This window comes from Nicrophorus vespilloides, unplaced genomic scaffold (genome assembly GCF_001412225.1).
Source record: "Nicrophorus vespilloides isolate i.1.1-1 unplaced genomic scaffold, Nicve_v1.0, whole genome shotgun sequence".
Taxonomy (NCBI): Eukaryota; Metazoa; Arthropoda; class Insecta; order Coleoptera; family Silphidae; genus Nicrophorus; species Nicrophorus vespilloides.
In genome coordinates, this window is record NW_017097859.1 from 5568 (window position 1) to 149746 (window position 144179).

The 144179-nt window shown below is 31.8% G+C and overlaps 13 protein-coding genes across 17 annotated transcripts in view; 7 read left to right on the forward strand and 6 right to left on the reverse strand.

Annotated features, from left to right (window-relative positions):
• The first annotated feature begins 4402 nt into the window (after positions 1–4402).
• LOC108561209 (proto-oncogene tyrosine-protein kinase Src-like) lies at positions 4403–15701 on the forward strand. Its single transcript, XM_017919054.1, has 6 exons — positions 4403–5863; positions 13369–13490; positions 13592–13755; positions 14369–14875; positions 15041–15197; positions 15265–15701. The coding sequence occupies exons 1-6, from the start codon at positions 4503–4505 to the stop codon at positions 15471–15473; spliced, it is 2520 nt and encodes an 839-aa protein (XP_017774543.1). The 5' UTR covers positions 4403–4502; the 3' UTR covers positions 15474–15701.
• A 1354-nt stretch (positions 15702–17055) lies between these two features.
• Positions 17056–22651, forward strand: LOC108561210. The gene is made up of 11 exons (XM_017919055.1): positions 17056–17369; positions 17482–17572; positions 19042–20776; positions 21017–21082; positions 21140–21205; positions 21291–21353; positions 21410–21490; positions 21548–22003; positions 22145–22290; positions 22345–22435; positions 22517–22651. The coding sequence occupies exons 1-11, from the start codon at positions 17326–17328 to the stop codon at positions 22600–22602; spliced, it is 2925 nt and encodes a 974-aa protein (XP_017774544.1). The 5' UTR covers positions 17056–17325; the 3' UTR covers positions 22603–22651.
• LOC108561211 lies at positions 17839–18936 on the reverse strand. Its single transcript, XM_017919056.1, has 2 exons — positions 18567–18936; positions 17839–18511 (listed from the first exon to the last, which is right to left on the reverse strand). The coding sequence occupies exons 1-2, from the start codon at positions 18683–18685 to the stop codon at positions 17944–17946; spliced, it is 687 nt and encodes a 228-aa protein (XP_017774545.1). The 5' UTR covers positions 18686–18936; the 3' UTR covers positions 17839–17943.
• A 3170-nt stretch (positions 22652–25821) lies between the features above and the next one.
• Positions 25822–28398, forward strand: LOC108561216 (inhibitor of nuclear factor kappa-B kinase subunit epsilon). Its single transcript, XM_017919061.1, has 2 exons — positions 25822–25983; positions 26041–28398. The coding sequence occupies exon 2, from the start codon at positions 26049–26051 to the stop codon at positions 28251–28253; it is 2205 nt and encodes a 734-aa protein (XP_017774550.1). The 5' UTR covers positions 25822–25983; positions 26041–26048; the 3' UTR covers positions 28254–28398.
• Positions 28399–28683: 285 nt separating this feature from the next.
• On the forward strand, positions 28684–87935 carry LOC108561189. 2 transcript variants are annotated; one of them, XM_017919023.1, is made up of 30 exons: positions 28684–28805; positions 28864–28916; positions 37512–37636; positions 38408–38542; positions 38606–38764; positions 38835–39005; positions 39065–39376; positions 39425–39637; positions 39688–39906; positions 39971–40294; positions 40360–40584; positions 40641–40877; positions 41430–42523; positions 42756–42921; positions 42982–43080; positions 43138–43263; positions 43369–43491; positions 43546–43749; positions 43806–43896; positions 75765–75964; positions 77690–77784; positions 82198–82267; positions 83231–83287; positions 85161–85262; positions 85498–85569; positions 86149–86350; positions 86530–86651; positions 87241–87396; positions 87459–87596; positions 87656–87935. In XM_017919023.1, exons 3-30 carry the CDS (start codon positions 37631–37633, stop codon positions 87827–87829), a joined length of 5292 nt encoding a protein of 1763 aa, XP_017774512.1. In that variant the 5' UTR covers positions 28684–28805; positions 28864–28916; positions 37512–37630; the 3' UTR covers positions 87830–87935. The 2 variants fall into 2 exon arrangements, with proteins under 2 accessions (XP_017774512.1, XP_017774513.1); XM_017919024.1 differs by having other exon boundaries at positions 39425–39634.
• Positions 87936–89043: 1108 nt separating this feature from the next.
• LOC108561190 (tubulin beta chain) lies at positions 89044–90709 on the reverse strand. Its single transcript, XM_017919025.1, has 2 exons — positions 90575–90709; positions 89044–90481 (listed from the first exon to the last, which is right to left on the reverse strand). The coding sequence occupies exons 1-2, from the start codon at positions 90629–90631 to the stop codon at positions 89192–89194; spliced, it is 1347 nt and encodes a 448-aa protein (XP_017774514.1). The 5' UTR covers positions 90632–90709; the 3' UTR covers positions 89044–89191.
• A 234-nt stretch (positions 90710–90943) lies between these two features.
• On the forward strand, positions 90944–100322 carry LOC108561208 (nuclear pore membrane glycoprotein 210). The gene is made up of 21 exons (XM_017919052.1): positions 90944–91232; positions 91444–91715; positions 91782–91984; positions 92038–92178; positions 92231–92327; positions 92383–92587; positions 92641–92928; positions 95097–95267; positions 95327–96927; positions 96985–97206; positions 97273–97382; positions 97447–97663; positions 97718–97979; positions 98034–98220; positions 98288–98626; positions 98749–99066; positions 99127–99271; positions 99328–99554; positions 99617–99781; positions 99837–99984; positions 100043–100322. The coding sequence occupies exons 1-21, from the start codon at positions 91069–91071 to the stop codon at positions 100249–100251; spliced, it is 5691 nt and encodes a 1896-aa protein (XP_017774541.1). The 5' UTR covers positions 90944–91068; the 3' UTR covers positions 100252–100322.
• A 363-nt stretch (positions 100323–100685) lies between these two features.
• On the reverse strand, positions 100686–103554 carry LOC108561212. Of its 2 annotated transcripts, none has more exons than XM_017919058.1 (2): positions 103492–103554; positions 100686–102454 (listed from the first exon to the last, which is right to left on the reverse strand). In XM_017919058.1, the coding sequence occupies exon 2, from the start codon at positions 102450–102452 to the stop codon at positions 100695–100697; it is 1758 nt and encodes a 585-aa protein (XP_017774547.1). In that variant the 5' UTR covers positions 102453–102454; positions 103492–103554; the 3' UTR covers positions 100686–100694. The 2 variants fall into 2 exon arrangements, with proteins under 2 accessions (XP_017774547.1, XP_017774546.1); XM_017919057.1 differs by lacking the exon at positions 103492–103554 and adding an exon at positions 102790–103042.
• On the forward strand, positions 102532–103321 carry LOC108561214 (dolichyl-diphosphooligosaccharide--protein glycosyltransferase subunit 4). Its single transcript, XM_017919060.1, has 2 exons — positions 102532–102639; positions 103161–103321. Exon 2 carries the CDS (start codon positions 103161–103163, stop codon positions 103263–103265), a length of 105 nt encoding a protein of 34 aa, XP_017774549.1. The 5' UTR covers positions 102532–102639; the 3' UTR covers positions 103266–103321.
• On the reverse strand, positions 103397–104656 carry LOC108561213 (BAG family molecular chaperone regulator 2). Its single transcript, XM_017919059.1, has 3 exons — positions 104319–104656; positions 103898–104116; positions 103397–103842 (listed from the first exon to the last, which is right to left on the reverse strand). The coding sequence occupies exons 1-3, from the start codon at positions 104350–104352 to the stop codon at positions 103493–103495; spliced, it is 603 nt and encodes a 200-aa protein (XP_017774548.1). The 5' UTR covers positions 104353–104656; the 3' UTR covers positions 103397–103492.
• A 373-nt stretch (positions 104657–105029) lies between these two features.
• LOC108561173 (nascent polypeptide-associated complex subunit alpha) lies at positions 105030–106534 on the reverse strand. Its single transcript, XM_017918990.1, has 3 exons — positions 106446–106534; positions 105676–105940; positions 105030–105483 (listed from the first exon to the last, which is right to left on the reverse strand). Exons 2-3 carry the CDS (start codon positions 105931–105933, stop codon positions 105091–105093), a joined length of 651 nt encoding a protein of 216 aa, XP_017774479.1. The 5' UTR covers positions 105934–105940; positions 106446–106534; the 3' UTR covers positions 105030–105090.
• An 893-nt stretch (positions 106535–107427) lies between these two features.
• Positions 107428–107958, reverse strand: LOC108561179. The gene is made up of 2 exons (XM_017918997.1): positions 107700–107958; positions 107428–107644 (listed from the first exon to the last, which is right to left on the reverse strand). The coding sequence occupies exons 1-2, from the start codon at positions 107835–107837 to the stop codon at positions 107465–107467; spliced, it is 318 nt and encodes a 105-aa protein (XP_017774486.1). The 5' UTR covers positions 107838–107958; the 3' UTR covers positions 107428–107464.
• A 35155-nt stretch (positions 107959–143113) lies between these two features.
• The window catches only part of LOC108561201 (A disintegrin and metalloproteinase with thrombospondin motifs 16), a 56282-nt gene continuing 55216 nt past the window's right edge, over positions 143114–144179 (forward strand). For 2 of the 3 annotated variants that reach the window (XR_001891004.1, XM_017919045.1), the window contains exons 1-2: positions 143114–143198; positions 143629–143946. The gene's annotated coding sequence lies outside the window, so the exon portion shown is untranslated. Of the gene's footprint in view, positions 143396–143628; positions 143947–144179 lie in introns of all 3 variants that reach the window. The other variant, XM_017919044.1, reaches the window with a different exon arrangement.

Below are 144179 nucleotides of genomic sequence, written 5' to 3' on the forward strand. Positions count from 1 at the left end.
CCCTTGAATAATACGATATTTAAATATTAACATTTATATATGATTAATTACTATTGTTTCAAATTTGATATGATCTTTAGAAATTGGATCATATTCAAGCTTGATTTTCATTTCCAGTTTGGAAACGAAATTTGTCCAGTAAAATAAGTCAAGGATACTGAACGCTTTGATTCTGGCTCATAAAATATCTGTTCTAAAATTTGATATTTTTATTTCAAAATTCATATTTTCGATGAATCTATTTATTAAAATTTACTTACGAAAGGTTCAATAACTCTTAAAATATCGTGTGTCGCCAGTTCTATTTGTTCTTCTTTATTTGAGTAACGAACTTTGAAAGCATTGACACCAAATATGAAATAGAAGTGTGTTGCTAACTTCTTAGTAAACGGAAATGAGTAACTGAAATTCGATCTGTTCGTTTATAAAACAATTTTTAATTTACTACAACTGAATTTATTAGAAATACCGAAATTGCAATATCTCTGTTGTTTATGTAATAATAACTGCATTCTATTTACGATCGCTTTTTTTTATCGTTAATGTTCTGATTAACTTTTCGTTTCAATTATAAAATCTTTAGAAAGTAATTTAAGAAAAAAAACTGATATGTACCTTTAGGTGATATAATAATATGCATGGGCAAACGTTTATTGAGAGTATTATTATAATAATAATACCAAAGAGAACAGGTTACAAAATCAATCTACGTTAAAAAAAAATGATCTCCGCATTGAAGGATAACGATAAATGTGAAGAATTACTGGAAAAGCAAACATTTCTAAAATGAGGACACCTACTATGTTGACTGTATTTGTTATTTATGTCTTTTCTTTCGTTATGGTTTCCAGACTTATTTGATAGTTTTGAATACATGTATATAACAAAAAATACGTCTGGCATTTTGCAGTTCTAATTAATAATACTATCACTAAACTGAATTACGACTCTAATGACTTAATCAATGTCTTTTTGTGTTTTTTTTTTAAACCTCGACATCGATATTGCCTTGAATATTATAGCAAAAACAATGTTAACTCGAAAAACAATAATTCTAGACCAGTATAATATTACAATAAAAACAATATTTTGACGCATTATATTTGTTTTAACATGTATAAAATTGTTTGCTTCAAATTTTCAAATGTGTTACAAGTTTTGAATACAATAAATTCATGGCTGTCAAGTTAGAATAATATAAAATAAATGACTATATTTTTATTTTAATAAGTATTAAGTTAAAATTTAAAGTACTTTTTAGGTATCATTTACTAATGTGGTTTTAACTAAACGGTTTTGCAGTTAATGCTCTTTTAAGATATAATCTACACTTTTCTTGCTTGTTACATTTGCAAAACCCTAATAAAGTACGTTTTTTTTCTGAATGGAGTTAATTGGTTTTATTGTATTTGAAGCGTATCGATGTTGATGAACAATTGGAATGGAGGATGTTGTTGATCGTGATGATGTTGGTTTTGATTTTGGGCCGTTTTGGTCAAGGCAGAGTGCGTTTCGGATGTGCCTGACCCCCACTACATGGAGTATACAGCAGTTGGTGGTCAATAGCTTACAGTAATCGGTCGGTCGCGGCTGCCACAAGACTCAGTTCGCGGACAAAGCCTCACGATATACCTCTTCGATATACCAGTACGTGAACGTGAAGCACTTTCTATCATTGTGTGATTGTGTCCACCAACAACAGTGTTTAATTATTCCCCTCTACAAAGAAATTTAATAATACGCCAGTGGATTTTGATATCAAGTGCAAACGTATACCAAAGCAGAAGGATTTAATTACTCTGTTCGCAGGTAATTCGAATTCGATAAGGTATAGCGAACGAATCTACTACAATTCCCCCATAAAACTCGAAACGAATGGTCAGGGTGCAAATATAAAAGCAACCCTCAACTTGTTGTTCCTCAATTTTAATTGGTTCCTCTTAAAATCCGACGTCGATCGTCGTCCTCTTGTTTTTGTTTTGTTCCTTTTGAGCAGTGGCGCGTGGTGCAAAGTAGGCTATGATGTCAAAATGCGAGATCTAGTTGATTTCGGGCATCATAGAAAGTGTGCATGGGAATTACGAAATTGGCGACCTTGCCAAAAATTCGATTGGGAAATTTGCGAACCCGTTAGATAGAAAAAATTTGACTTCGTTATAGATTTAGTTATAAGAGCAATTGTTTCGAATGGTCTTCTAATTAGATTTCGCCTCTCTTCACGATTATTTTGTGTGTGTTTTTCCGATGACCCAATTATTTCGCAACAATCCGTTTGTTTGCATACGCGTGCCCTAATCATACCGTATTTGCAAATTAATTTTCGCTCGCCGATCAAATTTCGCCAGCTATGGAAATGCAAGGTCCGCTCTTTCCCAGATTGGAAGAGGCGTATGATGAAATATATTTTTGCGCTCGATGTTCAAAACAAATCGCAGGACAAAATGTAACGAGACACAGCGCTTTGGCACTCGTTCTTTGTGCTGCGTTATATTTTTTTTTATCTGCAATTAAGTCCATAACGATTTTAATTGATGTCCAAACGGGAACGATTGCTACGTGAATTCCCTGGAAACGTTCATGATTAAGTATGAAAGAAAAACGTATGATAATTTCAAGTTAGAATAATGATTATTTCTTAAAATAATTCAAGATATCACGTTATGCACCGATTGATTAAATTATGCACATTTGTCTTCGTTTCGAATGCGTTCATATAAATATTTATAATTCATAGGAGATTACGTAAATGTTTGTACTTCAAGATATGAATGCTGGTTGTATGCAAGTAATATGTAGGCATGGGCAAAGTGAAAGAAATGCACGGTCAAACGTATTGTTTGAATTTGTACAAGAGAATCGACGACAAATATTGAATGCCGCGCCATCTTCAGAAACAATGTTTACCTGCACAAATTACTTCCTAATTTCACCAGGACGTGCAATAAAAATAACATAATCTCGTTCGCTTGTAAGCATTCCGTGCCTAATTAACTGATTCAGCCAAACAGCACCAACAAAGTTTGCTCGCTATTCACGTTTGAATGTAAACAAATAATTCGGTGATTCACGAATGCTTTATCCCTACTGTTTATTATATTGTTAATAGTAGTAAGTACGCTGCTGTTACTGTTTTTTCGCATGGTGTTTCATAGAGCGGCAGTGGAAGAAGAGAGGTTGGTGTGTGTTTTGCGAAAGGAGAGACAGACGTTGTTGCTTTGCTTGCGAAAACTTTTATTCTCACACGCTGCTGATTTACAATGCAAAAATGTCGGATTATGTTAATACAGTATTCAGTGTGTGTTCGTATGCTTTAATAACGTGGATGGTTGATCAATAAAATAGTAGTATTGACGATTTGGTGACATTTTCGTGCATGCATTGTAATAATAGAGGCGTGCGCGATCTCGTTGTATAATTGAAAGTGAACCAATTCGGATGACCCAAAAGTGATCGATTGAGGTTTATTCAAAAGTCTACTTTGTGTTTGTTTTTTTTATATACATGTATATAGTCTTCTTTCGTTCTTTCCCTCCTTCGTTCGCTTCTCTTTCTTTGAATGTATGCTTCAATTTAAAATTCAATCTGTGAGTCCATTAATCGCTGCCATCCGCTGCAGTTGTAGTAGCTGAAGAAGTTAAATGGTTTTGTTATGGTTGCGTTATAGTTAGGGTAGCGTCGCTCTATCATTTCTTTCCTTATAAGGATCGTTTGTGCCCGTCTGTTTATAAATATAGAATCGAGTGCAGTCCTGCAGAATATCTACCTATAAAAAGTAATAATTGCGAAATACCGTTCGTTAGACGAGACTATGTTACATCCTTTATACGGAATACTGTATGTACATAAGCTGTATCTATATTTATTTATAGTCTCGCTGGTGTTTCTTGCATGTTCTAGTTTGATGAAGAAATAATTTTCTAACAGTACCTGCGAATTGTCGTAAAAAAACTTTCAAATTCTTTGTGTACCGGTTTTGTATCGTCTTACATCTTGTGGGGACCGCACACTCTTGCGTCCGGACCTGTTTCACTTCATTCAGACTATCCTCCTCCTCCCAACGTAACATGCATTTAAATTTTAAATTGCTAGTATATCTATACACACACACACACACACACAGAAAGATATACACATATGTAAAACGTATGAATATATATTCTAATGAACCAATAACTTTCTCATTGAATCTTTGGGTTTCTGCAAAAGTGAAAATATTTGGCTCCTTCTTCGTGCTGCTGTTGTGTGAGCATTTATTAAAAAACAAAAAAAAAAGAGGTGCGTCTGTCGAAGAGGAGGAACAACAACGCACACCTATCCTATCGTGGCATTTTCCATTCGTTTCGAAAATCCAATAACTATATAATAATTAAACAATGTCATTTAATTGCGGCTTTATTTTAAATCTGACAGAACAGAAAAGATAGACAATCGATTCCAGAGCGGAAGTTTATTGCACATGGTGGAGCACCGACAGTAATTTTAATGCGGACTTTGGTTGAAACATGGTGTCGTCAGGTGTGGTTTGGTGCTGCAAGGGTGACCAATGGATTCCTCTTCAATTGAGCTCTATCAGATTGCACGGTGCTCTTACACAGGCGCATTGGGCGGCGATATCAGATTTCCTACAGAGCGTTGCGAATAAGCAGCTTATCCTGCAAGACAATGGCTTCCGAGAGATCACGGAACACCAGCAGGAGCTGCTCATCCAGCATCAGCAGGGAAAGCTCGAGATTAAGCCAGGAGATCTGACAACAACGGTGATATGCGGTGGTGAAAAGCTGGATTCGAACTTTAACAACAATATAATTAGAGAAAATGTGATAAAACTAGATAAGGATTATTCTGCGTGCGATTTGTCGAACAATAAGCAAAAGCAGTGGCAAAATTTAGTGATTCAGGAGAACGGACTTATTCAAATATTGAACGGTTGCGGTGGCAGTGGTGAGGATGTCGGCGGAGGAGGCAAAGGTCTGGACAAGATTCCCGAGCAGGACGCTGCGGAATCTCAGGTCGTTACACTCAAATTCGAGAATAGCGAGGAGGACTCGAATGTATTAGATGATAGGAATGTATTTATTGATAATAATTTATTAAATGCAGAGACTGAAACTAATTTAGTTGACGATTGTCAAAGTAAGACTGTTAGGAAATATTCAACGCAAAGTGATGAACTGGTGATAAAATTGCTCAAGAAGTATTGCAAGTATAGTCGAGATGCCCTGGATAACGATATCCTGAATGCCATTGACGCAAGTACAAATGTAAACGATAGTCCGAAGCGCACCCGAAAGCTTAGCTTTTATCCAATCGACGAGAAGCTATACGAAAACTGCAATGATCTCCGACTTGACGAGCACGAGGACAACGAACGCAACGAGCACGTTCTCAGGTGGCTGAAGCAGCAGAATCGGAGGTTCATCTCATCACCCCCACGTATCCGAAGGTGCAGTCTTCCGAACTTTTCGACGCGCAACAACACAACGATACCGGAGTCATCACCGACGGACAGTCGTAAGTCAAGTCTGACCTGCAAGTCGGACAGCAAGTCGAGCGGTTTCTTCTCCTCCAGTCGCAAGTCTAGCGCAGCTTCGATCCGCAACTTCGAGTCCTCTTCACCGAACTCCTCGTCCAGTCGCAAATCGTCCATCTCGAATGTCAACAGCCGCAAAAGCAGCGTTACGTCCAATTCGAGCTGTTCCGAAAGCGATGAGAGTAGTCCATCACATTGGCAGCACGTGCTCAAGAAGAATATCGGTTCCAAGAAGTTGGAGAAGCGCATGCAGAAGCAACGCGAAGCCTGGGCCAGGAACACCAGGAAGTTGAGTTCAGGATCCGAGATTTATGGACACCTCTACGTGCAACCGTAAGTAGGAGAAACGAGATGAGAATTATTTCTTCCAGTTAATTTGAAAGCTGCGGACACGATGGCGCCACGGCGCGATGCGTTCCTGTTTCTCATTTTGCCATGAGCATGTATACTTGTATACACACACACACACACACACACACACACATATATAGCATATACGTATGTATGCGTGCGAGTGTATTTATAAACCCGCGAGAACACATTCTCGAGCTGCATTTTAATGATTTATGTCTGCCTTAACAGTAAATTTGCGAAATGAACGCTCCACTTCAAGCACACATCAATGTTTCTTTCCTCCTTATAATATTACACCTCAATTGTAAACTTATTATAGATTTGTGTAATTTAGAACACGTTTCATACTGTTATAATTGCACCTTAATTTTTTTTTTTCAAATTTTACCAACGAAGCAAACTCATATATAAACGAAGTTGCAATTAATCAAATTTGTGCATCCATAAATTCGGCGTTAATGATTACATAAATCGCCGCCGCAATTAAACTGAATGAACCACAAACTGTTCAATTTAATGGGTATTTAAGTTAACGTAAGAATACATAGTCTGGATAACTAGAAGAACGAGTCGATACTTGGGTGGATGCAATTAAAATAAAATAGGTGTACTTTCCTTATACGTGCATTCGAAGCGCACATATTTTTCTCATTACATAAAACATATTCCTATTTAATTAATGCGCAACTAGAGGAGGAAAAATGCTCAGATCTGCATAAGCGCATATCATTTACAGTTAGCCGTGCATTCTTTGTAATATCATTCTTCCTGCCTTTTGCCTGCACCTAATTTTGTTTGTTGTTGCGTTCACTTGAAACTTTTGAAGCGAATACGAAATACCGAGAATCTGGGGAAATATTTTAAAACATCGGAATGAAGTTGAAGGTTTGAGTATCGGACTGGGAATCCCCCAGCAATGACACTCGACGTCATATTAATTTATTTCAGAGATTGTATTTGTTGCCAGTAGAAAGTACGTCAATAATAAGACGAGAAAAAAAAAACATATTGCATAACTTTTAATTGAAATAGCTTAGTGTTACTTAAAAAGTAAATTGTGTTTTTGTAATCATTTCTTTGCATTCTCCGAGTGAGTATTTGTTTCTCATTTCTTTTACTAATAATATTAATATTTATCAATCGATATTAACATATATCATGGTTAAAAAAAAAACACTTCTGAAGGAAACAATATATAAGTTAGTTGCAGAAACAAAATAAATTATGTTAATTAATTTGTGTATACTTTCCAAGTTCATAATATATCATTACCAATTTTGTTGCGCTAGAAATTAATGTCAAGGCCATTTTTTTTGAATCTGTTGAACCCGAAGAATGTTCCATTTATATTACTATATTTTTTTTAATATAAATTTTATACGAGCCGTCTGAGAAAATGCGTTTGTCGCTGAATGATTTACTTTCTAAAAATGTTATAAATGATTGCTTGTAAATATTATAATAAGAACCATTAAACGATCGCACAAAGCAACATATATAAAGCTACACCTAAATGGCAATTCCAGTTTGTTCAATTGGCCATAATTTCATTTCGCCAGTAAATTCTTTACAAAATTAGTATAAAACGCGTATAAATAAATTGAATCAATGGCGAACGCTATTTTACTCATCGCGGTTGCCTTGTTTCTTCCAACGTTCCTCCGCCGCGGCGAGAAGAAATATACAAATTTTATGGATCGTAAAATTACTAGTAGACTGTCGGCTTGTCGTCCAACAGGGACGAGAGGAGAGAAAGATGCTTAATAGATTATCGTGGAGGAGAAGAGGCAGCAGCAAACAAAACAAAACAAAACAAAAATGAAGAAGAAAGAATGGAGGCCAAACGCTACTTTTGTTGCAGCGGTTTCGTGTAGCTTTCGCTCAGTAAACATCAACAAATAAATTGCTGTTGTATGTTTTTTAATAAAAAGTGAAACAATTTATAAAAACTTTCTGTTCATTATACATTGCCGAGCCGTTGATAATACACGATTCAAGCATGCAAGGCTGTAACCCATGCCGCATTCATAATTGATTGTTCATTGACGAATTAGCACATTTACCAACTGTAAACGCCCGAGCTTTGGTGGCCCCCATCCTCGGGTTAACGCGTAGCCTGGGGTTATCCAATTATTATGCTCATTTAGGCGAATGCGTCTCATCCCAAATATTTGCGTGCATCATGCAAATGTCACAGAAGAAACAAACATACGAAGACGCTCTTTGACGCCGCCCGGCTTCACGTAAATTGTAATTGTGCATTTTAATTCGTGATGCAAGATAAGTAAATAAATTAGAAACGCAATTACGTTTTGTTCGAGTACAAAGAATGAAAATAGTTGCAAAAGAAAGACGCCGATGGAAATGAAAAATGCGAACAATTAGGCATTTTATAACGCTGTTTATAAAATAAACATCCCCATAAAATATGTATGTATATAAATAATAAAGTATAAATTATTGCCAAGGTCGAAAGGAAGTCGGTTTAATCAACTTCCGTTTGGTAACGTGCACCAATCAGACAGGGTTTGCAATTTCTGTTTGGATTACCTTCGCTTCGATAAAATGAAACGAAATGAACGGCGGAGGAGCTTTTCTTTCGACTCGCCGTACTTAAGGGCAACTGAACTTGAACTTGGTTTACCTTTTGGCGCCTCACGACTTTTTATTTTTACCTCCGCCAAGATTGTGAGGCAGGTGCATGTGCGCTATTTATAAACCTGACGTGCGAGCATCTGATGGCTCTGATAACTGGTTTCGACATGCCATAATTGTATTAAATAAGACACATTTAAAGAGTACATTGTGCTTTTCCAGAAAACCATCAGCAAATGGTTCCCATTTCTAACAACACGACCACATCTATTTTAAAGTTTTACTTCATAAATATAAAAAAAAATGTTATTCAGCAATCATCGAATGTTGTCTTACTATCTAGTATCAGAAACATATCAGAAAAGTATCAGAAACAAAGAAAATCATAATTTATTATGCAATAATGCATTGCAAATAGAAACTTCTGTTCGGAAGGTCAAGAACCGAGTGAGGTTTTATTTCCGAAGACATTAATTAACTTATAGTTTTCCATTACAATCAGTTGATAATACGATACGATCGATGAAAACAATATTTCATTGCGTACGAAATCTGGTCACAAATTTTAGTGATGTATTAAAAAACATTTTATTGCGGTCGTGCTCCGTGGACACTAAATTTACTGGCTATTAACACATATATTAAAACAAAGATTAACATCGCAAGAGAAATTTATAATCAGATTTTTTTTTATCGCCTAATAAAACTGCTCGCAGTTTGAACCTCTGCAAGTCACAAATTGTATACAAGCAGTTTATTATAAAAACTCCTGGTTTCCGATTTCTTAATAACTGTTATTGGTTTTCCAATTGAAAACAATATTTTTCCGGTTGAATCATCATTTAGCCTCATCGTTCTGGAATTAATGGTTAATTGATTTGTTCGATAATTTGATAATTTAGTTCGATTGTCTATTTCCGATTATCAAACAAATTCCTTTTTTCCATTGCATAGAGCAGCACGTATTGTTCTATCACTAAATTGTATCTTCCGATTAGGTTAATCGCTGTTATTAGTAGCTCGTTACGTTGGATATTCCTTTTCAAAATATTATCAAGGTTGTGCGTTAAATGTAAGATGACAACTTAAGTCAAGTTCCGATTACATAAATCAATATCATATAATCATTTATAAACAAGGTTATAACAATAATTTCTAGATTCTACGATAAATTTACTGAAATAATTACAAAACTATTTATAAAATTTCCAATATTAAAATTATTTTTTTTTTGCGAATTACATAACTGACCGCAAATGAAACCTAATTAAAATTGCAACATTGTAAACACACATTAATTAGGTTTCTGTTTTATGTTCTAATGGAAATAAAAAAAATTGATTACAAAGCTTTCGCTATAGTTTTTTTTTAAGAACTTAATAAATAAATACTTTCCATCAATGGTTAGAAAAATATTTGTGCTATTAATGATCACCGCGAAAACAAAGATATCGGATTAGGAGTTGCGGTCATATCAATTATTGATATTGATTATTGTTGCCATTGTGTTTAAACAAAGGTTATGGGTGAGCAAATAAAGCTATAAACCACACATATAGTACTACCGTCCAATAAGGCATGTCTCGAACGAAGTTACAATAATAAAACCAGCAACGTACACAATGTGAATCATTCTCTTGATTATATCTCATTAAAACAATCTGGCGGTTCTGAATATTAATAAAAGTGAACGACGAAAGAAAACAATTGTCTATTTGAAATTATTAACCCACACGCATAGAAAACAGTTGTCGGGTTCCACATGAATAAGATCATTGTAATACGTTGCGAGGTCTTTAAAATATGTACATTTTATAATATGATTTGTTTAATAAATCAACGCATTATTGCATAACGCAGCACGAATGCACATTTATATAAACATGATAAAAAAAAATGTAACAGTTATCATTTATGTTGAGAATTCTCAAAGAATTTTATCGATATGAAAGTGAATGTGTTTTAAATCGATGTTTATGGTTTATCTAGTACGAGTATACGAGTTCCTATGATTGTTGATAATCGATGTTTTTATTTTTACAAAATTTGAAATTGTCCTGTTGTGTTTATAGCCGTGACGATTTTCGCACGTACATGGTAAAAAGCCGACTGCATTGATGCATGATTAAGGTCACAAACAATTGGAAATATGGAAGCGAGGAGAGTCGGCGGAAGAGAGGCTAGATTCTTCGGAAATCGAACGAAGGAAGATAAGTCACCGGGTTAGAACTGTTTGTTTAAAACAAAGAAGTGAGCGTAGCCGAAGCAGATTCGACTCTTTCCTTTTATTCTTCTCTTATTTACACGTCCTGTTTGATCCTCCGAATGAGCACACCTAAATGCCCACGACGAGAGCACAGGTCTGCTCCACTTTTCAATATTAGAAATTTGGACTATAAATCAACGTTTACGGCTGTTCCAACTAATCGATTTCGCGGAATTCTCTAATTATCATTGCGTCGTTCGAAATTATGTAATCCTTCGTCAGGATTCGCTGTTGGAATGCCGAAAATAGAGTTATTCATCAATCCGTATCAATGCATCTTCGCCAAAGGTCGTTTGATGGCCTTCCGAAGAAATCGTTTAATTATTTACATAAGATTTAGGTAGGAAGCGAATCGATCGATTTTTCTATATTAGAAAGTATTAGGTAATTCTCGTAATCTTTTTAACGTCCAGATCGAAATACTAATTGGTATAAATTCGTTGGACGTTGTCCTCCACGAGAAAGGAAGCAACAAAAAAAAAACGGAAGGATTACATAGATAATTACAGAATAATTGCACAATGGTCGTGCTGAGTGTATATGTGTGGGTATGTGCGGAAAAACAGGAATTTCACTTTCATAAAAAAAGGACTTATGTAAGGCGAATGCGCGAGAGGCAAAACCGTGCCGTGTACAGAGAAGATAAGGATGTGTATTTAGAGAACATCTTTGGAAGGAGCATTAGCATAGTGACCGGTTTATAACTTGCTCTTCTCTATGCTATATGTATGTTTACATAATTGTGCATATGAATGGAGGAGATGTGGCGACGTGTCTGTGCGTGAGGAGGCCGGAAAATCGTCCGTGAAAACTGCATGTGCCACTTGAAAATCGGTTACCCGATGCAAATTCGTCTTTTGCGCAATATCCACACACGCCAAATGCTAATTTTAATTATGATCTTTTCTCCAATAAATATATTTTCCCGATGAGAATGAGTATGTTTACTCATTGCTGCCGCATAATGTGATTACACAATTATTGTAAAATATATTCATAAAGGTGAATCCCGCTTTAGCAATTCTAAAACCCAATACAACGTCTACGTCTACGTACAAATTGGCAATTTTACAAGTTTTCGAATTTGCTCAAGAAATATCACTTTATTAATTGATTGGTAAATGTATTTAACTATTCACGATTAGTGAATTATACAATTATATAAAAAATCATTGGAATTTTGATTGTTCAACCTTAATTTTAAGATTTCTATGTAAATGAACACAGGTATTTACTAATATTATGTTACGTTAAATTAATTCATATCATTAGTCATTGGTAATGTTGATGGTTTTGATGACATTTTATTAAATATCTAATAATACTTTGGACATACCAATAGAAATTATAATTACACTACTAAATGCAAATATATTATATCATATTATTTATTACTGTTTATCTTTAAATTAATTGAAAACTATAAATATATTAATTTTAAAACTGCTAAGAGCTTTAAAAAGCAAAAACAATGAAGAAAGAAACAAAACAAAATCGTTTTGTTCATTTCATTTGATTTATGACAACGTGCGTGGCGTTACCATACAGTTAATAATGTTACGTTATGCCACAGCCGTCTGTATCTGAATAATTCATTCGGTAATCCATATCTTCGTGTCTCGGGCGAAAAACAGATGTGCCATGCCATTGTATTTCAGATATTAAATATAATGCGAACGTAAATGTGTTAATCCCAGTTTGCTAATTAATTTTCCGGTTGAAACGGAACCGCCGAGATTTCCATTCAAATAAAAAAACTTAATCCAACGGTATTCGCGTTATGTTATATAACACACACATACACATATATAAACATATAGATATGAACATATACAAACACCCGTGGTAATTTGCTATCGAGCGGAATTGCATTTGCTTTTAAGTTCATTAAATAAATTGCTAATTAAAGTGAACATTGTGCATCGGCGAAGCAATTGCAATAAATACGACTATTCATTTGTGGAGAAGAAGAAAAAAAGAAGATTTATTTCATTAAATCTTCAAGTGTGTCGGCATTATTATTATATTCGTTCTAGGTCTTAAAAATGTTAAGTTCTGTGCTCTGGAATTATTTATTTCTCTGGGCGTATTTTATTTACGATAAAAATGTATAGTATATCCTCGCGATTACAAAAGTCGTGTCGCCATAATCCTTCAGCCTTGTGTTAAATTGTACCAATAACATTGCACACTAAATATTTCTCTTTTTTTTCTTCTATATATATATTAATACAATAGAATACTGATTAAGTCGATCTAATGTTTTATTATCTAACTGACAAGCAAAACGATTATCTTGAAATGATGCATTTGATGAATTTATCGTTTGCATTGCGGATTATCCGTTCGTAATTGTTTATTTAGAAACTTTCTTCCCGATAAATAATGTTCATTGAATATAGTCGCGTCCTTACATACATTATTTATTAAGCGTTCTCACTTTTAATTGTTCATTAGAATATATTTACCGTGGGCCCCGGTCTGCCTGCCTGCACCATGTCGCAACACTCCATCGCCATTCCATTCCAGTTTTCATTCATTCACACTGTATACGAATAGAAACACAATTAATCCTGTGCGTGAATGCAAATTGTAATGTTGGACCTTCGTTTCCCTTTTTCAGCTGGTATTTCCGGAAGATCAAACGAATAGAGGCCGAGAAGAAACTGCTGCTGCCTGAGAACGAACACGGTGCTTTCCTCATCAGGGATTCAGAGAGCAGACACAACGATTACTCATTATCAGGTGCGTTTTGTTAATTATTAATTAATTCAATTAATTCACACGTTATTTATTTATTTTTTAATTTTTTTATTAAATATTTGTATCATTGCAAAATGTTTCAGTGAGAGACGGAGATACCGTAAAGCATTATAGGATAAGGCAATTGGATGAGGGTGGTTTCTTTATTGCGAGACGAACAACTTTCCGAACGCTGCAAGAGCTTGTTGAGCATTACAGCAAGGATGCGGATGGTTTATGTGTCAACTTGTGCAAGCCCTGTGTACAAGTAAGTATTCCCTTGTTTACGCTTTCTATTTATTTTACGAAATTTCAGCTTTTCAATTTACTTTTTAAGTTCATTAAACGAAACAATCTCTTGTTGTTGTTTCCTTCACCAACTAACGAACATATTATCTTTCTTTTTTTTTCTTTTTTATTTCTGTGCAGAATCCTTTGCTATCAGAGGTATGTCTGATCAGATTTGTTTATTTTGCTGATACATGAGTCCCATCTTTCTGAATGTATTATTGAATGCATTTTACATTGTCGTTAACATCAATAACATAACTGTTCACGTAAACCCATAATAGATTCGATTGATTGTTGATGTCTTTTCTTTTTGTTGTTGTTTCGTATGTTCCTTTTAGTTCTAATCGTTGCACTAATAACACATTATCTCATCAACTATAAAGAATAGCTTGCACCTCTTCAGCCAATCTAGTGGTTAATCTAGAGGAGTATTAGATGGCAGCACCTTTATAGTTATATTCTATAATTAAATAGTGGATGTTGTTAATGTTTAAAACAAAAGGTGGTGCCCTCCAAATATTTTAGTGAAAGTTCCTTGAGCCGATTGAAATGCGTACGTGTCTGATTGTGTTTGCGATTTGTTGTCATAGGTGGAAAAGCCGCAGCCGGAAGGTCTATCGCACAGGACGCGTGACCAGTGGGAGATCGACAGGTCATCGCTGAAATTCCAACGGAAGTTGGGTCAGGGCCAGTTCGGCGAAGTATGGGAAGGACAATGGAACAATACGACCCCGGTGGCCATAAAGACATTGAAGACTGGCACCATGGATGCCAAAGATTTCCTCGCGGAAGCGCAAATTATGAAAAAGTTGAGACATCCGAAATTGATTCAGCTGTATGCTGTGTGCACAATGGAAGAACCTATCTATATTATTACCGAGCTCATGAAGAATGGATCGCTCTTAGAGTTCTTGCAAGGAAAGGGAAAAGGCTTGAAGCTACCGCAGCTCATTGATATGGCCGCTCAAATAGCGTCTGGAATGGCTTACTTGGAATCTCAGAATTACATCCACAGAGATTTGGCTGCCAGAAATGTACTCGTCAACGATAGCAACGTTGTCAAGATTGCTGATTTTGGTCTAGCCAGATTGATTAAAGTAAGTCTATCTTTAATAGAAATCCATCCCAAATACCTTATCAAACATAATCCTTTTAGAAAAACCTGCATGTCCTGATTATTACTCTTTGTCTCTTCCTATAAGAAGGTATCAACGATTGTGTTTTTTGAATATATTTTCATTTGTATATTGTATTGCTTTTAGGAGGATGAATATGAGGCACGGGTGGGCGCTAGATTCCCAATCAAGTGGACAGCACCAGAGGCTGCAAACTACAGTAAATTCTCCATTAAATCTGACGTTTGGTCGTTCGGTATTTTACTTACCGAATTGGTGACTTACGGCCGTATTCCATATCCAGGTAAATCAATTTTCTTAAATCCGTTTTCTCACGGCTCAAATTGCTAACTATTTTGATTTTCTTACAGGTATGACAAATGCTGAAGTGCTTCATCAAGTTGAACATGGCTATCGCATGCCAGCACCTCCGAATTGCCCAAGTCCACTATACGAGATAATGATTGAATGTTGGCATAGAGATCCATTGAAGAGGCCGACGTTTGAGACTCTTCAATGGAAGCTTGAAGATTTTTTCACTATGGATAATTCCGAGTACAAGGAAGCCTCCGCCTACTGAGGCCACGCCCACCTGCCCGCTGATTGGCTGCGGAACGCTGTTGACGTCCATTATCACTGATCAGATGGGTTGGGTGGGTGGTGTTCATCGATCCCCGTACTTTTATCATACATTTCTTTTACAATGATTTGTGACGTTAACATCGCGACTATACGATGAGTATTTGCTTGATTATTATTATTTGGTTTAGATTTTTTTTTGTACATAAAAAAATATCACAAGATATGTACATAAATGAGAAATGTTGAATATTTTTTTAATATCCAGACTGAATAAGTTATAATTTATCACTCTATTTCTCTCTATCTCTTCCTCTTTTAACATTTGCGCTCTTTGTAAAACAAAACAAAAATTTGGAACAAATTTTTATATATCACTTATATATTAAAAACAAAGTATTTATTATTATTTGTGTGAAACAAGAAGGCTTTCCAATTTATACATGAATATTTAAATTTTATGAAATTTCTATGGGCTTTTTGTAATGGAGATTTAACGCACAACTAGGATTGTACCACCCCAGTCCCAACAATCGACGCTGCCATATTTGAATCTAAATTTAATATTAAATTTATCTTTAAAAATGAAAATTCATTAAAACTCTTCTAAGTGTAATTATTTACTTCTTTTATGTACACATTCCTGTTTTTTTTTCTTTCTCGATAACGCCACATCGCGTCAATGAGCAAATTATTTAAACAAATATTTTCTATTGCATATATTTTTTTATTATACACATTTTGTTCTGATTATTAACAAACTTTTGTGGCGAACATTAGATATGTTCGGACTTGTTGAAAAAAAATTGAAAAGGTATCAGAAGGCATTGTTTATATTTTATTAGACACATTTTCATTTTTTTTTGTATTATACACATAGCTCTAAGATAATAAAAATATTATTAATGAATATTTATTGTTTTATTTTAAATATTTTCCTCTATACATGTTAATGTGATTGACAATTTAATCTGTCTTAATTTAATCTCCAGCAGTACTGAAATAGAGAATCATAATATCCTCTAACTAGAGCATTTTATAGGGTCAGCAAGTTTCAAAATGGTAAACTTATAAATTATTCTATTTATAGTTGTTAATTAGAGTTAAGACTCTTAACCATTAGAATCACGATGATATTATGAGTCCTTGTTTCTACTACTAAATAAAGCATGGAATTAAGTAAACAAATAATGTAAATGCATATTGATTAACAAATACACTTTAAATCATAGCCCAATAAACGATTATTCCTTGAGTGATTCTTGTCCTGGTTTATTGTTCGTTAATACAAGCACTTTTTTTTCAGGATTAGGAAGATTGAACAGTTATTTGTCCTGTCTTTTAAATAATTGTGTTATACCCTAAAGTAGATAATTAAAGCCATCTGGGTCAAAATAAAAGTTAGTGAGTTTTAAATCAGTCCACAAAATAATCCATTGGGGGTATTAAAAATACCGAACAGTTATAATTTAAAAAATAGAAGTTATGCAACCAGGTATGATGTAATGTGTAGAGACTAATGGATATATTTTGCGCCATCTATCAGCAGTAAATGTTCATAGTTAGTAGCAACAACAACAACTGTTCCCTCCAATTTTCGACCTAAGAGTAATGTGTTCCAATAAATTAATGAAGTAGTAAAAAAAGTTTAGCTTTATGTTTAATCAAAAAGTGTGCCAAACATTATGGCTTCTTTAGTATATAGTTTTTCATACAAGTAAAACAAAATGAATCGGAAGCGCCATCTACAACTATGAAATATACGTTGGGCATATTTTGAAGGCTATTGTTAGAAATATTTGTGTTTATAATTAATTTATTAGTGACATTAATGTAAAATAGTGTAGTTAACAATGGATAGATTACCAGATCTTTATACAGAACCAGTCAATTTACAGTAAGTTTGTGCATTTATCTTTTCCCACAATTAGTTGCAACAAGTTGTAACCTATCACATATATGTATATTTATTTGAGTTTCGTATCCAATTTCATCCACCTAATTTTCAGAAATGAACAAGAATATATGGATTCGACTACGAGCTTACCAATATTACCATCAGATACATCATCAGAAGAAGACTCCAACCCTAATTTGGTTGTAAGTATTCATAAAGAAATACTCTCAAATTGCATTAAAATTATTAAATAACTTGCGGAGGTGCCAAATATCTGAAATAATTGTATTTATAAAAAAAAAGACTGTATATTCTATATTTACTATTACCATTATAAATACAGTTTCATCTAAAGGGAAATAATCATTTGCAGTAAATTTAATTTTCTGATGCATCATTTGAAGTAGAAACATTTCCCGCTATAAATTTAATAAATTACATAATTTATATCTTTTGTATCACTAAGCAACTCACTTCAAACTTTAGACTTTTGTCACTTGAAACATCCATCATATTTAAAATTTCTGCAGTTCTTTGTGACTAGAAAAGAGTAGTTTCTTGTAATTATTGAATTTCATTTAACAATGATACATACAGCATGTCTAGTTGATGTACAAGGTATCAAAATGAAGACCACTTCAATCAGTAGTGCAACTCCCCAAGAACAATCAAATATAATTAATATTAATTGAGTTTTAGAGCTTAGCGTGTGTAGGCCATTCAATATGTCTGCAAATGTTTTGATTATAGTTAGAAGAATGACCTCTGAGAATATTTCATTCAACAGTTTTGCATTATTGCAAATTTCGTTATGCATAGCACATAATAGCTTCAGCAACGTGTCCATCTCTTGTTTCTTGTAAAGTATTGGAGGGTATTTATCATTTGTGAAACTCAAACTGCCATTTGTCACCATATTTGTTATGGAGTTATTTATAACCCTTAATCTCTGCCAGAGAATAAAAACATATACTGAGAACTGCAGCATAATCATGGAGTTGATAATAAATGTCAGATTGTAACTTATGAAATGTTCAAAACAGATGTTCATGTCTTGTCTACTTAACGTGCATACCACTGGGTTCACTGTCACTGTTAAAGTTATGAAGAAGCTCCTAATAATCATTAAATACTTGATTGATCTATAAGCAAAAGATACATTATACATTGTCTTATTTTATTTTTAAAACTAATTACCGAAAATCCATGCTCACTCCTGCTTTATAAAGCTTCGTGTCGAATGTTGTCAACCAGTTTAAAAAATTTACAATTTTTTGCCGTTTGCTGAAGCATATCATTACGTTTCTAATGCCCATCAGTACTCTAATGATTTTGATAATAATTGATGTCCATACTCTGACTGTGCTTACCTCCACAGACGCTATCAAAAAGTATATTGTGTAGCAAAACGATGTATAAATAGTTATAGATGATATAAGGTAATATAAATTCAGTTTATTCTGGTTCACAAATTGATTACTTTTCTCGTCGTAACTGACCGGGAATGTGCATAGCGCGCGAAAAAATTCCAAGATGTAGAGAGAATCTCTAATTTTTATGGATATTTGCTTAGACATCTCGGTGAGTTCTGAATGGATTCATAACAATCTATGATCTATTGATTTTATGTGCTTTTAATCTAATTGAGTACTTTGTTTTTCTGTCCCATTAGAATCGGCGATGGAATAGGGATAAAATGTTCCCTAAGGTGGTGAGGGAGTACAGCGTGGAAAAATTATCGAAGTCTGCATTGAAAAAGCGATTTCATGGCTTAATCGAAAATGATAATTCTGCTACTAGTGTTCCGTGCAGTACACCCGTGGCTTTCAGGAAGAGTACCAAATCAACGATAACACCTATAAACTGTTCACCTATAACTAAAACACTGAATAATTATAAGAAACGCGTTTCACGAAGTTTAACAGATAATCCTGTTTCGAAGAATAAAAGGAACTCAAATATACGTGGAAATATTATTATGAATGGTGGGCGAAAAAATAATAGTCTCCATGTTAATAATATCGATAATTGTAATGTACATTCAGAACGAATTCAAAAATCTATTGCTATTAATACAACGCTTAAAAGAGATAGCTTACCTAGAATGATTACAAGATTAACCAGAACAACAGCAACTAACACATCTGCACCTATCAATAATACGTCAAATGTAATGATGCCTCCACCTGCAAAGGAGATGAATAATACCTGTGCTAGTAATGCAGAACAATCTGTGAAAAATCCATCCATGTATGAAGCATCTGCTGAAGAGAGCATCAGAGTGATGAAGGATGTGAGAACAAAGAAATTGAGAAGAAAAGTTAAAGCCACCAACATTGAAACAGATTCAGACGTTGTTGTTTCTCCATCGAAACGCAATAAAACTGTACAAAATGAAAAACTTAATGTGGACAACTTAAATATACATGAAACTCCTAGTCTGATTACAACGAATGCACAGAAGAGCTTGCAAATGGATATTGTGAAAATTAATTTATTTCAGAATAGAGCAAGATTAAATTTAGATAATGAGGAGGTGCCTACAAAACCATTGAATTCTACTGAAAGCAATAACGTTTCTATACCTAAAGAAAAGACGTCTGATAGCTCAAATCAAATTCTCACTAGATCCAGGAACAAATCGGCTGTTACGTCTGTCAACGGTATCACAGAATTGGCAGATTTATCTAAGACTAATAGCAATGTAGTCCATGAAAGATCAAGAAGAAAAGTAAAACCTAAGGAACCAACAATTTATATATTAGAAAATGTAACCATCAAACCAGAAAATGTCAGCAAAGCAAAAAAACGTAGAAATAAAAAGACTACAGAATTAAATGAGTTGGATAATGAATTGGAAGAGTTACGAAAATTATATAAGACTCCACATCAAGATATTGGTGTAGGTCTGTCCGCAGATGAACGAATTAATTCAGTGGTTGATGAATTTATACATTCAATGGACAAAAACAATCAGGTAGAGAACGATGATGTTACTGCATCGGATATACCTGTTAATAGAAATATAAGAAAATCGAAGACCAATAAATCATCAACGCACGATGATATTGCTGAAGGTCTGTCGGCAGACGAACCTATTAATTTAGTGGTTGATAAATCTGTAAATTCAATGGACATCAACAATCACACAGGAAACGTTGAGGAATCTGCATCGGACATACCAGTTAATAGAAAAATAAGAAAATCTAAAACCAATCCATCACAAACGCATAATGATATTGATGTAGGCAGACGAACAGACGAACGCTTTAATTCAGTGGTGGGTGAATGTATAAATTCAGTGAACATCAACAATCACATAGGAAACGTTGAGGAAACTGCATCGGACATACCAGTTAAAAGGAAAAGAGGGAGACCTCGAAAACATCCATTACCAACTGAAAATGGCAAGTTAAAATAATACATTTTGTTTATAGTTAGTTATTCATCACGTTTCATTTATAAACATTAATAATCAGCGTTTGAAAGCAGTCCTCATAAATTCCAGTCTTTAATATCTTGGTAATTTGTGTACCGAATTTCTACGTTAAATGTCTGTATTAATTAAAAAATACATTTCTTTCGTCTATTTGTGTACTTAAATTTATGTATTTAATAAAACTAAATTTTATATTTATTTATTGTAGGTAAATCTGTAGAGAAGATATTTACTAAAAATGTTCCAAAGAAAAAACCGGCAAAAACAAAAGAAAGTATGTATATTATATTAATTCATAATTTGTATAATATTATATTTCTGATTTTAATAGTTGCAGCCAAGTGTACCAATAATGTTTCAAATAAAAATGATACGAAGCAAAATCCATCCGAAACTAGTATGTATGCTATGAGCACAATATAAACATAATTTTAATTACTTTATGTAATTGAGAAAATTCATTAAAATATTCTTATTTATAGATATGCCACCTGAAGCTAATATTAGTGTCAATACTGTTCAGGAAGAAGTACACGTTCAAAATGGTATGTTACATACATAATTTTAATTGCTCCAATTATAAATTTGTTTTACTTTCTAGATGCACCACCAGTAGAAGATACATTGACAATTGGCAAGAGGATACGAAAACCACCCAAGATTAATTCAATGCAGATTATGTGTATGTATTCTCGTAAATAGCTGGCAACATTTTATTTATATTGAAGTTTCTTTTTAGATATAAATCAGAAGAGTCCAAAGAAAACGAGGGCGAAAAGGGTAACGAAACAAAAAGAAAAAACTTTGCCAAAGTCATCTACGAAAACAAAAAAAGTTAAAACAGTAAAACCTGCCAATAGTATTGAAGATAATATATCAAAGAATATATTGAATGATGACGAGCTTGCGAATTTCTCTACGTCTAGTTCATTGAATACTCAGGGATTTAAAGTTCCTAAAGGTAAGGTCATACCACAAACGAATACAACATCTGTAAAAACAGCACTATCGAGTATCATTGAGTCAGACGCCGGAACGACTGCAACAAATATTTTGACGTGTGATGAAGTCAATGTAATGGGACCAGGCGATAATGAAACAATTACCTCAAACCTTGGTGTTTCGAGACTCGGACGGAGCAAATGTCAGTATAATAATACTCCATTTACGTTACCCGGCAGCACTCAGATGATAGGTAATTACAGTAATATTAATATTTTCATATGCATTATAAACAGATATAAATTAAAACAAATTCATATAATCGTAAAAATACATTTAAAAAAGATCAATTATTACGATATTATTAATTATTAATATTCGTGTTTGCTTGCAGATTGGATTTCTAATAAACCAGAATTCAAGAAGTTAGGAAATAATCTATCAGCTCCGACGTTGCGAACGAATACTCTGTCCTTCGGTCACTTCAAAATCATGCCGAAGAACAAGAAAACAACTTCAATCGCACATAAAAGCAATCTGGTAAGTTTATAATTAAGGTTACATTAAAAGGTACTAATGCTTTATTGGTTTCAGTCATTTATAATCTTGGAAGGAGAAGTTTTGGTTCACGTGTATACTAGACAAGCATTGTTGGGAAAAAGTACTAGATTTTACATACCTGCAGGTTTGTTTTCAACCAATCTTGTTTTAACATTATAGTAAGAACAATTGCTTATTTTTCATTAATTCATTGTTTTCTTTTTAGGTGTAGAGTATTGTTTGGAAAACATCAGCGAGGATCAGACGGTTTGGTTAGAGTACACGAAGGAAACGTGTTCGTCAGTTAAATAAAATCATAGTCGAGTCAGTTTCAAACCTTTTTTTTTTTAATAATTTATTATAATAGTTATGAATAAATATTTGACACATATAATGCATATTTTATAAGAGCTCGAAAGTATTGACTGTTATAAATATTGAATGCGCTACATGCAAGGATCATTTATTCCGGTTGATTACGATGGGACGGAATGTACTATTATCATGTGTACATTTAATGGAGGTGTGTACTTGTATCGTGGGCATGACACCGTTTTCTGTGTATAAACGTCGTCTCAAAATTAGAGAATTTAAAGAGGCATTAACAATTTTCGTAATTGCAATTTGTATGTGCTGTTAACTATTTTTTTTGTAAAAATAAAAAAAATATTTTTTGTTACAGTGTTGTTCTTTTGTATGGTGTACTTTGATACTTCAATCAATGAAAGTCTTGTGATTGTGTTTAAAGTAACTTCTGCTTTCTCTGTTCACTCTCTGCTATGGTATTATAGGCGGCATTTCTTGTCAGCTTACGAAGAAATATACAAGTTTGATTTATTGATGGCATCCATGAGTCATCAACCCAATTATAATTCGTGTTATATACTAATATTGGTATTAAATGGATTCATCTATGGCAGCGTCGTTCAATACTTGAGCATGAAAACTAATTCAATTTGTGAATTGGTGCAGTTTATTATTCATGGATTAGCTACGATGCATATCAGTCTCTACGTAATGATTGTTTCCACGAAATTGGATTACTTGATACATATTTCCAGAAAATTTGATGACCAATTCCATAGACATTTGGAATTATTGGATAACATTTCATTAATGTTTCAGTATATCGCTAATGGAATTAGCGAATTTAATCAGGTTTTCAGTTTGGCTGCCTTCAATATTGTCGTTATAAATGTCATAGAAATATTAATACAATTATATATCACAATGACTGCAGGATCCGATATATCTGTGGAAATGTTAAAAAACGCTTCATTTATTTTAATCCTATTGCTTCCTGCAGGATATCTTCAGCCTAAAGTAAATATTTGAGTGCATATTGAAAGTTATTAAAAATCAAGTATTTCAGGCGAGAAACATCGCGGAAAACATGTATAATTTTGATGTATTTTACCATAATGAAGAACTTTTGGAAGCAGTACGTATTCGTTTTTATTTTAAATGTATAATTTGTTAAGTTTTTCATTTCAGCGTAATATGTTCTTGATGCAATTGCTTCATACCAATCTACAATTGCATGCATGCAATTGTTTCGAGTTGAGTATTCGTTCGTTGATAAAGGTTATAAGTTTAGGAATATCAGTTTTACTATTGTTTTATCAATGCATGCTATAATAATAATCAATCAATGAATTATTTTTATTAGATTATAAGTACATTAATTTACAAATTAGTTATGTGAAATACAGTTTGTACCACACAAATAATCAGTATGCATTTTAAAGTACTCTATACCCCTTATGTATATACCCTCAACAGTGGCGCGTTACCGCATAGGCGAAGTAGGCCTCCAAATCGCAAAAAAAAGATGTTCCTAGTATGGTCAATATGGGGCCTCCAGATCAGGTAGCACCTAGGGCCTCACAAAGTCATGATGCGCTACTGGTCGCCACCCATACGCAACTTTTCATGAAACAAAAGTTACGTAATATTCGTTACATACAGGCAAAAGACGATTATTTGCTTTTTTTTCAGTATTTCGTGAATTTCTCGGGGTTGTCGATTAAGATTATTACATGATCAATTCAAAGCTGAATACCTAACTTTTTCAACGAGCCTTTTGGCATCTTCGTGCTATCACCGAGTCTCCTGCTAAGATCTGCAGAAATTGGAAAAAAAAGTGAATTGGATTTTCTTAAAAATCGCTGTTTCGTTGAGATCCGAAGAGTTTTCACATTTTTTCTTAATAACACGAAAATTACTTTATATAACAATTGGAGAAAAAAGACGATGCGTTCTCGAGCGACCGATGCGGAATATTTTCTAAATTGAACAAATTGTTAATAATTTTTAACCAGAGGTAATTAGGTATTATTGATTAGGTGTAATTGAGAAATATAGGAAGAAGAAAAAATAAGCAAGAAACCCTTGATATCCCAGAAAAACGCGAAAAAAAGAACATGGAAATTATGAAATTAGTTGTTAAACTTTAAAATTAATATATTTGATTATTATATCTGATTGTTTGTATTCATATTTGTACATAGCTTTTGATTATTGACCCAACGGGTATTTTTATCTGATTTTTTTTGCAGTTTTGTAATTATTTATATAAAGGTACCATTCTCATAATATATTTACTACAATGTTTGATTGTAGCAGAGATCGGTCAACCGATATTCAAAGATCATCATTATTCCTATTGCATCAACTATACAATTTGGTAAATCTGCATTTACACTCATTTTAATCTCTCTATATTCAAGATCAACATTAATGTCCAAAACTCGTCTGAAAGTAAGTGTATACGAAAATACAGGCCATTTTCGATGACGTTTTTTTCCCAACTCTTTCGTGAAATACCAAAGTTTGTTAATCAATTATGAAGACACTATTGTAGCTACAAACAAATATTTACTCTAATTTTAATCTGTGTATATTCAAGATCCATATCCATATATAACATTCTTATGGGAGTTCATATTTATGAAAATACAGGCCATTATTTAAGACGTTCTATTTGTTCATCAAAGTGTGTGTGTTCGGTTGCCTGCACTTTAGACAAAAAGAACCATTCCCTTTTGTGATAACTAGACGCCATCTGTTATCAATATTTCAAAGGTTGTAGGTCAGGCATTTTCTTAAAAACGTTCTAATTTAAATAAACAAACATGTCAAAATAGTGCTTGCACAAATGTAATGTTAGTACTTAGTCTAATAAATAAAAAAACTAATTATATTTCAAGTTATTGCATTTTAATTAAGATAAGCAGCGACAATTTACAGAAAATAGTCAGCAACAGGCATACGTAATTGTGGTTGCAGACTGTCTCTTGAATATTCCGATAGTGTGTTTATGATTTTCTTAGTAGGGTTAATAAGGGGCCTCCAAATCAGGTTGTGCCAAGGGCCTCACAAAGTCATGATTCGCTCTTTATAAATTGGAGATTATTTTATGATACACTCTGTATTAAATATACTGTATAGGCAACCAACTTTATTATATGTCATTTTAACTGTTAGTTTTATCTGAATGGCTTTTGTTGGCTATAATAATAATACGTACAAACCAGTAATCAGTAGCCAGTAATATTAGTCAACATACTATATAAAAATTAGTAATTTATTTATAAATGATACACATTTCTTAAATGTTGTTTCATTATTGTCTAATAATGGTTTGAAATTGTATATGTATATTTAATACATAATATATTACTATCATATTAGGTAAAACTTGTATGTTTATTTGTAAAATTTGTTTAATATCAGCAGTATTATTTCTAGAATAAATCATGTCTTTTCTAAGAGGATCATTGAATTATGTTTGGTGTACAACCAGTGTATTGGGAAAGGGGGCCACTGGTGCTGTTTATCAAGGTGTAAATAAAATAAATGGGGAGCCAGTTGCTGTGAAAACTTTCAATCAACTGAGTTACATGCGTCCAGGAGATGTTCAATTGAGAGAGTTTGAGGTGCTGCGTAGAGTGAACCACAAAAATATAGTAAAATTACTTGCGATTGAGGAAGAGCAGCAAGATGGCAGGGGAAAAGTCATAGTGATGGAGTTATGCACAGGTGGCAGTCTGTTTAATATTTTAGATGATCCTGAGAATACATATGGTTTAGAAGAGAAGGAATTTCTATTAGTTTTAGACCATTTATCAGCTGGAATGAAACATTTGAGAGACAATAACTTGGTGCACAGAGATCTGAAGCCAGGTAATATAATGAAATTTATTTCTGATGACGGTAGTACTATCTATAAACTGACTGATTTTGGTGCTGCAAGAGAGTTGCAAGATGGACAAGAATTCAATTCCTTGTATGGCACTGAGGAATATTTACATCCAGATATGTATGAAAGAGCTGTACTCAGAAAGCCTCAAGGTAAAACTTTTGGGGCCACTGTTGATTTGTGGTCCATTGGGGTAACATTGTACCATGTAGCAACTGGCAATTTACCTTTTAGACCTTATGGAGGAAGAAGGAATAAAGAAACAATGTTCCATATAACTACGAAGAAGGCAAGTGGTGTGATCTCTGGAATACAGACAGAAGATAAAGGTTCCATTGAGTGGAGCAGAGAATTGCCAGTTAATTGTCAATTGAGTGCAGGTCTGAAGAAAATTGTTACACCACTTTTGGCTGGTTTATTGGAGGCTGATCAAAAGAACATTTGGAGTTTTGAGAAATTTTTTAATGAATCAACTAATATTCTTTTGAGAAAGAAAATTGACATATTCCATATAAATCGTGCCACTAACATTAAGATCTACATACATCCTGATGACATTTTTGAACAACTAATTGCTCATATTGCAGAGCAAACAGATATTCAAGCTGAAAACCAAATTCTTCTCTGCAAAAGTAATCTATTTTTGGATGAAGTTGGCTCGAATGCCAGAGCTTTAGGTTATCCAGCAACAGTGGAACAGGAACCGCTGGTGCTTTTCAGTAAGGAAAATAATAATGTTTCAATAATCGGCATGCCGGATCTTCCTCGGTTTCCTGAGTTCGCAAATATCGTTTCTGTAGAGAACGATGCGGCGCAGGCAAAGACAGCCTGCAGTATCGCTCACGTCTGCAAGAGGCGCGTTGAGAAAATATCCAGGTCCACTGCTCTTATAAAATATTCAGTTAACAATTTCACTAATTACATTAAGAATAAACTGAGAACGATAAATACAACTTCCAGACATCTTAAACAATTAACGACTAATCAGAAGATGGTCTGCAATACATTCCAAGTCTCGCAAAATACGATAAACGCTCTGAGCAAAACTAAAATTACAGTTACCGAGTTACCCGAAGATCTCGAGAAGTTGAGCGAAGATTTTCTTACAGAGACCTATTCGAAGGTGACTCAGGTGTATGAAAAGCACGTGCATGAGAACACGCTGCAATTGGAATGGGATTCGTCCTGCAACGGTATCAAATGTCCATCGGAAACGAAAGCCGCAGAAAAAGCAAAGAATTTAATTGAGAGGCTTCGTGATTCGTGGCAACATCTCGTCCGTGATCGTGCCACGAGATCGCTCAGCTACAATGATGAGCAGTTTCACGTACTGGAAAGAACGAAAATCACCGAAACTAATCGTAGGATCAAGCAGCTCCTGGAATCGGATTGCGTTCCGGCTTATAACCATTTCGCCGAGATACTCGGCGACTGGTACAAGATTGCCCAGACGATTTACTTGAAGACGGTGATTCTCAACAAAGACGTGAACATGTACGAAAATAAGCTGGAGAATTTCACACAGAATCTGGGCATTTACAACACGCAGTACATGGAGGACATGCAAGCAGTCCTGGACCACGCCAACAATGGTACGGATACACCGAACGCAATGAGTATTACGCAGAAGAGGAAATTAAGAAGTATATTTAAGGAGGCTGAAAAATATAGGACGAACATCGAGGATATTTTGAGGTATAACGGCGAGCTTATAAAGACGATTGAAAGATTAACAAAGAAAGTCGATATTGAAGACGAGTGAATATAAGCTTTCATTTTCGAGGCTTCGAGTTAATAATAAATTCTATAAATTGTTAAATATTCAAAATATTATATATCGGACTTACTTCAGTAATGCATTCAAAGTGTTTCCTGTGATTTGTACACAATAAAAATGATTTTTTTTCTATTGGTTTACTAACGTTTTTACATTATATTAGAATATTAATTATTATCTCATGACTTTATGCGTAAAAAATATATTTTATTTAAATATTATTTGTGTGTGTTTGCTTCATTTTCCTATTCCAATTTCCAGAGTGTTTGGGTGACTGAAACGATTATTCAATAATTTAGGGGCTGAGGCATGATGTAATCCTGCGAAAAGTTCAGTACTGATTTCGCGAGTAGTATTTGGGTGGACTTGCGCGTTTCGCTTCCTTCCTTTCACGAAGCAGCAACCTGAGCATTTCTGGCCACCAGTTTCCTGCTGTACGTTTGGCGCGTCTATCCTGCTTCAGTGTATATCCTGTACGCATCAAACGCGAGCTACAAGTTCGTCACCCCGGCGACCATTCGTCGTCCTGCCTACAAGGTAAGCCCTTTTCCATTGTTCTCCTCACACATGATTGATGATCCCGTTGTACTTTTAGTTGATTCTGTGTACGCGCGCTCTTTCCACTAAAACGCGCCTTTTGTAAAACAGGTAAATATTGATCATGCTCGCTTATATACTCACACACATGGTGTGGTCGTCTTTTTTTGCCATTTCCCTTATAAACAACAACAACAATATACATCGCACTTAATTTATTCCATTATCCTAGCCGCCCTACATATATAACATATTATCCTCATTGTTTCTATATTAAACAAGAAAGTTGGAAATTATACACACTATTATCTTCATTACAGCTATTATTGTCTTACACTTATTTAATGATGATGAGTTTATTGGATCTTTGAGCTCCGGCCAAACTATTTTGTGGCAAACGCTATGATCAATCATAATAATAAATTTCACCGAAAGCCAAATGTCGACTAACAGTAACGAATTAAGTCAGACCATTATAAATGAAAATTAACTGCATTTGTATTTGAACTTTACATTAACATTATCTACATTAACACAATTTGATTAATACTTAATTATACATAAAATGTAATCAATAATACTACTTAATTTCATAGTATTTTAACCGGTGATAAGTAATTAGAATGTTGTAAATATACAAATCAAAACACACTGTTAGCTCGATTAATGTAATATAAAGCAATAAATATACATACTAAAGCTAGCAGACAATTTTTAAATAGTATTATTTACAAATTACTGGTGAAAAGATATAGAAAATAATTTAACTTTTACATGAATCCATTACGTTTTCTGTTAAATAAGTTCGTATTATTTATTCCGAGATATACCGTACTGATTATACGTGATTTTCACCTTTGAAACGCGAGGGTGATTCAATCAAGATCGTATATATTATAAATTTATGAATAGAAAAAACCTTAATTCACACAGAATATCGTAAAACGATGTATGAACTTGACTTCAAAATGATAAATTATAGAACATTTAATTATTAGATGGTTTATCTACAAAGTGATTGTTCATTGAATTAACACAGACAGCAAAAGCGAGTTTGCCGTTCTTGGTCGCCCTTAATTAATATGACTATTATGTTTGTAACAAGAGCTTTGCCATTTAATTATATTTACATTGTCAAGGCGCACATGAATTCGCTTTAAATTACTAAAGACTAAAATTAATATTTTATGAGATGAAATTATGCACTGATACAAGTAATTTTAATGCTATAATAGTAGTGCTTTTTTTTATCTATTGATTTATGTAATTCGTCATTTCAATAAAACACTGTAATGCAATTATCGTTAACATTTTTAAAACATATTTTGTTTCAAGGCACACTTCTGTTTTGGATGCGGTATTTATTGTGCTTTGGACTTCATTTGAAAATAATTGAATTAATATACTTTCATATTTTTTTAAGAAATTAATGGTAAATTTTATATTATAAATATTGATAACATATTTTTATCTATAATGTAATTATTGAACTGAAATTTATTGGACTATATTTCCTGTTTGGTCGTTTACTCTATACAACACACCTTCATGGTTATCTGGTATTTATTATTCACCTGATCGAGCGTGGAGCAAATTTTCTAAACCGTTAATCAAAATCAATTATTAAAATACGTTTTTAACCAGAAAATTACGTTTTTTTCTTTCAGTTTGTCAAATGGATTTTTTGGTATATTCCATTATGTTCTCTGGGTAATACTTTAATATTTAATGAATTAATTATTACACAGCAACCAAATAACAATATACATGTCAATATTATATTGATAGGAATTGTAAAACAAAACTTTATTACTTACATAATTACTTAATGTATCATTGTTTTCTTATGAACATTTTAAAGATATTAGCAAGTAGGATTCTCTTCTTAGTTTAAATGTTTGTCAAAGAAGACTTGTTCCTTTTTTTTATATTTTTTTTACTCGTTTTCGGACAGAAGAAGTATTACAATCAGTATTATTTAACAAATGAAAAATAAGTTTATATATTAAAATAGATAAACTCCAGTTGATAAGTATTTAAATTGAGAGTATTAATAAATCGATGGTTTTAAAGAATGCGTGTGTTGCATTTTGAAATATCGCCTGAAAAGTATAAGTAGTTATCAGATGCACTTGAAAATTTTGATTGGCATGACTCCAGGCAAGCTCTTGTTGCGTTTCCTTCTCGTTTTATTTATTTCTATTTTTCACAAACACTGGGAATGTAATTGATCGCGTCTCTGGAACATATTTTCGGAATTGCTTCATCTCTCGCAGGCTTTGAAATAGCTTTGATGTTGCAATACTACGCGCATATTGTTTATATGTTTCTTTCACACACAAAGAACCCTTTGCTTTCGCATTCCTTTTCGTGCATTTTCGATCGTTCTTACAACACTAAGCGGACGCAATTTTTCAGAACTTAAGTAAATTTCACGAATATTAAATTTCATATTTATTGTATAACTTATTACAATTTTTAGAAATAGAGAAAAAAAAAACAATTAATTAATTCCATTTGTTTTTTTGTGAAAAAGTAAGTTCTTTGATTAATTTAATAAAAGTAAAAGAGATTCGACAAATAGAAACTGCATTAAATTGTCAGGCTCACAATGGTTTTCGAATCACTTTGATGTCGACTCGAACTCTCCTTTTTAGCGATTTTCCGTTTTTATTGCCTTTACAAAACATTGCTTTACTTCGTTTATTAATTTTCTTCTATAAAAACGTTTTCTTTTATAAAATTCATTTACTTTGACATGTTTAAAATAATTTGGATATCAAAAATTAACTTCATTGAACGAGGCCAAATTTAATAACATTTTGCTATTGATTATTCTTTGATTACAATAAAGAAAACCATATTGTGAGTAATTAATCCCTGAAATAAAAATGATGAAAATACGTTAATAACTCTTTAATAGAAAAGTTTTTTTTGTACATACATGAAATACGTCTTTTGCTGCATTTTATGGCAAATATGTATGTTTATCAAACAGCACATTTTGATTGACTGTGCAATGCCATTAAAAGTATTTGAGTCATCAATCTCAATACCTCATAAAAGATACATGGGAGAAGATTTATGAAATTCACTGACAGTTTTGTTGTTGCTCCAATATTTGTTTTGAATCTATTGCGAACAGTTTGTTAAAATAATTGTTGTCTTCATTTTCGGATAAGCGATTTCGATTGGGATCGTTGAAACACTCAAACGTTTGACTTGCCTATATAAGTGTATAATTCCAATTTATTATCCAATAATAGCAAATACACTTATCCCTCGTTTTACACGGTAGATAGGTTTCTGAGAAAAACGTGTAAAAATTAATTTCTTAATTTAATTTTAAAAAATGTAAATAAAGTACCGTGTAAAACGAGATAATAAAACTTTTGCATATATTACATACATATATAATACATAAAGCCAGAAATTATGGACATTTGAAAGAATTATAATTGTTATTTTTTTGTTAATATAACTTCTCAATCATTTGAAAATGTTAGGTAAAATAAATACAATATTGTAAGTTCGTGAAATATGATGTGTGCTTTCTGTAGAAGAGAACCTTGAAGACGTGGAAGCAGATGCGAATTTCTAAACTCCAAAGTAATAACTAAGATGCACGGAATTATTTATATAATATGCAGCATGCGGTAGCTGCATAAATTCCAATATATCCTTTGCAGCGTGCAAGGATTTATTACCGGGTATTAATAATATCGTAGATTAAATTCAAAAATCGCACGTTGACATGACATAAATCGTGAAAGGTCATAACAACATAGTCTGGTTTTGCAAACGCATCCGCATCGCGCTAATTACTTTTTTTTTTCTATTTCTTTATTTTATTTTTTTGTTGTAAATGAAGGATGTTGTGAAAATAAAAAAAAGGGAATTCTGGAATTCTTAATAACCTCGTCGGGAATCTGCTTTTCTTTCGGTATTCTGTGGACAATAGAGATACTACTGCACACTGCGAAATTGCACACATGCTTCTGCCGGAAAATCGATTTTTCGTTCATCCGACGACGCCAGATAAAAGCGGACAGTTTTCCACCGAATGCAGCATTCAAGTACCGGATATGAGTTCAATCCGACTCATTCAGTTTCTCATTAGCCCGGCTAATTACTCTTTGCAACTATCATTTTTCTGTCCATTACTTGTTATTTTTTTTTTACTAATTTTTAATATGTATTTAGCCAAATGGTTAAAAGCACAGCAATGTGCAAATAGTCGCTACATTTCTAAAACATCCCAGTTTTATATGCATATTTGCATCTATTTTAGTTTCTGAGAACATCTAAAATGTGAAGATACTGGTTTTTCGAGTGTTACTTTTTCATTTTTCAATTTTGAACGCGATTGCCAAATGGACGAAACAACAGCAATGTATGAATTCTCGCTGCATTCCCCAAATAACCAGCTTTCATATGTATCTTTTCAATCCATTCAATCTATTATAATTTCCGAGAAACGAACAAGTGGGCGCTGGTTCAATTCCTGGTCAAGCCATGCCCTTTGTGAGCTCTCTCGGTGCTTGCAGCTTTCATCATAGATGGACAGTGAAATGAATGAGGTTCAGCATATGGACCTTCAGCCAAGTCTCGATGGACAATGACAGTGTTAAGGATAGCAGCAGATTCACAATCAATGGAAATAGTGGATTCGCAGAGCATCAATATACTACTGAAGTTAACCTACAAGATGACAACCAAGCTACAAATTAAAAATCATCATAATGGTAAAACTATCCACCTACTATCCTACCTATCTAATGTCAACCGCGATCTTATATTTACTCAATGTTCACATTGATGAACAGATTGTAAATAAAATTACACGACATTGGGCTGTAAATGAATGAAACCACAAAATTTTTATGTACTCACATGCTTATGTTGCCCTCTTTTGCTGCTTATGCTGTCTGATATAGATGTCTCTTTGTATCGTAGCACCACACGGCTTCGATGAATATTTTAGTGACAATTTTAAATGGACTCCAATTGAAAGCCTTCGTGTGGTGCTTTCCATCAGACCACTCTATACATGGTATAAATATAATTTCAAGGTTTTGTGGAACTAGTATCTTTGTGAAATTTGAATCTTTCAATATATTTCGAAATTTTGGTAAATATAAGGCTATTTACCAATATATCTGAAGTAGGATTAAGTGGGAATATCCCTACTTCAAGTAATTAACCATTGTAGTCCACCCTACTGTGATTCTCGTTTATGAAATATCTTTGAAAATTGTATGTCTTTTAATAATAGTAAAATGAACGAAACTTCGCATTATAATACAAAATTATGAGATTCTTAGGATCTTTCCATATTGCATTTTCTTATAATATATTCATTCATTAGAAAATCATCCACATAATAAACTCGTAAATAAAACCAAAGGTTTTGCTAAAAATACACTCGATAATTGAACATACTTTATTTATTGATATTTCTCAAAATATAATTAGAAATACATGTTGATTACATAAAATAGTTAACAAGTTAGTTAAATATCAGTTTATTTACTTTTCATTAACGATCGTGAATTTGCGTTGCAACGAGCTCGTAAATACTGCAATTAATTACGAACAAGCAATTTTCAAAATAGTTTCAAACGCTAAAGCACTTTGCAAGAATCTTAGAAACGTTTTGATGTGTAGAAAGACCTATGGTTTATTTATATTTGGTTGCATTTAAAGTTTAAAATTTAAATGAAATACATATAATCAATATATACTTTACAAATGTTACCTATTAATAAAATTTTAATGGAAAGCACTTTTCATTTGATTTCACATAAATTAAATAATAATTTGTAAGCGAACATAAATGGAAATTTGCTAATAAACTTTATTAATGTTTCGATTCCAATTGGCAATCAAATCGATTTGTTTGTTAAAATGGTTTTCTGAATTCTAGTAACAATATAGTCAATTAACAAACATAATGCGTACACAAAAAGCTGTACGCTGAGCGAATGCACGTTAATTGTATTTTATTGTCTTTTTTTCGGAAGAAAAGTACTGGCGCATTTCATTTAAAGGCGGTATTATTTTAAATTGAATTTAAATTTTGCACAAAGTGCGAAAATTTCTGGTTGCGGTTTTGTGTTCAAAATGAATGTTTGCCGAATGCAACATGAATATACATTTCGAATTACTTTTTCCTCATTCACGTTTCATCTCTTCATTGTTTGATCCAAATATGCTCTATCCTGACATACAAGTCTCATTGAATTCTTTCTTTAAAATGCGAATTTTCAATATTTTCTTGTATATTTTCATATTTAATTTAATTGTAATCAGAGAGTCGAACCGAAATTAATTTCGTTCCGGAATGGGTTTCGTTCCGGTTTCGGTTTTTCAATTCAGCAATGTTTCGTTCCGGTTACAATTACGGTTCAGTTAAAAACCGGTTTACGGTTCGGTTCCGGTTCGATTCTCTGATTATAATGAAAATAATTTATTGTACCAAAAAAAATACAATACTTAAACTGCAATATTCTTATACACCTAGTTGCTGAGGCGTTAAGCAGTGTAATGTAAGAATCGTTTGTAAATTGAAAAACATGCTTCAAAATATCGTAAACCTTGGTAGGTATTAGAATTTGATACGTGAAATGCGTGCACAATTTGAATTCGAGCGATAGTGCTCGTCTCGTGCAAATTGCATTTGCGATTTCTTCGTGGGTGAATTGCAAATGTACACGTTGAATATTGAATATCAGCATGTTATCATATACCAAACATCTAGTGTAGATTTACAAATTTATTTCCAGTTAATTTCATTTAAGTTATATTATGTTTCCAGTCTGTTTATCTCTGAATTAGTAATTCAAATATTACTAAGTATGAATATGCAGTAAAATTAGTTTTTGTGGATTGAAAATAATAATAATAATAGTGAATTCTATTATTTTTCTAAGACTTCAAGGTCATTTAGTTGATTGGCAATCATCTTTATATTAATTGGCGTAAAGTCTAGGAATGAGAGCAGAGAAGAAGAATTGATTAGTTCGGCTCGGAAGGCCGATAAATTCAATTACATAAAGTTTGTTCGGAAGAAAAATATTCTGAACAAAGAAAATATATAAAGGAGACGACTAATTGATCCATTTAGCAGATGAACGTTTGCGAACCGTAGAATTGCTCAGTCCGAGAAAATCCTTAAACAGGAAATAGATTCATTTCCTTCTTACGTTTTATGAAATATTTAAGATTTTCCTGGAGGCACAGGAACTATTCAATTGAGAGCAATGTTTTACTCAAGTGACAGATTAAGGGGGAATCAGAAATTTAAAACATTTATAATACTTTCCACCCTTTTAACTATTTATTATAATAAGTCGTAAATTAGAAGAAAATATTTCAAGGATAAAGTTATTTTATGTTACATGGATCTTCATTTTTCTAAACACCATTAACTTAATATGCTCTCTCTTTATACACATACTATCCATTATCAACTCCTGCATATCGGGCATATGCAAACTCTGCTTGCTATTTTATGTTAAGGGCACACTGGGAAAATAATGTCTTTATGAACAAAGCCTCTGAGGCAAATCAACATAAAACATGACCGTAATAAAAGTAAAATGAATAGGAAAACTTTTGGTAAGTATATGTAATATATGACTATAATGCTGTCATTCTACAAAGCTTGGAAACTGTATGAAAAAAAAAAGATTTTAAATACATTATACAAAAATAATTTATAATTTATCTTGTCTTTTGTATTTATTGGTCTCCATATAACGCGCTACGAATGATGTGATTTGTATTAATTCCGAGTTTCTTATAGCGCGGTTTCCATACAACGCGGTAGACGGTTTCCATAGAACACGCTACGAATTAGCCTGGTTTGTACGGTTAAATACGAGTTTCATATAGCGCGGTTTCCATATAACGCGGTTTCCATATAACGCGGTACGCACTCACCGCGTTATAGGAGGGTTGACTGTATAGGTATTCTACAGATTGCGTATGCATTATATAGAATCATGACTTATACACTTTGTATAATGTTTTATTGTAAACGACGAGAACTGCATCGAAATTAGGAATGCGTAGCGTTATTTTTAAAGTGAACTACATTTGAATTTTTCTTTTCGAGGGTATTAGATTTCCACTCGGAAAATCCCATTCAATTCTACCTAATCCCATTTTCATCGGCCATAAATCTACATTACGTAACTGGATTCATCTGGAAATAGTTTCTATTTGCTCGGCATAATTAAAATGTATCGGCGTGTGGGGATGCGAATGCGACGATATTAAATATAAATCGTATTTTCTAATTTTAAGTACACGAGAATCCTATTCTAAAACATCTAATGTATATATACTCACAAATACACAAGATAAGACATGTTTTCAAATTAAAAAACTCAACTTCTGTAGGAAATCATTTTCGCGTACGAGCTTTTTGTCCTTGAACTGCTTCTGTTTATTACAAAATGCAGGTCGATGCAAAGATCCTATTGTTCGCTCAAGTAGTACTCCAAAAAAAGGATATAATTGTCGGTTTCAGCACTTTAACTGACTTCGTTAATTAAAAGACAAAATCATGAGTGTATACATTTTGTATGCAGAAACCACGTATTATGATTATCTTAGTATACAGAATACTTAACTTAATAGGAATATATGTTTTTTTTTTATATTTCCAATTGTATTTTTCTAGTTTCTTTTCTTTTGCAGGCTCGTGCGAATTCAAATGATGCTGAAGTAATCTTGAAGGATGAGAGCCGCCTCATGTGGCTCCAGGAAGCAATGAATTTACAATTTATGAACTTCTATTTTATACGAGACTTAATACTATGGTGGTGAGTTTCGTTATTGTTTGCATTATGTTATGAATAATAATAAATAAAATTAACAAGAAAACAATCTTTACAATTATGCATGAAATATTAATAAATTGAAACTATTATATAAAATATAACAAAAATCTAAATTGAGATTAAGTACGTAACTTAAAATTAAAATTATTCTTTGTATTTGAAAGAGATTGAGTTTGAAATGTTTGTAAGCTTTCCATTATCTTAAAAGAGCCGGTGTTTCACTCAACTGATCCAGTCGACCGGAAATAAAAGTTCCTTACTAGCAATATTTTCAACTGACTTGAGCAATACATGGAGGAAAACAATAGAGAAATATTTTTTAATTTCACTTGTGAAGTAAATACATTTTATTTCTTTATATAACATTAAATGAAATGAGAAATGTATGTAATTAAAATATGATATTATATTTTATTTGAATTGTCACATACAGTTGTAATATTTTGTTGAGAAATGATATGAAATTTATGACGTAATACTTTTCTAAAGTGAAAAGTTGTCGCGTGACGAAACAATTTTATTTTCGTACCTTTCTCGGAATTCTGTTATCCTAGGAGAATGAAAGTCCTGCATATTTGATGGAGCATTCAATTTTAAAGAAGTTTTCATTGTAAAGTGGCAGGGGTGAGCTGCAGTCGGGTAAAAATCGAAATTTATTTATTTATACAACTATGGTGTATCATACAACTCAAGAAGCAGTGATGCGGATATTCACACGAAAACAGCAAATTTAAATATATGTGATCGTTCTAGCTGAACACCGATTGGGCCCAAGTCGAAGTTATCGATCTAATCAACGATGGTTCGGGTTTGGCATTCGGGATCATAGGAGGCAGGAGTACAGGAGTCGTTGTCAAAACAATTGTACCTGGAGGTGTTGCCGATCGGGTAAGTTTCAAGAAAGCGTTAATTAGTTTGTTTGACTTTATTTTTTGTCTTATATTATTGTAGGACGGTAGATTGCAAAGCGGTGACCACATTTTGCAGATAGGTGAGGTAAACTTGCGTGGGTTGGGTTCTGAGCAGGTGGCTTCGGTTCTTCGTCAATGCGGTGTGCACGTGCGGCTTGTGGTTGCAAGACCGGTCGAATCCACTTCCACAGACTATCAGGTAATAGCTTTGCACTTTTTTTCTTCTACTCTTTGAGGGTCAAGGTCTCTGAAGTGTGTATATTTGGTAGACGTTGGGTAGCCATGCGCCCATTGTTCCAACGAAGATCTTGGGCGATCCAGTTGAACTCGACAAACATCTCAACGAAAATGGATACTCGGACATTTATTTCCAAAATCCGTCCAACTCTTACTCAACGCCTTATATATACTCGGGCCAGCAAAGTGATCTTCAACTTCATGCAAGTTTTACAAAAAAAAAAGCGAGAGCGTAACCGTGAATAATAAATAAATTTTACAGACTATTTCCGGATTAGTGGACGTTGTTCGTAATCCATTGCCGATTGGAACGGTTCCAACGTTACCTCCTCAATCACTTCCGCCTGTGACTACCGTTGATCTTCTCCCTCTAGATATGGCTCTCAGGGATTCATCACCGGAGACAGAGATTTATACAATAGACTTAATGAAAGATGAGTTGGGATTGGGAATCACCGTCGCCGGTTACGTATGTGAAAAGGAAGAAATCTCCGGAATATTTGTTAAGAGCATCAGCAAAGGAAGTGCCGCGGATCTAACTGGAACGATCAAAGTTAATGATCGTATAATTGAGGTTAGTACCGTTTGCATATATCGAGCAAATCTAATCAGTGATATTTAGGTTGATGGAAAATCTGTGCTTGGATCAACAAATCACCAGGCCGTGGAGCTGTTAAAAAGTACAGGAAATAAAGTGAACATACGCTTTGAAAGGTACCTAAGAGGTCCAAAATATGAACAACTGCAGCAAGCTATATTAGCCAACGAACTGAAACCTCCTTCACCGCCGTCACCGTCTGCCTCTTCGTTGCCTAAAATACCTTTAAGTCTTGTAGTAAGCCCAATACATTTCATGTTAATATTAATTAATTGAAATATTTGCAGCATATGAGCTCATTGGGCATTGAACCTGATTACGAATCTCGAACAAGTTTCGATTTTGATTCTGCCGTCCTTCATGATTTTGAGGCACCATTGCATGACCCCAACGAGATTTTCATTGATACAGTTGATGGAAGATTGTCGATGCAGTTTAGCATTTGCAGTCAAGAGTCTATCAATACCAAATGGCGTGATAAACTTACAGACGAAGTGCAAATTGTGGTAATAATAATAATACTATTTATATAATAATTTGCTTCGTCATTAACATTTGTGCGATTATCAGATTGCCGAATTGACGAAAGAACCAACGAATGGCCTTGGAATTAGTTTGGAAGGTACAGTAGACGTGGAAGGTGGCCAAGAAGTTCGTCCACATCATTATATTCGGAACATTCTTCCACATGGTCCAGTCGGTAAAAATGGAATTCTTGAATCCGGCGATGAATTACTCGAAGTCAATGGTATACAGTTGTTAGGATTAAATCATGTAGAGGTAGTATCTATTTTGAAACAACTTCCAAGTTTAGTTGTACTAGTATGTGCTAGATATTCTGTGCCAACTCGTATTATCGACACGTCTCAACATCGTGAAGCATTTCAAGCTCGAGTAAGATTTAAGTAGTAGTAGATGTAAACTAAAGACTCCGTAATTGTTTTTCGGAAATATTTTAGAATATTTTAGCGGGAAGTTTGAACGCAATTATGCAGAGTCCTGAACGTTTAGTCAAAGCCAAATCGGATACTTCGATAGCGTCGAGTGTCCTTAGTGAGAGTTGCTGTAGTCGATCTCGCTCACTAGAATTGGTGGCTGGTTTAGCAATGTGGACCAATGAACCCACAAATGTCATATTGAATAAGGGCGACCACGGTCTTGGATTTTCTATATTGGATTATCAAGTAAATCTTAATTTGTTGGTTGGTCGAAACGCAACTGAATGAATTTTGTGTTCCAGGATCCGCTGAATCCTCAAGAAACTGTGATAGTAATTCGTTCACTAATACCAGGCGGAGTTGCCCAAACAGACGGTCGTCTAATTCCCGGTGATCGTCTTTTAGCTGTTAACGATATAGATGTCGAGCATGCGAGCTTGGATAGAGCTGTGCAGGTTCTCAAGGGTGCCCACAAAGGACAAGTGAAGATTACTGTTGCCAAACCTTTATCCAACGACTCGATTTCACACAACAGCCAAGTAAGTTTCATCTACATGCATATAGATCTCAATAGATTGAATGTTTTTTTTTTGTATTTTATTTGTATTAATGCACGTGCGTTGCATTACAATCTCCCGATTCCGTGTAAAATCAATGTGTAGCGGTTGTGTTGACGTTCTTTGGTGTTGTGTCTATTAACAGTGGCCTCATTGTTTTAGTGGTTGCAAATGATTTTAAATCGCTGGATCCAAGATTTGGAAAACGTTTGAAGTTTTTTAAATTATATTATTCGTAAGTAGAGTCCTTTTTGTGTTCAGACCATTCCGATAAGGGAAGTATAATTCAAATTTGTTTCAGTTTCAGATTTATATACACCTACTTCCGTCTACTCACTGTGTCGCACAAAATTAACGTGGATTTGTACTTAGTTCCTAAATGTCATATATGTATACAATATAATTAAATAAAGTCGAATTAGAGTTAATGAAATAGTAAACTAATAATTTCAATCCCGATACAAAAACCCGGTAGAAACAATTATGTACTAGTGGAGTTATTTGTTATTTTATGTTATTTTTCTTTTCTTGTAGGATACTGAAGATGATCAAACTTGCATCGATGATTTTCAAGAGTGCATCGAAGAATATCAAGAATGCTTGGAAGTTGTGCAGATAGCAATAGAAGAAGACCGTTCGTTCAACTATTCACCTTGCATGTCACAAGTAGAAGATATTTGTGCATCCAGCAATGTTATTCACAATTTCACGAAGCGAGAGCCTGAAGTGAAAAACAGAAGCTCGTGTGATACAATTAGTACAAATATAGAAAATAATAATTTAGTCAATCATATCCTGATAAAATCAGATACGTTGCCTAAAAGTGCTGAGGATTCAGAGAAGGACGGTTATGAGACGTGCTTAGATGAGTCCTTCTCCGACGAGTTTCTCAAAAACGATAAAACACCAACAAACTCTCTGAGCAATCTAGTTAAATGCGAATCGATGATACATTTTGCTGAAGAGGTCGAATTAAACAAGCAAAAGCTGGAAATAGAATTGGCTCAAGTGGGAGAAGAGTTGGAAAGAATAACGAAAAAAAAGGAAAGTCTGAAAAAGAAGGAGAAAAAAATTGAAGAGAAAAAGTACCAAGTAGCAGAGCAGCACGATAGCAAAGCTTTTTTAGAGAAAGGCAACGATTTGTTTGAGGGGAAACAAATAATTAAAATTGATTTGGATATCTGCACGAAAACCAATCATACAAATTCGTTGCCTTGCTTACTATCGGATTCAAAATACGAACATCAAGACGATGGACTCAAATCGTACGACAATACCCATGACTCGATACGCGAAGATGAGTTTTTTCTAGTGCAATATCCTGAAGAGATACCTGAAAAATGCCATAGTGAACCGAACGTGTTGGAGAGATTAAGCAATACTACTTACAGATACAAAATCGAAGAATATTACAATGACATAGAAGATTGCTTGGAGGCGTTTCGAGAAGTCAAATTGAAAAGTAAAGAGATTGACGATGATTATATTTTCAACGAGATAATGCTATCAATACGTAGTAAATCCGCCCCAGATATTCTCGACAATTCTTTTATTACCTTGACTTATGACCCAGGACCTGACCGAGTGCGGAGAAAATCTGAATTTCTTCACGGTATTTGCAATATAAGGTAATACATAATTAATTTAACATTTTAATACAATAAATCATATACGAAGCCATAGGTAACGTTCACTTTGCTAATCCTGTTAAAAAGAATCCGTAATAAGATCGCATACACGTTGTGGTTTATTATAATCAATCAATATTCGTCATTTATTTGAAGTCTGCTATTCGCGTTGTACCACTTAGTATAAAAGTAGAAGGTAGTGTGCTAAATAGAATACTGCATTTCATTACAGTGAAGAAGACCGATCAAATTTTAGTAAACTAATAGATGATAGAACGGATGGAATCGAGAGTTCAGAATTTAGCAAAATGCTGGAGAAACATTGGGGACCAGAAAGAATCGTTGAGATAAGTAGAAAACCAAATACCAGTTTAGGAATTAGCATAGTTGGTGGAAAGGTCAGTGAACTAACGAAGAATATTATAGTAATAAGCGTAACAGAATCTACTTTATTTCAGGTTGATTTACATCACGAAGATAATTCGGAGACGATTTTAGGAATTTTCATTAAAAATGTAGTACCTGACAGTCCAGCTGGAAGAAGCGGTCAATTGAAGGTTAAAGTTTAATAAAGTATTTGAAATTTATGCTACTACTTTTAATATATTTCATAGACTGGTGATCGTATTTTGGAAGTTTGCGGTGAAAACTTAAGAAATATTAATCACGAAAAAGCGGTGGAGGCTATAAAATATGCGAATAATCCAGTAACATTTCTAGTGCAATCTCTCATCGGTCAGGTACTTTTCAGTTTTTATATGAACGCAATAATAATATTTACAATTAAAATATATTTTTATCTTTCATCGATTTGTGTGCATTTATTAAATGTGAACAAAAATCAGGTAGAATCGAATAACATTCAGTCGCAGAAACCAGTGGAAAATTCGTTACAATCCTCATCACATCAATCTTCACTGAAGAAACCGCAGATCAACAACATCGACACCTCGGTTCCAATTGTAAAGGTGAATATTTTATTGCTACACTGTTGAATTGGTCTTTTACAGATTGGTTTGCAGGAAAATTCGACGCTGATCAAGCAAAAATCGGTTGATTTTAACGATGCTGTTGACGTTAAAAATGAAGAAACAATCGTTGCTGATTCACCCGAAAAGAAACAGGTTGAAAGATCAAAATCATACGAATCCAGCGATGAAAGTGATGACGATGAAGAGGATACACGAGAATTGGAAGGAAGGACGGTTTCCAAGCAAGGAGAAGAGGTACACAATCTTGTAACATCTTCCATTCACATTTATGCAACTGCTTCTGTTTACAGATCGATCGAGCATCAGCTGCTAATGTCAAAAGAACTAAAGAAGAAATCGACGCCGACGAAGAAGATGAAGACGCTTTTGGATACACATTTAGTAAGTTCTTTTTAAAATATTTTCTTAGCTGATTAATTTAGTAATTAAATCTTTATTAAAAATCATTTAATAAAATATCAAATTGAAAGGTTCTCTGAAGAACATCAGCGGTTGTAATTCTCTCTGGTTTAAGGACACAATTAATGTAATTCCATCAACGAGTTGATTTACATGATGCAGTTCGATTTAATCTAAACTCTATTGCAAAATTAATGCACCATAGAACATTTTAATTGGATTTCCGTTCGATTTCGCAACTCTTCATTCTGTATGTGTTTATTTATTTATTTTATTGAATACTCGATGGAATACCGCCAACCACAATTTGCGTATCGGCAAATTAATCCACAAACACTAATTCAATAATAGAGTCAGCGATTTTTATGTCTTCGCGAATACTTTTTAAATCGTACTGTTCCAAATATGCTTACTTGTTTTTCATTAAAATATTTGTATTGCTTAATAATAAATATATATAGTGTTTAATAACCAAGTAAAATTCTACATGAAATAAATTTTAGAACAATTTTTTTTTTGTTTACTGACAAGTTTTCATCTGTTTTATTAAATTAATTAATGACATTCCTAAACTATATTTATAATATACTTAAATCATTGCATGTTATAAACTGCAAAGAATAAAGTGTATTCGCTACATTAGAAAACGCATGAGCGTGAATATTGATTTTCTTGAAAATGCTGTTATCTGCTCTGATAACCAAGTCTGATTTATATGATGATTAAATCAATGCAGATAGCTTTTTTGGATGATTTTTATTATTATATTTCTCCGCGAAAATATATAAATGATATTCGACAACTTATATCATTTGTTGTTAAATTCTATACTTTCTTATTTAATGATTGTTTGTTGTTTCATTTATACAATTACAAGTGAATTGTTCCATATAATGAAATTCATAACTATAGCACAACTAATTATAGAAGCAAGTCAACCAGATTTTTTTTATAGAAAAGGAATGACATGGACAAAATTCACATGTTCTAGAATGCTACAGCTTCGCAAAAAAATAATGACAGAGCAATCCTTGTTGTTTATCTACATATACTCATTCTTCGGGGGGTCGCAGAAACTTTGTATGTCGAAAAGGGAGTCGCAGAAACTTTTTATCTCTAAAAGGGCTCTAACATGTTTTATATACAAAAAAAATATTGTTCAAAAAAATATTTTGAAATATTTGTTTCTCAATTTATATTACATTTAAGTATTTTGAATACGATTTACTATAGAAATTTCTTAGAAGTTTTGACTAAATCTTTGGGATATATTATATTTTTTTTAATTTAAAGTTTATTTCGCAGTTTAAACTTTAAATTATGAAGTTTATTTCGAAGTATTTTTAATATTGAAATATTAATTAATACTTTCGTTTGTTCTATTGATTAATTATTTAAATTTAAGTAATTAAATATTCAATCACTTAACAAATTTTTTCATTTATTTGTTTTTCAATTAATTTCTAGAAGTTTTTTTAATACAAATGATAAATGTTGTTTCAATAAGTGCAATTTTTCTAATACTCGATCAACATTACAATTTCGTATGAACCACATGTGCACACGTCTCGTAAATAAAACTAAAAGCAATTGTGTTCAATTCCAATTTACATTTCTATATATATATATAAAGTTGTATAAGCATCGATTGTTCATTGATTGAGCGAATGAAAATGAACAATGTCGACAAGATCGCGCTATTCGATGCGCAAATTGTATCGCTGTGATGGCCTTGAAACGTTGGTCCAAGTTACTTGCAGTTGTTGTTCCTAAGGTCAGTCTTGTGCGCTCCATTGTCAATTAAACACTTCTTAGCACTTACGTTTCAAATGATCAAAGGATACACGTTTGTTATCATTTTATCACTTCATGAAAAAAAGTTAGATATCTGCCCCAATTTTGTAAGTAATATAACCGATTTACGTTAATTTATTGATTTTGTTCACTGTTTCTACAATATTATATAAAAATTCAACTAAATCTAAGATTTATTATTCAAATTTTGAAATTACAAAATATAACTTATATATATATACTTTTATGTATACTTTTTTTAATGTTTCTTTTAATTACACGTAATAATTATTTATTATTACATAGAAATTAAAAACGACTTAGTATTTGCTTATTTAAAATTTGTAAATATAATAACATAGAGTAACAATGAAATAAATTATTTTTATGCATTTGCTATGCTAAGATTGGTACTAATCTAAATTTAATTTATTTATTACTCTTTAGACTGTAATTAAAAACAATGCAATATTATTCTGTTAAGATTAAATTGGGTCGTGTCATGTTTGGCTTTAATTACGTATTGTTGTCTGTCCATTCTATACTCGGTGTTGCAAAGTAATAGATTGCAATTTGCGATTTAGTAGTGCATTGGGTCAACTATAGCGGATGTACTTCATGACCTAAATTATTATAATAGTTGTATTACAATAGTTACATTTACTAAAAATTGAGCGTGACACAAACTATTTTGTTTATAATTAACTTATAAATTAGATATAATATCCGCACTGTTAGAAAACGTACAAAAAATAGACTTAATAATACTTTAGAATTAATTCTTATTTTGTATTTAGTTTGTTTTGATATTCTCAAACCGTACTAGAGCGAATCCGGACTATGCGATGTATTACGTAATATTTTCTTTATTATATAATGTTGGCTATGTTAATTTTACTTAAAGTTTATTCATAATTTGTAATTAAAAACACAGTGGATGCGCCGGGTCACTTAAGATTAAATTAATAACTGGAATTGAATTGTATGTATACATATTGATCATATAAGTAATCCAAATATTGATAAATTGGAAATGTGAAATGAAAGACGGCATCAAAGTACGAAATTATATTAGACATAAAATGAATGTGTGTTGATTCCAATACTAAAGGAATCAACATTAATACATTTTCTAACGACATCAAAGGAGCAGACGCACTTTATATAGTCTATAATTGCATTGGTGTCGTACAGTTTTATGCTGTTTATGCTACGCCTCCCTCAAAAGTATGTAATCATTTGGCGCCTCCCCACCCCCCTTCATTTCATAAAAGGAACGCGTATTACGCAATATGGATAAGAGCACAATAATGTATCTATACTTGCTGGATTCCCCAAACATTCAGCTTTCATATGCATATTCATTCTATCTATTATAGTTTTCGAGTCAATCAATGAAATGTGAAAACACTGCTTTTTCGAACGTTCTAATTTCATTTTTTCAACTTTGAACGCGTATTACAGCAATATGGATAAGAGCACAGGAATGTATCTAAACTTTAGCAGACATTTGGAAAATTGCTCACAGCTACTAATATTCGCGCCTCTCCTTAGACTAGTCACAGTTTGGAAAACGCTGCTGTAACCTAAAGTAAACTTTAGTTTAGTATTATATAGTTGGAGGAAATTAATAATGTTATATTTTTACCCAAATGCGTTCTTGAAATATTATCAATATTTTGATTTCAAAGTGAAATATACCAAAACTGTGAAAATCGGCAATCGGTAAGCATCACATTAATACTGTGAATTAAAATATAAAAAAAACCTGAGATCATACATTTCTATAGTGAGACTAATACTTTAATGAAAGAAGTAGTACATGGTCGAATGTGTTGTAAATAATTTATTATATTTATAGGTCATTTTGACCAATAGGTAATACTTATATTTAAACTGTACCAAAAGCTGTATAATCTAGCAATAAAATAAAACAATAAAAGTTGTTAATTACCTTATTTTTCATATTTGAAATACAGTAAAAGCTATTGAATTGTGAAATGCATGTAAATCGTATTTCATAAGATAATGATGGAAGAGTTTCTGCAAAGAACGGTATCGTTATAAATTATCAGGGCGTTTCGGGTATCTGTTGGAAGGAGAAGGTCGAAAAATCTTCCGACCCTCGGCATTCCATTAATCCATGGAAAACGACCGTAATTTATAATTTATGGTGAGCTTGCAATGATAAACTCCCCAAGAAAGTAACTTTCTCTTCACGCACCGCAAAAAGTGTATCGCTTTCAGACCAGACCTCTATTTATAAGCATCTTCTACATATACAGAAAATTCAATTGAAAGCTTAGTTATTTACTATTGCTACTGGTATGATATATCTCATCTTGATGATCGTAATTGATGCATGCGAGTTGGCTTTTCAATTTACTGTGAAAGATTATCACTATCAAAAGCGACCGACGTCAAGTCAAGTGATTACGCAACGACGCATCAACGATTTAATCAATTTATTTCCGAACGATTGATTCACAAAGCCCGTATACACTTTAGGATATTTTTATGTTTTTTATGAGCTTTAGTGTTGAACAAAAAAAAAACATTTTGTCGGTATATTTTTGTTGTTTGAGACTAACCTAATTAATCTAATATTGACTACTTTCATTTAAGTATTCATATTTTATTGAAAATATTGTCTCAACACTGAATTTTTCAACCTCCTTTGTCAAAAGCATACTTAAAGCTAAAGTTAAACTTTCGCAGCACACTTAGTAATTAAGATTTAGACTATTATAGGAAAATAATTAAATTTATTATATTTTTAAATTTTCGTGACTTGTCTTGACTGGTCTTACATAATAATACATAAATATATAGTAATTTTATTTCCTTAGTCCGGGTTATTGGCTGTAATGCCAATAACCGGACTAAATATGTCAAATTATTTCACATTGAAATTGTATTGTGTTACATCACAACGATTAATATCAAAGATTTATTTTAATTACATAATTTAAAGTTTTTTTTTCTAATTTATAAACTATACAAAATCGTGTATATATGCTAATCACATTAGTATGAGTAAAATTCAGCGATATTGCGTTTCTGTACCGAGCGCAATAAATGTGTAACACGATTGCTGCAAATTCCCGTGACACTTTCTTTATTAGATTTGCACCATTGCTGTATGATTGGAATTTGATTTACTTCATCTGGACGGAATTCGTGTCACTTCGTTTAAGTAGATAACTCCATTTGCACGTCAATGCAGAAAAATGTAATCGTTCCAACAATCGTCTATTCTGATGAACAGTTCACAGTATTATTCTGATACCTATTATTCATAAGTTTTATAGAATTTAATTGAGAATACAATAGCTATTGATTTCGAAAAGTTCTCTTAATGAACAAACTTTCACGGTAACTGGCATTTTAAAGACTCCTTTGTTTCTTTAATCGATTCCGAGTATCAATGCTATTTATTAAATTATTTGAAAACTCTTCAGATCTCTATAAAAAAAAACCATTGATTTTAGAACGTAAACTTTTGCATGTAATTTGACATGCATTTTTCTTATTCTTTTACGCACGGCTAATGTCTTATGTATTAATAAAAACAAATATGAATCTGTTTCATATTGTTACGTGTGCTTCCCATATGAGTAGCTTTTTTTAATTGGCAATTTTTATAAAATATTAAAAGCACGAACGAAGGGACTCTGTTTACTATCCGTAAGATAAATGAACTATATCGATTCTTCCTCAGATGCATGTGCTGTGCGTGGGGGTCCCAAATAAATACTCTGGAGGATTGAATGTAATGCCTCGGGGCGGAACACTGCTTCGTTTGTACGTAGATTTACATTGTTCACTCGCATTCACCATAGTCACTTAGTTCTAATAATTTTAACATCCAATTACTTATTATAATGTGCAGGTAACAATCATGTTTTGTTGTTTTCTTTTTTATACGTGTATCAAATTTATTTTAGAATTTTCAATTAATTACGCGGTAAAAATAATAACTATTAAAGTTTTAAATCTGTAAAATTGTAAAGAAACACATAATACTTAAGAGCTTACTATTTCTTAACGAAAGTGTAGTCAGTTGTTCGTAAATAAGTAAAATCCTTATCCACAAGTGATGGAACAAATTCGTCAGAAAGTATAGAAGAATTGATTTTGATGATAATAATAATAATAATATAAATAAAATGAATGCAACGCAACGCTTTGGTTTTGTAAAAAAATAGAGTCAAATTAAACATTTCTTTAAGTCCTACTACAAGTACTGAATAATGATTTTTTTAAACAAATGCAACAAAGAAAGTAGTCTTTAGTATTTCTTGTATTATTTACTACTGAAACAATTAAATGCTAAAGTAACTGTACAAAATCAACGTACATTTTATGTCATTACATAACTTATATTTTATTCGTATGTCAAAGAATAAATACTTGTGATAAGTATTTTTTTTATATATTTATTAATTAAGTAAATCGTAGTTTGTTATTTATTAATCAATTTAATTACAAGAATATTTCATGTGTAATTATTTTTTTAATTCTAGAAGCTTGCGAATCTCTAATTTTTTAATTAGAAACTATTATGTAATTAATGTTCGAAATCTTAAGCAAGTTAAACAAAGCGTTTTTAGGTTATAGTAATATTTATATATATACTTATGGTATTACTATTCTTAAAACCTATAAAAAATATAGTATATTGTTAATTGTTCAAAATTCAATTATTACTATAATTGGTGGATACAATTTCTAATTGCAATTCTGTCTCTCCCGTTGGATTCAATTTGCTAGAAAAGAAGAACGAAACAAATAAAACTAATCAAATTTGTATGCACGTCTGTTTCATTTTCGCCCTGGAGCCGAAAGTTTCACCCAACAATAGTTTGATTAATGTCAATGTACACGTACAGCAGCAGCCGTTTTTCTTCCATTTTTCATTTGTATTTTCGTTGTTCGTTCCTGAAAACGAGATTGTGTGTTTTCTGCGTGCGTGTGTGTGTGTGTGAATGCGTGCGTGCGTGTTCATGTGCGTCTGTGTGTGTGTTATTGTGTGCGTATTGGGCGTCGCGGCGTTGGCGGTCGCGCCGTCGGAACTCTCTTGGCGTCGTGTTCGTCCGGCTGTTGTTCAGGCCCCGTTTCAGTTTTCAGCCTCCCGTCGAGGGCGCCACCCGATCCTCCTGCAGGACGTCTCCTCTGCAACGCGGAAAATCAGTGATACGTTAAAACGTAGCCGGAACGGAAACCGAAAGTTGTTGTTTCATCTCGAAGAAGGAGAAAAAAAAAACGTAAAGTTCAAACAATAAGAAGAGAAAAAAAATCATTAAAAAAACACACATCGGATCGGTTTAATTTTGTTAGTTCAAAATTGCGGTAAGCACAAGGAAACAAACAAATATTATTATTATTAAATTTCTTAAGATAAAGAATGTTTCAATTAATTTATTATTGATGTTGTATACAATGTTTTTTTTTTGCTACTTTATATTTTCTTGTCTATGGTTAATCTCCTCTTCCACGGTTTGGATTCGTAAATCGCGTGTGCGTTGCGTTTTTACCACTGGATTAAAGACGCACCTTATCGATTTCGCAAAATATCTCGCAATCTGTTGTGATGCGAGCGAGGATCGCGATCTTTTCGCATGTGCATTTGCTGTAATTCCGCGCGGCAATGATCAAAGAATTTCGTGGCGATTGGATAATACCTACTTTATGATTGATAAATTGCGGCACGCTTAAACTCGACGAATTATTTAATCAGAACCTTCTATTCGCTATTCCATGTGATACGCAAACATTACAATTATTAAAATTGAGCTATTCTCACGTGTACAAGTGTATTTTTAGAATAGTTTGAATTCTCGCACATCTCTTTTAAAGTAGTCAACATTTGAATAGAAATATGTCTAATACTTTTTTAAATATAATTTTCGTTCATTCAAAATCTCCTACTACTTAACAATATGAACCTTTTTACCAATTTTTCTAATAGAACTACTTATAATAACTCTTCTTTGGAATATTTGATTGATTATCATTTCTTAGATTTGTTTATTAAATCCCACAGATTTGAGTCTGACGAATGTCTACAAGTTTAATGTTAAAAATCCATCAAACTTATGGAATAATATATGTCCTAAGGGTATTCTTCCAATTTCAATCGTTGAAATTCAATACCGCTGATATAAGAGAAGATTATTCATAAAATCTCTAAATTTATTTATATTTTTAATCCTAGATTTTTTTAATATATAGTTTTTCAAAAAATAACTTTAATAATTTACACGTTTTAAAATATTATATTTTTATACTGATAATTGTATATGAAATCACATGATAAATATGCTTCAAAAGTTTTCAATTGCCGCATATTTGGCTCACATACAAACATGCTGTAACCTATTTATAGAACCATAATTACAGGTTGAAATGTTTGGGTTTTCACAACGAATTTGCTATAATATTTTTATTTTCAGAGAACTAAAATAAAAAAATAATATTACCATTCACTTTATTACTTTACAATTTTAAATTTGTTTTATAAAAATATATTTTTTAAATTGTTAACCCTTTCCAGCCCAGTGATTCCAAATGGAATCATTAATTTTTAAATTAAATTTTGTCATTCAGTGAAGTAATCTATTGGAAGCAATTAATGCGAATTAAAGCTACATGAATTTTTAACAGTGCTTTAAAGAAGTGCTTTTACAAAGATTTGAATAAAACAATTTTTTTTAAGAATTTCGGCTGGAAAGAGTTAACAATTTATTAATATTTTATTTGTTATAAATAATATCTAATAACTTTCGGTATTCTACCTAATTATACACTTTGTCACCGATATTCTCCTAAAAAGTATTGTTTCTTTACACGTTTTCGCTCTTACACATTTTAATAAACAATAATTAAAAATTAAATATTGAAAATTTGCGTTTTTCGATTTACACGGTTTTACATTCAAAAAGTTACAATTTCGATTTACACGCTTTCTCAGGAACCTATCTACCGGGAATAGCATTTTAATTGTATGTTTTAGATGTTAGTAAGAAATGTATGAGTTGGAAAATAATTATTAACAAACACAATTAGCTTTGATAAACTGCAGATTTAAACAGATAATATTTACCATGATGCATTAATAAAACCAATACTTGTGGATTCAGTGTAAATATAGACTTAACCGATGACGTAATGTTTCGAAGCATTACATTCAGATCTTTGACAAGTATGTCATAGTTAACTCGTCGGCTGATTTCGAAAGTAATGTTATTACATATATTTTACTTGAAGTTTTTTGTTCCAGAACTGTTTTAATATATATAATATTGAAATGAATGCCTCAATTGCTATATGTATTTTTTTTTTGTTTGTGGAAGATAGTTCTAATTGGAAAAGTTGAGTATTTTGTTTGCTGCCTTGGTCGACGCTTCATTGGACCCTTGAGTTTGCACATGCTAAAATTGCTGAACCCGGATGGCTGGATTCCATCCGGGTTCAGCAATTCAATTACGTCCATTATTTACCATTCCACCTACTACTGCAACACCTTTCCAAAGAACCGATCAATTTATTTCACTTACGCGGAAAAAACAACGAAGATGTTTAACGTTGAGTTTGTATCTAGTAATTATCGTATTAGATCGCTTCTGATACCGGTAATTAAGTGGCGCAGTTGCATCGTTACGCAATAAGGCTCGACTAATTGAAAATCAATGTAGCGTTGAAACAAAAGTAATTAAGTTTAGGGGAACGTGACGGAAGTCAATTTTCATTGACTCCTGAGCACAAATAAGAGTGCTTTTTGAACATGAATCAAAAACTTTTCTCGAACATATTTATTTTTAATCGCACTCGAATTTCATTTAATTTTCATAAAGTTTCGTATACGTTCTTGAAACTTTCGCAGATTTTACCGAATGAAATGCAGGACTCTCTGGAAAGCACTTAATTTTTTCTAAAAATAAAACATTGTTGCAAAATTTAAAATTCATCAAAATAATATCTATTTTTTGTTTTAAAATTAAGTGCTCTGTATAAGAAATGCATTACATCATTATTTGGAAGTAGTTTATGATGTTACAACGCATACAAAATGTATGCGTTGACACTACATTCTTCATCCAACCAGTCAAAATTTCTTTATAAGTGATGCCTAAAACTTAAAAGCTGCTGAACTGAAATGCACTTTGCATAACTGTATTGTATGAGAAGCCAATACATACTGGATCAATAAAAATTTACCGAATTTCAAATTTCTTTTACATTGCACTTTACTACGTATAAGATCGTTATTATTGAAAATTGTTGACAGTGAAACAAAAAATCGTTTGTGAGATGAAATACAAATTATAAAGAGTGTCAAAAAATTAACGCAAGATTTGAATTAAATAGAATTTAAGTTTTTAGTCTTCAGATTGTGATTTTTTTTGGATTGCTACACAAATGGCGGCAAATTCAAATCTTGCGTTAATTTTGGAACACCCTTTATTATGATATTCACTTTTATAAACAATGTTTCAATTTATTCTATATTAAAGTTTTTGGGTTGTGTAGATTAGCGTTCTTCAACCTTTTTACACCTATTCTTGATTGTCAACCAGCAATTATTTATATAAACACATATTCATAATAATCGTAACTTTCCAATACTCATATAATCAAAAGAAAAGTGTTAAAACTTTTACATACTTCACAAGAATGAAATTAAAATGAAGAGTTTATCAAAAAATATGCCTTGTATGGTTTAAAAACGCGCTATGTCTGCGTCGAAACGAATCAGATCTGCTTTGAACGTTTAAACAATTTTTATTGGGTCACGAAAAAGAAATAGAGATACAAATTTGGATGATTTCGATATGAAGACGTTTTTTTAGGTGTCTCTATGTGTCACGATAAAAATCAGAAGTAGCAACTGCAAATCATATCACTAAACAATCACTAATTTTTTTTTTTGTTAACGGATAAATCTTCAAAATCGTTCTTTCTGCCAAATCTAAACCAATCGAGAATGAGCACGAAAATCAGTGAGTTTCCTTTACAATTCTATTATTTTAGATCGAATCAACTATAAATATTATTAGTTATTTAGATTAGACTTGTAGATCAGTTGAGGATTTCTGCACAGGCGCAGTATGCGCGCGACTTTTCTTAATATTACTTTTCAAAAACCTTTAGCTGGTCCTTAGGACACACAAATAATACTATAAATATTTTGTATCGCCATTTAATTCTTACTGTTGTACAGTGTGGCCGAATTGAACTGCAACTTTTCAGAACGCTGTATTTTTTATTTGAAATTGAATTTTACTGAACCAAAAGCTAAAAATGGTGGACAACAATTACATTTTTTAAATTTATTTCAAGTTTTCGATATGGCCGTCTTGAGCGCGTACTATAGCTCTGAGTTGATCGACAAGCGAATCACATGCTGCACGAATGTGAATCTGCAGAATCTTCCTCCATTCACGAAAAAGGGCCTTATTGAACACATTAACACTTTGGTATATTTAGTACTGACATTGGTCTGTAAAACAACCCATACCGAGAAGTCGAGCGGTGATGGTACAGAATATTCTTGAAACGTCCACTCTTTCTGACTGAAATATTTGATTGTCCACGGCTTCAGAGCACCTTCCAAAACTTTTTCGTAATAGACATTCGCATTAACATTGACGCCACGGTGGTACTTGACTTCTTGTGGCCATTCGAATGTCTAAATTTTTGTTTGATTTCTCTTCTAAGTATATTCGATCTTTTTTTTTTTGTTTAAGAAATTCTCAATTGGGAAATTTATCTCGTCAGACAAGACGATATTTTGCAATTGGCTGCGTTCCTGCAAGCTCCTTCGCTCTATCGAACCTAGCTTTTTTTTAACATCCGTGAGATCTTGCCCTTTTTGGAACTTGTAAAGCTTCACTTTGAGTTCGATTTTGAGTATTTGTTGCATGTTTATTTACGATATGTTCAGTTGAGTATCCATTTGTCTTCCACTGCGTCGCGGATTTCATTCAATTCGAGCCTTAAGTTTCCTTAACTTCTACCACAGATGTAGTTATTGTACGATCACCAACATAGCATTTTGTAATACTACTAGCTTCGTTATAACGTGTTACTGTTCGAGACACAAAAGATATATTCACATTAAGGTGTTCAAGGGTTCTAACAATAGCCATTTTTGGTTTTCCGCTGAAATATTGGGCTATCACACTATTACGTTTTAATTCCATCACTGATAACTTTTTTTTCCAAAAAACTGAGATGCAAATGCTTTCGCAGGTTTGTAAAAAATAAAATCAGATATCATTAGGCGAAATATGGACACAGCATTGCCAGCAGTTTGAAAGTTATAACAGTTTTAAATTGGTTGCAGTTCAATTGGGCCACCTTGAAGAACGTGTAGCGTTCTTTAACCTTTTTACATCTATAAACTGGTTAAAATATGAGAAATATTTCGTGGACCGGTAAACTGTTAATAAAAACTAATATAGATACAAAAATAAATAATTTAATGTTATTATTAAAAAAAAAGTTAATCTAATTCATGTTGACACAGATTGGTAGAAAATTTCAGAACATAGGTTGAAGAACGTTGGTGTACACTATGCTAATATCTTAACTTAATTGGTTTTGTGTTTTAATAGTATAAGATTTTTTTATTATTATTTTTTTTAATATTTTTTATAAATAATCCGTTCCAAAATTTCCGTAATTTTATTCGTATAATGAAACATGTAATCACACTGTAATCACACTGTATATCAACGTAATTTTTAGTGTTAAAATTCAATTTTGTTTTTAAACAAACTTCCCTATTGACAAGTACAAATTTAACGTTTGTATAAACAAAGAAACGCGTCTAAAAGATTTCGCAATTATTAGTTTTATTTGTGAAAAAAAAAACTAATAATTTTTATTTTATTTTTTTGTTTGTTCGTGTTTGGTGGTAATTTTTGCGGGGACCTCCCATAGCCTCTATTAGATTGTTCGCTGTCGCTTTTATCCGGTTACGTGATATTAATGGGCCCCGGCTTCAAATTTCTCCTGTTTGGAATCGATACCGTTTCGGGATGCTTGTCTGCATTATTCAACGCCCTCCTCGCAACATTCATACGGAGAACCCGCACCCCTTAATTAACGCGTCTTTGTCCGACGCTGCTGCATTAACACCGCAGTTTATTGTATCATATTTCGAATGAGCTGGATGGGTTTCAGCGAGAATGCAAACAAAACAAAGACAAAACGAAATGAATATTGTGGAAGGAAGCGACTGTTAAAATGGGTTTAATAGCTTTTTGATTCGGTTATTGGATAATATGGTTTACATCCATCCAATTTTCTCTGATATTACGTCATTTTGTTAATTATCCTATGTTTCTTTCATTCTAGAGGGGAAGAAAAAAGTGCGCTTGCAAAGAATGCAAGAATCCACTTTACGCTAATTATTTTTTACAATGAGTTTCGCTACGCACGTAAAAATTGCATAAAAAAAATAAACGTTAAAAGTTAATTTAAAAACCACGCAAATATACGTGCTTTTATTTTACAAATTACCATTTACAAGTTTCATTAAAAAAAAAATATATAAATGGAATAAACAAGTTATAGTTATAAATAAAACTATACGTACTTTTTATTTATTTATTATTATAATTAATAAACAACAACTTCGTTTATGTTTATTTTCTTATAACGAAACGGTTTAAACGTCGAATTTGTAATTATTTTTAATGAAATAAAATAACAAGGGAAATGCCAATTCCAAAGTTCTCCCAAACATTACACTAAATTTTCTTCCGTTTCCTTTTCACTTCCCGTTTGCTTTTCCTATCTAGGAAACTATGCATCACTCGAGACGAGCGGTATTAGCATTTTTTTATAGCCTCTCAGCCATTGGGATTCAAATCAAAGGGAACCAGTGAAGAATTGAAATGAAAACAACCTTGCCCCTTTTTTTTATGTTAAACGTAATTATTGTTATGACAGAGTGTATGTAATATACTTTTAATATGAACAAAAAACGAAAGAATAAGATATTATAAAATTTATTTAATTATTATGTTATGATGTTTTTTTTTTTTTAATTTTATAAACAAAACTATTATGTTTTTATATTAGATAATAGCGTATCATTAACGCAACAGCATCACAAAAATTTGAAAAGACTTTCGAAATTTAATTTTTCATTTTTTCGAATTTGAACGCGAATTTGAGCCAAATAAATGAAAAACAGCGATGTGTGATTATTCGCTACATTCCACAACCATCCAAGTTTCATATGCATCTTTTGGATCCATTAAATCTATTATAGTATCCATAAAAATGTGAAAATGCTGCTTTTTTTAAACGTTTTCATTTTTTTCGACGCGACTTACAACTAAATGGATAAATACTACCTATATTTCCCAAACATCTAGCTTTCATATCCATCAATCTGTTAATGTTTCCGCGAAAATCACTAAAATGTTAAAATAATGCTTTTTCCAGCTTTCTTATGCATCTTTTGACCCATTAAATCCATTGTAGTGACAAATTTGCGACAATGCTGATACTAACAAAAGCATTTGATTGAGCAGTCTGGTATGGTCAGCGAAGATTAATTGATTAGAGAATAATAATAAAAAAAAAACATAGTAACAAAGTGGCGAGTAACAACACTGAAAGGCGGAGAAAACCTTTTTGATCCGGAATCATGATTTTGTTTGGGGAGCTGGTAGAGTGTGAGCCTTTAAAAATTGATGAACTGTGAAGTACGTTGCATAATAATAGGTTTTATGTACCTGTTTAGCATGCTGTGCCAGGTTTTCTATTGCTCGCAGTTCTTTTTTTTTATATACATAATTTTTCCACTAACATTTATGTATGTATATATATATATATATACTTTTTCATCGCAATATTTCCCTCCCTTTCGTTAGGTTTTGCAGTGTCCTCTGTATTTGCATCTCCTCTTGCGCGGACTCTTCCTCCCCCTAACATATACATTTTCCGTCCCTCCCTTTGCCAACCAGTCCTGCTACTCCATTTTCCGTCCCAAATCCATTTATATACAACTTCAGCTGACCTAAAAATCTTCACCAGTAGAAAACCAATATTATGTTTATATTCTCTTTTCCCTCCTCGGTTTCCTCCACATACATTTATTTTATTTTTGTTTTGTTTTTCTCCCTAAACCACTTCGCCAACAGTTTCCACTAGACATATCGCCGCAGTACGTAAAACAATCTGGACGTGAGCAGACCCAAATTGCCTGTTCTCATTTGAATAGCGAGAGCGCTGAACAACACGCATCTTTCACAATTAATTCTGCACCCTAAATTACTCATTCTTTGAATTCCTTTAACACCACAATAAAACACAAACGAATTACAAACTCATTGTTACGCCATATTTGCCATATTTCTTCCAACCTGCTATTAAAAAAAAGGACAGATTCATTAATTAAAATGAACACAATATTAAATTTAATTATCGTTTGATAGTATTTTTCATTTATCACAAAATTAAACAAAATGAGAAAGAGAATGTAAGCTGTAAAATACCGTGCTGCCTGAGGGTTAGGTTTATTATCATCAAATGATTCAATTAATGAAGCACATTTAATTTTTTGTGTAGACGAGATGAATGTCTTTTTATTTTATGCACGTTTCTTTATATTATCGTGTTTGTTAAGTAAGAACCTTCCCCCAAATCCGACCTTGTTGAAATGAAGTAAATTCTAAACGCCTGGGGTCGTTGCCCTCTTCCTGTAGTCAAGGGGAGACACGTCCCACGTAAGAACAGTATAAATTTAGCGCAGTTTCTTTGAAATTTCATAACATTATTTTTTGGAAGTATTAAAATTCTATTTAGCCACAATATTTTAAATCTATTTAACTAAATATCATGGTAAGAGTTGTAAATAAAGTTGCAAATTCTCAAATGTCTTAATCTTTTATAAAGAAGGACAAACGGAATGATATAAATCTAAACAAAGAATAAATGCCATTTAAAGCGAAATACTCATAGTATTATATAAGTTCATTTTCTTTGTCCAGTTGAAACGTTGAGTGAGTGATATAGCAGTGAGATTGGAAATGCGTTTCAGGAACGACAACGACTTGCTATAACTCAATCCCACTATCCGTTTTTTATTTATCTCTTTTATTTTTTGCTCAGTCTGGCATTCCGACCGATCTATACGTCAGTCGCATGAAAAGCTACATCCTTTTTAATGAAATCGAAGTAAATCTGCAGTGTTAAAGGCAACAACTTCACTATTGCTTCTTTCAGAAACACTTTTCTCGCCTCTATGAAATGCTATTACATTTCCGTACATTACGTCAATAACATATACAAAAATTCAATTTCTCGAACAACTTCGTTATTTTTTTTTAATATATTGCAAAGCGTGTATACGTCAATAAATTGAATATAATACTATAAGAAATAAATAATCTTATGTTTGAATCATTTTGAAACGTTTTATAAGAAACAGTTCTTGACATTGATCTTTCGATCAACAAAAATGTTTCGCTTAAAGTTACTACAGACCATTGTGTTTTACTTGTGAACAACTGCAAGTGAACAACTGAAGTTTCCGAACAATAAGTGTCTGAGATATGTGTACTTATCATGTATTCAAACAGTATGTAAAGCAAACAGAACATAAAGTTTATCGTTTTGGAGAAGTTGAGATGATGTAAGCTTCATTAATGCACAGTAAATTTAATTAAGAGGTTAAAAATGTTAAAATGTATTTGGTTTCAGTTAAAAAGCTTTTATGAGCATTTTATATATTTTAAAAAATATATACATTTTTTTTTAGTTATTAAAGGAAAACGGTTTTTAGAATATCTTTTCCAGTATATTGCTTCCATTGGACTCTCTCTAATGGAAGCAATATACCGGAAAAAATATTTAATATTAGGATTTCAAAAGTAATAAGAGCTGAAACTGCAATTCATATACTTTTTAATATAAAACATAAGCCTGTCGTGGTACGTTTGTATGGAGATAAAAGATTTTCATTCATTACTTCTTACTCTATGTTATATATTAAGTACTTTATTTTGCAAATCTCCATATTAAAATTAATGGCCATTCCTACTATAATCGTTTAAATATTGTAAATTTTCTGAAACATACATTTTATTTACAATTATATTCTTCATTATGTTATTTTCTTTGATCGTCTAAGAAAAAGAATATTTCTACAGCTTCTTCTCCTTTTAGTATCTCTTTATAATTGACTTGACTGGAGGATTTTTCAAAGCGCTTCATCTTTCTTTACAACGATATATAATTGGTTTTGCACTACCTTTCATGAGTATTAAATCCAATCTTCCAAAAAAATTGTTGAAAGTAATACATTATAAAACTCGACCACTGACACTAAAATAAAATTTTAACATACACTCGGTCCTCTTTTTATGCGGTTTTGAAGTTATGCGGTTTTTATTTCAAGAAGCATTTTTTTTAAATAACTATTTTAGGTTATTTTGACTAACACTCTCATGTAGCGACGATAATTCTAAAGAAAAAAATGTGAAGAAAGATTAACTTTCATAACAATTTACGTTGCGTTTACCTGTGGAACGTATCTATTGCATAAAAAAAGAACCAAGTGTATTCGCTTATGATAATAACAATAATTTATTAGCCAAATAATAGAACATAACATATATTCACAATCTGTTCATCAATGTGAACATTGAGTAAATTTAAGATCGCAGTTGATATTAAGTAAGTAATGGATAGTTACCATTATTATGATTTGATTTGTTGGTTGGCTGTCGTTTTGTAGGTTAACTTCAGTAGTAGATTGATGTTCTGCGATTCCACTATTTCCTTTGACTGTGAATCTGCTGCTATCCTTAACACTGTCATTGTCCATCGACTTGGCTGAAGGTCCATATGCTGAACCTCATTCATTTCATTGTCCATCTATGATAAACGATGGCCCTATTGCTGCAAGCACCGAGACGGTTCACAAAGGGCATGGCTTGACCAGGATTAGAACCTGCGCCCACTAGCTCGTGGGTAGGACGACTTAACCATTCGGCTATTTGTCGCCCATTCGATATATATAAAAACACAAAATCCAATTTTCTATAAAAAATTGATAATAACTTTTGTTTTATTATGGAATTTTTATAATTATTTTCATTTTATGTTTTCTATATATCAAATTTATGTTATGGTCTATTATATGACTAAAGAATTATTGTTATAAACATAAGCGAATATGTTAAACATTTATTTTAAAGTGTCAGTTGCCGAGTTGTCGCGTACCCTGCAAACTTATATTAGAAATATTGATTAATTTAAAATAAGAAACTTGCAGTTATTCAATGATAATTCTAATAATAGTGATGATTCACCATGCTAATGTTTTCATACCCGAAAAAATATCCACTTAAATGAGATTTTCCAAGGAATAGTGTAAACGATTTTTTTTTGTCTCAACAATTTTACAACTAATTATTAATCATAATTAAGAGAAATTAATATGAAATACGATTGCAATAATAAAATGTTATAATTTTACTGAAAACTGTGCAAACTGTTGCAGCTAATTAGACCTGAGATTAACGAGTTTGCTGAACGCCACAAATGAGCAGCAAGTAAATATAACGAAAATAAACTCTGACACAGCTGGATGCGCATCTAGTAAAATTTCGAAAAAATAATTAGTTGGCAATCACGTGGATGTGCGTTATTTTCAGATCGCGTGTTTGCAAACTCCATGGAAATGTCAATCTGAAAATGATATTCAATGTTTGAGAAATTAATTTACGTAATGTGTCTACGGGTACGCAACATGCCTATCATGGAATTAGGTTGGCATTATTTGCATCGCTCAATCGATGATCGATCCATCCGTTCCATTAGAATTATTAATTTCCGAACTATTTTAAACCCATCCGCATTCTTACGTTGGCATCCCAAAATGTTTTGGCGTCGTACATTACGAAGGTGTGTGTGTATTCCAGCGATTTACTCGATTACATACAAGCGTACACATTTTTATTTTTTTGTTTTTGTTGTTGTTGACTGTAGTAACGTTTATAATTTGATGTTAGATATCATAAACAATAATTTGCTTTTAAATATATTCAAAGTACATAATAATTTAAAAAAAAACCTAAAACCATTTTATTTTTCATAATGTCCGAAAGTGCAGATCTTCAAATTTCTGAAGGTAATTTGAATTATTATATATTTGAAATGAAAAAGCAGAGTTTAATATACTGAATTTATTACCATGTTGGGGTAGATAAAGAAAATTAGAAAATATTTTATTGACACTAAAGTGGTGAAAATATAAGATGAATTACACCACCAAAATACATGACTTCTTCAAATCCCTTCCGTATACACGAAATGTACATGATCAGTATATTATTATGCAATTGATATAGTTAGAACATTTCCTGAATTACATAAAATAAATTTAGTAACCAATTTAGAAATCATATATAAATGTATTTTGACATTTTATTTACCACGGTTTTGGTACGATTAGGTGATGCATACATGTTATAACTGAAAAATATTTACTATATCTATAAATATAAATAAATATCTGTAATTGAAGCTCTTCTTCAAAGGGTAAAATACCGACAGAAATGGCGACAGAAAATCCAAGATATAAATAATTTGTAAGGAAACTTATGAAGTGCTATCTCGTGTTTTTGTACAAAAGGATCGAATCACATTCGATGCTAACTCGGGTCTCTTTGATCTATTAGAATAAATATAAAACAGAATGAAAACATATTTTTATCTAAAACGAGATTTATATATTAACTTATTATTAACTTTGCAAAGTTCAATAAGTTATCAACTAGATTTTTATTATATTTCTTTTTTGTTGCAATAATTACAGAACAATAGATTTTCCATCCAAGAATTTATTGTGACTACATTCAGATTGTTTACATCAATTTATTTATGATAGAAATGAAAATAACTGTTATTTAATTGAGTCAATAATTCTATAACAATAAATTATATTTTTTTTATGTTGTAATTTTATGTATAATTTGATTTTTTTAGTTTGTTGATTGGCTGTAGTTTTGTAGGGTAACTTCAGTAGTATGTTGATGCTCTGCGATTCCACTATTTTCTTTGACTGTGAATCTGCTGCTATCCTTAACACTATCATTGTCCATCGACTATCCATATTCTTTAAAACTAACTTTGTAATAATTATGAAAATAAAGAATCTACATAAAATATTTGTGGATCAATTATATTTAATTAATCCGTATATGTTTTCAGTAATTTAACTGTCTTCACACTTGTGAGTATGGTTCATCGATTAGAATATTCAATGCGAATGTGTATATTTTTAACGCAAGTTACTGTAACAAATTGCCTTCGTTTTACTATATTTGTATTCTATAAGGAGAACAATATATTTTCTTTCTTACATCTTCAATAATATGAAAAAATACTACATTTTATTTAATGAATAGAATATAAAAATGCTGAACAAGTTGTTGAATTTATATTAAAAGTTGGTATAGTTCAAACCAAAGAAAACTGTTGGCTTTCATTTGAAAATATTTTTTTATATTTCAAGTAATAAAAAACGACTATTAAAATCGAATTTATATAGCAAAATAGTATTAAAATTAAAAAAAAAACACAAACTTTTATTGCTACAGATATCAATTTCCATATTCTTATTGATATATCGACATTGACTTGTTCACGTACGTTTGCTGTGTATTTTTATGTTATGGTATGGTAATAATTATGTTTAAAAGACATGGCGGATATATCCGCCGCTCGTCTGAAAATCGTTATCACACTTGTATTAATACAGTAATAGCAGTTTTATATTAACAGTTTCCATCCAAGGTGGCAATAAACCGAGCACGACCCGATATTACGGTCAATTTTTTGTAATCAAATGAACTAACATAATGCAATTAGCAAAATAGTATTAAAATTTAAAAAAGAAAACACAATTTTTTATTGCTACAAAAATCAATTTCCATATTCTTATTGATATATCGACATTGAATTGTTCACGAACGTTTTCTGTGTATTTTTATGTTATGGTATGGTAATAATTATGTTTAAAAGATATATTACAGTATTATTACAGTAATAGCATTTTTTTTATTAACAGTTTCCATCCAAGGTGGCAATAAACCGTGCACGACCCGATATTACGGTCAATTTTTTGTAATCAAATGAACTAACATAATGCAATTAGCAAAATAGTATTAAAATTTAAAAAAGAAAACACAATTTTTTATTGCTACAGAAATACATTTCCATATTCTTATTGATATATCGACATTGAATTGTTCATAAACGTATGCTGTGTATTTTTATGTTATGGTATGGTAATAATTATGTTTAAAAGATATGGCGGATATATCCGCCGCTCGTCTGAAAATCGTTATCACACTTATATTAATACAGTAATAGCAGTTTTATATTAATAGTTTCCATCCATGGTGGCAATAAACCGAGCACGACCCGATATTACGGTCAATTTTCTGTAATCAAATGAACTAACATAATGCAATTACGAATGTTTAATGGAGATTGTTATTATTTTCGTCGAAGTTTCTCATGAAGTTTTAAACTGTTAAACTTCGGTTAGTAAAGGTTTCAATGTTACGTAACATCACTTATTGTTCACTAAAAAACCACAGAAGCAAACTTCTAAGAAAAGTAATAATTATCTTATTATTATTGCAACGAAATAAAAAGCAAAACATTACCATTGGTTTCAATGACTGCATAAAAATTAGAGTTTTGCTACAGCGACACCGAACGCATCATCAATTAAAAAATCACCCTTTGACAATTGTAATCGGCTGTGCTGTATTGTGATGTGTTACCGAATCTCCAATAAAGATAATTAAAAGCGCCGAGGAAATATCGATTATCCGCATTTCGACGCATTCGGCAATTTAATAAACCAGTATGTCTGTCCTTTCATATACGTACGTATCAAATCAAATTTAATTGAATAAACATTAACCTAATTAATACTCTCTAAAATTTCCCTTTAATTATCGAGCTTAATTTGTATAAACAATTCTCTGTACTCTGTATGTATCAGTAATTACAGTTTTGCAACTAATTAAATTGCCATAATAATAAACGTATAATTAATTTTTTTTATAACATAGCAATATTTTGCTTTAAAAAAATAATATTTTATAAAACAATATTTATTGCAACAATTATAAATGATTATTAATATTATAAATCAAAGCATTTCTCAAATAAATTAATCAGATTCTATGAAATTATTTATAATTAATCAACATTTTCATTATTTATATATTTCAAGTATCCAATGGAAAATCCCATGTAATTAAATATCAATTGCGAACAAAATTAACAGAAAACACATATTTGCAAATATCTAGAAATAATTTGTTATAAATTATGATGAATGCATTCACTCATAAAGTACATTCGTATCGGGTTAATTCAATTCCAACGATGCTCGTAACAGTTCTTATTTCGCTCGATATAGCAGAAACCGTCACCGCAGATTCTATTACCGTAAATCTACTGCAACTGATACCGAGTTACAAATTACCGCTGTGTGATAACTAGTAATGCCAGTTATGTTTGTTTTTTTTTTGTTGTACAAACCTCTTGCAAGCGTTAAGATGATATATATATATCGTCGTTTGGAATATTTTTGCACAAGAAGGTCACATTACCTATTAGTTTACTGTAGATGAGAGAACTACGTTCTACTTCATTAATTGCACAACATAAGAACTTTTAAGGAAACGACGTAAAATATATTTGTTCAAGGGATAATTATATGATAGATAGAATTATCAACTATATTCATGAATCTGAAAGATTGTATAAAATATATTTTATAAATTATATTCAATTTTTGTATATGTTTATAATACAGCATTATACAGCTTTTGGATCAATTCAATCTACTATAGTTTTACTAAAATGTGAAAACACTGCTCTTTGAGTGTCAATTTTTCATTTTTTTTTTTCAACTTTGAACGAAAATTAGAGCTAAATGGATGAAACCACAGTTAAGTATAATGACTAAAATGTGAAAAAACTGCGTCAATTTTTCAAGCGAATTACAGTAAAATGGATGAAATCACAGTAGTTTTATATGAATACTCGTTCCATTTTCCAACTATCCAACTTTCATATGCATCTTTTGGATCAATTCAATCTTTTTATAACCTTTAAGAAAATCTTTTTGAACGTCATTTCTTTCATTTTTTCAACTTTGGACGCAACTTTCATATGCAATCAATCTATGAATCTCGCAGTTAAATTATGGAAGATCACAGATATTCGAGCTTTTCTTGTTTACAAGATTTTTAAAAGGAAGTGATAGGAATTTGCAAATAGACAAGTACTGAAGATATTCCCAGATCTTTATTTATAAACCGGCACGGCGTAAACACATCTCAAATCTATTTGTTTTTCAACTTTTTTCCTTACCGATACATCTAAAATTATCGAATATCGTTTAAATAATTTTCAATATATACACGGAGATGTTCAAAAATAAACCGTCAAGGAGAAATTCATTTCGTTCCCGCAACGATCAGCGCTTTTTTTTTTGGGGAATCACTCAACAAACCTGTTTCTGCTTTTCAGCAGTGTCTTCTTCTCGTTGCGTTGCTCTCCCAGCTTCAAGCATGAATATTAAAATGATGAATTGCAAAGGCCAACGTTATTTAGATTACTTTTATGCAAATAAGCCTTGTCCAATTAACTCTATTCGTTCGTTTATTTTTAATGTCGTATTCGCGGATTATTTCTGTTCCTGTTTTTATTTTTGTTGTTTGTCGAAAATTAAGTTGAATGATGCGACGATTTCGGGCTGTAAGAGTGGCGTGCGCAATAGTGTAAATTGGTGCACAGCATCTTCCTTCTTCGAATGTTACGAGCCGGGCCCTTAGGTTGTGTGTTCGTGTGTGTATGTTCTGGAAAGCTGTGACCCATTTCTCAAATGTTACGGGTTACGAGGTCGCGTCTTTTTCAGCTGGTTCCATCGTCGACGACCCAACATTTCCACGACCCGCTTTCATAACTGCCGACTCTTCAACCCATTCCGAATGTTACTGACAACAATACAAACTTATATAATGCGCAATCTATCGAGCGTTTAATATCGCAAAATCTCATGACATCATTTTTCCATCTGTTGCTCACAATATTCAAATATAAATTATAAAATACGATTCTGATCAAAATCCCGACACTGAAAATGTATTGTTGAACCTACTACATTACAATAATTCTGTGCTTACATTAAAACTTATGTAATAGGTTTCTAAAGATTTACAAAAAAATATTTCTGAAATAATGATAATAAAAATTCCACAAAGATATCAAAAGTCGGGATTTCGATACCCAAGTTAATAGTATACAATTTCTTCAATTTCGCCCCCGATGATTCAAATTAAAAATTACCAGTATTTGTTGTCAAAATTTACCGGTAATTTAAAAAATCTTATTGGTCTGTTAAACCGGTTTACTCTTTAGTAAACCACAATATTTTTAATATATCATTGAAACAAGAAAAAAGATATTGTCCCAATTTAATGTAAATTATTTATTTTAAGAGAATCTGCAAAATTATAAAATCAGAAGCAAACATTATAAATAATAACAAACTTTTCTCACTTCTTTTTATTATTAATATTCGTGTTGTATAATTAACAAAGTTTATTAATAAAACGGCTAATTAAAATTAACTTTTTAAATTACTTGCACAAGCAACAGGTGAAATACATGATAATTATTCATTGACCCAATCACTTTATCATAACTAAAAAAAAAATCATGATTTTCTAGAAAATTTCGTCTTAACGTTTTATATTAAAAACGAGAAGAGTTTGCTAACACGAGTGTTGTGAAATTGCAATTATACATAATCAAAGGAAATGTTCAATTTTTGTTTAGATTTTCACCTACAAACTAATTAACAGTTGAGTTTCCTTTTCATGGCGCAAGCTGTTAACGCCAATTATATTTCATAATTATAAATACGTGCAAATATACAGTGCAAATTAACGTATCTAATTAAAAACACATCTGTAGAATTTCATTTTTTTCTTCTATTATTGTACAATTTTAATTACTTTGTGATGATTGACGAAAAATATATTTAATATTGAAATATTTTATAATCTATTTAGTATTTCTATGAGTACAGTGACCTAATTAATATAAAGACAAGTATATTCAAGAGATGCGAATATTATTCCGAATTTATTGAACATATCTTGCAATGACATTTGATAATCATTTATTTATTCAATAAAATTTATTGTGAATTAGCAAAATCCTATACAAAATCAATAATTTAATGATGAGATGTGGGCTTTGGCTCACATGAATTAGCAAAATTGTATACAAAATCAATAAATTAATTGAAACAAGAATTTTTGCTGATTCAGTGCTAATCGTTTTTAGATGTAAGTTATGTGCGTGATGTGATGCGTGATGCGTGAAATAGAAGAATGGAAAATCTTGATCAGCAGGAATTTTTCGCACGTATGCATAAGATGAATTGCATTTGGATTTCGACAATGAGTACAGGATATGCTGCGGCTTTTGCTACCGCCCTGCTCATCCGGAAACGGTAGTGGCTTTTGCCGCACCACAAACATGGAACTATGGAAACCATAGCCGAGGATCAGGAAACAGAATATGAACTTGGTGAGTTACACGACCATAACAATACATCATTTTAACAGATTATATTTCAATTAAACAACGTCTCTTTCTAACATTATACAATTCATATCTACAAAAGCAATTGTAATAATTTAATTTGCAAAACTTAAATCTTTAACACTTACATTAAAAAAAAATGAGATTCTTATATTTATTAAATAACATGTTTCATTATAAATTTGATAATTAGTAATATCTATTACTTTTTCTCAATAATCTACAATTCACTTCAGAAATTATAAATAATAACATTAAAATTAAGTGTAATTATCGATCTTAAGATGTCAAAACAAAATTTGTTTTGTCCTTGAAGCACTTCCGAGGATACAAGATGTCTCCATAAATATCGCAGATGCTTTATTTGATTTCAATCCTTTACAAACAGCATAAAATATCGAAAATGTGTCTTTTCAATCTCTGGCCTTTTTTTTTACTATGGGTCAAAAAAATGTCAAAACAGAAAAAATACTAACAAAGCCTCAAAACGATACCAAACACGACATGTTAACTTAAATGCAACCGGGGACATTTTGATTTCAACAACAACAAAAAATACATTTCTTTTCACTTTACCTTATATTAAAATTAATTATATAGAATTTCAAGAAAAAGTACCATTAAGAAATAAATCGAAAGAAATCTTTATAGATCAATCAGATGTCGCAATAATTGAAGTTTGCGGCTCACTTTTGACATTATCAATCACATAATTGAATTACGTAACTTTCGAGAAATTATTTGAGAGAAATTAACGGATCACAACGTTAGCTTACGTAACGAGTTGTGCAACGCTTTTCCACAACTGATTATGCAAAAAAATCATTATTTTTCGAGTTATTAAGGTAAATCGTTTTTTTTTCTATCAAACTGCATTTTCAAGCATTATTAAAATCAAAAGGTAAATAGTACGATTCCTGTTGAATTACATAATTATCCTGCGTGGTTTTCCTGAATTTTGATGATACGTGAAGAGGTTGCATTTTCAGCAACGTCACATTTGATAGATCGTAGCAGACGAACGGATGACAGCAAAAAGCTGTTAGTTGGCTCGCTGGAGAGGTGAGACTTTCAGCTTTAATTTGAGTGTAAGACGATGTAATTATCTTAAGGAGTTGTTGTCGTTTCTCGGTTACGTAATGAATTGAAGTTTTCTGATATAATGTACATGTAATACATTGTAATACTTAAAAAGTATGAAATATTTTATTGAAAATGAAAACATTCAACAGTCGTATTGGACCAGCTCCAAAAGTGATGTAATTGACCTACTGCTGTCTATTGAAACACATCTATAAATAATTACATCCTGAAAACTGAAATTATATAAAATAAATATTCCATCGATTTGATTATTGAAGTTACGTTTAATATTATTAAAGCATCGATAGGTCAGAGATATAAATATACGTGTACACATTTTCGATATAATCCTTATTACCTTTATTTTTAATATTAAAACTTTCAGTCTTGCAGAAGGATTTACATGTTCCTATTTAAGTGAAATCTCCATGTCTCCGACGTGTTTACAAAGGATTTGTTAAATCTATATAATCTCGACGAGTATCTCGAGAACAATCTCAGTTCGCTTATTGTCATCTTCCTCTGGCAAATAGAACAATTTTGGGAGTATTTGTGAAATCATTCAAAGTCTATAAAGTTTTATGTAAGATCATTAGTAATAAAATGTTGTAATTATAGTTTTTCTCAATAATAAAATTTCCATTTCATTTCAAAAATAACAGTAAATATCTTAAAAATTTTCAATTATTTTATTGACTAAAAGAAGAAAAGTCAGCATAAAGTCAGTAAACTTAATGCAATAATCGTTAAATGTTTATAAGTTGTTATTATTAAATTTGAAGATAATTTCGTGAATGTATCTTATTTGTTATTACTTAACGTAATGGAGAAAATATTTGAACATTTAATTGATTCTTCGCCTCGGCTCAATCTTTATTCCATTTGGGGGAGGATATAAAAATGGAAATGAAAATATTTAGCTTGAAAACAGTAGCAAATCTCTTTTATCCCAAGAAAATGTATGCGACATTTTCAGCTCACGTACGACTCTGCTCACATTCAGACTGTGCAGACATTGATTTATCCTCCCGGCTCATTTCTAGATGGATTACTTTACAATCGCCAGGAATATAATTTCTGTGTGAAATATTCACGCAATATTGCACAATAAATGTTGATTTTTGATGGAACAATGGGTGCAGCATCTGTGAATTGAAACTGGAAATATGCGGAATTTAAAAAAAAATGGTCTGCATTTATCAAATGAATGTTTGCACGATACAAAATTCTATTGTTTCTCTGTCATTATTACAATTATTTTAACAGTTAACTGAATTAAATTCATTGTAATTTAACTTCTATATGACGAACCTAATAAAATATACCTAAAAACTGTCATAATATTTGTTGAATATTATATAAACTTGATTGATTTATTTTGAATAAGTTTAATCAAAATGTTTCAAAAAAAAAAAAAAAATCAGAATATGAATTCTAACTATTAGACGTTTTCCAATTATTTATACAAATTCCATTTTTGAAAGTTGTTGATTACAGAAAAATGTATTCTAAAAAAAACATATTGGGTGAAGTAAAAAGTTCTGAGCCTTTTTTCTGTTTATTTCGACGATGGAATTAACCAAGTTAGAATTTTCGGATTTAGATCAAATATGTGCCGTTTTGTTCGATAACTTTTGTCCATTTTGAAGGCAATTTCATAATTTTGCGATTGAAGAAATCCTCGTCTCCATTGGAAAAAAAAACTTGACCAGCTCATTTTCACAAGCCTCTCTTGAGGCCAATTTCTTACCATCAAGAAAAGTTTGCAAATATTTCAAGCTCTCGGAGCTTTTGGCACGTCTTTAAAGACCTGCACGGCCTGGCGATGTCTTGATGGAACACCCTTCCTATTGGCCAATTCTGGACGCTTCTCGTCAAGCGCCTGATACAGTCTGGTCAGTTGTTGACAGTATAGGTTTGAATTGAGTGATTGGCCAGAAGGGAGCAGCCCTTCCAATCCTACCAAACACACAGCAAAACCTTCTTGGTCGTTAATCCGAGCTTGGCCGGCTCACCGCAATTGGACCATTATCTTTTTCGCCTGTTGTTTTCGTATGTGACCCATTTTTCATCGCCAGTCACCATCCGCTTCAAAAATGGGTCGATTTCGTTACATTCCAGCAAAGAATCGCAAGCATCAATTCTCTCCAAAAAGTTTTTTTTCGTCAATTTGTGTGACACCCATCATACATCGACCTTTTTTTAGGACCAGCCTTATGCAAATGGGTCCAAACTATTTTCTGGCTAATCTTCAGTTTCTGGACAATGGTCTCATCTTTGACGTCCATATTACCAGAACGGATGTATTGGATGCTTTGCTGTTGCATTCCATACTGTATTATGATTGCATTCCATCATTATGATTGATGAATCATTTAATAATATGCCAAAGTTTGTGATTGATGTTGATTAATGTTTTGTTTAAACTCTATCAAGGGATGTAATATGTATATTGATGATTTTAATTTACGAAACGCTGCATAATTTCATTGCAAATTGCCTTCGTCTAACTTTGATCGGCGTTAATTGGTTCGAATAAGTTAAGATAGATTTGTAAAGCAGAATGGCAGGGCAACGAAGAAATTAATTTATTGTTTGGGAAGGCATTTAGGATAATCCCTTGATGGTGTTGTTGCTAGTTCAGCCTGTGAAACGTGTTCACATTATAATGTTGTATATATATATATACAAGTTGTGTTGTTAAACAGGTGCCTCCTTTATTTAAATTAATTACAATCTGCATTATATTCAGTGAGCAAAATTGCTTTTGCCGAGAAAACACAACGGGACGTATTTATACATCGCACAATGACAACAAGCGGCCGGATTCTCATCATGCGACGAATGAAACTATCGCATTTCAAGTACGAATGAACAAAAGAGCTTCAGCGGAATTCAATTTTCGACGAACAATTGATGGATGTATGCAGTGAAATTTCACTTAAATGTAAAACGGACTCCTAATCGAATGCACATTTCCAATTGCCCGACATCTCTCCGAATTTAATTGTTCAATAATTAACCTGTAACTACTACCGATACATATATATGAAACACAAGTACTACCTATGGGTCAAAATGACCCGCATAATAAATACTAAAAAAAATAGAAAAAATTATTAATTTTTACAACAAGCACAGATTTTTTGTGTCCCAAGGATGAAATTCTGGACACAATGGATTATTGTCTGGTGTTGTCGTTGTGGAGTCTCAGTTGTAGGAATTAAGTAGTTCGTTTGGGGTTCTTTCCAAGACAATGTAGTTACTTCGATAGGTTGACTAAGACTATGCTCGTCTTAGGTTTTTATGAGACTATCCTCGTTATATTTACGTTTTACTGAGACTATATCAGTCTTTGAAGCTTTTACTAAGACTAATTCTAAATACTTATTCTACGTACAAAGTTAATACTTATAAATACGGGGTGGGAGTTGTGATCGGGAGTAGGGTTTGTATAAATTGATGATAAAACGTTTCCACGGGATTCAGCCTTGGCGGTTTATTATAATACCGGGACAAAATTTGATTATATGAAAAAGATGATTGTACGTGTAATGATTATTATGTGCTTATAATAAGGACTTGAATTCGGAGTAAAGGTATAGGAGTATCAATGGGAATGTTTACCTATGTTCATATTAAGTGTATCGAACAGGGATCACGATAGATATTCCTTTAAGCTGATGTATATGTTGTAACACGATAACACGTTACAATGTTTATATAATAATGCGTCTAACAGATGCCGTTGATGTCTCTAGTTCGTTACTACACTATATTAATAATAACATGGTTGGACACAACAGATTCATTACTGACTTTCCTCGTTTTGGTGCATGGGAAACTAAAGTTATGGGGTCACTTTGACCCGAAATACACTATATATTAAAATAAGCACCTCTCACCGCGACTGTTTTTCTCCTACTTAAAAGTGCACTAAAAAGTATTAGATTAACTAGAAAGTCAACTCGTACAATTAAATTACAAAATAATGTGAATGAAAACAAATATCAGGTTACCACCTACAGGTTAAAACTTTTTATCGATTGAAACTGAACTTACATATTATAAATTACACTAATAGTTTTACGTTATCTGTTCTACTCATTTTACTTAATAATCTGTCAAAATAAATGTTTTACCCATGATATATGATATATTTTATGCGACATGTGTTACGTTCTATATAAAAATCGGGATGAAAGATTGCTGCACGTGTGAATAAGTTCCCATTTTATGATAAGAAAAAAGAAAATGTAAGGCAAAATAGTCGCGTAGATGAAATTTTATGAAGAATGCGTCGGATTGAATTGTGTTTTATGTGCGAGTCGTGAATGGTACGATTTTTGCTTGGATGGCTTCTAAAAGTTAGTTAAGAATGAAAATTAATGCACGAAAGAACTTTCATGATAATTCACAGGCGATGAAAAGGAAAACGTGTTTTGAGATCGAGAATAGAAGAGAATATATATCTATATTTCTGGATAGTATAAGTTTATTAACCCATTGCTGGCTGGCGTTTGCCAACTTTGAAGTAAATAGAATAAATTACTGAAAAATATTAATATTTTTTTTTACTAATACATAAAATGCAAAATCTGCATGTATGGAGGATTTAACTATTAAAAATCATTGAACACTGTCCAAAGTGTAAAAGTTATAATAATAATTTATTGGCCAAAAAAGACAACAAAACATAAACTGTTGTAAATTACATATGAAACCCAAAAAGGTCAATGATATTGACTTGAAGTTATTATTTTAATTGATTTATATGACCAATTATTTAATATATTATAAATTGAGAGCAATTATAGCATATGATTTTATTATAAAAAAAAACTTACACAAAAAATATGCCAATTTACATCTGTATATTTACAATAGTGATGAAGATCTTTATTCTGATGCGTTAAACTGTGAACGCTTGAAATGTGATTTGGCAAATAAACGAAGCCCGTGAATCTGTGTACACTACTATTTCCTAATTCATGATCTATTTTACGTATTTCGTTCTCTAGAAGCACTTCAATAACTTGAACAGCTGCCAAATAATCAAATGTAAAGTGTTCTGTCGAAATTGCATAATAAAAATTGTCCATTTATCAAGTTATTTATTTATTTTTACAGCAAGAACTATTATGGAATTTAAAATTATTTTTTTACAGCCATTTGAATTGCATCTTGATTAAAAATCCGTTATTTTACCACTCGTTTCCTTCTTATTTAACTGATCAGTTATTTTAACTGTAATATATACATTGTAATTAATATGTTTTTTTTTTTATTTTCTTTTACAGATAAAGTGAAGAAAAAGTATTCGAATTTGGGACATTCGATCCTAATGGTTCAGTTGGAGAGGAGCGTCGGTCAGGGCCTGGGCCTAAGTTTGGCCGGCCACAAGGACCGCAACTGCATGGCCGTCTTCGTTTGCGGAATTAATCCGATGGGAGCGGCGTATCGCACCGGAGGCATACAAGTCGGTGATGAGATACTAGAGGTAATTTAGCTAAATATCTTAAGAGTAGGATGAGGATGATCACGGGATGCCTTGGGTAATGTAGATCGAGCAATTTTAGGCGTGTTTATCGATTGATGATGGGCAGACAAAGGACCCAACTCGCACGTACAGTGTTTGTTTAACGACACATCGTTTAATCTGTTTAGAATTACTTCGGTCGGAGAGAAGAGAGAGAGTGCATTTACCTCTATTTTATGTTTGTAGTTTGGCGTGGAGGTTTATGGCTTTCGGGAACGTATCACGCAACCTAAATTATCTAATCAATTATCTTCTATTCAGGACACAAACTGTTCCCTTTTATACAAATTGCGTATTACCTCCGCAAATTATTTCAAATTGCAATGTTAACATTACTTTCACAATATTCAATATCACAATTCAAGCAAAAACTGCAACGATACAAATATACTAGATACGACATTATTTTCATCTTCTTTTGCGCATTACGTACATTAACAAAGAACGAGAGAACAGTAAACCACGATAATAATATTATTTCTCTGTTTTTTACCCTATTTGTCTGAAATTATTATAAAAATGTTTATTATTTCGAAAATATTTTTATATTCAATAAAATTCAACTCGCATTGTTACAAATTTAACTTATTTGTCTTCTTATTAAAAACGTTTTCAAAATGTTTAATGTTCAGTGAACATTTCTGGCCTGTCTAATTCAATATTAAATTACTAAACCATTTCGGAATAACAGGGATGAAATAAGCCCGTGATGGATATTGATATGACGTTTTAGCCCTTCGTGCGCCTATCTAAAGAGATTTCCGGAGGGAAATTTAATCCTATAATGTGACCCGCGGCAAAATCACAAAATAATCCCGACGAGTAATTCTCATCTCCGCACTTCCAGAAAATGTTTTCAATATACGTGAATAGAAATCCTGTTCAGATGCTTGAACACATAGAGAATATTGCATAAAACGAGTGTACAAAACATGAGCAAAAACGTCAATTTAATTTGTCATTTCCGACGCGCACTCTATATTATTTCTGCTTCTTAGCGAAATATCCTTCAAAATATTTGTTTTTCCTGCAAAGTAATATAAAATATTCCAAGAAACACGCGAAACAAATCAAAATACGACGAGCAAAGCAATTCGATCATATTTTCTTAATAAAGAGACTGATAGTGATTTTACACAAAACCAATGTTTTTTTTTTTAATTTAATCTTATCTTATACAAGGAATTGAAAATCACCTGTAATAACACTTATTTTTCTATTAAAAAGTTGCTTATAAGTCAATAATAAAACGTAATTGAATGGAATTTAAACGCGTCTTTTAGTTAATCATGGATCAAAGATCAAAGCAAATAAATTACGTTTTCAAAAACTTCGGTGACCTCCAAATTGGCGATAGTTGTTCTAATCGAAATCGACACTTTTTTTTTGAGTCACTAATTGCGTAAAGACAAGTTCCATCCGCGATGGAAGTTTAAATAATGTACAATTGAGACAAATGAGTTGATTGCACGACGACAATATAATTTTTGCGAAGCAGAAGGCACGAACCGCTCGCTGCTTCTTGACTTACTTATATTTAAGTTATATAAAACTGCCTCTTCCGGTCGCCGGTTGGGTTGCCTCTTTGTTGGCTGCGTTTGTTATGGTAATTCTCATTTGCACAGTATCCTTCACAGCGAGACCCGTTTAATCAGATCCCTTTTTTTCCTGTTTACGTGTTTGCAGGTGAACGGCGTTGTGCTTCACGGGAGGTGTCATCTTAATGCGTCGGCCATCATCAAAGGATTATCTGGACCAATATTTAAAGTTATTATACTAAGGTAATCTATTCTACATCATTAAGATCTCTATCTCATATCCATCATCCTAATAAGTAATCCAATTTCTAATATATAATACGTCAACAGACTCAATAAATAACTTCAAGATTATACTAGTATGTTTATTTTTTGTAACATTATAATCGTACCTAAGAAATGTATAGACACAAACAAAAATCGCATAGAAATGATCAATCTGTAAACAACAACAAATCACGTTTTACAAGGCTATTTGAAATTCTTGAATTCTTCAATGATTCCCTATAAGGAAAATAATTACAAACTGGAAATGTAATCCTTACATCAACAGCATTTTTCTTACCGGCCATGACAACTTACCATTGTTTTCTGCAGTCTATAAAAAAATAAATACGTCTTTCTTGCCGCAATTATCATTTTAATTATATATAATTAGGAAACTATTTTCAGAACATACAAATTCTTCTTTATTAAAATATATTAGGGGATCAATTCAAATATGTATTAATGATATCAATGTAAATGCGTTTCATGTTTGTTTCAACTTATTAAAACTAATTAGCCTTTCGGTTGTTACCAACTTTAATGAAAATGCACAGACCGTCAAATAATGTACATATATTCAGTGAAGCATATGATAATATGCATGAATTATAGCTATAGCCTTCGCATAATCATTGCGAGCAAGCTGTTTTGACTATATTAATATATTGAAGATAAAACGATCAGCGGATTATATAATGTGATTTATTTATATTTATAAAAACAGTACCATTATTTGTTTGTTATGACACTATACATCCAGACTTCTTTAGCTAGAAAAATCAATTCATCCAACATGATACGTTCCTTAATAAAATATTATGAATAGTTTTTTTTTGTAAGTAAACTTTTTTACCACTTTTCATATTACATTTAAGTTAAGTTAATCTGATGGTTTTAGAGGTATAGTGCAATTTTTTTTATTACTTTTAATCAATAAGTAATTGAGTAATCTAAGAAAATGTGAAACGCAAGACTCTTGAACTAAGAAGAAAAAAGATGATAAAACACTTCTTTAGATGACACAATTAGATAAATAATATATCTGAAGTGTATATCACTTCTCCAAGCCTGCTTGAAAATACATATTTGAACAATGGTGGAAACTATTTTACCACTTTTCATGTTCCATTTAAGTTTATAATCAAATTATTATAAATCTGATGGTTTTTAGAGGTATAGTGCGGTTTTTATTACTTTTAATCAATAAGTAATTGAGTAATCTAAGAAAATGTGAAACGCAAGACTCTTGAACTAAGAAGAAAAAAGATGATAAAACTCTTCTTTAGATGACACAATTAGATAAATAATATATCTGAAGTGTATATCACTTCTCCAAGCCTGCTTGAAAATACATATTTGAACAATGGTGGAAACTTTTTTACCACTTTTCATGTTACATTTATGTTTATAATCAAATTATTATAAATCTGATGGTTTTTAGAGGTATAGTGCGGTTTTTTATTACTTTTAATCAATAAGTAATTGAGTAATCTAAGAAAATGTGAAACGAAAGACTCTTGAACTAAGAAGAAAAAAGATGATAAAACACTTCTTTAGATGACACAATTAGATAAATAATATATCGGAAGTGTATATCAGTTCTCTAAGCCTGCTTGAAAATACATATTTGAATAATGGTGGAAACTTTTTTACCACTTTTCATGTTACATTTAAGTTTATAATCAAATTATTATAAATCTGATGGTTTTAGAGGTATAGTGCGGGTTTTTATTACTTTTAATCAATAAGTAATTGAGTAATCTAAGAAAATGTGAAACGCAAGACTCTTGAACTAAGAAGAAAAAAGATGATAAAACACTTCTTTAGATGACCCAATTAAATAAATAATATATCGGAAGTGATTATAATGACGTGGGAATTACTTATTTCTTACAATAACTTAAATATTTCAAATGGATTTTATTTTCTATATTTTTGTCGACAAAAATTAAAAACAGGAAATAATGAATTTTTATTTTTCGATGAAATAATTTATAATTCAAATTAGTTTCGTTACTTTATAAGCAGGATATATATGAGTTTGCAATAAGAAGATACTAAAACTCTTTAATACCTTCAGATGGGAGGACTTGAAACTTTATTCCCCCAACAACTCGTGGACTTATGCTGTTTCTTTCTTTTTTTTTTCACTAGGTACATAAAAACTTTCGTAAATTTCAGATTCAGCGGAATTAATGCAGCGTCCGAACGTAATAAAATCAAGCCTGATTATTTTTTGTTTAATCTTACCACTGAATAATATGTTTGATGTTTATGAATTGATCCGAATTCAGGATTCAATGTGATAAAAAATTGAAAATATTACGTGTTTACTTATATTTTTTAAATGTACATCATAACAGCTATTCAATTTAACATTTACGAAGTTTTTAATTAAAATTTTGAGTTAAATTTATGCTTGGCAAACAACTAAAGCAAATTCCATTCAGCGCTAGGAATGGTGAAACAAAGAAAATTTATTTTACATTCGTTTGTTTGTGGTCGAGTTTAAAGTTTAGTTTAGTTTGAAACTCAATTAAATGGGGGCATATAGTATAAAAAAGCAGATGCAAAATGTTTGCAATTATTTTTTTTTCATTTGCATTTGCTTCTATTACACTTTATAATGTTGAAACTTGAAAATGTTTTTGTTTCCCTATAGAAAGTAATAAAAGTTAAATGAAAAAAATGGTTTTATATAATTGGAACGTTGATTATAACCATTTGAATTAGTACGAGGATAGCAAATTTTATTTTAAAGCATTATAATTTATCATTTAATATTTATGATGCTGATATATTGAAGCGATTGACCAGCTGTGCAGCAACACACGTTTAACAAGCGACTGCGTTTCTAATTGAAGGCAATTTAAAACGAATTAAATCAAATCAGATCTAATTAAACAAGTAAATCGCAATTAATGATTTGAGAAATTATGATTAATGACTTTATTTCTGAAAGTCAAACATGCGGTCTTTCTCTCTCTGATTGATAAGAGGCAGTTCCGCGCACAATCCCGTAATTTTATAATAAATCAAAATTGATTATTCTGCCAAACCGAATCACTTCTCTGTTTGCATATCGTCATCAGCGACGTTTATGCAATCCAAAGTCCATATAAGTTTTGTTTATAGTGTTTAAATATTAGTTAAAACACTTATAATCAATACGTTAACCGCAAAAAAATAATGTAACAAATCTTCAATCAATATTAATTTTATTGGAAGAAAAAGTATTTTCAATGTATTTAGTTATGATGCGAATACTTTCAAGTAAAAGCTGACATGTAAAAGATAATTCTTTCATACAATTTGTAACATACTTTTTTTATGACTCAATTTCTTTGAAAAGCTTCAAACCCTAAGTAACCTGTATAAAGTTTAACAAAATGAAATTTGAAGACCTACAAAATACTGATATTAAAAAAGTCTGATTTGTCACATTTTATCCATTTGATTGAGAATTATAGACCAGACGCACCAATTTTTCGGAAAGTGTCAATAGTTTTTGTTAGATGTCCCTCAAATGTATTATTACATTGAGTAAAGAAGAAAATCTATTGAAACGAAGAATCCAATACATGTCTCGATTTTTCATTGATTATATAAAATTATGTAATTATAATTGATATAGAATCTATATAATGTATATAACCAATTATGTTCTAAAACAACAACTCACGGTTTTAAACTAGTTTTAGTTTGTTGTTTGGAATTTTCAAATTAATACGTATAATATGTTCTAGTAGATTATAAAATATAAATGCGACTATTTTATATCATTAAAATAACTTGTAAAGTATCAAAATGAAATAATAAATTCATATTATGTAATTCTAGAAAATGATGTCGAGCGCACGATTAACGAGTTATGCAACCAAGTAGACTGTATATCACTTCTGCAAGCCTGCTTGAAAATACATATTTGAACGATGGTGGAAACGCGATGAAAATGTCCATAGAGACTTTCGTTATGCAAATCCACGCTTGAAGTCTATATTTTCCAGCATTTGCTAATTGTTTTGAAGCAGTTGAGGACTCATTTTACTCACTATTCGTAGCTAAACGTTGCCGTATTTCAAAATGCTTGCCTGTTTGTCCAGTGCGAACGTTTTCTTTTCGTCTTTCTTAATCATTTCCTTATCACATGCTACGTACTTACGAGCCACTTACTTATTTACCAAGCATGCTCAATGCAAAAGTGGTTAATGTATGCAGCATGTCTTTTCTTAGATCAATTGTAATTTGTGATTACTTTTCGCTAAGCCGAAGGTATATCTATACATACATATATATATGTACATATATTTGAACGCATGTGAATGTATGTGAGTGTGTGTGTATATATAATTGTGTAAATAATTACATGAAAATGTGCTTTATTTTTAGACGAAAGGCAGCCATTGATGACATCGCCGTACGACCCATAACGCAATTTCCCGTTTCGCTCGCCGAAGAGGTAAGTAGTCAAAGCCTGAGACGCATCTCTTCAACGCTCTAACTATCTCTGGATTTTGTGCCGAATTTATCTTGTTTGCATCACACGCATCAGCACGCTTTGACGTACATTTTTTTTTTACTTTTCATATATACGTAATCAACGCGTTCCGCATCGTTTCGAATCGGCTTTTTATTGGTATGCAGGGTACAGCATTTCAGTTCCTTCTGGATCTCATAAATCATCGCAGTAACGAAGGCATCCAGATCGTTGTTCAGACTTTAGTTCAATAATTCAGCATTCATCTTAACCAACTAAAATATGGTACGACGCATCAATAATTTTAAGAGCATCGAAAGGAACCATACTTAAGTCTGAACTGATAGCTCATTCCACCATCATCAAGCGATAGATACAAGAAGAAACGATGTATTTGCAAGGCAATGTTCCGTTCTCTGCTTCGTTTTTCGAAGATGAGTTTTGGGAAGCCGATGCAAAACGAAACATGAGCGCTCCCACCAAACGTCGTATTATTACGTTAAGCGCTTTTTTCCATCCTCGGGACGCTTCTTCTTCTTCTTCATTACAGAAGTGGTATTTCTATTTTCGAGTTTTCTTTGTTGCCTGCACCGAGGGAACTGGAAAAAAGGGCAAAACGGGATCTCCGTGCATAACGCTTCTCTTTTAATCCGCTTTCTGCTACATTACCTAAGCAATACATTCTTTTGGAGTGGCTGTTTTTTTTTTGTTGGGGGGCGTTCAATGTCTTGGAATCTTAACGTTAATCGCAGGCAACTACGAAACCCAGATAGAAAAGAGAGAGAATAAAAAAAAACTAGAAACCGGTACTAAGTGCGTCATCAAAAACAGATTGATGAAATCTTCTCTTAAACCGAATTAATCGAGATACTTTTGGGAGAGAAATGCGGAAAGCATGCGGATGGTATGTGTTGTTTGAGTCCACAATTTTTGTTCTTTCTGCAGGCTTCCGAGGAATCGTTTAGTAACTATCCAAATGTCAGAACGATATCTATTAAGAAGGTATGCTTTTACATTCACGACAACGAAATTTCTATTTGTATTATACACGTGTCGAAAGTGGTTGCAATTTCTTGAATCTTACAGCCACTTTTGACCACCACCGGCTGTTATTTTATACACTACAGACACACATAGAAATACACATTGGTTTTTGTTGCTTCCTTGTTTCCTTTTTGCAAGTATCCAATTGTGTAAATGTTTTTTTTCTGTTAGCCCTCGAACCGTGAGTTAATTTCGTTCCATATCTTCGACATATGTTCCTATTTTAAAATGTTATACCCTTCCTATGAAACGTGATGGTGCTCATTATTTTTTAGTGCCCACTAAAATCGTTTTTAAATACGTACGCAACGTAAACGATTTAGTAATAGTTCTAAAGTTAGATCTGCTTACAATAAATATACTCGGCGAAAGAATCTTAAATATTTGCTCCACGCGGTCATACTTAAATTTATTAAGAATCGCAATTTCAGAACACTCCACTCGAATGATTACTAGTTTTCTATTAATACTTGTATCTCCAAACGCAAATATCATTTTTAATGTAACAAGAACAACCATAAATTTAACAATTAAATAATACAAAAACGATTATAAAATCTATTTATGTACGAATTAGTCCATAAAATTTTGATATTAAAAAAATCTGTGAAAATAATGCCTTTAAATAGAAGTTATTAAGTTTTTAGATACTGAAAATAATTTGATTACATTAATAAAATACAATATTTTGCTGCAATAGCGAATTAATTATACTAATTTCTATTTTTTCTCCTACAAAGAGCAGAATTAAATGCAATCTAAAAAGATCGTGCTTTATTTGCGAAACCAAATATGTCTCAAACATTTCAAGAAAATGTAAATATTAAAAGCAAATTAGTGGGATCTAACTAAAAGCAAATGTAAATATTACAATTCACAGTAAGATATATTCACGTGCATCAAATTAATAGACTATAACGTCAATTTTAAAACAGCAATCATATATGAATTACGTTTCTGTATGAACCGAGCATATTACATTTATTCTATTTTATCTGATTTTTAATTGTTTTTTTTTTGTATGTATAATAATTAATTAAAATATATGTTTTGTTGCTTCGAAAATATTTTTTATAAATATATAAGAGTATTAAATGTAAACAATTGTTGCAAACAATTGTGTTGGAATTTATTACTTGGCACAAACAGTATTTCTGAAAGTAATAATTTTTTTGATTACATACTTCATAATAATTATATTATCGTTTTTGTTATTGCTGTTACAAAATCATAATACGTTCACATTGATTTTTTACTTGACAATGTGCTGTTTCCTCGTAATCCGAGCGACATGAAAAGCTTGTGCAGATTAAGCTGCAGCTTTATTTCAATATTGGACGGCCGATATTTAACTGGCCGGAATTTATCCGCATTATCTAATCTACGGATTTAAGAGCAATATTTGCTCTGCGTTTAATATTGAAACTACTAGCGCATGGTTGCCGTTACTTGGAGAGTATATTAATATAGAATGTCTAACGCTGTAAGCAGGTTGCTCAATTAAACGCACCGCAAACAGCGAATTCAATTCAATACCACCGACGTTTCTAGCTAGAAGCTAAGATCATCAGCATCATCATGTGTGGGTAATAGTTTAGATATGAACGAAATTAACGCATCGCCGGTTTAATCCAAACCGAATTCATGTGAAACACAAAATTTAAGTTTCTAACACATAGAATTACTTCCTGTTTTCACATGTTCTATTAAGAATTAGTATCTTGTTGTTGTTATTTCATTTAATTTCGTCCCCTTCCGTCCTCTCGATGTTTTATATTAGTTATCTTGTTAAATGTGCTATGTTTGTTGACTGTGTTATGTGTATCTGCAGGGAAACCAGAGTTTAGGAATAATGATAATTGAGGGAAAGCATGCGGAAGTTGGTCAAGGAATTTTCATATCGGATATACAGGAAGGCAGCTCTGCGGAAAAGGTAATCCCTATAAATGTAGTAGTCACTTTTCAAACCTTCTCCTCAACCACCACCACTACTAAGTTCCTACAATTATTCGTTTCTTTTAAGTTCTATTTTCTTCCACTTCTCTGTCTGTCTATCGTTTTGTATACTCTTCGGCAGGCGATCCAAGAGAGAAAGAATTAAATTGAAACGCTTCCAGCTTTCGTATGACTGTTTTTTAAGCTGTGTGTTCTTTTCTTTGATTTACAAGGCTGGACTAGAGATCGGTGAAATGATACTGGCAGTTAACAAAGATTCCCTCCTAGGCTCCAACTACGATACTGTAAGTATCGCTGTTTTGATGTTTGTTTCGTTTTTTTTTTTTGTTCTGTTTAATTTTATTTCAATTATTAAGTTTTATTTGTATTGTTATTATTATTATTGTTTTACTGGATTATCGTTATTGGACTAATTGCATTTAAACCGCCAATGAACGGACATACTACCACTGTGGATTGTGACTGCCTGTTTGTTGTTCACTCGTTATTACTCACACACACACCAAACACTTAACACGTTCGCTAACAGAGAAGTAAAATTCATACATTGACTTGTTTACATCGCTATTGAATAGAAAACGGAGGTGTACTGTGTTTCCCACGAGTTTTACATTTTATCATCGTCCGTCGGGTGTTCTGCGATAAAAGTATAAGGTTTCGATAATGGGCCCACGTTGGAGTATATCAAAGCATTTTCTAATTATACAGGTACTTTCTCGATGCATTATTCTCTTCCTCTCTGTACATATATATATATAAATATTTGTATTGAGGTGTATATATTTATATTTTTGGTGTTTGTTCACGAGAGACACTGTTAAATAACAATGAATTATATTTTCACAACCTAACGATAATTCCAGGCCGCCAATCTGTTGAAACGAACGGAAGGTTTAGTAACGCTTGTGGTCTCCAATCCGGGAAAGAAGCCGCCTCCCGCTACGACCTCTGGAGCGACAACGGCTCAAACCACAAGCCCTTCTTCGGCCGAGCTCGAAAAGAATGCTTCTTCACAAAACCTCAAGCCCGGAACTGCCTCACCCAGGCCTTCAACGCCGATACCAGGTAAAACATCGATGATGGAAAGTCCCAAAGTTTCAAATATAATAGAAAGTCGATTGAAAACAGAGGAAGAAGCACTATACTTCTTAATTTCAACTATTTTTTCGAATCGATAATTGGATTAAGGAAGGCTATACGTTCGGGAAACAGCGCTCGTTTTAATGGTGATTTTATGTTCGCAGAGCCACCGACTGACCCAGCTACTTGTCCCATAACCCCGGGCCGGGAAACCACAATCGAAATCAACACCGATAATAAAACACTAGGCATTTGCTTCGTCGGTGGAAAAGATACTTCCATACAGGTACTAATTACTAAAATCCAACTATTTTTCAAATTATATTACATTCTCAATTCCATCCAATTTTTCATTCAAACTAATTTTAATTATTGAGTACTGCATGCACAAGGTATGGAATAAAAGTAAAACAACTCAAGTGGCATCGATTATGTAGCAATTATTTTATCATAACCGGTATATTTTACACAAAAATACACGATCGCAGCACATCGCGCATTCTCTTTTAATTTTTTGTTTTTTAACAAATTATATTTCAATATTTTTTCAATTTCAAATTAATTTCCGTTTATTGTTTTCGAAATTAATTAATAGGAAATTGAGTGTGCACAGTTTTGTCTATAAACAATATCCCGGACTGTTTGAAACAGGACAAATCGAGGATACAAAAAAAAAGAATTATCGCGAACAAAAAGAGACTTGACTGGGAAACCAATCTTAATTAGAATTAAGTTTATTTAAACATTTTCAAACCGGATTAGTGAATTTGGACTGAACAAAACCGAGGTATTTCTGTATACATCTGAAGGATCGCAGTCTTATTTATGAAAACAGCATAATTTATTATTAACTGATTTTTCGTTTTGTATTTTAGAATGGTATAGTCATATCGGAAATATATAAAGGAAGTACAGCCGAAAAAGATGGTAGACTTCAATCTGGAGATCAGATTATGGACGTAAACTCTACACCCTTAAAGGATGTTACGCATAGTTCTGCGTCACAATCACTAAAACAGACACTGCCAAAAGTATTACGATGCAATAATGTCACGAGAATTTGATTGATATATACTGCGTTTTTGTTTTGCAGATGAAATTGCTGATTTACAGACCAGAAAAGTTGGAATTTCAAACGATAGATACTGAATTAGTGAAGAAGCCTGGTAAGGGACTCGGTCTAAGCGTCGCTGTCAGGAAAACCGGCAAAGGAGTCTATGTAAAAGAAATCGTAAGCAAAGACAGTAACCCTATCGTAATGATGAAAATTATCTTTTGTATTTGTTTCAGTTGAACGGTGGATGTGCGGACGTTGATGGTAAAATAATGAAAGGTGATTTGTTAGTTTCAGTGAACGGACAAAATATAGATGAGTGCCCCGGAGATGAAGCCGGCGCCGTCTTGAAAACCGCCACCGGCAAAGTAACACTGAAATTGCATAGATACAAACCGGCGCAAACCTAATTTAATTGTACAAAACGTATTTATTTATTTATTTAGATGTGGTGATTTAAAATTGGTGTAGTGAAGTGACTCCTATATAATTATATAAGAATGTATTCATCGTTCATATAGCTAGTTAAACTATATACCTAACTACCCCACGTCAAAGAAGTAATTAATTAAAAGAGCACGAGGTTATCTTGCCAGAATTTATAAAACATTAGAGCAAATTCGCTAATATTAAAATAATGTAATTCATTCATTTTTAATCTTTACGTTCTATATCATTCTACGTTCAATCTAGTCAATATCCTAACAATATCAAATAACAATTTCTAATCTAAATTTAACAAAAAATTTTGATTTTCAGAATTTTGAAAAGTTAGTAACGATTTAGAATATGTGCTTCTACATTGTGATAGCTACATCCAGAATCAACAGCTTTTCTTACTGTTACTCATGTAACAGTGGATGGTTTATGATTTACCTAATATGATTTTAACAAATAAAAAGTATCTCAGAATCTTTATGTGTCCCTTTATGCAGGATCTTAAAATAAGATGTATTTAACTTTTAATGGATTTGATGGTATAATTATATTTTACTGTATGTATAGTTAAGATACAAATATATAACATAATTCAATTTACAAATTCATTATTTTCCAAAACAATAAATTGTTGAGAATTAATTTCATTTTATTATACAAATTCGTTTTGATTTTTAGTGTTGTGATTTAGTGAGAAAATGTCTTGAATGCATTGTACATAATTTATTGTGTACGGTCGCCTGTATCACAAAAATTCTATACGAAGGTTCAAAACTAAGACCAAATAAATGAAAAATTCGTGCATTGTATTGTGGAATTCCTCGTCGTTTGATGAGGGCCGTAATAATAAAAAAAAATATGTCTTTGGCAAAACATTTTCTTTAACTAAAACATCTTAGAAACAGTACTATCATGTAAATAATGTTATTTTTATTATTATTATTATATTGCTTGCCACAAATTTTTAATAAAATTCACTTTATCTCTTACGTTTTGTTTATTTCAGATTATATTGTAGCAGTTTAAATCAGTGTTTTTCAACCCAAAACTTACTGCGGACCGGAAATTTTTCATTTTTTTTTTACGCTAGTCGTTAGCCAAGATTAGGGCAAATTATAATTGATAAACAAATAAATTAATGTGTTATAGTATAAACTATGATTAATATTAAAATATAAACCAATCTTTATTAATCACCAAAATATAAAAAACAGAGAGGACAAATTTCAAATCAGGTTAGCTTCTTTTGAAGAACAAGCGATGGGAGCACATTAAAATTTCAGACAAAGTCGTTATAAAAAAATGAAATAAATATATAGATATACATATAACAATCAATTATCTCCTTCGTTATCGCCTTCCTCTTCTTCATCAAATTCACCTTCTTCTTCTGCAGTGGCATCTTGGTATTGCTGGTACTCCGATACCAAGTCGTTCATGTTCGATTCGGCTTCAGTGAATTCCATCTCGTCCATGCCCTCACCGGTGTACCAATGAAGAAACGCTTTGCGTCTGAACATGGCTGTGAACTGTTCTGAAATGCGCTTGAACAATTCCTGAATGCACGTCGAATTGCCAATAAATGTCGAAGACATTTTCAAACCGCGAGGGGGAATATCGCAGACCGCAGTCTTCACGTTATTCGGAATCCACTCAACGAAGTAACTGCTGTTCTTGTTCTGGATGTTAAGCATCTGCTCGTCGACTTCCTTCATAGACATTCTCCCTCTGAAGATTGCTGCAACTGTGAGGTATCGACCGTGCCTCGGATCGCATGCGGCCATCATATTCTTGGCATCGAACATTTGTAGAACCAACTCGGGCACCGTCAATGCCCTATATTGTTGGCTTCCCCTGGAAGTTAGGGGAGCAAATCCGGGCATAAAGAAATGCAGCCGCGGAAATGGCACCATGTTCACAGCAAGTTTTCTTAGGTCAGAATTCAGCTGACCGGGAAATCTTAAGCAAGTAGTGACACCGGACATGGTGGCCGAGACTAAATGATTAAGATCGCCGTAAGTTGGTGTTGTGAGCTTCAAAGTTCTGAAGCAAATGTCGTAGAGAGCCTCGTTATCAATGCAATAGGTCTCATCAGTGTTTTCAACCAGCTGATGGACGGACAAAGTGGCATTGTATGGCTCAACGACAGTATCAGAGACTTTCGGGGATGGAACGACAGAGAACGTATTCATAATCCTATCTGGATATTCTTCGCGGATCTTGGAGATCAAGAGCGTACCTAAACCGGACCCGGTGCCACCTCCCAGCGAGTGGGTCAATTGAAATCCTTGCATGCAGTCGCATCCTTCGGCTTCCTTGCGCACCACGTCCAAAACGGAATCGACCAGTTCTGCACCTTCCGTGTAGTGACCCTTCGCCCAGTTGTTACCAGCTCCGCTCTGTCCAAACACGAAATTGTCCGGCCGGAAGATTTGGCCAAATGGACCGGAGCGTACAGAGTCCATTGTGCCGGGCTCCAGGTCCACCAGCACGGCTCGAGGAACATACTTTCCGCCTGTCGCTTCATTATAGTAAACATTTATGCGTTCCAATTGCAGATCGGAATCGCCGTGGTATGTACCGGTTGGATCTATTCCATGTTCATCTGATATTACTTCCCAAAACTAAAATTACAAACACATAATTAAAATTATCTAAAAAAATGTGACATATTGCGCGCGTTAGAGAACGCATACGCATCTGAATTTCGTACGCACCTTGGCTCCAATTTGGTTACCACATTGTCCTGCTTGAATGTGTACGATTTCTCTCATTTTTTATACTTTATATTATAATTTTAATAAACAAGTACCAAAAAAATGTGGTAAATGTTATGTGGTGAACTAAACAACTTTTGTTTTTTCAAAACCACATTTTCTTAACAGCCAACTCTTTATTAAAATCTATTCAAATGACAAACGTTTTTCATTAAAACGCAAAAGTAAAACACTCTTCAAGTTACCACCAAATAAAATCTTTATCTTATATGAATCTCCAATAGTAAATTAAACATATTTCTACAATTGCTTTAAAAATAATGAACATTTCATGAACCCGCTGAAAATTATAAGATTTAAATAGCAGTTGGTAATTCTGAGGCCAACTCGATGTTCCTAAAGGATTTACTATAAACATAACCAAACATAACCTAAAAGCACAAGTGGTACAAATGTTGTGATTCGCGTGATATGAGTGTGTTCATTTCAAAATTATGGCGACCAAAATTGTGACATTATTGAAAATTATTTTATTTATGATAGTAATTTCGAATACCCAAAGTTCGAAGTTAAATGTAGCCATTATACTGTTGCCCATTTTCGACGATTTCCCCACAAATTTCACAATCCAAGCCACCAATGATAGTTGCTACAAATGGTAAAGAAACTTTAATTTTTCAAATTATTTGTGCCATTTCTATTATACATGCAAAATAGATTCAATCCTGGGTTCTTACAATGACTATCATATACATTTTAATTCATAAACATAAATGTTTTATTCATAACTTTCTTATAATACTTAAAGTACTTGCACAAATGAATGTCAATATTCTAATTGGAATCTAATTCAGAGTTTTTCTTTTAAGGAGTACAACAAGGGAAGATATTATAGAATTAAATCCTGTGGATTTAAATTCTGGATTGGAATGTACAACACAAGTTGTTGTCTCCACAGTTACCAAAGAGAGGAGAAGAATAACATCAGATGTATTTGCTGAGGATATAAACACAAAGCAACAATTACGTTGTGTAGTTATTACTGATGTAATTGAGTCATTAGGTATTGCAAGTACCACAAAGGAATTGATGTTGGAGGAGGCTCCAGAAGTTTTTGAAGTTAGAGCTTATGACAATCAAGGTGATGCTATTAATTATTAATTAATTTGTATGTAGTATTTTAACTTACATTTGCATTTAATTATAGGGAATGAGTTTTCTACACTTGAAGGAATTGAATTTGAGTGGATGATAAAACCATCTGGACCTAATAAAAACGTTCCAGTACTAAGATTTATTACGTTTAAGGATTCGCCATATGAAACGCCAAGTACGTTAAATGACATAGAAAATCGTAACAAGAGAGGCCATAAAGTATTACTTGAGGGTATTAAAACTGGAATATCGAAGGTATATAGAACACAAACTGGTTAAGTTTTCTTAAAGTAAATGAAATGTTTTAGGTATCTGTAAAATTACCTCAAAAAGATTATGCAAATGCAAAAAGTAATGAACTTCAATTAACAGTTATTGCAAATTTAATGATTTTGCCGCAAGAAGTTTATATTATGGTTGGCGATTCGGCAGAATTTCAAATTATTCAGGTATAGTTGCAGAGATATATTGGTAACTCATGTTTTAAACGTTACCTTTTAGACGAGCTATGGAAAAAGCGAAACGATTAATTTAAGATCATCTCAGTATTTCTTGGATGTAGAAGATAAGCAAGTAGCAAGGAACAATAAATATGAAGGTAGTACAAATAAAAGAACTCAATTTAAATGTTTTCTAAATATTCGTGTGTTTAGGTACAGTCAATTCATTGCAAGTTGGACGTACCAAAGTTTTACTACATGATAAAAATATAGATGTGAATGAACCTGGCCTCAGGTTACCATTTGCTATTTTAAATGTGGTTCAACCTGCATACATGATGTTAAACCTTCTTCCATATAGAAACTGGGCTGCTTTGGTTTCAGAACCACATGACATAATTGCTGAAGTATTCTCAGAGTAAATAATTAATATTCTTATAATAATTTGTATCTAATGATTATATTTTTAAGGGGTGACCATAAATTGATTCTTGGACCACATGTGAAAATTCAGATGCAAGTAGAGGATGCTTTCAAGGTCAAACAACGATCCATGAATGGATCTGTAGTTAATGGGTGGACGCAACTTGAAGGAACTGCTAAAGTTCAAGCTATTTTAGAAAGCGCAACGAACCCATTTACCGGAACTATTAAAGTTAAGCCTCCAATCCCCGCGAATGGAGAAATCATGATATATCCCCGTATTGTACTACAACCATCTGAAGTGATTTTACCATGGGACGAAGTTGTTAAACCCAAGTATGTTTTTGAAATTTATTTTACCTAAGTATAACAAAAATGTATAAGTTTATCTTATGGTATCTAGTGCCGACCTTTGCACACATCTCTGGGGAAAACTGCACTTAACATTATATTAAAGTTCATACAGTGTTCACCGTTGTATTTAACATGTAGTTCTAATCGTTTTGTCAGGTGATTTCTTTTAAGTTGATTCTCTTTGAAATCCACATGGTACTTTAAAAAATATTTTCCTTTAATATTTTTACTTTCTCGATTCGTGTCCTCGTGCCATAAGTGTTTCGGTTGATTTGACAGACATGTACCTCTCGGCTTGAAGCATTTCCTTCTCTGCGTGGTAAAAGCTTTGTAACTAACGCCGATCTTATCGCACTGACTCCCATCAATTGCAATCATATTCGGTGGGACTACTAAATATTCTTTCGGTCCATTTCTTGTCTCTGGAAATCTGTGAAGGATATTCGACTTGGTTTCCGTAGGTACGAGGATACGTTGTGCTTCAAGAGGATGCGATGCTTGAGGTGGATTATTAGCACGAATGGAGATAGTAATCGGTGTCTCCCCAATATCTTCATAGTATGTATCTTCGCTGTTTAATTCCATCGCCGGAGCAATCATCATCCATTTTCCAACAGATTCCCGCTTATAGATTTTAATTGTATATCGCAAATTGAAGCTGGGATTGTCCAAACGATGTACGGTAAACCAAACATTGGAGAAGCGTAGACAGTGAGCACTTTCGTGGTAACTCACAGGATCCATAGTTGGTGGTGTATAAGTGTCTTCGCAATTCTGCCCACCGCGTACTTGTATGCACGTATCTCCTAATTCTTGTTTGGTCCTGTGATTGTATTCATATGAATCGTATTTTTCGTCAAGTTTCTTGCATTTGTCAACTTTCTCATTACAGTCGTATTTGTTATATAACGGTTTCTTGTCCATATGCGAGTGGAAGTACCTATTAATTGCATCTTCTTTAATCGTTTCAGTGGTTTTATGTAAGCAAAACTTATCAGGTTTTGAAGGTATATATAATGTACCTTCTTCGCCATTTTTAGGTCCTAAATCTTGTGGATCGATACTATAATATATATTTTTTGGTTTATCGTCATCCTTTAAATTTAACTTTGTATTTATGTATTTTTCAATATTTAAACTCTCATATGTATGCTGCAATTGTTCCTCTGGGGTCAACGGTTTCAGATTTGGTAATATATTGTATTCATCAGTGGGTAGTTTGTGCGTATATGGGCATTTTATGTTAAAAGTTAAACAAGACGGTGTTGGTCGAGTCGTATTATAATCCGTATTGCAGGCAATACGTTTCACATGTTTTGATTTATGAAAGTTATAACCATCTAATCGTACATTTAGTTTTACCATGCGTTTTCTCCCTCCTAAACGTGTATTCTTCTCATCTTGATAATCTGATACATTATCCAATGGTCTTTGTGTGTATATAATGTACTTCTCGTCTTCATTTACCACCAAATCATTTTCGTAACAGGAATCTTGATTTTTTCTTTCCTCGCAGGAACAACAAAATCCTCTACTAAATGGTATTTCTTTGTGGCCGTAAGTTACAATTCCACATGTTGGATTTTCAGTAACGCTGCAGCCTGTGTAGTTGCCATCATGCTTGTTGTAGACCACCTCTTTGGGTTCTGAATTAACAGTACCCACATTTAGCAAGTTGAAGTAAACCTGAGGTTTGTGTTGCTTGATTTTGATTAAAAAAGGTTTACGAAGATCTCGGACTTTCTTTCCGTCACTCGCTTTATTTATTACAATGCTTTCAAATACCTCTGCACTGCTTTTGTTATCATAACTTAGGTTGAATCGAATGGAAATGTTTCTCTGACAAAGACCTCTATCCTCCATATGAGCGCTTCTTGACAGCTTGTTCCTACAGCCTGTGATGGTGGTCGACAGATCATCGATATTGCGCATCATTGATACCTCACAGCATTTCAATTTGTTCATACAACATATATTATTTTGGTATTCCAATTCCAGGATGCCTTGTTCATATTTGGATAGGCACGATAATACTGTCGTTAATGTTAAAATACCCACATTATAAAATAATAATTGCATTTCACGTGTATAATGTCGATGACATATTTAATAATTTAATTTATGAGTGACATTTATTTTATTTTTTTTAGATATGATATTGATATCAAGGCGATTGGAGGTGATGGCAAGTTTTTATGGAGCAGTTCTAATCATTCGCTTGGAGTTGTTAATCAACAAGGAAAAGTCCACACACACTCGCAAGGATATTTTGAAGTGTCAGCATCAATGCATAGAAATCACCATAATCGTCAAACAGCAAAGTAATTTTCAAAGTTATTTTCATTTAGATTATCATTTTTTTATACGTTATTTCTTCAAGGTTTCATATTCTACCACCTTCTCGTTTGGAAATTGTAGAGTTTGTAATGGAAGCTGAAATAGGTACCGTGATTTTCTTGCATGTTGCTTTGTATGCGGAAAGAAAAATTGAAGGAGAAGAGGAACCCACGTATGTTCCATTCACGAAATGCCAAGAGTTACCTTTTAAAGTAAAAATGAGCGATCCCAAATTCAACTTTAATCGGGCATTAACATCTATCCCAGTTGGTATTTCGTGCGGTAGTCTTGCAATATTAAGTTCCGAAGTTGGATCGAGTAAAGTAACCGTCAGCTATTTGGGAATAAATGGGAAAGTGCTACAAGATAGCGTTTCCGTATCTTATTACAAGCCGCTTTTCCTAATGCAGCCAACTGGAACTATTGTTCTTGCCGTCGGTACCCGAACGAATTTAATATTTACTGGAGGTCCTCCGTCCGTCCTAGGCATCGCTCCAAATAAATATTTGACAAGCAATCAACCAGAAATAGCAACAGCGACAGTAACAACAAAAAGTTATAAAATGCCTTCAGATGATGATTATACAGTTGTATCAGTTGTTTGTCACAAATTAGGAAGAGCTGATATTACTTTAAAAGCATCTAACATACCCAACCTGCCAAATTGTAAGAATAAGGAAGCCACGGCTACAGTAACAGTACATTGCAGCAAACCCAGACACATTGAACTTCAGCCTGAAATCAAAGTGGCAGACGCAAAATCATGTCCAATGGATTTAAGCGCAGATCGCGTTGTGGTGGAAAGTAATCGTGATGTAGACTTAATAATAAAAGTAAAGGACGACAAAGGACGTGAATTCATGAATATTACTAGTTTCTTGTTTGAATGGGAAATATCGGAGAAAAAAGCTGCCGAACTTGGAAATAAAAAGCGTATCCAAGAAAAGACTTTGTTAATAGGAAATGCTTTCTATGCGGACAAAAGTTACCAGAAAATATTGCCGAAATTAGAAACCGGACAAATCACCATTCTCGTCAAACTTGCTGGTTATAGAAAAGACGTTACAAATGCCAATAAGGTGACTCCTGAATGGCCAGCTTTCCTCGATGATGACGAAAAGAAAATCGAATTACCACCGATAAAATCTTCTATCACTTTGTACTTGGTAGATGATACACTTGTTACGCCGAATATCATATCTATGTACAATCACCCTGCGAATAAACAATTTTTGGAAGTGAAACAGGGATCGGGCTTCTACCAAATTGCATTGGACAAAGAAGATGTAGCAGATGTTAAATATTCATCACAGAGTCGCCAACTCGAGATAACGCCAAAGGGTGATGGAATATTAACCATAAAATTGATTGACTTGTGTTTGATTTCGAAACCAGCTATAATCTCTGCCACGGTGGTTTCCGTTCACATAATAAGAGTAGAGATGTCTGATAAGGTGGAAGTTGGGAAATGCATCACGTGCATTGTGAGGTTGTACGATGAATTCGATAACTTACTGATGGTTCCGAACTTGGATTTGGTTGAAATCAACCACGTATTTGATAAAGACATTGCTAAAATTGAAAAGAAGATCAGAGAGGAAATGGAGATTGTGAATTCGGGAGAGCTGCATTATATAGTTACTGGTATAATTGAATTATCAATGTTGCTATTAATAAGCTTTTAACACGTTATTTATTTAGGTTCTGAATTGGGTGATACAAAGTTGGTATTTTCTATTGGAGAGCCAGAGTATGATGGATACGTGGCAAGTGGGGCCATGGAGCTACAAGTTTTTCCACCTTTGCGTTTATATCCACGCAATATTACTGTAGCTGTAGGCGCCCATATACAGTATAGTAGTAGAGGAGGACCACAACCCACTCCTCATTTGGAATACAGTATTAAAAATCCAGAAACGGCCCGTAAATAATCTCATTATTTCCATTGTACCACATCAAATTTGATGTAATTATGCTTTTGTTTTCCAGAGATCACGAATAATGGTATTATCAAAGGAGTGGCAGTTGGAAAAACCAGAGTAATGGCAAGAGCTTTGGGCACAAACCCAACAACTGGACAGAGAGTTATTTATACTGAGGTAAATAAATTATTGATAAATAAGTTCAATATATATTATTTTTTTGTGATTTGCTTGTTGTTAGGATGCAGTTGAAGTGAAAGTTATAAAACTGTCTTCCATAAAAATATCTGGACCTTTGACTAGGATGCAAGTTGGTGCTACTATACCGTTGTGGGCGTCCGGTGTTCCTGAACAGATAACACCATTGATATTGGGTAGTATTGATCCACCTGTTCGTTTTGATTGGGGCGTGCAAGATTCCGATGTTGCTAAAATTACCGGACCATTCCAACCCACCGGTGAATAAATTCAATTTTAAATTGAAACTATCATATTATAACTGTAAATTTCAGGTGTTGAATATAAACCATGCGACATGCTTTCAATCAGATTGAAGGGTCTAAATCCAGGCAACACAGTTATATATTTAAATGCAACATACACTACTACGAATTATAAAAAGTATATTTACGCATCATCCATCGAAGTGGAGGTTTTCGATAAATTGATTATAACTGAGCCAAAGGGATTGAATGGGAAGACCGTGTTCCTAGCACCTTATTCACAAGTTCAATTAAAAACCAACATGGATTCATGGGGTCATCTTACTTATAAGTACGTTCGAAATTAGTTTTCAAGGATTTCAAATGATGATATACTTTTTGCTAGATTGTACGGAGATAATGCACTATCCACAACGGACGTGCAGACTAATCAACATTCGACGACATGTAATCCAGTTTCGGTAACTCAGGGTGGTTTGGTGCGAAGCTATGGAAACGTTGGACATTCGATGATCGTCATATCTTCCGTTGACACTACCGGATTGAAACAAACCACTACCTTACCAATCGAGGTAAGTTTCTAGTAAAAAATTGTTTAAAAAAAACAGGTGTACTACCAATATTTTGTTTGCGTTGTAGGTTAAACCAATTCACTATATGTTGTTATCGATCAATTCCAATTGGATGGTAAAGATGTCGAGTCCCACTGTTGTTGTACCATTAGGAACGGAATTTGAAATCGAGGCAACATTCTACGATAATACCGGAAACGAGTTTTTGGGCAGCAACATTGAGAACTTGCAAATTATCACTAGCAGATTGGATCTGGTCAGGATTAAGCGCGGAAACGATAATTTCACATTCCACGTGTCTACTAGGAAAGTGGGTGTGACCGTGTTTAAAGTATGGTCCGAAGGCGTCGAGAAGACCGCGGATTACCTTAAACTTCATGTTGAACAAGCAATTGTGCCATCCGTGGTAAATATTGATATACTAAATTACTCTTAATTGTTCATGTTATTTTATAAAGTAGCATGTAATTTCAATTTTGCGGATAACGATTCTTTTATCCTATTAACTTGAGTGGTTATTTGTTTAAGGATCAAGTTATTACTGGGGATGTGGTTTGTTTCAAATCTCCTTTAATTGGTAAAGAAGATGAAGGCGATTGGACAGTAACGGATGTGGGTATATTAAATGAACACGGGAAAGGTGTAATAATTGCAACAGGAGTAAAAGGTGGTCAAGCTTCCGTGATTCACTCGTTACATACAGCTGCCCCCTTGCAAATTCGTGTCAATCCTATATCCGAAATTATCCTCGATGATTATACAGAAGTTCTTACAAATGCTCCAGAAAAAACATACAAAGCTCATGTGTTATTGCAGAGTCAACATGTAAAAAGGAAGAACAACATGGTAACATTTATTTAATTATTATTAATGAATGAAATTTTTAATATCATTTGTATATTTAAGGTGACTGGATGGGATTGCGCTATGTATCTTAGTACTCTGACTATTAAACCACCAATTCAATGCGCATTGGAATTTGATAATAAGATTATTGCAGAAACCCCCGCCGATGTGTTCATTGTAACACCTAAATTTAATTTCAGAGAAGGTAAGTTTTTTTTATCAGGTATTATTAATTATAAATATTTATTTATAAAATTTTAGGAAAATACTATTGTGATATTGCTGCAACGCCGGAAAGTAATAAAAAGTATAATCTACTTACCACGGATGTTATTATGAAAGTGTCTGCACAAGATGTGTTAACTCAAGAAGTTAAATTGAAATTCGTACCAGCTCCTTATATTCCAAACGAAATCCTTTTGGACGATTCCACCTTTACAGGAACTTTAGTAATTATGGGATTGAACAGCGTTTTAAAAGATATCGAAGTATGTAACATGATGCACTATCAATGTTTATAAATATTATTTCCATTTATTTTTTGTCGCAGATAAAACCAGTTGATGATTCCATCTTAATTGTGGAAAGTATTAAGGTCGAAGAAAATAAATTGACTTGCGTTGTCAAACTAATTGATTATCACCAACATTGGGAGGATTCTCGTAATTATATGAGCCTTGAGGTGCATTCGAAACAGACAAATCAAATGGTTTTGGTAAGTTATGAATTAATTGAAATGCGATCTATATTCTGAATTGTTTATATTTTAGGTGTTGGTTAAAGCCCAAAATCCAGATCGATTCATTAGACAATGTCCGTTAGGTTCAAACACCTCCTTTTTGACTTTCCTTCATACGCACAGGATGACTGTAGGAATTGTGGTGGCAGTTGCTGTGATGTTCTTCGCAAGTTTCTTCGGTATGCGACATATTTAATACTCTTATACCATAAAATTCAATTAATTTTTTTCTTTTAGTTTATTCTACGTACTTGCAACCAACGGTGAACGTAAATGTTCTTTCAAATCCAAAAGCCGATGTTATGAATCGAAGCTGCGGCGCTATTTACAACCAGAACTTGCACAATAGAAGTACTAGCGCGATGATGAATACCTCAGGTGGGCAACCGGATCCTTGTTATTGTACTCGGAGCCCAGAAATTCGACGCAACAGAAGGTATATGTGATTTGGCCAGAAATGTGTTCATATATAAATTAAGAGTTTTCCACTATTTGTATATAATTTACGAGAAATTTAATGTACAAATCTTTATTTTTGTTTGTTAAAATGTAGGTTTCTATTTTTGTTTTATTTATGATCGTAATAAATATAAGACGGGTTTACACAATGCACCTATTTGATATTAATTTCTTCATAACTAGGATTAGTTTTTATCTATTATTTTTTCATATAAATTCAAACTTTCCACTATTATTGCACTCTTAATTTAATTTTAAAATAAGGAAATAAGAATAACCACTGCCAAACGTTACTTAACTTTTCCTGTTTTTTTTATATATATATATGAAAATGCAGCAGAATAAAACTAGTTTAATATATGAGAAAATTTTATTGGTATAAAAAATATCGAACTATATTTAATAAGATAAATAAGACACTTATATTTAATTATTTATTTCCATTCAATTTTTCCTTCAATTGTGTGATTTCTCTGGACAGCTTCATGTTTTCTTGAACTATGGAATCGCTGATGTAGTCACCCGTAAACAGGTCTTCTCTCAGCTTACTGAACTGATCTTCAACTTTAATGAATTCCTTAATGACGCACATGTGTAGATCTAAAAATTGTCTCCTCGTGGCTCCCATAACATCGTACGATTGATATTTTAATTCAGTCTTGAACTCTTCTACTTCCTCTTTGTAAATGTCGTAAATGATGTCGCGCAGCTGCTGTTTCATGTCCTTTCTAAATTCATCCATTTCTTCACGCACTACCTTCTGTACTGTTTCCTTCAGACTTTCCCGTATTACTGCCTTCACATTGTCATCGGCAATATATTCATTGGCATTAGAAATTTTCATATCAGTCTTTCTGGAAGAACTCTGTGGAGTTGTATCTAGTTTAGTAGCGTTTTGCGATATTATGGGCGAGACTGTGGCAGAAATTTCAAGAGGATTTTTGTTCAGATTCGGTGTGGATGCTTGGCTCGCTTTGAATTTTTCGACGACGCTCTTGAACGTTATATCACTCTCAGTGGGTATCCTTTCTGGCAACAAGAGTTTGCTGTCCTTGCTCAAGTGCAGATCTCGAATGGATTGTGAACTTTGATTTATTGAATTTAAGCACATAGCATCCATAAAAGAGTCACGGATGTTATCTTTAGAACAAGACTCGTTTTCGACTTCAGGTATGTCCGGCAGGTGATCGCCGCAAAACATCTTTGCAAACGAATCCTGAGTGGACTTTTCCCTGACTGGTTCTATGGATTCGTTCGACTCCTCGGGTAGGCTTATTTCGCTAATCTTTTCGTCCATGTGCTTTTCGAAGATAATCTGATGAATTTTGGAATCATGTCCGTCGAATGCAGCAAGCGATTCGGACATTTTTCTAGTATCGTACGCTATTAACTTTCCATCTGTAAATCCCACAAGTAAACCTATACCATCTGGGCAAAAGTCAATTGCAGTTGGAATCTTCGGTAATTTGATGTTGCTCCAAGGCTTCTTGTTCATGAAATCGTAAAAGCATAGCTTGCGATCCATTCCGGCCGATACCAAATAATCAGATCTTAGAGTCGAAAAGGTGATATCTGTGATGGCCGCATTGTGGCATTCGTAAGACGCCAACGATTTAGAGGTGTTGATGTCCCAGACAGCAACAATACCTTCTTCACTGCAACCTCCAATCAGATTTCTTTTGAAGTTGTGACATTCAAAATTCATTAAGGTTTTCGATTTCGATACTCTGAAATTGCTCGACAACAGGCCGCTGTTGTTATTGTAGACAAAAATTTCGCCATTCTCGCATCCAGCTACAATGTGAGTGTCTTTAAGGCAATATTGTATTTTGAACAATGCGGCTGGAGCGTACTGAAATTTTTTCTTCACTGAGTTTGTTTTAATATCATAAACCATTAATTGGCCAGAATCTGTTCCAAGAACAACATTTCTTTTGCTGTTATTTTGGAAGGAGGCACATGTTACACCTGATATACCCTTTATGGTGTAAATTGATTTCAGTTTATCATTGTTAAATGATAAGATCTCAGGGTTTCCTATACTAGGTACCATCACCATCCAGGCCCCATCCTTGGACCAAGAGATTGTATTGATATCTGATCCACTGTCAGATCCATATTCGTTCTGGGTGTTCCCAGTTTGCCATTCGTGGCTAACCAATTTCGATGAGATAGATGCAACCAACATTTCTGAAATGGAAATGAAAAAATCATTAAAATCCAAAAAGCATTACGACGTAAACATGTAATAAACGTAAAGTGCTGACGTCTGGTGGGAGCTTCATAAACTCACTGACAGAACACAAAGAAACAACAGCCACGTAATTCGCTGTTTTTAACTGAAATTTTGAAGAAAATATCGTACAATTAAAAAAGTAAGTGATAAATTTGCAATTTCTATATGATAATAATACATATGTGACAATAGGTTGTATATTTTGTTGGTTAAATAGCGAGCTTTCAGTAAAATAAATCCGGTAACCAAAGATAATCAATTACTGCATGTATACAATTTGTCAACTTACCAATTAATTTATGTATTAAATTTCACAGTCTCGACAATTCTTGCCAAATTCCAACAGCAATATTTTATTACATTTACCAGAAAAACCGCTACATACACAACATTGACGTTAATCTTTCAGGTTTTCGTATGTGGCGCTGCATGCTTTGATTAACGTCCCTCCAAAATTCAAATTATTCCATGCACACAAATTCAATTGTAAAATATTCGTTATTTATTAAACGGTAACTAATTAGTTTCATGGTAATAATAGTATCTTATGAGTGTTTTTTTTTGATGATGTATGTTTTTAGTGTATTGTTTTATTGTGTATAGAATGTAATGAAAGTAAAATTTGTTACTTTTGCTTAATTTTATTTATTATTATTTCAGATGGTTACCGACGTCCATTTAGCGATATTGGCCAATGCGCTTGGTGTCACTCTATTCCTATTGGTAGTGCTATATCACTACATAAATGCAAACAATTCGAAATAAGACATAATTTGATTGTAATTTTGTATGTAATAAAATAAATAATGTAAGCAGAAAAATAATTCGATTTATTTGATAAAAATGCAATTTCGATCAATTTTGATTATCAACATCTAATAAATATATTTATATATTCTTTTTAATAAAACTCTTAAACAAATATAAAAACTTCATTCTTTCAGTAAGGTATTAGCATATTAATAAATATTAAACAACGTTTTAGTCAAACCTTAATCGACCTCGATGGCAAACCCCATTTTGTCAAAGTATCTGAGCAGACCATGCAACCTCTTCTTAACTTTCTTCTGATCATCGATTGTGCATCCAAGCAGTACAGATTCAAAATGTTTATCTGTCAGACCATTCAATTGAGATGAACATGAATTCATGTATGTCAAACAACGATTCTTTGCACCATCCGGATCAGTTTTCAGACATACCACTAAATTATCAATGAGATGATTCACTTGATGCAATGCTTCCTCCTGTGATTTATCCCTCTGTGTGAAAACTTTAACATCTACTGTCATGCATCTAGTAGCTATTCGATCCAAGTATCTTAAAGCTTCATCTTTCTCCACTGAAGAGCAGTATTGTAATGTTATTAGGTATTGGATGATTGCTCATATACTTACAGCCTATCAAGTCATTTAAACTTGGATGCAGTTTCACTGTATCTAAAGATGATAAAATATTATCCTTTTCCTCTTCCAATTTTGAGGCATCTTTCCTCAGCTTTTCCACATGCCCTTCAAGATTATCTAAAATCTCCATGATTTTCTCCTTGGGATGTGGGAAGTCTAAGACATTGTCCTCATCTATTTTTGGTAATATTGCTTTTGGTGAAAGTTGTTCTGTGGGCAGATTTTTGAAATAATTATTATATAACCTATATTTATAATATGCATCATTATTATAATTGTTATAGGATAATGGCAAATATTACGAATCTAATTAGTTCTCATCAGATCATGTATTATTGCTATTGTACGTAAAAAATGTCCTTTTTAATTATTGATTATTTTGAATGTTGATAATAAACTATGATTACAATACCTGCAGAGGTACTTGGGCATGGATCGACTTCCATGCCCGTATATGCGTTGCTGTAATGCGCCAGTTTTCCTTATTTATATATGAGAAGACAGTCGAATTTTGATTTGTTTTACAATTTTTCTTTGGCTCGGATTCTACTTTATTTGAAATATTGACATGTATGTCAAACAAAAAAAAAACATCACTGGAGTATTTTGCTGCATTTGCGTACGACGAAACAATAAGTGGTACTAGTACTGTCACTATAATTTTCATGTTGGTATTAACTATTTTAAAATATGTTTAGATCGATACTTTAAACTTCACTTTCTGTTATTAAACATGCACATTCTTTACTAAAATAAAATTTGTCCACCGGCATTCTGCTCATATAGTTTCATAATTAATATAATTGTCAAATTGTATAGTATATTGGATAGAATAATCTTTTATATCATTGAATTTTTAACTTTGTTTCCATTCACTATCTTCAATATATTAACAAATAACTATAAAATTGTTATAATTGTTAATAGAAATGGGGTTCTAAAAATGTGAGGAATAAAATGTTTTTTTTTAAATTCATCATTGTGATAGGTATAGGACATTCAATAAAAGTATATAAAAAATGTTTTTAGTATTTTTAAAGAATACAAATAATTAATGACTAAATATTTATTAGAAATGTACTTTCACTGTTATTCAAGTGTCCTGAATTAAAATGAGAAATAATAAAGAGAAACTGTTGTATTGGTAAGAATAGTATTAAGAAATGAATGATGTATTAAATGAATCACATTGTAAGCTCCATAATTGCATTCACTATATCATTCTGGTTATTCTTCAGTGCTTTAACAGCCTTTGAACGACTGACGTTCGCTTGGGTCATAACCAATTCCACATCCTTATCCTCTACACCTGAGTCATCAACATCTTCGTCTTCAGATTCTTCAGCAATTGGTGCGACGGAGGTGGTTGCTGTGCCAGCAGCACCATCGCCAGCTGGGTTCACTTCCTTGAACTTCTCGGCGGCGGCAACTTGAGCTTGCTGAGACAAATCCTCAATCTTGGCTTCACCGAAAACGATGTACGTGTCGCTGACGGGGTTCTTGTATACGTCTGGTTTGTTTATTACGAAGAGGATGTTCTTTGATTTCCTGATGGTTACTCTATTGACACCTTGAACCTGCAAATAAAAGACGATAGTAATAAGTATTGTTTTACAACCAAGAAATTAACAAATAATAAATTATTGCTGAGTCAGTCTGCCAAGATTTTCATCAAAATACTTTCAGATGATAATTTTTGCGAAACCTTTGGGTAGTATCATCATGTAAATTTTTAAAATATTAATTTTTAGTATTGTTATTGGACTTACTGGTTTCAGACCTAATTTGGACATGATCTTGCGAGCCTTCTTTTCTCCACGGGATTGTTTGGCCTTGGACAACATGTCCATGGGTAAACCAGCAGCGGCTGCAGCGCCAGAGAACGCGGCGCCGGCAGCAGCAGCAGTGGTGCTGGGATCTTCCAAATCAGGAATTTCCTCATCAGTATCACTGTCTGTGGAAGATTCACTGTGTTCTGGCTTAGCCTCCACTACGGTGGGCTTCTCAACTTCAGTTTGTTCTGGCATTGTGATGCTATGTAAAAAAATATCAAATAATTAATATACACATCCACATTTATGAAATTTACGAAACAGTGATAATTTAAAGTAAATTCAGTCTGCCAAGATTTTCATCAATGTTTTCAGAAGAGAAATAATTTGCGAAACCTTTGGTAAATCATCATAAAAAAAAAGAGCACGAATTTAGCCGTCCCAAATAAATGCATCAATGGAGCTTTGATTTAACTATAAATAAATCAAAGTCTAAATGCATCTTTTGGGATATATTTTATAGAATTACACATAGAATATATTACGTACCTAGCAATAATCAACACGAGACGAACGGTTCAATCTTTTATACTTTTATAGTAATGGATTCTTAATCCCGGTAAAATAGAAATATCGTTATTTCTTAAAATAGCGATCGACGATAGGAAATACATTTTGTCTTTGAATGATTGATGCATTTGTTGCTTATTTTACCAACAATATACACCATACAAGTAAAGATGCTTACAAAAAAATAGGATATTTACCTCTGCTCAAAAATGCTCAGCAGCTAATAGAAGGGAACCAACGGAAAGGAGGTTATAAACAGAATGTCAATGGAACTCGCTGCTTTATCGATCTTCATCTCGAGTTTTATAATAAATCCGATAGGTGGCACTCTTTTATTTATCAACATATGTATGTTATGTATTATAGCCCTATTTCTAACACCCTTTCGGGGCTGGGTATCAATATAATATTGTTGCCAGTGGCGGATTAAGGGCCCCTAGGCAAATTATTTTTACAAATAACAATAGGAAACTAAGTACTTTTTTTGCTTCAGGACCCCCCACCCGAAGAACTTTGGCCCTTAGACCTCATTGCCTTAATGGATAATCGGCCAATGATTGTTGCTTCCATAATTTGTAGTTCAATAAATATATTTTTTCTAATTTTTACAAATACCAATTTAGCACTAATTATTTATTTACTTATGTTTCCCACGTTCATTTTCCATTAATTAGTTAATAGTAGTAAAATTATTAAAGTTGAATAATATTGTAGAAATTTCATATCCATCTTAAATAACTGAGAATGAATATGTTTGAAATATATAATATGAAAGTGTATATTTACTCTAAAGCAAGTAAATATACACTTTAACTAAATATATGAGTCTCAAGATTCTATCTTACAAAGAACTACTTTAAGGTTTGAGGTAAATCATTATTATTAATCTAATTATAAATAAGTATTACTACAAAATATGTTATATCTATCATTTATTTAAGTTCCATTAAATTAAATAAAAGGTCATTAGGAATTGCTTAACAGATATCTTATACTAAATACAAATAATAGAAAATTTATGAAATAATAACATCGTTTTTTAATTGTCAATGATTAAAGACATGTTTATGTTTATTATTCATGGTAGCAAAATTAAATTTAAACAAATCAATCAATAAAGAAAAAAAGCAGGAAAAATAAAAAGATAATAGTAAATACAATAAATAATTAAAATCTATTATCACAATAGTAATATAATAAAAACATTTCCCTAGATTCATCTTTGCATGGCTTGGACTTGTTCCTTGACCTCTTCAATTTGCTGGCAAGTTCGTATTAAATGATCCTGCTGCTGTCCCAAATTATTACAAAGAGTTTGCAATTTCTTCAGATTTGCTTCCGTGTTCTCAATGGTATGTTCTTGCAAGGCGAAATTCCTAGCTGAATGCATTAAAATCTGAAAGTATATAGAATAAGTGATGATGTTATTTTTATATATTGTGTGTATATACTTCATTAGATTTTGAACCCCTCACTATCTGTCGGACCAAGGATGCAACATAGTTAACATTCACTTGGACACGTTCAGCAAGTCTCATTTTAGAGTCGGCGAACAATGATCGTGCACTGGTGCTACTTGCTGAAGTCATTTTTGCTTGTTCAATTATTAAATGGTTACACTCAGGAGAAATATAATGAGGGTGCTTACATACAGTAGATATATTATTAAAATTGATTATAGGCAATGGAGGAACATGCGTGTGAAGAGGTTCGAGTATACTAAAGTTCAGTTTTTGTTATGCGCTCCATCTAATTTCTAAGTTGAAAAGCTAAAGTCGGAGAAAACTGTATTTATTCTTTGAGTTTTATTTTATTTCTATAGATGGATATAGTAAGTGGTCTAATTCAGTAATTCTCAAAGCCTTTTCGAGGTCTCTCCAAGAACCTGAGTACTGAACTGCTGAGACCCCGGTTTGAAATTCGTTATATATTTGTGTTGGATCCGCTACCTTTATTGTATTTACCTGTCTTGCCGTATCTCTCCTATGTACATATTTTATAGAAGTCAGTTTAAGTTGGATTTAATAGTTATTTTTTAGTTTCGTTAGAAGAAGTCGTTTATTTTGATTATTTGTTTTGAAGAGGGAAATTTTTGTTGTAATTGGAAGAAGCTGGTTGCGTTAACTATTTGGACGGAAGAGGAAATCCGAAGAATCCAAAGAACACAGACAGGGGCTGGCTTATTGGCGCGTAATGCGGAAACCAAATGAAGATGGGGAAGGAAGAAGAAGAAGAAGTAATTCTCAAAGTGAGGGTCGTAACCGTGAGTGTTTTTCTACACATACCCATTCTTCGGAAGGTCGCAGAAACTTGTTTGAGAATCACTGCAATACAGCACGAATATGCCAAAAGTTTTGTTGGAAAGGTGAGGTATTCAGCTTTAAATGGTGTGGTCGATGATGTAATTATCTTAAAGGGTTGTCGAGAAACTGAAAAAAATCAGAAAAAAAACCATGTAAAAATGTTCAATTTACTAAAAACTCATGTAAATATTTTCAATTAAATAAAAAGACATGTAAATATATAAAAAAAAACCATTTAAAGAAAAATCGGAAAAAGCGTGTATTCCCTGTTAAGTAACAAACATTTCGTAACTTTTGTTTCATAAAAAGTTGCGTAAGGGTGGCACCCATCTTACGCAATCATGAAAACTTGTCGGATCTCAACCTATTCACTTTTTGTCCAATTTCTATAGCTTCTAGCAGGCGTCTCCACTAAAACAGTGATTCTCAAAGTGTGGATCGCGTAAAATATTTGGGTGGTGGCATAAAATTAATTAATTAATTCTTCGGGGGGTCGCAGATAGTTTTTATGTACAAAAGGGGGTTGCAAACCAAAAAGTTTGAGAATCACTGGTCTAATTGGTCTATACAAGGAATTCCCTTTGTTGTACTTCGACCTTCTTGATTTTTTAACATGGACAGTATTGGAAATCCCTGATCTATAGTTTGAAATGTTAATTTTTTGAACTCTTGAACAAAATTTCTTAGTGTTACAAAAAATATTTAGATATTTACTGATAAAAACAAGAAATTATTTTAATAAGTTAATCAACCCTTCGCGAAAAATGTAAAAAAAAAATATATTTTGTTGTTATAAAATTATTGAATCAATTGACTGCATACATCATTTTATTTTTGTTTTAAAATTTAACCGGTTCGCAAAATACTTTTGCCTCTATATTAATCAAATTGGTTATAATTACAATAATTGTAGAAGGATAACTACTAAGAAATCGACCTATAAGATCATACACTTAATGTATTTGTATAATGTCTGTAGACTACAAAAAAAAAATGTGTTGAGATACACACAACACACATTGTCAAGTGTTTGCATAATAATTAAAAGTTTTCAAAACTGTTATGTGTTAATATTGTTTTTGCATTTATGTACGAGATATTTGATTTTTACAGTATGATCTTGATAAAAATTCTATGCGTTGTTTTTTTTTCCTTCACAAACACATCGAATAATGTCCTGGTATATTGGATATTGGCCGTGGCACGAAATCAGAGAAGACTTTGATTTATGAATATATAAGGGTGTATCATCAGCAGTGATGCATTAGCTTTGAACAAAATAATGGTAAATAAATTAGTGGCGATAAATAGAGGCCAGTGCAAAGTATCCCTGACCCCGTTCGGCCCCGACTTCTATATAATATGCACAAAGAATATCCGCGACCTGTTCCATCCTAACAATAAAAACCGACGACGATGATATGTTAGATCTTGGAGATAATTCCATAAATCATTTACACAATCAATAGATCGATAGATAAAAATGGTGATAGCTGAGTATAGTTTGCATGGATTCACATATATATATCTCAATTATCTTCGCACTTAATTTATATGGTTTTCGGTTTCACCTTCCTTCATTTTATATTTATATTATTCTTAACTTATTGTCATTCTCATAGGAATATCAATAAAATTAATAATTATAAGTAATTAAGATCTTATAAAAATAGTGTTTTCTAATCTTTAATACATTTAATTTAAATAAGATTATTCCAAAATCAATCCTTTCTAAACTTAATTCTAATTAGAAAGAGTTTTCGTTGGAAACTTTCGCGAACAATAATTCTATGTAAACTTTTCCAATGTCGAGTGTATATATAGGTGTTATGTATTAAGAATGTCGGGGCCAATACTCCTCCTTGGGGAAATCCCTACACCTCTTTCTGGTCGAGTAAATTAACTATTCTGATTTATAGTCTCCCATTCATCACTTGCAATTCATCATACCTCTTATATTAAACTGTAATTACATCAACATGTTGATTAAATATTTGATTTAAAAATCATCATTACATCAAAGTAGGTATCTTCATTGGTTTAGTAGTAGTCGCGAATTTGAAAATAGTGGCACATTCAAGTAGTATTAGTTGATTAAGGTTACTTGGATATTTATTGGATTATGAATAAATCTTAGATACGTATAATGAAATATACTTAAACAGCAGTGTATACAGTAAATAAACGATGGTCATAAATAACGAATCCTTCCACCGGATGACAGGATTTATGCTCGTTGCAAAACCACCCAAAAAAAATGGAAAGTATTTTTTTTTGAAATCCTGTCGAGGAACGTACAAAATTAATGATTCTCCGTTGCAAACATAATAATAATGTCTATATAAATATAGACATTGATTCATGGGAAATTAATTAAATTAAACTGCGCTAATATACAAACAAACTATTAAAATCGCCGCATGTGTCCAAGGAACGATCCAAGGGCGCACAAAACACCAATATTTATGTACAATTAGTTATATACGCAAGGCTATGTCAACTATCAAATTTATCGGACCAAATGTCAACAGAAATGTTTTTCGCTTTCACAATTATTGCATTTTCTCTTGTTCTTTTATCCAAATGTAAGTTAACTGATTTATGCATAATAAGTAATTGCATTAAGCAGACGTCAAGAATTAAACAATTTGGAATTAATCAAGTCTTGAAATGTTAATTTATCGTAATGAGGCGAGTGAAAATAGTATGAATTAATTGCATGCAAAAACTGGTAGCTACGTATGAAACTGGATATCTTCATTAATCTGTGTTTATTTGTATTTGTCAGTATTTGCATTCTACGATTTAATAATTGTTACAATTATCAGACAAATTTTCTGTTTATGATAAAAGATATTCTGAATTGTTTTACTTTTAGATTTCAAATTACTTAGTGCTACGGATAAATTAAAAAAAAAAACACAAGTACTACCTATGGGTCAAAATGACCCGATTATTAAATGTTAAAAAAAAACAAATTAATATTTTTTACAACAAAAACAGATTAATTCTAATTATTTAATGAATTTAACATCATTTAAAACTGATTTTATAATTAAAAGCAGGACTCAAAATTGTCACAAAACGTTGTTGTTTTCTTGTCGTCCTTTGGATCTGAGATGACGATAAACTTGTTGTTGTTTTCAGATAATAACATTTTCCAAATACGTCTTAAGAATAATTTACATAATCTTAAAACATGTTTTTTTTTAATACGAAATATTTGAAGTTTGATTATTTTTTGAATGAAGCACAGTATAGTAAATGAGAATTGGCCATTATTCATCTTCATGTCTGATGAATGAAATCAGGACCTCAAAAGCAAATCTTGAAAATGACAGAGAGTACGACAGATCCATCAATTCACACGTCGTAAATAACTGTACTTATGTACAAATATGTGTTTATTTGAAAAGCCATAAAGGTCAATGATAGTTGTTTTTTTTATACTACAAATTAGGATGAAGAAAAAAATAGTTGTTGAGGAGCAAAAATCATTTCAAATTCATAGTTAGTATGGTAATTTCTGATATTCCCAATTAATTAGTCAGTTAATAAACAGGAATGTATAGATTTACTGAATGAAGAATCTTATCTAAATTATAATAAATTTTCTTAATACATTTGTTTTTTCTTTTGAAGTGACATTTCATTTCGATTACATTTTTTTTGTGTCAAAATTTATCATAATGTACAATTCTTTCGTGCAGCAACAAAGAAATTGTTTCAATCGTAATGTGCCGTTGCACAACACCACTCTTCGACAACCATCATACGAAGGGCATCCGGAAGAGTTTGGTACCAGTTACAGACAGCGTCTGGCTACAGAATGGAACACTTCGATAAGTTGCAGATTGGATCCACCGCAAATGATCCAGCCTTCCGAGATTTATTACAAGCATATTGGACAGTTGCCGAATTATGGTGGATACATTCCAGGTGGAATATTCAGGAGTGGAAAAACTTTCGGCACCGACACCAAAGACGCCAAAAGATACATTAGAGGAACATTGGACTAAATTTATAAATAGAAAAGTAATGCAAACATATAAATATGTAATATAAATTGCTGTAACTCTATTTAGAATCGGTTTGCATCAATGAAAATAAAAACAAAAGTTAATTGACAGTAGTCAATAACAAACTTTTTTTTTCACAATCATTTATTTTTCACAATGTGCCAAATTCTGGCAACTGGTAAACAGTTTTGGAACTGCAACAGAATATAACACTAAGCGGAATAGTTTCCCATTAAAAACCTTCCAAATATCTAATATAAATAAATATTAATTTTAACAATAAAAACAAATAACTAAAAACATTCTTCTAATTTTAAAATATATAAGGGAGATCAAGGATGTTATACCTTTTTAGTCTATGGGGGGTTTCACTATTGTCTAATAAATTCATAGCTAGTGTATTAGGGTGCTTTTCTAACCGGTTTTGATATTGCTCACTAAACATTGAGATTTCACTTTTCATGGTATTAATTTGGAGGTCATTGTGGATCACGTCGTTAGGCACATACCAGGGAGCTTGCACCAGGGTACGCAGACACTTTGATTGATAAAGTTGAATTATGTCAATGTTTGAGTTGCTCGCCATTCCCCAAAGTTGTATACCATAGGTCCATACCGGTTTTAATACTGCCTTATATATTAAAATTTTGTTTTCTAGTGATAGCTGCGATCTTCTCCCAATTAACCAGTATAATTTAGCGAATTTGATTCCTAGTTGCTTACGTTTACTTGTTATGTGTTTTTTCCATGTAAGACTGCGATCCAAAATAATACTCAGGTATTTGTCATCATCAGCTTCTGGGATAATATTATTGTTTAAAGTAACTGGAGTACAGCTTCCTTTTTTAGTGTAAATATTACGTGATTCATTCGTTTTAATTCGTCATTTCTTCAACCATTTTTCAATTCCATTCAAGCAATTTTGAAGTTCGTTTGTTACAAGTATAGGGTCTATATTTGCTGTGTCATCAACATAAGTCACAACTGTTGTTTCTGCAGTTTTAGGTAAATCTGATGTATAAATTGTGTAAAAAAGAGGTCCCAGTATACTTCCCTGTGGAAAGCCTGATCTGATCGGAAATAACTGCGTTACCTCATTTTCAATTCAAATTTGCAACATTTAATTATGTTGAATGGTAATAATTTTTTGACCTTATATGTGAAATATCCAAAAATGCTTCTGTGTAATAATTTTTTTTCTTTCAGTGATTGCCTGATCTTGTTGGCTGCTCTATGAATTTGTTCAATAGTGACATGTTTTCTACGGAATCCAAATTGGTGATCAGGTATTATATTTTCCTGAGTCAATATAGGTCTTATCCTTTGGAGCAACAGATTTTCGACAAGCTAGGTCTATATGAAGTTACTTCCTCGGAAACTTTACCAGGCTTTGGGATAACTACAATTTGTGCCACCTTCCAGTGAGAAGAAAAACATCTACATCTCAAACAATAACGAACTAATAGCATATAAATTAATAATGGAAATAAAGAGGAAAAAACAATTATATTCAAAAAGTTAATTGCATCAGTTCAATTTAGTTTTATTTTTGTTACTCTGTTAAGTTTATATTTTGGTAATTTTTTGCAATAAATATTATGTAGTTAAATGATTAATTTCAAGAAATAATCAATATTTTGTTTAATAATTGATTTTCTTAATTGAATTCTGCAAACCTTCTAAAATCGTCTGATCTATAATGAAAATGTCAAATTCATAGTAATAATCATTAGGTGATTTAACCGAAATTCTTAATTAAGTTATTTTTTAATTTTATACATATCCAAACTGATATTATATGGCTGATAAACTTTTATTTCATCTGATCCACGTGTGCTGTAAATCATTACATGTGATAAATCCCGAAAACGGATTCCACGAAATATTTCTCTTAATGGATTTATAAATTATTTTTTTTATTCGTACTGTTGTTTCTTCTCGTTTTTTTTTTGTTGTTGAAATATTTAAATCTTGTTCGTTCTCGCAGTGACCAATAAAACTCGTTACTAAATTTATACGACATGTATTAATAACACATTTATAAGTATATAATAATACTGTGAAAAAGTTGTCCACCTTTGTCTGTCGTTCTGCTGCTTCGCCGAAACGATAGCCTCTTCGTTAGACTGCCCGTCTCTGTTGAAGAGAGGAGGAAAACAATCTTAACTCTTTAACATTACCAATTAAATTTATTGCTGTGAACTTTCGATCAACAAACTTCTTTTACCATTTCATAATTAATTATTTTCGTTTTTACTAGATCTGTACAAATATGAAATCATAATAGCTTAATTGAATTACGATAATTATAAAAAAAACAAATCAACAGAATACTTTCATTACGTTTCTTGAAATTCGTTCATCCTAGACGCAAAAATATTAATTGTTGTTATTTTTTTTTTGGTAAATAAAAAATGTATGTTTGAGGTCTCGGTAATTGATTTAGTCTTGAGTTTTTGTCTGGTGATTCGAGATCGAGAATGCGTTAATAACTAAGAACATGCGTGGAGCCTTGAGCATTTAAAACAAACAATTGAAATGAGCTTATAATTATGACATACCTGCCGATGTACAATGGAACACAAATGTCTTGCACCAATCGATACCAACGAATATCAAAGAAACAAAAAAAATAACCCCCTGGCGCATTCGAAACGACCTCATGCCAAAAACATTACGAATCCCCAATCACTTATTCCGTTTGCATTTGTTTTTCTCCGTTATTGTCTTGTTTTTGGTATGACCAAGAGCCGAGGTCGAAAAGAACGTATTAATTACACGGAGATATAAAAAGAAACTGGAGAAGATGATGCTAAAAATATGTTCTGCAGTTAACATACGTTATTGACTATTTTTTTCACAACACACTTATTATTTCACAATATATTATCGCTCATGATATTTATTTTATTTCATATTTGTTTGTTTTAGAGTTTTGTAACTAGCACTTCTTATCCATAACAGTTTGATTTTTTTTTTAGAAAAAAAAAAATCGTTTGGATCAAAAGATTTGTCTCAGTTTTGTACCCTCTTGAAAATGAAAAAAAAAAAAACAAAGTGAATTTTAGACTTTGACACTTCTCTATTAATAAAAAGCCAAAACTGTCACAAAAGCAATAACTAAAACATATTATGTTTGCAGAGAAGTTTCAATGTCATAGGTCTCCAAGGTAACCTTAATTTATTTAGAAAATGTTTGTATTGTTATTCTAGATAATGATTTGTTAGTAAGCAAGTAGGTAGGCAAACATAAAATGACAGTTGAACGTCAATGAAGACCTAACACTTGTTTCAGAAATATTTTATATGTGTGCATGTTAATAATAATAATGACAATTTTGTAAAATCGACACGAACTTTCTGGACAACATTATTTTAGTTGAATTTAAGTTTAACTGTCATATGTCTCCAAAGTAACCATTATTTATATCATTGAGCTTATAGTACTAGACATTAACTCCTTAAGTGGTTATGTCGTATATATTCGTCATGGTCTATTGTAATACGTAGCGCTTATGACGAATATATTCGCATTATGAATAATAAAATACGTTAGCAACAAAAATAAGTGACCACTAGCGGAGCCACTTCATACAATGCTTCAAACCGCTTAAGGGGTTAAAGGCGATTGTTTCAATTATCAATAGGTTATAAACTACACTTTTATAAACTAAAAAAAAATTGTATTGTTATTATAGACAATGATTTCTTACATAATCATTTTTCTATATTTTCTTGTATAAAGGTGTACACATAATACTCGGAATTGATCAAAGTAGGCAAACATAAAATGACAGTTAAACGTGAAGACCTAACACTTTTTCTCCCAAATATTTTATATGTGTGGAAGTTAATAATAATAATGACAATTTTGTAAAATCGACAGAAACTTTCCGGAAAACACTATTCTAATTGAATTTAAGTTTAACTGTCATCGGTCTCCAAGGTAACCATTATTTATTTAAATCTTATGTCACATTATTCATACTATTGAGAATATATTGTTATGTCGTATATATTCGTCATGGTCTATTGTATTGCATAGCGCTTATGACAAATATATTCGCATTATGAATAATAAAATACGCTAGCAACAAATATAAGTGGAGCTACTTCATACAATGTATCAAACCGCGTAAGTGGTTAAAGGTGATTCCTTTGAATTATAGATATAGCAAGTAGGTTATAAACTACACTTTTGTAAACTGAAAGTTTCTTTTAATATTGCATACTATAACATCATCAATCTAAATATGGTGTTTACAATATACATATTCACGTGCAAAGGTGAAGAAATATCGATAATGGAGAAAGTTCAGGAAATTCGATTCTTCATAAATAACACAAAAGAAGCATTATACAACGCATCGTAAAAGTACATATTTGTATTATTGTACATGAAGTAGTATCAACATATTATAATAAATATACAATTAACATGAAACGTATTTTAAATCAAGTTACAAAATAACATTGAGGTTGTTTCATAATCAGCGCAACACTTTGAAACAATGTAAATCCAATAAGTAAAGTTAATAATAAAGAGAAATTATATCTTAGTAAGTAAAATAAACAATTGTGAGTGAATTAGAAAGAAATAATAATTTTATGAAAAAAAATACAGAAAAATTTATTGGGACAAAATTTATTAAATTAATATTATCATTTTTTTTATGAACAAATGAACTAAATAAATATTTTTCTACACTTTTATTAATACATTTCTTTATTATAATCCCGTAATTTTAACAACATTTAGATATTCGATAAAACAAACAAATACTTTCAATTTCATTCAACCAAAAAAAAAAGTGAGTCAATTCTTAATCCGTAGTATACAATATGCATTGTGAATAAACCTTGAATTAAAAAAGAATGCGTGGGTTCGAATTACTATTACTACAAATCCGCTCCTTTTTTTGTATTTTTGTATATACACACGAAATTTCTTCTTGTAGAAATTTCTAATGTTTATAATGCGGTATCAAGTTACACGCGATCAACATTTTTATGCGGGATCCGCTTCTCAAGCGGATGGCATTTTCAAAAACGCGATTTTCGTGATTTAGAGCGACGGACGTCAGCTTCTCCTTTTTGCGCTTGCTGCACGAATGCAACAGAACACTGCAGACGAGAATGATTCAGAAAAAAAATAAGGCAACGCTGGTTATTTATTATCCTGAATATAATTAAAAAATAAAAGTTGTATTAGCAGAATGCCAATATAATAATTAAATTAAATCGATCGAGTTTTTCACAATCCGTCTCCAATTTTTTTTTTCTGTTTTCTTCTCAAAATCTTGTTCTAAAATATATATCCTATGCTGATTTAAGTGTTATACTAATTTAATAGTGGGTTTCAGTCGTAAATTATGTGTGTGTTGTTTTTTGTTGTTGTTTTGTATAATGAAATATCATGTTAACATATGTGTAAATATAAAAACTATTTCATATAGTTCATCTAATTCAATAATCTACGGAAACGCCATTATTATGCAATAACAAAATATTATATAAAAATAAAGACTTTTTAAATATTATTTATTGAAATTTTAATTAAATCAATATTTTATTTGCAGGATATTTGTTTTAATAACTTTTAATTAACGCATCTATATTTGTTTTACGGAAAAAATTATGAAAATTTTGTTAAAACCAATTCGCCATTTTTGGATTTAAGTATTCGTCATAAGTTTTGAAGTTTTCTGAATTTTGTAGTTATATTTCAATTAAATCTATTGTATATAGCAATACCTCGCAGAGTGCGGTTTATATCAGTCCGAATTCACTTGAAAATTTCAAAACAATCTAAATTTTTATTGAGCATAATCGAAAGAAATTAAAAACTTTATTTTGTCTATGCACTTACTTCTTCGATTATTTCGATTTCAAACAGTCTGGGATATTGACGAATGTAAGATCTTCAATGTAAATTAAATTTTGTACTGTTTTTCTGGATAATAGTTTGTTACAATATTAAATTTCTAAATTTTTTAAATTAAATTAATCAAAGTAGACAAACATATTTATAATAAATATTTTAGACGTATTTTCCATCAAAAGCGCATACATTTCACGTAGAATGTTAGGCAAAAAAAGGGTAATAAAATGAGGATTCTACTCAAAACAAAGCAATTACTCGGATTCGGTTTAGTTGATTAGAAAACGATATTAATAAACGTTCTAGCAACTTTTTATGAAGTCTGAGTAGAATCGGCTCCAAAAATATATCAATAATAAGTATATTTTATTTGTTTATCAAATTATCGAGCATTATTATTATTAATTTCTTTTTGGTCCGGCACCCACATTTTTGAACATCATCATCATATTTCGTTCTCTTAACTTCTAGAATCTTCTCGAAGTGGGAAAAAAACCACACACATACATGTGTATACGCGATGAACGATGACCATGACCTTAAGATGACCAATGGAAATGTCACCAGCAGTGTAAACGTACCGGCAATGTAATGTTTAATTCCAATCACACGATCACTGCTTGTCTCCTCTTTTCTATGGAACCATACATAATAATGATAATACCCTTTGGCCATCTGGTTACAACTTCATTTCAAATTAATCGATTGTTTCTTTAATACATTGAACCATTCTTTATTTAACCTTTTTGTCATGATTACAATCTCTAAAAGCGATAATTGCAGTTGTCATCTTGAAATAAGTATTCGGATAACCTTAAATTTATATTCAACTTTTACTCATCGTTTTTTTTTTTTTGTAAATTATCAATTATTTCATTTAGTCAATTTTATAGTTAGAATCAGAGAGTCGAACCGAAATTAATTTCGTTCCGGTTTACGGTTACGTTCTAAATAAATGTTTATCGTTCCAGATTTGGTTCGTTTAAAAATTTCGGTTCATTTTCCATTCGGTTTCGGTTCAGTTCCGGTTGAAATTAAAATTTAAAATCGAAAAAACAGCAATTTAAAATGATTATATAAAATTTAAAATCGAGTCCAATATCAAATTTTATTTACCAAATAAAAATTAATTAGTGACTAGTTCAACACATGCGCTTTGTAATGTTTATTCAGTCATGTTTACATTAATTTTATCAATTTCATTTAGGTTTGTTGTAATGCTAGTTGCGTAAGACTTGTGCTTGCACTTTCTTCTTCAATTTTTTTTCTGTTAGTGATTGCTTGGTGGTGATTGAGGTTTTATTTATATTGATGATTGATAAGTTTCTATTCGGACTTGATGATTTTGTTTATTTGAAATAATAATTCGGAGTATTCAAAGAGAGTTCATCGATGTCTCTTATACATTGTTTGTTTATATACTCTATTCACCGAGTACACAATGTCGAAAAATTATTCTTTTTGAATGACTATATAAATAAACCAAAACAAAATAAATTAACCGTAATTAAAATTTAGTTCCGGTTTCGGTTTTTCAATTGAGCAATTTATCTTTCCAGTTACAGTTCCGGTTCAGTTAATAATTCCGGTTAATTTCGGTTTACGGTTTTCGATTAGGTTTTTATAATTAGTCTTAGTAATAATGTTAAGGGAATGACAACTACATAGTCTTAGTCGAATCATTAAGGGAAGGGAAAAGTAAATCACAAGTAAAACTTATTTACAAACCGCAAGACTTCAGTCACTTAAAAGTCAGCCTGGATTAAATAAAAATATGATGAAATAATAAAGGTAATTTAAAATAATTTAGTCGAATGAAAACATGCTCAAAATTTTGTTTTTATGTTTCGTTTCATTAAAAACTTTCCGATTTGTCCTTTAATGTAAATTAATACAAATTAATAGGTATGTTAAAAATGCTTTTTTATAGTCCCATTCATTTAATTGAATGCAAATTGATTAACATAAAAACGAATATTTTAAGACACATGTGTCATGCGGTTATGCCCTTGTCAATAAATCGAATCCATTAAGAAGAAAGGTGTTGTAAATATACTCTTCTTTTTTGATGTTTACTTAAAATGGACTTTTTTTGATAAATAACGCTTATTAATCCGGTCAAAATTTACAAATAAACGAAAATAAATATCTCTAGTCTTAATAATAATGCAATCTGGATATTCTAATTAGTAGTTAATTAATAACAACTCGATTTAATGCATCTTGAAACATGATTAAGTCAATTACAAAAAAGTAGTTGAAGAGCATTTAATTATCAAAACATATGTTTCAATTATAATTTATTTGCAAATTATATATAAAAAGAAAAAAAAAAACGAATGCATGTAAGTAACATTCAATCTGTCGGCGGATTTGTAAACAACTTTTGTAATCGCAATAAATTTACCATGGACTGAAAGCACATAAAAAATCGACGAATGCAAATGCGCATTGTCTTTATTGGTTTCGGTTGAACGGCAACTTCCAGTTTAAAATTTATAGTCGATCGTTTTTGCTGCTCTTCGAAAAACTTAAATCGCAATTATATTTGTGTCACATAAAGTTTCATACATTTATTGTTTGCTATTTGCATAATATTTAATTAGTTAAATGTATCGTGATTCCAAAAACAACATTTTTCCAGTAATAAATTCGATTCATAACTTTTTTTTTGATTTTGAGTAAAAGAGAAACGATTTTTTTTAGAGAAAATTGATTCTGCTTTTTTTTTGTATACAGTAACCAAAATCTATTGAATTTTTAATTAATTTTATTGACAAATTTCGTTGAATAATCTGATTTAGCCCATAAATGAATTTCTAGTAAAATAACTAACGTTTTCGCTATTTGTGATATGATTAAATATCATATCACAAAACTGATGAAATAATGATTCAAATATTTTAAAAAGTATAGTTGAGCACTGTTTTAAATTCTTGTTCTCATGAATATAGACATTTTCGTCAAAATCGTCTACCTAATTAAATCACTTTTAATTGGCAGTTCGAATGATTTAAATAGTTATTAATTAAGGAGAAGCGTGCTTTTAATTCGTTTATATTATAATGATCGAAGACGATTTTTTTTATTCTCTTTAATTCTACGTTTCGTAAATTTATTAACCAAGAAATAGATGTTAACAGCCGGGAATAAAATTAATAAATATGCGTGTTAATTTTTTATTTAAAAAAAGCTGATAATTAAATTTTGTTTTCTTGCATGAAGACTTCAGTGAACTTTTCAGTAGTGTACGTCCCAGCAAAAATAGAGAAGGAGTTAATGATGAAAAGAAAGAAAAAAGTGACTCGAAAATGCAGCAACTTGTTTAATTTTGTTGATTATGCAACATTTGCTTTTACCATTAGCGGCTCTCTTTGCACTTCTGATCTTTAAAAGAATTATTATATACAAATTGGAAAAAAAAAGAAAGATTATTCCCACAGAGGCGTCGATTTGCGATGATTTTATTAGGCGATATGTCAATCAGAAATGGCATTTAAAGTTCAAAGAAATATGAAACAAATTGGCATTCACTGAAATACAGATGTTGTAGTTGTTGAATAAGTGATGTTAATGAAACATCATTAACTGTTTGAGATTCGTCAGCTGTCAATTGAAGATCTGTTTGAAACAAAACATCGGCTTTCCCAAACGTTTCTTGCAACTTTGTAAATCCTGAAATTTTCGCGGAAATTCTGATTTTTTGGGGTAGATCTATAAAATGAAAAAGTTTTTTATTCACGTTTCATTTAGTAATTATATCATTCTAGGTTTTTGTAACAGTACACCTATTAACTTTTGAGAAAGCCTGATCTATGCAAATGTGCACGGAGCGGATTCCCATGTAACATGAGATGCGAACACCGGATTTGTCCTTAGATTGAAAATGACGAATCACCTGCGAAGGCTTATAAATAACGAATTCGTTGATAGTCATCTAACTAATCGATCAAAATTCTGCGCTTCGTTCAAATTAATTAATTTACATATGTTCTTTATCATCTCGTTCTTCTTTCTTTAGTTTTTTGTTGTTGTTGTTGTATATAATGATGATTAATTGATTGACAGGCCATAAAACGGTGGACTGGCCTTTTGCGAATCACAAAATGGGTGAAGGATCACAGAACCCTAAAACGAAGTAAATTAACTAAAACGCAGATTGTATTATTTGCTTCCAACCTTTCTCTCATCTGATCACCGCATTTTGCCATTATTTCGCCTTCGACTCTTCATTAATATCTAAAGGCTACTTTATGTGGTGAATGGATATTATTTACTGACGACGTGCAAATTGGAAGGCAATACAACTAGTGCATCTCTTTTACAATTTTTGTTAACTGAAATATTGAAATTCTAATGCAAATACAGGATTTTTAGTCGTATAGTGAAATACTCGTACAAAACATATTCAAAAATACACATAATATCTGTACACAAGTTTTAAAAATGACGTAGAATGCGCGTAATCCGGTACTTCTCTGCTCATCGTCACTCGTTATGCAAAACGTCGCTCGTTAAGCGAGTCCTTTTTTCTTACAATTAATTTTGCTCGTTAAGCGAAATGCTCGGTGCTAGTTAAGTTAGTATATTAAAGATTTAGACAAATTTCAGTCAAATTACAAAATTTTCTTTTAACTGACAAACTTTAATTTATATTAACTAAAGTAATGCCCTTTTTAGCAAATACAACAAATTAAAAAAAGCAATAAATAATTTGGAAATTTAGATTTTCTCCTAATGATCTTTTTTATTTCAGTTAATAAATTTATGTTATTATATAAATGTAATTGGAGAATATAGAATTAAATATTTAATATCATTGTTTAATACAAAGTAATTAGCTATAAATTTGTATATTAAGGTATGATTATAACAAAGATTAAGAAACACTGGTCTAGAAGTTATATTCAAATGAGGGGAGTTAGAAATAATATACAAAGTGTAACCAAAAGTTTTGAAAATAAATGTGACAAATTTATTATAAAATTTTGTTCATTCAAAAAAAAAAAATGTAATTTAGATAATTTTTGATTAATCAAGTATTTTTTTTCCGAACTACGATAAAATCTTTATTAATAGAACAAAAAAAAATCAAAGAAAAAAAATCTCTTCTAATTTATTCTAATTTAATTACCATTTCTGTTCATAAGAGTCAACTTAATTTCATATTTAGACACGTGAATTAATAATTTAGCAAATGTAGATGATTCTAACGGCACTACCATCAAGTAAACCATTGATCAGAACTGGAGGTCATTTTTTACAAAAAAAAAGTGCGAGTGAAATATATTAAAAAATAAATTTACTTTAATAAAAAAAACGGGTCTTGTAATTAACATTAATTATTCCCAATTAATTCGAATAAAAAAAAAAGTTGATGATGAAATAATCTTTAAGATAATTTGATATTTAGATAAACGTGATATGAATCTAATTTTAGATATTTTTGTAAATTCATCCATCAAATAAACTCTATAAATTAAATTTGAAACCACAACCATTGATATTATATTTATTCGATGACAATCGTGCGATTATGGTTGTCAAGATTTTGATATAGTTGGGATTTTGAACGTCGGGAGAGATTTCGAACGTCGGGATTTCGATAGACGGTATTTCGGTTGTCGGGATTTCGAGATATATATTAATCTATTTGCAGTTTTGTCTTTGAATGTATAAAAAAAACTTATATAAGTTATATAAGTTAAAAATACTAGAATTTAATGTTAAATTATTGAACTAATTTTCGTTATTCAATATTTCTTACTTTCTAATAGTATTTACGAATAATTTGCATGTGTAATTTTCAAATAGAAATATTGTTAATTAAATAATTTCAATTAAACACAGCGCATTGAAAACCCATAAAACTTGCAAATAGATATGTCATAGATTATAGATGGATCGTATTGGCCATGACACCATGACGTCATTGACCATAACCCCAAAAATTATATTTCCATATATGAATTATTGCTTAACTGTTATAATTGTTCCACGGCTCTCCTCTAATCCGAAAAAGCTGTTTCCTTCATCTATAAATATTTATAAGAATTTATTTTTGCGTCGACATTTCTGAAAATTTATAAACACACCATTATTTTTTTTGTAACAACCAAATTACACGTATTTAAAAATCAGCAACCGTGTTGTTCGATGTTTATTTGTTGTTGCTTTCTAACAACAATACAAACAAATTATCTCTCTCTTTCTATTTCACTAATATCTATTTAAATGATAGTATTTATTATGCAAAAGCGAAAATAATGTCATATAATTAAAGGAGCAAGAATAATGGCGAAGTCGTAAAACTTGAATTATTGAAATTTAAATGACAACAGCAATTTTTTTGCGGCATGATTTACGTTCAAGTGCCAGTCAAAATATGAAGCCGAAATATTATTGTCGTCAGGCGAGAGAATGTTCTTGATTTCATACAAAATGCAAATCTTCTGAGAGATTCATTCTCTCGCATTAAGTCTCGTCGAAAGGTGGAGAGGAGAGGAATCTTAATTAAAACTTTATCAACACACAGCAGATGTTTCGACGAAAATATCTCACTCTGCGACACGTCGACTTATGTCATCTTTACAATACATCAATTAATTTAAATAAAACCTTTACTTAATTTGCTGTTCATTTGTTTTTATTTGTTTTTCGAAAGACAAACAAAATGTTTTTTTTTTAATATTTTAATTTTATCATGGAAATTTTACATGTCCAACTGGAGAAAGCAAGAAACTTTTATAGAATTAAGGTGAAAAAAACTAGACTATTGCAATTTTATTGTTTTGAGATAATTTTATTAGTGTAAAACAAAATAACTTTTATGGAATTTGCAATTTCCACAATTTAATTAAAGACAAAATATTTAATTAATATTGGGTGCAGTAAAAAGTTCTGAGCCTTTTTTCTCTTTATTTCGACGATGATAGTTAGAATTTTCGGATTTAGATCAAATATGCGTTGTTTTGTTCGATAACTTTTGTCAATTTTAAAGGCAATTTTATAATTTTGCGATTGAAGAAATCCTCGTCTCTATTGGTAAAACACTTGATAAGCTCTTTTTCACAAGTCTCTCTTGAAGCCAGTTTTTTACCATCAAGAAAATTTTGCAAATGCTTGAAAAGGTGATCGATTTGTGTCAGTTCTCCCATCCAAGCTCTCGGAGGTTTTGGCGCGTCTTCAAAGATGTTTACGGCCTGACGATGTCTTGATGGAACACATTTGGAACACTAATAGCCAATTCTGGACGTTTCTCATTGAGCGCCTGCTTCAATCTGGTCAGTTGTTGACAGCATAGGTCCGAATTGAGTGATTGGCCCGATGGGAGCAGCTCATAGTGGAGGATTCCCTTCCAATCCCAACAAACTCACAGTAAAACCTTCTTGGTCGTTAATCCGGGCTTGGCGATCGTTTGGGCCGGCTCACAATCTTTTTCGCCAGTTGTTCTCGTATGTGACCCATTTCAAAAATGGGTCGATTTCGTTACGTTTCAGCAAATAATCCAAAAGGTTCTTTTGCGTCAATTGTGGCACCCATACGTACATCGAGATTCTTCTTGAAACAAAATGGTTCCAAAGGGTTTTCTGGCTAATCAGTTCTTGGACAATGGAATAAGTCTCGCATACCGGTTTGATATAAATTAAGTTATTTATTGTAACAGAATTTAATAAAAGCAAAAAATACAATATTTTTCTAAATGCTATAATTTATGAATTTTTACAAAGTTTATGTTAACCGGTTTTTTCATATTGGTCGATTATCGTAATTACCGGTAAATTTTCACAACAAAACCGGTAATTTGTAACTTAATGAATAAAAAACAACTAAAATTTCTGCATTTTATTCTGCAGAAGTAAAATATACTAAAATTTTAATAAGTTTGAGTGATAAGATCTTATCGGTTACATTAAAAGTACACTGGAACCTCGCTTAATGAGTAAAATGAATTGTAACAAAAATGACTTCGTTAAGCGACGATTCGCATAACGAGTGACGATTTTTAAAACTTGTGTACACATATTATGTGTATCTATGAATATGTTTCACTATGCGAGAAAAAATCCGGAAATTTTGGAACGGATTAAACTCGTTAAGCGAGGTTCCACTGTACTTATTTTTATTTGTATTTTTTATTGTTAATGATTATCTCTGCATGAATTTTACTTTGTATATATTAAAACTTAATAGATTATTGTTAATCGGAATTTTGTAAAAAAATGAAATTAATAAAATTACCGGTAATTTAACCGGTTTACCAGTAAATCTCCGTAATTTTGATGATTAGATATTTGAACATTGATTGTTCTTCAAATAAAATCATTACATCAATAAACAAATAAGATATTTATTTTATATTGATGGAAAAAAAATCAATGGTTTAAATTTACTTGTATTATCGATTTTCAGCTGTGTGAACATAAAACCAAGAATAATCAATTGCTTGTTTTACTCTTAACACCAAATTAAAAGTATCATAATTAGACAAATAATAAAGAAGTAACAAAAAAGTACATTTTTTTTTAACCAAATCTTACAAAAGTGTAACTAAACGTAAGTGCCTTGAAACTGTCGTTCATGAAAGAACAAACGAAAAAGAAAAGGAAAATAGAAACAAAAAAAACTTCTCGCATGGTCGACCGAAAGATTGATACAATCAACGATTTGTAAATAAACGAAATCATCAATGCAAACAGTTTAACGCTATTCTTTTTCACCCGACCAATTTTTTCTTGTTCACTTCGTTTCTTCACTTTCGTGTGTGCGAAAGTTATCCGAAATTGTAGGAGTATAGTGCAAAAACCGTGACGGCAATTTGACGAATATTATATATTTATTGTTTCGGTTTCTAAAAGCAGTAGGAACAATAAAAGACTTACAGAAGGAACACGAAATTGAAATGTAATTGAAATTGCGAAACGTATCTCCATTGTTTTAATTGCGATATTTTGTTATTATTTCGTTAACAATCGGACACTACCATTACTTTCAGACTCGCTAACAAATATAGTTTAAACCTATTATTACATTCTTGTTTGTTTGAAATATATTGCTAACTGGATAATTTTACTTTTGATCACAATTTTTACAACAATTATTTTGTTTGACTAGATTATGTCTGTTTTGGATCATTCTACTAAAATTTAATTCTTCTTATATTGAAAAGTATTATCAGAAGACATTCAAATGGTTTTGATAATTAAAAAAGAAAGAGAAAATTATTATTTTTATTAATAATAATTATAAAATAAATAAATAAAGAGTTTCACCCATATGAAGATAGGAAAATGAAATGAAAATTTCCTATAGGAAGTTTTGCGGTGATTGCAAAGGTACCAGCAGCATTCTTCTGCAGTTTCTCCGCGCTTCTATTTGTTTTCCTTTCGCATTGCAAATCGGCGCAATTATTATAATATTCGCCGTGACGTAACGGCGAGCGATGCTCGATGGTGAGAAAAAGCTATTTCATAAAGCGTTATGCAAGGAGGAAAAATTTATCGAACAAATAATAAACAAAAAAGAAAAAAAATAAATATGAATACGGATAGATCGTCGCTTATGAATATGCATCGACGGATTCCTTCCTTCATCGACCATCAAAGATCTATTAATGGCTTTTCGTAAAGTTCACACAATTTAATACAATAATAAATACGGATACAATTTGTTTTCTCGAAGAAATCAATAATATTCCAGAATAATACCATTGATGTAAGAATCGAATTCGAAAAGTTGCACGCTCAATTGACCATCTTCAGAGGCCGTTTTTGTTCGTTTTACGTCGATTCACGTAATTTTTGACGCAACTAACATAAATTGTGACAAAAAAAAAACAACCAGTGTTGTCGAACCAATTGATTATGGGTTTATCTAAGAAACGGTGACATAATTTGATTGCAAATCACACGGTTCACAATTTCTACAATTTCTGTATTGCACAAATCGTCTATTAAGTTTGGTTTGTTGGAGTCTGCACTTGCAAGGTATACAATGAATTTCCATATTTCAGAATCTATTAAGAAGCAATTTGCTGCGACCACGATTTTACGTAGGTAATAAATAAGAAGTTGTGTAGTCTCATGAAATTTATTGTCCGACGTATGTGAGTCAATAACACCCAGAATTCGTTGTAGTTCATGTTCAGTTTTCATCTATAAATTATAATGCGATAAAATTGTATAAACAGAAATGTAAAAAATACGTAATTTATCCGATTTCAATAGTCATCATCAATTTGTTTAAGTGTCGACTCCATAAATTTTATTATTGCAAAACACTTTTATTTAAATATATTGGTTTCCTTCGTTTAATAAATATTATAATGTAAAATAAAAACCAACTCATTTAGATAGCGATTTTTATACGAGTAAAGTTAGATGCAAAAAACATTTTATTTTCTAGAAATTACATACACTTGGTTCTCTTTTATATGCGGTAGATACGTTCCACAGGAAAACGCATAAAAATAAATCGCACAAAAAAGGTCCTAGACACACGTATAAAAATAAAGGATACGTTCCATATTTTTTTAAAACCGCATAAAACTAAATCAATGAGTTACAATATACCGAAAATCGCATAAGAAAGGGTTTATTAAATTTCTGAAAAATAATTACTCTTACTATCTTATTTCTTTCTGAAATGTTTATTCATAATTTTATAAAAACTCGTATACTCGTATACGTATACTGAAGCTCGCGTTGAAACTTGACTGGTCGTTCAGAATTATCATCTTTTTCGATGAAATGGTTTGCCAATTTGTGGCAAAACGTATCAAAATGGCCTAAAATAGTTATTTAAAAAAATGCTTATTGAAATAAAAACCGCATAAAAAGAGGACCTAGTGTACTTATATTAGGTATACAATTACCTAAGACAAAGAACAACATTTTTTTGGACATCTAAAGGTATTTTAATTAGATTTTTGTAGTAGTCTCAAATAACAATTTTTCTATTAATTAAACAAAAAAAGATTAAATAATTAACAAAATATGAAAGTGTTGAAACGAAATTTATGAAAAAATAATCTGTAGATTGAGTTAATGTAATAGTTGGATAAACTTATCATAGAATATTAATAAAAACGCTCATAATCTGAATTATTGCTTTATTTATAGTTTAAAGAAAATAATACTATAAAAATCAATTTACTTCATTATAAAAGATCAACCTGAAAGCATTTTCCACGAAAACTACGTATTAAATTTACAAAAATAATTGTAAAAAGTATGATTTTCTCTTGAAATGTTTATTTAAATCACTGAAATGAAGTGAATTATTAGAATATTTAAATCTTCTTGTTATACATAAATGTACGGAATCACTGGAAAATAAATAAATTAATCGTGTATGTGTACGTTACATGCATGAGTTATTTTAAAATTTAATTAAAAATTCCTGCTCATGGATAAAAGCTTTCATTTAAATATTACATTATTCAAAAAGATTGTTATCCGCACTCGACTTCAGCTCTTTCCCATTTCCGTATCTCATATACTAACTAGATCGTGTACAATTTCTTGTCGCACATGTAATAAATTGTATAATTGTAGTTTCTATATTCTCAATACATGCTTTTATTTTCGTTACATTCTAGTGTAACGACTAATTTTCCAAAAAAAAAAAAAAAATAGCGAAAACAATTGAATGAAAGGAAACGGTAATGCGATACATGTAATTTCGTATAGAATTTGGCGTGTACAATTAATTTGCTCTTCCGCTTTCTAAATAAGATTTGTCGTGGAATTAGGCAATTCTTTGCGAGGTTGCGGTCGAACGAACCATAATTTCCGATTCGATTTTTATAACCGAAGCGAACATCATATGACATCTAACCTTTGATTGGCACTGGGGTTCAAGCACCTCTAGCCCTAGTAGCCATTTCGCTTATGTAACGGCACTCTTCGTCAAAATAACTTGTTAAACAATTTTGGTCGGCGCGTGTCTGAACGTCCTCTCAAATCTTGTAGTTTATGTGTGCCAGCAAATTCAAAAGACTGGCGGCAAAATGGGTTTACGTAACGGTCTGCTCTCGAAAGAAATGGTTCAAAAGTCAATGTAATAATAATAACCGATAGATTTTTACTCTCGTTCGTTCGTTCGTTTACTTTCCCGAATGCGGAGAAAGTGTTCGTGTCTTATTGTGCTCTCGCATATCCTTCCGACTCTTACGGCTCTCTTACCATATTACGATACACTCGGTTTCGTAATACGATTTTAATTGATTGAAATTAGACTAGAAAGTTGAGGAATACAATTTAATATTATAATCATATTTATAAAGTCAAATCGCCTCAGGTTCTGTTGTTTTTTTTTTAAATTTATTTAGTTTTTGTTTTTAGAATTTCTGTTGCCATAACGACATTTGTTGAATGCTATCAATTCATCGTGAATGTCACAATTTATGCGTATTAGAAATTTATTTACAAAGAAATAATTATTATTTTAGTAAAAATGAATATAACTACATATATTCAGTATATATAATCATAACTAACTTAAAAAAAAACAGATCCTAACACTATTGTGTAATAAATAAAATTCAAAAAATAAATTATTGTTTCATAGTAAATATATTATTCAAGTTAAATATCATAGCATTAATTTGGAAGCAAGTCTGGATTTTACAAGATGACTAACATTTAAAATTCTGAGTACAAACGATAATAGAGAACAATAAAAAAAAACTGAATAAGAAAACTATATACAAATTCTCAAGAAAACTCGTTACTTTCCGATAGAATACAAATGTATTATTTATTTAACTAAACAAATATTCACCGTTAGTCCTTCTACAATAACAGACTGCATTATGTCAGCTTCGTTACGCAATCTTCGATATCGAATGCAAATCATTTTACACCCCACATAAAATGAATATTGATGTTCGGTGTGATTTTAATGTGTCACGACTGATAAATCCAGTTCAATTATCGATCAATTGTCTGTAATTCACAGGCGACCCAACCTATATTTTATTACATTATTAACGTTGCTCGAATCATTTGCACATTGCACCTGCAATCAATCGCATATTTGATATTACGCAAGACTGAGACACCTTTCGCATCCACCATAATTTATGTGTAAACACTGCTTATGCAACCCCGAACCGTGGTACCTGATGCCGCTGCCTCTTTGCATCATAACACTATACCGTTTTTTATTATAGTTTTCAAGAAAATGACTAAAATGTAAAAACACAGCTTGTTCGAACGTTAGTTTTTTCAATTTCGAATTACAAGCAAATAGATGAAACCATAGAAATATATGAATACATTCCCCAAACATCCAGCTTTCATATGGATCGTTTGGATGAATGCAATCTACTATAGTTTCCGAGAAAATTACTAAAATGTTGAAACTTTGCTTTTTCGAGCGTTAAATATTATTTTTTTTCAATTTTTAAACGCGAATTACAAACAAATAGATGAAACAATAGCAATATTTTATTACTAGCTACAATTCCCCAAACATCCAGTTTTCATATGAATCCTTTGGATCCATTCAATCTGTTATAGTTTCCTAGAAAATCACTAACTTTGTTTAAAATGATTGATAATTTACCTTCGCTTCTAATTTCTGCTTTGTTCGAGGAAGTAATAAAGATTTTGGTTAACATTGAATAACATTGGCAATTAAACATCAGGAATAGGAAATGGGAGCAACGTAAACAAAGAGTGTAATTAATAGGAATGTTTATTGTTTTCTAACGCGAGAAACTTTCTAACATTCTCATTCATAACATTGATAAATTTCTTTTAAAAATAATTAAATAAAAATATATTCAACTAAAGTTACTTAAAAATATATCAATTTGTTTGAAAATTTGGGTCAAATACCAGAAACAATGTAAATATACATAAAATTTCCTCAAAATTTTTGCATATTTGACAAAATGTACATTAATGTTAGTGCATTCGCCAAGTACCGAAATTATAAATTGTTTATGTCAATATAAGCATATTACGAAATAATTAAAACATTATTATCATTCAGCCTTTTAAGAAAACCTTTCAAATAAATTAAGACTGTAAAGTAAAAGTGGGATAAGTTTCTTTTATTGCTTTGTAGATTATATTTATGGATTAAACAAAAATTAGTGACACATAACACAATTCCCATTAATGTATCAATCCGTGTTGCGGAGTGGTTTATTAGAATATCGTGTGGATTTTATTGCCGCCAATAAAATCGAAGAGCATTTCTGGATTTCGTTTTAGTCAATTAACACTTATTACTTCTATTTTGGTGGCATTAGAAGAAGAAAAAACTAGTAATCTCCAACCGCAATTGCTCCGAGATGAGAAATGGAAGCACAATAAAATGTTCCTTGAATCCGCGACTGCGGTTTCTGCTTAATGTCAAAACACGTTGTAACAAGATTTCCAAGATACATTCTAAGTTATTGCTATTTTTATAACATAATTATATAAGAAGTTCCAGACAAATAAGGTGTACGTAATTCGTTTAAGAGAAAACAGATGTTGATGCTTTTAGGTCTGTCTATAAATGGTTGAGATTTTGTAGAAATAGATTTCAATTTTTTTTTCACTTATGGATAATTAAATAATATATTTGTTGAGATAATCTTTCCACAATAAATTTTGATTTACTTTTGTCTACTTTTTAAATTTAATTAATTATTAATTGTAATCATTTAAAATACAGAATTTTGATCAATAATAAAAATATTATATTGAAGTTTTAATATTACGACTTTAATGAACACATTTATAATCCATTAAGGAAGTATACAGGTGTTAATTAGAAGCGAAAAAGCCATTGACTATGGACTATGGAGTTTCGCTCTCGCTTCTTTAATTTAATTACGTATTGAATGCGTGCGACTTTCTGGCAAATTATTCTCAGGTGAATTCATTTTCTTAACTTTGAACGCAAATTACTTCCAAATGGATGAAACTGCAGAAATGTATGAATACTCTTTACATTCCTCAACTATCCAAGTTTTATATGCTATTATAATTTCCGAGAAAAGCACTAAAATGGATCATACCACAGCAATGAGTTAATACAATGTTTGGTTCCCTAAACATCCAGATTTCATATGCATCTTTTGGATTGATTCAATCTATTTTAGTTTACGAGAAAATCAAGAAAAATGAAAAATCACTGCTTTTTTTCGAGCGTTAATTAATTATTAAAAACGTGCGACTTTCCGGCAATGTGTTCACAGGTGAATTCGTTTTCAGAACAAGAACAAAATTACGAAATATGTAAATAAAATGTTGTATACTTGTCAAAAGAAGATTACATTCGGTATGAGAAAAACGAATACAATTGTTGATTTCTTGTTTCAACATTATATGAAAATGAATTTTGATAATTTGCATTAAACGCTATTATTATAATTAGATTCCAATAGTGGAATTAAATTTACAGTTGAAAGGAGCCGCAAGAGAATTTCGTGTGATTTACGTCTCTGACTAAGGATCACTTTTGTTACTACTAATTAATACGTTACATTATCTATGCTAACCAATTAATTGAACTTGTGACCGCAATACATTTCGGATTTTTTTTATCTATTTTCTGAGGCTATTTGCATTTTACATCTGTCGAACGGTAATCTGATCTTTATGCCAGTTTCAACAAATACGAATGAATGATTCTACTGTGTCTTTCAAATGAGGATTAATTGCTCAGAATTGTGATGATGAAAGCGTTGCTCGTAATGGATAATTTGTAATTATAACACGGTGAACGCGCACCGATTGATTGTGTGCATATCGCTCTGATTCTGTATGTATTTACAATAAAGAAAAGTGAAAATGGTTACGCCGGGCGATAAGTATTTAAATACAATTTTTATTGGCTCCGGATGACTGGATTTTGTATAATACACTCACTACTCCACTCGCCTGTTACAAAACGCCGTTTTGCCTCAGAGCCCAAAGTTTCGAGTATGGACTCATTTCCCAATTGCACAAAATACTACCTACGCATACTAGAAACTGTTTATATTTAGTACTAAGTGAATGCAAAATATACAAATAAAATGATCTGTTTAAAACTGTTCAATTACATTAATATATTATATTCATTTCATTAAGACATCATTTTTAAGCAAGTTGGGTTTCCTCTCCTTTACAAAATAAAAAAATGATTAGATTGATGTTCTTAGCAATGAAACAGATGAAAGGGACAATCAAAAACACAGGAAAGATTAGGTTTGTTACTCCGGTGTTTTCAGGGCTACAAAATTACGTAAGGGTTAATTAGAAAGCATCTCGATTCTACTTTAAAACGAGTGCAAAATGATTATTGTATTGTATAACGTACCTGAGAAATTTTATTATTTGTTTTATTTGCACAAAATATTTTTTTTTAAATTTTGCACGTTTTTTCTTCGGTGTTTTTAGAAAACACGTCTAGATCGTTTTATGGAGATACTGATCAATTTTATGATTTGTGTTTTGCTTGCACAAAATAACTTTTATTTCAGATTTGCGCGTTTGTTCCTTCGTTCTCTATAGGGCTAGAAAACTGTGAAATTGTACGTTAGAAAGCACGTCCATTCTATTTTAAAACGAGTGCAAAATGATTACTATGTTGTGTAAGTTATCCGAACAATGCAGTTTCGATGTATTTTGGGCTAGAAAACTTCGAAAGGGTTCATTAGAAAGCACGTGTATTCTACTTTAAGAGTGCAAAATTACTGCAGACGAGCAATTTTATGATTTTCTTGCGCAATATTTTTCAGATTTGCGCATTTCAAGCTTCTTTCTATTTAGGTCTAGAAAACTGTGGAAGGGCTCATTAGAAAGCACGTCTATTCTACTTTAAACCAGTGCAAAATGAATGTTGTGTTGAGTAAGGTATACGAACAATTTTATGATTTGTGTAAAATATATTGTTATATAAAAGTCAATCAAAATCTTAGCTTATTTTACTATGTGAGAATTATGGTACCAAAAGTATTAACATTCGCTAGATGGTCATATCTCACGATGTATACGTTGCATCTTGTCATTCTAAACTGCGACTTAAAGACGACATAACGCTTTAAAAAAAGTTCTTTGACAGTTTTGTGTTTAGTGAATTCAGTTGTATGTTAGAGCGTTCTAAAATGGAGGAAAAAAGAGAGAAAATTTGATACATTCTTCGGTAACATTAGGAGGAGGCCATATAATATTGTGTTGTTTATGCATTCAATACAGTATTGAATGCAAAAACAAAGCGTTGGTTCCAACGCTTCCGTTCTGGTAATATGGACGTCGAAGATAAGGAACTTTCTGGTAGGCCAAACGTCGAAAATGTTGATAAAATCATGGAAATCGTCGAGTCGTACTCGCATGCAAGCACTTATTCCATTGCCCAGGAACTGAAGATTAGCCAGAAAACCATTTGGAATCATTTGCTTAAAGCTTTGCATCAGACTTGAATGATGTATGATGTATGTATGTATGGAAAAAAAACTCTCAGAACTTTTTACTTCACCTAATATTAATTAATATAAAGTTTTGATTTTACTGTGTACATTTTAGTTCTTATAATCTCAATACATAATAGCAAATAGATTTTGCATTGGATTGAACCGAATTCGTCATAGTTTCTTTTATGAAGCAACATTTAGAGTATTGCAATTGTTGAGTAAAGTTTAGAATAAATAAAACAAATATTGATCTATGAATCATCGAGCAAGATCTGTGTGGTTTTTGAGTTGCCTATCTAAAGTTATGTCGACTCGTCTCGTAATAATAATACTTCGTTGCGTAATATCCACTTTTGATGGGAACACTGCTAAGATTTGCAAGCGGAAACAATCGAATATTAAAAATAATTAAGCAAAATCTGTGAACGGTGACCACGCAAAATAATTAATGACTCACCCTTTTGTATCAAAAGATCCCGGAGAGAAAAAGTCAAGGTGGCGATTTCTTCGAATAATTAATAAAAATATATGTATATTTAGCATTAATTATGTTAAGAAAAAGTTACCCATAGTTTTGAACATTTTCGAAAAATCGCCCAATAAATCAACGGAAATGTCAAGCTTATAAAAAAAAACAACAATATTATGAGTATATGTACGTAAGTGACTTAAAATATTGTGGCATAAAATTATGACAGTTATAAATAAATGAATCAGCCAGAGAAGTAAGTTAAGAAAACAGGTGTACAAAACGTAGACGATTCAAGCAGGTACAAAAATAAAAATGAAAGAAGAGGACCACTCGAATTATTATTATTATTATGAGTCTATGTTAATAAGTTCGGTAAATTATTCTCTGTGTATATTTTTTTAAAACTTTTTTCTTCTTTTTTTGGAGATGCGAAACACTAAAGTCGCGCACATTATTTGCGTAGATATTTTTGTAGGAAGGAAAAAAAAAATGTAAATTCAACAACATAAATAAATAAATATCGTATTGGAATGTCGCAGGTTGGATTTGGATTGTCTCAGACTGTATGACGATGGGTCAGAAGTGAATTTAAATGGAGACAACAGATGTAAACATTGCCATTATCATGCAAATTATTTTCAGAAATATATTTATATATTATATATATAAAATGGGAAAGAATTCCGCGGAATCCGTCCGATTTATTCGCCTTGTTTTGAGCCGCACAAAGGAAATTTTACACCGAATTAATGCAGGATGCTCAATGATCGTATATCATATTAACCGAAGCTAATGTAAATTTAATTGCTAATTGAGATTTATTAATACATACATACATATATACAAGCATGTCTTGTATAAGACGATTTCAGATGAAATTGGAGCCGTATTATGATCTTAACAAAAAAAAAGAAGTAGTTTTGAAATGAAACTTCGTTATTTACAGCTAATATATACAATTGTTGTTTCCAAATTATTCCCATGTTAATCTTGTATTATATTTATATCCATTAACATAAAAATACAATTGACGTAACAAAACCACAAAAATAAGAAAAAGATAAACAAGAGAAGTATTCGAGTTTTTTTCGAACGCTTATAGAAATAATGTGTTAATTTACTAATTAAACATGTAATAAGATGAAATGTAATCAATATTCATTTATTTGCATTTAATTGAAACATTTTATACTTGTTTTTTTCTTTTAAATAAACACATCTTAGAACAACGTACACGAAACTCGCCGAAAATATCCATTAATTAATTCCACGGTGACAATAAATAATTGTTTGAGCAAATATTTAAATCCTGTTAGTCGTGTGATGATGTCAAATTACTAATTATAAAAAAAAGAAACGTTTGTTTCTCACTAAATCTAATATAACACTTTGTCTACTAAGATTATGTATAAATATTGTAATGTGTATATAGTTATTTAAATATTCATTTAGTATTATTACGAACTATATTATTTATAATCTCAGTGATTTCTATGAAATTGAATCACTGCATTTCTAATTTTGTCATAGCAAATGTATAATATTATGTTTTTGTTTCTGTGTTAATGTAACTTCTGCTGAGAAGATTAAAGTTAATTTTTATGTGATAGCTTTAATAATTCGAAAAAAAATTGGAACTAAAGTTTAAAAATATCTACTGTTTATTACAAAAAAATGTTCAAATAATCAGGGAGAAAAATTACTTGGGGTGTAGGCAACAAATTGAACATTTTTGTATGTCGTATAATTTTATTCACAATCTGTTCATCAATGTGAACATTGAGTAAATTAAAGATCGAGGTTGATAGTAGATGGATAATCTTTCCCGGTGAATAGTTATCATTAGGACGATTTTTGATTGTTTAATTTGTTGATTGGCTGTCGTCTTAACTTCAGTAGTATATTGATGCTCTGCAAATCCACTATTTCCTTTCACTGTGAATCTGCTGCTATCCTTAACACTGTCATTGTCCATCGACTTGGCTGAAGGGTGAAGGTCCATATGCTGAACCTCATTCATTTCACTGTCCATCTGTTATAAACGATGGCCCTATTGCTGCAAACATCGAAAAGGGCCTGACTTTGACCAGGATTCGAACCGGAGGCAAACCGGGCGAAATCGTAGGTAGCACGACTTTACAATTTGGCTATTAGTCGTCCTAAATTGAACATACAGAGGCTTTAATCAAAATACATAAAAAATATTATCAGAGCGCCATGATTGTAGATGCAATAACAATGTTTAGTAGCAGATACGAAGATAGACTGGTATCACAACTAAAGTTCTGGTTATTAACCTACTTGATAACAGTAGAACAACATATGTACAATAGGCCTAAGCGTTTAGTGTATAAATTTAAGTAATTCATAAACTGGATGGCTCTATGATTTGTTCTACTTGCTCAAAAAAAATGATTTGAGCAATAAAATCCGTTTTAAATGACGTTAAATTCATTAGATAATAAGAATGAATCTGTGTTTGTTATAAAAATTAATAATTTGTTCTCTTTTTTTTAATTTTTAATAATCGGGTCATTTTGACCCGCAGCGTTCATGTTCATAATAATGGTGAACATTTAATGAAAAATGTTATCTTTTTAATATCAACTATGATTAAATTTACTTATTGTTCCTATTGAATAGATTGTAAGTAAAAGTAGACATAAAGGTTAATTAAATTAAGTTTTGTTTATGTTTTGTAGTTAGTATTAAATACGGTTACATAATTTGAATATATTTATATAAATGTTGTAAATTGTCGCATTCTAAACATTTTTTTTTATATAAATAATCTCTGATCAAAACATGTTTCACAAGAAGAAACTAATCTGTAATAACATATTGTTATTACATTAAGCCATTGTTTATGTGCTCAATTTGCGCAAATATGAATTCATTAATTCTTCCAAATAAATCACAATTAAACTTTTGATTTATTCGAACATATTTCATACATTTTTTTTTGTTGAATTTAAACTCATAATTGTAAACACGTTAATTTGCATACACATATTCCATTACCTTCTTGCAACATTTATTTGCGTAACTAAAACAATGTTGTGATTGCTTATTGATTGAATATATTCTGTTAAGAAAGTTGTTATTGTGCATTATGTGATATTATGCATTTTATTTGCTCATATAAATTAATAGGTGATCGGACCAAACAGAACACATCAGACAGGATAAAACAGAACGTACTAAAACAGAATGCGAAAGAAACCGAACATTGAAAGAAACAAATTTATGTTTTGTTTTGTTCTCTTGTATCATATTCTGTTTTGTCCTGTTCTGATTTATCATGTTCTGTGATGGTGTGTTCCGTTTGGTATTGAAACCAAACTAAAACTATGCGCGCAATGTAATTTAAAGAGAGATACGACGAATCACGGTTTATTTGAACGTTTAAACAATAGTTATTGGGCCACGAAAACCGGGAGGTTCAAACAGAAGATAAGAGAGTCATAAAACTGAAGTTGCAACTGCAAATCATATCGCCAAACGCTAAACGAAGGATCGGCAACGCCCGCTATTATCAATTTTATTGGTTCTATTGTTCGAGTCGGCCCGAACAATTCATTGGTGGCTCTGCACTAAACTTTTTTTTTTAAATTAGGGCGTTTTGTTTCAAATCTATTTAAGAATTTATTATTTTAGAAGTAATATTACACGTAACTTGCCAAGTTACGTGTATATCGTGCAGAATATATTAAAATAAATACGTTATAAAAAAAATAGTAATAATTATAAATCATTTCAATTAACACATATTGATTACAATAATGAATCGTGTTTTCATATGATTTCATTGTAATCGCGTTCAATTAATGAGACAGACCATTTTCAAGAAGAAAAAAAAACTTATCATTCCCATTTTGTCATATAATTCATTAATTTTCAGCGCAGGTGAAAGTTATCTTATTGAAAAACAACCCGAAGGCAACTCGAACGGTTATTTAACAGAACAATAAAAATGTGTTGGACCGAAACGTTTGGTAAAACGCGGTGCGTGCGAGAAAAATGAATGTAAAAACACATTATATGAATAGAAAAAGAAACGCGGACAGTTAAGAAATGATTTTTCTTAAATTCGGTAGTGTTTTCGATAATTTACATGTATATTATATGAATATCTCTATATATATTTTTTTCTTAGATGTGTGAATTTAATTGACCTCATAAAATCACCTTGTTTGTGATGTCTTTCTCATGCGTTTTTTTTCTTTATCTTTATGTAATTCTTTCTTTTTCTACAAATTTTACTTTTTCGAATCAGCGTTGATAAGTTATAACAAAAAAAATATGAATCTCGAATCACGGAAATGGGAGAAGAAACTTTCTTATTGTGCACGTTTGTGGGCTGTAACGATGACCTGGCTCATTTCGTTGTGCCATTGTGAAAAATAAATCACCATCTCGATGTACACAAAAGTCTCAATGTTATTGGACACGACTGATCATTTGTATAATCATCCTTTTCCTCGTAAATACAACATATCTTTTGTACTTTAATTGGGAGTTTACGTAAAAAAACATCCTTCGTTAATCGCATTTCGTAACATAGTTACTGGCGTGGCGTCTCAAAAACCATCGTTTGTTTCTGATAATTTGTCTTTGCTAATTTTCGTAAAATGTCTCCATTCGGTTCATTTTCTGGATCAAAGACATTCTTTCGATAGATTTATAAGCGATGATTAATTGAAATTTATTTTTTTATACCTTTTAATCACTAAAACTTACCCTTTTTCAATGATTGTTAAGGTAAAATATTAGAAAACGACTGCTCGCGTGACGTCTGTTAGACTCTGCTAACTTTAATCCTTCGACGCATTACTCTAAAATGATATGATGTACTTTTACAAATTGTCAGTTACTATGAAGAAGGTTGATTTGTACTCACCGGCGTCTCACAAGCGCCGCGCGATTAACGAAGGGTTAATACATTTATATACTAAAACATATGAATAAAAACATTTTGTAACAAATACATAATTGAAATAAATTCTTGCGTTTAAAATATTTGAGCTACAAAACTGTCTGATATGTTTTTAATTGGTGGTGTGTTAATCTGATATTACTTTAATTACAGTAGAAGTCCTTGTGTTTTGGTAGTTTGGTGTTTTTTTTGTAAATCAAATTGTCCATCAATGAATAAATTTGTGTAATGACCAATTTAAGCCACAACATTGGAATATTTCTTCCATTGTATAACGATTTAGAAATTTTGCTTTTAACATTGACATTAATGGGAGGACTTCAAAAATAATAACGCTACGTACGCATTGACCCAATTTGCAAATTGCCCTAGAAAATTGTTAAATTGGATAAATCAAAAACGTATTTTTTTTGAGCAAAAAATTCTATACTTCCAAATGAAATTATATTATGATATGATTATTATAGAAACGTAATAATCATATAAAAAAAAAACGTTGTTACATAAAAAAATATTCTATTTTGATCATACTTTTATACTTAAGTCTCAAATCTTGTAATTGGAGTTAAATTTCATTAATACATACATTTTTTATTTTCCATTAGACTGTTTATGATAATGTTCTATAATAAGAATCACTCCCATATAGATGCTAAAAAAATATTTTAGCAGTTTTTCTAATAAATATAGCAAACTCTAAGAAATTTTAGCCATACAACTTAACAATGTTTTGAGTAAATAAATTTGGGAATAAGAGGAAATTATTCAATTATATTTAATGTAAATAAACATTTATTACTCAAATAGATAAAGTTTATGATATTTTCTTTAACATTCGATTTATCTTGTATAATATAGGATAGAATTACATAAAATAACCAGTGGATATAAATGTATAAAATAAATTTCATTTTATAACAACATATTTATTTCAAATAAAATTGTTAAATTTTTTATTTACAACATTGAAAAGTTAGACTAAGGCCAAATGTATATTGTGAATGAGCGAACTGGGATCACATAGGATTATCTCTGATGGATTTTGATTAGGATGTCTTAATTCAGTGAGTGCTCTCAAGGATGTCCTCCCAGCCATCTTCAGGAATCTCATAGCTTATTTTTGACAAACTAACTTCAATGACACAATTGATTTCGTTTATTCACTCTTTGAAATATGTGAATCTATTAAATTTGAAATAAATATTCAAATATTTCGAATTTTCAAAATATTCTTCGAAAATGAAAAAATATATACAAGTCAGTACAGTAAGTTGATGTAATTATATCAAATCAATCAAATTTGTTATCATGAAGTATTTTAAAGTCAAGAAATCTTAGATTATCCATCTGATTTATTGAACTGATTGATTATTTGTAATTGGAAAACGGAATTGCTTTGTTAGTTATTAAATAGTAAAAGCTTCTGACAATGTTAAAACTGTTTGAAATATTTGAATTAACTAAATTTTAAAGTGAATAAATCTTAGATTATCCATCTAATTTACTGAATTAATTGATTATTTTTAAGTGGAAAACGGAATTGCTTTGTTAATTAATTAATAAATATTCCGGACGAGTGAAGTTACGTGTTAAGTAGATCCGAGCGATGCATGGAGACGCCATCTAGCGGAACGCGTTAGAATTGAACAAAAGCAACGGTTGCGCTCGCGCTAGCGCCGAGGAGGCCATCCGGAGTTGTTATCCAAGTCTCGTAGTCTCGGACTTAAGTGTCCTTTACCAGCCAAAACACTATTATAAAACAAGCAAACCACAAAGCCGTCGGTTTTCCTTTCACTTACTTTCCCTCTCTTTAATCGCTTAAGATACGGAGGCGCGCGCATCTCTTCGGCTCGGCACGCTAAGTAACTCCATCAACTTTGTTCCATACTTCAGTCCAGTTCGCGACACTATTCTCTAAGCATTATTCCCAATTTACATACCGTTAGTAACAAACAAACAAAGCGAAGAACAAAATCGCAGAAAATTACAGATTTGCGAATCCATCACGCACACACTACACACAATTTTAAATACGAACTTTAACAATTCGTTAAACTTCTACAAGTTAATCAAGTCCGATTCGAATACAAGCGCGCGCGAATTTTATTTTATATTTCCTCTCACCGAACGTTTCAATCGTAATGCAGAGAACGCACTTTCTTTTCCTTGCGAGATCTTTTTTAGAAATCCAAAAATTTTCAAATATTACCTAACTGCATACGGTTTGACGCAGAAAAAAAAACAATAACAATTATTTGTATTATAGTCAAGCGCAGCAGTTTTTCTTGTTTACGCGTGCAACTTTGTCTCGTGTGTTAAGAGTTGTGCAGTATGTGCGTGAGCAATTCGTAAATTGAGTTTCCTTTTCCAGATCTTTAGAAACGCGCAAAAAGAAATACAATTGTAGAGCACCTCCTTCTCCCAGCGAGACGTCAAGCGTTTCCGAAAATGCACCAAAAACTGTCCAAACTAGTGATCCGACTGTGGTGATTGGTCACACCCGAAGAACTTAATCACGATGTGCCTGTAAGACAATAAACCGTGAAGAACGAACTTTTCTATTATTTTTTTTTTTAACACAAAGTCGAGTGTGGTGATAATCCGTTTAATTCTGTGATAATTTATTTACAAGTCGGGTTTTATATAAGTGACACATTTTAAGTGCTACTGGAAGAAAACGTGAAAATAGGTAACTTTTACTTCATTATTATAATATAATATTTATAAAAATTGTAATTATGTTAACCAAATTCTAAGTTTATACACAATAATTCAAAGAAAGAAAAAACGTTTGTTTCATAGTAATAATTATTATAATTAGTTATATATGGTAAGTCTTAAAGAAAAATAATAGAGCTTAAAATGAAAAAAAAAAGTATTTTATTAATGAAATTTTCGCATTCTTGGCTAAAACAAAATACA

Bases quoted from the DNA above. Each gene is read 5' to 3' on its own strand.
- LOC108561209 (XM_017919054.1), top strand. From the start codon at position 4,503: ATGGTGTCGTCAGGTGTGGTTTGGTGCTGCAAGGGTGACCAATGGATT. The intron at 5,864-13,368 runs GTAAGTAGGAGA...TCCCTTTTTCAG, and splicing joins GGACACCTCTACGTGCAACC to CTGGTATTTCCGGAAGATCA. The intron at 13,756-14,368 runs GTAAGTATTCCC...TTGTTGTCATAG, and splicing joins TGTGCAAGCCCTGTGTACAA to GTGGAAAAGCCGCAGCCGGA.
- LOC108561210 (XM_017919055.1), top strand. From the start codon at position 17,326: ATGGATAGATTACCAGATCTTTATACAGAACCAGTCAATTTACA. The intron at 21,491-21,547 runs GTATGTATTCTC...GTTTCTTTTTAG, and splicing joins TAATTCAATGCAGATTATGT to ATATAAATCAGAAGAGTCCA. The intron at 22,436-22,516 runs GTTTGTTTTCAA...TTTTCTTTTTAG, and splicing joins TAGATTTTACATACCTGCAG to GTGTAGAGTATTGTTTGGAA.
- LOC108561211 (XM_017919056.1), bottom strand. From the start codon at position 18,685: ATGGGCATTAGAAACGTAATGATATGCTTCAGCAAACGGCAAAAAATT. The intron at 18,512-18,566 runs GTAATTAGTTTT...TTTTGCTTATAG, and splicing joins GGAGTGAGCATGGATTTTCG to ATCAATCAAGTATTTAATGA.
- LOC108561216 (XM_017919061.1), top strand. From the start codon at position 26,049: ATGTCTTTTCTAAGAGGATCATTGAATTATGTTTGGTGTACAACCAGT.
- LOC108561189 (XM_017919023.1), top strand. The intron at 39,006-39,064 runs GCAAGTTTTACA...TAAATTTTACAG, and splicing joins AAAGTGATCTTCAACTTCAT to ACTATTTCCGGATTAGTGGA. The intron at 39,377-39,424 runs GTTAGTACCGTT...AGTGATATTTAG, and splicing joins TTAATGATCGTATAATTGAG to GTTGATGGAAAATCTGTGCT.
- LOC108561190 (XM_017919025.1), bottom strand. From the start codon at position 90,631: ATGAGAGAAATCGTACACATTCAAGCAGGACAATGTGGTAACCAAATT. The intron at 90,482-90,574 runs GTGCGTACGAAA...TTGTAATTTTAG, and splicing joins GTAACCAAATTGGAGCCAAG to TTTTGGGAAGTAATATCAGA.
- LOC108561208 (XM_017919052.1), top strand. From the start codon at position 91,069: ATGGCGACCAAAATTGTGACATTATTGAAAATTATTTTATTTATGATA. The intron at 92,179-92,230 runs GTATAGTTGCAG...GTTACCTTTTAG, and splicing joins CAGAATTTCAAATTATTCAG to ACGAGCTATGGAAAAAGCGA. The intron at 99,067-99,126 runs GTAACATTTATT...TGTATATTTAAG, and splicing joins TAAAAAGGAAGAACAACATG to GTGACTGGATGGGATTGCGC.
- LOC108561212 (XM_017919058.1), bottom strand. From the start codon at position 102,452: ATGTTGGTTGCATCTATCTCATCGAAATTGGTTAGCCACGAATGGCAA.
- LOC108561214 (XM_017919060.1), top strand. From the start codon at position 103,161: ATGGTTACCGACGTCCATTTAGCGATATTGGCCAATGCGCTTGGTGTC.
- LOC108561213 (XM_017919059.1), bottom strand. From the start codon at position 104,352: ATGGAAGTCGATCCATGCCCAAGTACCTCTGCAG. The intron at 104,117-104,318 runs GTATTGTAATCA...ATCTGCCCACAG, and splicing joins ATGCCCAAGTACCTCTGCAG to AACAACTTTCACCAAAAGCA. The intron at 103,843-103,897 runs GTAAGTATATGA...ACTGCTCTTCAG, and splicing joins TTTAAATGACTTGATAGGCT to TGGAGAAAGATGAAGCTTTA.
- LOC108561173 (XM_017918990.1), bottom strand. From the start codon at position 105,933: ATGCCAGAACAAACTGAAGTTGAGAAGCCCACCGTAGTGGAGGCTAAG. The intron at 105,484-105,675 runs GTAAGTCCAATA...TTTTATTTGCAG, and splicing joins CCAAATTAGGTCTGAAACCA to GTTCAAGGTGTCAATAGAGT.
- LOC108561179 (XM_017918997.1), bottom strand. From the start codon at position 107,837: ATGACTTCAGCAAGTAGCACCAGTGCACGATCATTGTTCGCCGACTCT. The intron at 107,645-107,699 runs GTATATACACAC...ATATACTTTCAG, and splicing joins GGGGTTCAAAATCTAATGAA to ATTTTAATGCATTCAGCTAG.